General features: G+C 45.2%; 1 protein-coding gene across 1 annotated transcript; it reads right to left on the bottom strand.

Moving 5' to 3' along the window:
* Positions 1-11,120: 11,120 nt before the first annotated feature.
* On the bottom strand, positions 11,121-100,439 carry pdzrn3b (PDZ domain containing RING finger 3b). The gene is made up of 10 exons (XM_071919942.2): positions 99,592-100,439; positions 94,838-94,924; positions 92,886-92,993; positions 18,470-18,723; positions 17,027-17,114; positions 15,400-15,498; positions 14,986-15,048; positions 14,630-14,731; positions 14,259-14,375; positions 11,121-13,489 (listed from the first exon to the last, which is right to left on the bottom strand). Exons 1-10 carry the CDS (start codon positions 100,303-100,305, stop codon positions 11,963-11,965), a joined length of 3,159 nt encoding a protein of 1,052 aa, XP_071776043.1. The 5' UTR covers positions 100,306-100,439; the 3' UTR covers positions 11,121-11,962.
* Between the last annotated feature and the right edge of the window lie 43,740 nt (positions 100,440-144,179).

The raw sequence follows: 144,179 nt of genomic DNA on the forward strand, positions 1-144,179 counted from the left end.
AGAATTCTTCAAAAACCAGACAGACATCAGATGAACTCCCACGTGTCTCGCTTTCATTTCTCGAGGGGGGAAAAGCTTTCATCAGAATGATCTAGAATCTGCTGCCTGTAAATACTGCCTTCTCATCTTGTGCTAAATCCCAACGAACACTGAGTATTTGTTAAGAAAATGAGCTAGATAACAAACAGATCTTTGCTACGTTACTAAATAGCTATGTTAGTGTCTCAATGGTGGAGAATTGGAGGCATTGGAGCAGCGAAAGTCACTGTCAAGTTACATTATCTGGCATGCAGCAAGGTCAAACATTCTGAACCGCTCTGACAACTGGCAAGCAGCGCTAGTGGGTGGGATGCTGCCCAGTCTGTGTTGGCAGACAGGGAGAAAACCGTTTGTTTTTCCACTTCAAGAACACCAAGTGCGCCTAAAAATGGAGGCGGTGGGCAGGCAGCACCACCGGAGGCCCCCAGACAGACTTCACTGGAAGCGCCCTGGCAGTGAGAAATACTACGCAATGTTATGAAATGCTCTGAAGAAGAGGCAGAGGTGGATTTCGAGCACTCGGAGACTCGGAGCTGCTCGGCGTGGGGGCGGCACACTAAGCGGGTGGCGATCCCAGGTAGCTGTTGTTTGAATTTCCACTTCTCTGTCAGAGTGGCATCATCAGAGAGAAAAAAAAACAGACACAGAGAGAGAGAGAGAGAGAGAGAGAGAGAGAGAGACTGCTTTGATTTAGCTGTTCTATTTATGTCATTGCCTATCAACGTCCTCTTTCAGATCGTTTTCAAGTCCCGTCAAATGATGATGCCAAGTTGGGAAATTCTAAGAGGTTACATAATACATGAAGTGGTGACATTTATGATGAGTAATAAAAGGCTGGCTCGAAGCCTCCAGTCGTGTTTGTCTTTGGCAGCTGCTTCTCATCCGGCCTGTGCTTCCCGGGAGAAAGTGCAACGGACGCCACTGTTCACCCACATGTTCGGGTCTCACTCTTGTCTCACTTCCCTCGGTGTGTTTTCTTTACCGAGGCAACAGGAAGGCTGCAACTTTGCAGAGTAAAGGCAACAGAGGAGAGCGGGCTCTGGTGGGATTTAATCCTCGGTCAGCCAAGAGAACATGTGGTTCCAGAAGCAGGCGTCTTAACCTCTGCAGCAAGTAGTGGGAAGTTAGTCTAAATGTTACAGTTATATGGTAAAGCGTTCAACAAGTACACTGCCGAAAGGCCTCCAAGACACGCTCTGATACTACAGGGATAAATAATTGTATTTATAATGATTTGTTTATGGTTATCAGGCTACTGTGAGAAAATATGTCTGCATAAAAGAGTCACCGCCCTGTTATTTCTGTAATTAAAATCAGCCCCTTGCATAAATACAATCTTGAGCGTGTGAATGTGCACGCCTGTGCATGTGTGCGCTTGTGTGTTTACACCCGTGCATGTGCTTCGCGTGCTTGTCCGTGTGTCTGTCCTACATCTGTTTGTGTTTTTCTGCTTCGTTTTCCGCGTCGCCCATCCGCCCCTGCTGCTCTGAAATGTCTCCCACAGAAGCAGAACCACGAAGACTCCCTAATGAAACACTTAGCCTTTCCGTTTCTAAGAAATAAATCCCAGATACTATCAAAATGTGGGAGGAGGGAAGCGTCTCACTCAGCGCAACAAGTCTATGCAAATCACTACAGTCAGACGTGTTATTTTTGCCTGCCTGAACCTCCACAGATAGCCTGACCAGGAACCTGCACCCTTACTAAGAGTTTGTTGAACTTTAACTCTGTGTTGGCTTGCTCATTTCATCTACTTTGCAGAATTTTCCTATTAAGGGCAGGTGTCTCCCATCATGCAATATCGCAAAAAAAAAAAACCTTTGCATTGCTGATACTTTCCCTGCACAGCGAGGGATTTGAAATGCTATTAAAAGTCATACAGAGATGTCTAAAAGAAGAAACATTCATTACCAGAGTTCATCAGGTTGCAGCCTCTCTACAAGTTCACTACACTCTAATGAAGTACACTAATTGACTTTACTGAACATGTTGGCAGCGCAGGGCTCCGTCTGCTTCCCCCCAGCCACTCAGTCTAATGGCACTGAAGGGTCTTGTTTATAACAGCCCAATGCTTTTAGAGGCCATTTTGGGAGAGGCAGGCTGCTCTTTGCGTGGGGTTGTAAAAAGTGTGAATGGGAGACTAATAAAGGCGCAATTACAGCAATTGTGTGAGTGGGTGTGTGTGTGTGTGTGTGTGGGTGTGATACTGGTGCTGAGTGTGATTGTATATGTGCATCCTGCTGGGGAAGAGCTGGGTTGCTTGGATGCTTTATAATGATAATGGATTGTTAGGCCACAGATGAGGGGGTTTCTATATGGGCTGCTGCTACCTGTCCAAGCAAAAGCTGACATAATTCATCCCAGGTTTTGTTTTTACGCTCGCTGGTTCAAGGATAGGTGACAGCAAATGCATAATAAATAAAAAATAAAAGAATACTGACTGGGCGGCTATTTCACTTGAACCATTAACACCAAATACAATCCGTGTTCATTTACTGGAGGACCTCAAAAACAGGCAAATGAAATGGAGTCTTTTAAGATGGCCACTTAAGTTGTATTGATTCGACTTTCACTTGGAAGATCATAAAGTTGAAATGTAGCTTGTGAGAACATGCCATGGGTGGATGAAAACAGTAGCTGTGGGAGGCCAGAAAAATATGTGTGCCATAAGCACAGTTCATTTACAGCAACAATAGAGCTCTTGTCACATTTAGAGCTGCTGGTTCTATTCTAAATCAATAGGCGAGAAATGAGTGCTACTCAGGGCTGCACACCGAGCACATCACACAGCCGAGAGGGCTAGGGATCAACGTATTATGTGGCCAGCACTTTAATTAATGGTGATACGTCATGGCACATACATCATCAATGTACTATACATGCATGGTGTGTGGTAAATGTTAAATGGTTGACATCTAGATAGTGAAAATCAAGCCTTCCTAGATATGTGGATTTCAGAGATGACTTACCTCATTCTTCCCAGGCAAACTACCCACCCACACACACACACACACACACACACACACACACACACACACACACACACATGCATGTCCCCGCATAACCAAGCACACACTCACTTATATCGTGCACATGCACACACACACACGCATGTACTCTCTCTTGCTCAAACACACACAGTACATGTACACGTTCCTGTCATTTAACAGGCAGCGATAGAACGTAACAGAGCATAATGTAAAAGTCATCAAAATGATTGACAATTTTTCATAATTATACGACAGTCGGAGCGCTGTCTTTTTCATCAACTGAAAATGATGTCTAAGTCTTTCAATTATGGCTTGTGCCATGCTGAGACTCTAATTCCTTACTCCAGTGCTTCTCAAAGTGGAGCCCTTGAGGGGATCCTTTGAAAATGAGGAACAGTTTAATTTTACCATCATTTCATTTAGCACACTGCAACATTAGCTTGTGCAACTCTCAGACGGGTAGACTCCACTGTTGGACTCCTTACTCATTTTGCTACACTGCTCGTTATATTACCTTACGTTACACTGACTGCCCCTCTTGCCTTCAAAATCAGGCGACCTCGCTTGTGCGCTCCCGAGTGAACGATCAAGTCAGTAACACTAACCGATCTCTAACCATTCACAAGCATATTTTGAGAGCATACTGATGTTCTTTGTCTTTTCAAAAAATGCCAGTAACATAGCCGTGACTCTTCACCCTCTAAAAAGTTGGCAGGACGAACATTTTGTCTAACGCTGCCAAATAAGCGCTCTTTCTCAAAACCTCTGCATAGAGAGTCACACATTAGTACTTATTCTAATTCGATTTCAATTTTGGTATGTCAATTGAATTGGGAAAGCCATGATCCTGATGAAAATGTAATTTAGTGACTCATTCTCACATGCAGACACACACACACACTTGCCCCTGTGTGGCGGTATTTCAGTGACTGTTCCTGGCAGTTCTTCAGCTGTTAGTGAGTAAAGCAGAGGTGGTCTGATGACATAGACTGACCCTAGATGGATAGTCTAAAAGAAAGCAGAGAGAGAGAGAGAGAGAGAGAGAGAGAGCCAGTGAAAACTAGACTGGCCCTCTCACCTATCTGACAACCTTGGGGGCCGCTGGACTTGGGCTCTGTACTGCTGACAGTGGGCTGGATGATATTGGATTTGTGTTTTAATCATATAAACATCTTTCAGAGGCAGAGCTGCACTGGGCAAAAAGGCAAAAAATAATCTCATTGGTTGAGTTAAACCTCAGAGGGCGGAGCCAAAGAACCCACTGTTTTTTTGGAGCGCAAGCTAGCTAACTGCCAAAGAAGGAACTCGAAATGTAAATAAAAATATATACAGCGATGACTTCTTTTTCATTTCTTCATGAACATGACATTCATAATCTTGGAAAGTAAGCTAGGCTAGCTAGCTAACCTGGATAAGGATTTAGAGTTAGTAGCAGAGCGCTAGGCTTCATATTAACTTCCTCCTCTCTTACCTCCTGTCTTTTTCACTGGGCTGCAGTCTAATGATACTTAGCCAGAAAAACTGGTTCTTTGGCTCCGCCCTTTGAAGTTTACCAATGAGATTATTTTTTGACAAAATACATGTGTAAGAATGTATGTTCACTGAACAGTGAAGTTCACAGGCATGGTGATGCTCTCTCCCTCATTTGAATGAGAGCAGGCATGAAAATTTGGGGGGAAAGTGGGAAGGTGAGTGTCTAAAATTTTCATGTCTATGCAAATTTCAGGTGTTTGAAGTAAGTGTTAACAATTAGAATGGCAGGTGTCCATTTAAATGTTTGCTCATGAAACATCCCTGTCCAAGTTCTGCCTGTCCGACAAGAGACAGTGTTTCAGAAAAGCAGCATCCCATCCAGAGGAATAGGCCCTATACCACTGCATTTGCCTACACCCATTTCCAGAAGTTTCAAGCATAGTGGACGAGTCAAGTGGAAATTCACGGGGGCTAAAACTCCAATCTGCTGGATGATAAGTGGCTGCGGTCAGCGGTTAGTTCGGTCTCGGCGCTCTTCAGGAACACTGGCAGGATAATGAGGCTCAGCACATCCAATGAGATTTGCCCGCACTCGTCCGGTGAGACTGTCGTGACATCGCTGTACTTAACACTTAATGATGTAGGTGTTATCGAGCGCTGCACTCTGCAGAGTCTCTTTGAGCGCGAGCGCTGATATGCTTCGCACAAGAGCGAGAGCTAAATCCATTGGATCCAGTGGGAGACTCGGTGGTGTTAGAGGAATGACGGCCCGTCTTCCCCCTCCCCCCCCCCCTCCTCTCTCTTTCACTCACTCTCTCTTTCCTTGCTCCGTTGCCTTCATCCTGTTGACCAAAGCCTATGATATGGAATGTGTATAACGGATAAATTAGCTGTCAACCAATAAATCTATGCAAAGGGAGGCGTAGAGGTTCATGTGATCTGACCCAGGAAACTCCACTGTGGGAATGGCTGTGCGATGAGGGACGAGGCGTGGGAGGACGGAGCGCTGTGAGTTACGGCTGTGCCAGGCCATAAACAAAACACAACCAAGGAGACCTTTGAACCTAACAAGACCATGCAAGGTTCAAGGGTCAAATACGTAGTTAGAGACGTTTATGTGTCTCTGGCATTCAAAGAGTCAGCGCCCGTTTTTGGGTTAACTTCTGATGGAAATAAATGTAAGAAAACTATGTTATATGTTAAGATGTTTAATTAGACAAACGCGTTGCTATAGACTTCTGCACGTAAAATGAAGTCTGAATGTACACATAAGAAATATGCATGGCTCCTGTTGTCAGCTTCTTTACTTTAGAAAACAAAATTTACGCAGATTCCACGCAAAATATTTTTTTTTGTCTCCTATTACTTGCAGAATAACCAATGCAATGTCTCATACAAAAGCTAATCATGCTCCATTATTGTGGAGAAATACAGTATGTGCTCCCAGGTTCATTTCTAACCACCGGCTTGTCTCATACTGACAATTTCGAGATTGTAACAGACAAATAGAGCCTCATCGTTCCAGTGGGACATATAACTGTGTCGTTTGGGTGTCAGTTGCGATAGACAGTCACGCTCCCGGCCTCTGTCTCTTGGTTAAGGGGAAGGTTAGCAGCTATTCTAGCCGACAGGATACTTGCCACTTCATGGCCTGTCCTGACCTCTTAGTCAAAGTGCAAAGAAATGGCTCAAGGACAGAGGCATTAGCAGCCCACAGGCCAGGAAGGAATTGTATTTGTGTCAGGGTGGGAAACACTGGACCGCTGCCACCAGCCACACTGACACACGTTTTCGGCCACTGTAAAGGTCACTGAGAGTCAATGGGAAAACGAAACCTTCACACCATGTCAGCGATAAGTGCTGTAACCTTAAATAAACAAGCGGACTTCATTTGACCTCATGCTTTCACTTGTTTGACTTTGCTTTCCTGAAGTGTCTTTCAAAAATGGATTTTCTTTCTCTATTGTTGGCACGTATGTGACATTGAGTTCAACAAGTCACAGCAATGTTACAGTGATTGGAGAAGAGTATTTCTATGTTATTTAATAAAAAAGAGAGGCCTCTCACTTTGTTTCACCTTGTTTCAACAGGTATCTGCGCACAGCTCTCCCTCCTGGTACCCATTAAAGTTACCTAGATTTTGGAAACTTTAATATGAGGTATAACTTTCACACTCCAAATGATTTGGATTGACTACACATCTGACAGTATATTGGCTGTTTTCTTCAAAGCTGACTGATATGACTCCTTGTCCAGAGGCTTCTATTCACATTTGAATGGCATTGAAAGTAACAGTCCTTTATGTAAATCATACAATATTTTTATTCTATGCGGCAGGTGGAGAATCGTTCTTTTTGACAGTGTTTTTCGCATGAATACTGAGGCGCTCTGCACTCTGAAATATGATCTTGACAGAATGGTATAAAAAAAAGTATACTGAAATGCCAATATTACATACGGCCAATATTTCACTTTTCTTCATATATTCCAGTTGACAGCCATTTGAGGTTGAATTTCAAAACCTCTTAGTGCCCAGCTTCTCGCACGCTGTCAAGGCTTGTGCACATTTTGATCATATCTTATGCAAGTACACAACATGTTCCCGTACTCTTTCCTGTCATTAATCATTGTAATGCCTCTTTGTCGGTCCATCTCACACTTGCGATAAATCAGAATAGGGGTGTGAATTTTATTATTCATTTTATGTACGTGATACATTTAGTTACTTTTGTAGGCTCGCTCATCTATCCCGGGTGTCAGGTATGGTATTCACAGTGACATGTTTTTCCTGGATTGAAGTAAGACTGATAAAATGCTGGAGAATACAGCTGAGTGGTAGCTTCTTGAAAACAAGCCCCAGCTAATCAGAGGTGTGTGTTTTATTGTTGCCAAGCTGACAAGTTTGACATTGTTGCAGACAGCATGAAAGGTGAAGTCACTCAAGATACAGATGAGTATAATTTACGCTTCTTCACACCACCAATGCATAATTGGAACAAGCCTTGGGTTGTACGCAGTGAGAAGACGATGAGCTCTGCCTCTTGATATCTGAGTCCAAGAATGCAACTCACCTCAGGAAAGTAAATGCAGAGTCAGATAAGGAAAGACTTTGTTTGGAAATGTTGTTTGTTTTTGTTTCCCACACCATATTTCCATTTGTCCATATGAATATATATATATTTGTCCATATATATATGCCCATTTGTCCATATGAATATATATATATATATATATATGCAAAATGAAAATAAAAAATATTTATATGTATAATCTAAGTCTAAGGGGAAAACGGCTGTTTTGTGAAAACATAAATCCTTAGCTGTCAAGATCTAGCCGGCTTGTTAAGGAAATCTTAATACCAAGGATTGTTAACCACTGATCGGTAATACAAGTGATTAAGTCAAGGTCAGAACATTTGCTGTGGATACAACTAAATAACTCAACTAATGAATTGTGGAAAAGGAAATAAAAACACTAATCCATATTGGAAAAAAACATGATGATTGTATATGGAAAAGAATGTGGCCTCAAGACAGTCGGTAACTACAATGTTTTTCCATGTTGAGTTTCCCTTACATGCCAGCAATCATTCTGGAAGAGCAGGTTTAAGTTTTATGGTGAATATCACATTTTGGAACAAAACTCTTCAAATATTCAGAGGTCAAAGACCCAAATGCTCCGCGGGCACGGCTCCGCATCTGAGCCCCCTTCTCCGTTTTGGCTGATGTTAAAGCTGTGATGGAAAGAGCAAATATGTGGGTCAGCATTTCTTTCTGTTTATCCAGCAGCTTGCTCTCTTTAATCCAAGATGTGGGATCTGCGAACACGGTCTCCCCACCTGCTGAACTCTGATTTCTGGAACGATCAATACGCCTGCCTCCGAGGTTTCTTGCACCAAACGCAGGAGATGCATTTATTTTAATTTAGGTCACACTCAAATCAGGCACTAGAAGTCGAGGTTCGTACGCCTGATGCAATTTACAAAGACTTCCCATAAACAGCTCTCTGAATTGAGTTTCAGTGTGATTGTCACGAATGGATATTTTTGCCCGCTTTTTGTAAATATGCCCATGCGAGGCACATCGGCTGGCAGATAGAGAGTGGTCCAGGCTGGTGGAACAGGTAGGAGCCCTTCAGCGCTTCTCAGTCTCCACGGTGGAAACCGCGTCGCACTCAGCCAGCGCTAGCGGGCTGCCGGAGGAGCCGCCTGCTTATCAGTTAATGGATGAGCACACTGGAATGTCGGCCTGTTCTCCGCGCTGACATTTAAACAGATGAGTCCTGCTCTCCAGCCCAAACACAGGACTGTCAAACCAATGGGGAGAAGAACACTTTCATTCCAAAGATAAAAAAAAAAAAAAAAAAAATACATGGAGGCAGCAAAGCCAAGTATGTGATCAACTAATCTCCCGGCATTCATGGTGGGGGACATCCCAGAATTGATTGCGAAAGCTTTTTTGTTTGCCTTGCATGCCATATTGTTATCTCCCATTAAAAGACTGTGTACAGAGCCTTGCACTCAGACATAAATCACGAGGCTTGGGTTCGGTCAGGCTTGAGGAGGAGTAATCAATTATACTCTACCAGACATAGAGGAAGAGGCTGAGCTTGCACCCTTGGCTACTCTCATTATCATAATCATCCCCCTTGAGTGATGTGGACTCAAACAGAGAGACCAGCAAAAGGCCCTCAGAGATGAATTCATGAACTATCAGGCCCGACAGATACCTTACCATAAGTGGCCACACATTGCTTTTTTTTAATTCAACAGTTTAAAAATAATCTCTGAATGGACAAGTAGACTATTGTAGTAATCTGACTGAAGGAAATTAGTGGTGGTGAGGTATTTAGAGGGCTTCATGCCAGTGATTGAACAGTATAGATAAACTCCAGCAAACACTAATGACATTTTAATAAAACTCGAATAGTATCCCGTTCTGACAAGCGCTCAGACATTATAAACTCACCAGTGTTTTATCTTTAATCGCCGCGTGAGATATTGTTCGAAAAAACATGCGGATCACACTCTTGAATAGTGGATTAGCAAATGAACATGACTATGAACAAATACACTCAATGCATATTAATGTTGCCCTAATCGCTGTTGCCTCATCAAAAACAAAAGGATAAAGGTTCGGTGGGAGGTGAAATGACAAAAGTGTCAGCGGAGAGACGGAGCTTGCCTTTGTCCTCGGTAATGAGGCTCTGAGCTGCTAATTGAAGGATCATATGGGACTGAGGGGAGCAGGTCCCTCTAACAGATGGTAGGAGTCTGGAGTCAGATAAATAAACCATTACCCCAGCAAGGAGATAGCGCCATGCCAGCTTCCCTGACAACTTGGTTGCAACATTAAACATAGAGTATTTATGTCAGATCTCAGTCACAAACTGATGGACCACTTTATTAGACTGAGGATGACCTAAAAACCTATGGAAGGCCCTCCACACCACAAGATGAATGTAAGGAATGGGGATTCATAACATACCTGATGATAAGAGAAAAAAACTGCTGTTAGTAAACAATCTTTGTGGTTTTGACAAGCTGATTTCATGTCGTCAGCCTTCAGCCTTGTCAGATCTGGACAGCAGGGATCTCCGCTGACTGGACTGACATATGTTTATGCCAGCTTGATGCGCTGTTGCCCTACTTGGGCTCTGGCATGCGATACTGACACAGCCCATACTTTGTTTCTTAGCCCCAGGACTTCTACTATCATTATTACAATTTGGCAAATTCAGTGTCTGACTGTGTAAAGAAACGCCTTTGTTTAAGAACTCATATCTTGAATTGAGTGTGGCCATTGACCAAGCCTAAATAAAGACAGGACCATAGCTGTCACATTATAAGAAATGGACGGGTTTGTTAATAAAAGGCATGGCAATGCTGTAGAGTTTATGTAGTGAGCATTAACTGCAACTGATTACAAGAATTAGGATGAGAATGAAAGGAGCCAGAAAGGGATTTCTACACCTAAACAGTGGGCTACATTCATACAGAATAAGCTCTACCATTAGTGTTGGGCTACAGACAATGTGTCTCTCTTGGAGAAAGTAGGTCAAATTAGAGTTTGTCCCTGGCTTGAAATTGTAAGCTTGGCCCAACCTGAACCTGAAGCACTTTTATTCAAAAACAAACTGATTGTGAAGGGTATAGCTTTTAATGAGCAACTGAAGCCCAATATTACTAATAATTTCTTAATAATAAATAGCTACTAAGACATTTTCAGTGCTGTTCAACCCAAGCCCAAACCCACTGGGTCTACCTGGGTTAAGGTCAAGTTCTAAGCCAAGCCAGGGGAACATAAGCAGAATAAAGATTCATTCACTGGATGAAGAAACTGAAGAGTTCAGACTCCCAGCGTGCACACTCTGTATCATCACCATGCCAACTAATGCTGCTGGTTATCTTCTAGTAATTGTGATGGTGCTAAAATTCATTACAAGCTTAATCCATGGCTGTTCGGCCAGTCACTAAATAAAACACGTTGTGAGCTCTTGTGTGAGATTCCTAGTTTCACCATGCTCTGCCTAGCATATCCAACACCTCTTACAAATGACAAATCCCAACAACATTTGAAAGCTCATCATATATAAAACAATAATTTATTATTTCTCTCATTTTACAAGACATCAAATTGTGTGGCTAACTAAGGATTTGTTAAGCTGTGTTATTTTGTTCGATACATGGAGTCCTAAGAAAGCAAAAGCGACTACAATGTGCTTCAACAATAAACACAGATATTTCAATTTAAACAACATGTGAGGAATGTCTTCCTCTCACCATACATACACAATGACATTACGTTATGATGGTAGTCTACAGTATGTAACAGATGGTACATCGCTGGTGGTAACTTTAGAAAAACAGCACCGTTGGAGAGATATTCAAACTAAAAAAGTGGATTTGTTAAAAAACATTGTATTTTTTTTAATTTACAAAAGTCCTCTTGAAAAGGATTACGTGTTTGACCTTGCAGGGAAATAACATTGTTTCTTTCAATAAGCATAAAGTATGCATAACAGTAAAATACTGATAAGAGATATTTGTTAAGAACAAAATAAAACAAAAGTGTAAATGTTGGATGTTTACTTATGGCACACGGTCTTTACACACTTTCGAAACCTTCCAAAACTCTGATATTGTATTTTTTCCAATATTATTCAAAAGAACAAGCACAAAGGTAGAAAAGGTTATTGAAAGCATTTGAAAAACAGTTTCAAAATCATCCTCATTGCCATGTCCGAAAAAGTCTGACCATAGAGCACTTAATGGACCTTCTCTTGACCGCTGTAGGGGCAAATGTTCCTTCAGAAAAGGCTTTTCTTGTTTCCTATTTACAAAATGTTGCCACATTGAACGAGGCAGGAATCTCTACCCCAATTGGTAGTGTCCTATGTACAGTACATTACACACAGTCCCTCCTCCTCAGGCTGGCCTGGACCTGAACCTAGAGCCGGACCTAGACCGTGGTCACAGACAGGAGCGAGTTGTAAACCCTCGTGCCGTCTGGCGACTTGGTACCGTGGGTCAGCAGTTCCTGGATGGTCATCCAGTTGTCAAAGATTTTCTTGTTCCTCTTCTTCATCATCTTTTTGTGGCTCAGTTCGATGATGTTGGGCTCCTTTTTGTCTTCCTGGCTGGCTTGCTCCTTCAAACAGTCGGCTCGGCTCTGCTTCATGAACTCGCGGCGCTGCCTCTGCTCCTTGGCGCGGACGGCGTGCTGCTTCCTCTCTTCCTTGCTCCAGTAGCGGCCCATCTTCAGCTCGCTGATGGCGTCGTCGTCCGTGGTCATGCCGCTGCGCTCCTCGCGGATACGCAGGGCGCGCTCCCTCAGCAGCTTGTCCCGCACGGGCCGCTTGGTGATGTAGCGCGTGCCGTCGCTGCGGATCTTCACCTTCCACTCCATCTTGGGCTCCAGGTCGCCGGGAGAGACGGGGTCCCGGCACATGCTGACCAGGCTCATCTGGCTCTGGGCGTACTCTACGGCGGACTTCTGCTGGATCAGCTGCATGTAGCTCTGGTAGTGCTGCGCGTGGGCTGGGATGTGGGCGTGCTTGTAAGGTGAATGTGGCTGGGAAAGCATGGAGCTCCGCCCCGCCTTACTGGACTCTCCCAGCTTCCTCTCCTTGCCCTCTACCTGCAGGGCTCCATCTGGATCCTTGGAGGACGCCCTGCTTCGGCTGGGGCCGCCGGCCTCCTGGACGGGGGACAGGAGGGGCTTGAGGATCCTGCCGTTGGCGCCGGCGGAGCCCGAGGCCCCGGCCGGACCCTGGTTCTCCGCTCCCCGACGAAGGGAGTTGTCCGGAGACAGCTCCAAGGTGAGAGGGGTGCTGCGGCAGCTCTCGCCGGTGTTGTAGGCGCTGGAGCTGTCCTTGTCCGATTTCTCCGGCAGCTCGGTGATGTCGGAGAGCTCGTGGCGGCGCGCGTCGATGCTGGTGTTGTAGTTGCGGAAGCCGCTGTTGTGGAGCATCCAGGACTCGCGGTACTGCTCCCTCAGCTGCTGCATCTTGTGGGCACGGACGATATTCAGGCACTCCAGCTCGATGGTGCGCAGCTCCTCGTTGAGCAGCTCCAGCTCTTTGTCCACGCCCTCCTGGTCCTGGCCTCCGGCCCCGCCGCCCTGGCAGTACAGCCCCTGGCCTCCGGTGTTCCTCACTTGGCACTTGAGCTCCAGGAGTTCTCGGAAGCGCTCGCACTCGTCCGCCGGGATGCCGAGGAAGTCCGTGTCGGCGTAGTCGGCGGAGATGAAGGACTCGCTGCTGAAGGGCAGGTCGGTGCTGCCCAGGGTGTCCTGGCTGTACGTCAGCTTCCTGCAGCTGCCCAGCGTGTTGGAGGCCGTGGTCTGGTCGTCGCCGAGGTTCTCCTGCTCCGAGCTCTCGTCGTTCCGCGTGCTCTCGTCGGTGCGCCCCACCCCGCTGTCCTTCTCATGGTGGTTGGATAGCAGCGTGGCTGTGTCTGTGGTGCCGCCATCCTCCTCATGCTTCTTCTGGAACAACAGACAACAAAATGGCTAAGAAATACAGTTGCATTCATGCAGAAAGGCATTGCATTTAATGTGGATAGCAATACTGCAATTAAATTGATATAATTATACTGTAGATACTGGTTTGTAATTATAGTGGGTGATTACACAGGACACAGTGGTGATAAAACTATTTTCACAATTTCTTTTATTATTTAAGTGACAAATAAATCATCAGTATCCCTGCTGACTTTGCTTGCTTACTGGTATCATGTGTGAAATACAAAGTTGTTTTCATAACTGACTCAGTGATGAATGATGCATTATAAACAGGAAGCATATCGACTAGTGAGGGTTATGAACTGCTTGCCAACCTTGTAAACAAGAGTATACCACACAGTTGGTAATCAAAATGTGGTCAAAATGAAAATGTTGATATTTATGGTTCACTCACTTTTTTAGTAGGGATAATACAGATCTGATGATAATTTCAGTATTGTTGAAATATTAGGACTTTAGGGAGCTTTTTGATTTAAAATGGACCTAAAAACTGACTGTTCACATAGTTTTTGCAAATGAAAATGTGCTTTTCCACATGGCATCGTCACTTTTTTTTTGACAATGGAAAAAAAAAACAATTGCGAAAAACAATTGCTGAACAGCTGCTAGCCTCTGCAGATTTGGCTCACCTAAAATAATCTATAACCGAACATATGTGTTAGTGCAGATTGATTGAGCTAGTTTGCCGCTTCATGCTGTGTGTGTGTGTGTGTGTGTGTGTGTGTGTGTGTACCTGCTGCAGCATGCTGGCAGTGAACTGCATGGCCTGATGGTGCTGCTGCTCCAGCATGTCCATGTGGAGGTCATCCAGGAAGTCGTTCCTGTCATCATCCATCCAGCCCTCGTCCAGCTGATACACACAGTGGGGAGACGGGAGAGTTCATCACACGCAAATACTCAACTGACGTAAAGTTTCATTCCAAAATGGCACATCTACCATCAAAACTCCTACTCTTATAAATTGACTGTGGGCATGAAAATTAAAAAAAGGACATAAGATCACATTTTTTGTTCCAGGAGGGAAATATAGTGTTTTGGCATGAAACGCTTCATTGTCACAAATCTTCATGTTCAGTTTACACCCAGAATGACAAAAATAAATACCTGTATCTCTGGCCTGGCCACCAGTAGAGAGATATTCTGGTTCTCCTCACTGGTCAACAATGCTAGAGCGTCCTCCCGGTTCTGGATCTCAACACCATTGATCTGGAGGGACACAGGAAGGACTGATGAGAAACCTGGTCTTTGTTTCAGTTACATATCATTGCAGTTTGTAGCCTTGAAGGTTGTACATTCACATTTAATTCTAAGCAACAAGTGCAACATGGACTGAAAACGCTAAAACTGCAGATCCCAGTGTAAGGAAAAAGTAAATAAAATAGTTTTTGTTTTCCCGGGACATTCATGAATCATTCATCAGCAAGTAACCGCAGTTCCTGCAGAGCTCACAGACAGCTTACCTGGATGATTTTGTCCCCTTCTCTAATTCTGCCGTCCTTTGCAGCAATGCTGTTTGGATCAATCTAAAGTAAACACAGAATACGGTTGTTAACACTGGATGACTTTTTCCCACCCCGAGATTACTCTTTCTACATTTTCCATTTAGATTCTCTTATTCACTCTTACTCTTATGCAAAGGTCAGGGCCTCTGTGCCCTTGCAATATTCCTGTGAGTGTAGAGCTATCATGTAAGAGCCGGGAATAGAAATACATTTAAAGTGAAGGAGAGAGGTGAAAGGGATTTCTTTAGAGAGCGAGTAGTGTGAGTAGAGGGAAATGTGAGGTACTTCTTGAAGTATCTGTTTCTACCAAACAGCATCATTCTTGAAGATTTTGTAGTTGCCATTTACTGTATAGATTTCAGAGCCTCATACCTCACTAACGTAGATCCCGGTCTCATCCTCATCATCAGTCCTGTAGCAGACCGTCAGGCCGAGCTTGTCTTGGATATTGATTCGGTACAAGTCTACTTCCTGGAAAGACACAAGAACACAAACTCCAGGTTACATCCCATCCATGTTACATGATTTTTTTTTTTTCAAAATTGAGCGTAGAATTGTTTTATGTTTTCTGATGTTTTCCTGGGCGCACAAAATATATCGACTACGAAATGGGGATCATAGAGCAACGGTGATCCATCAATCACTGTAATGAATCTTTCAGCTGGACGCAGGGAAGCCGCCGCGTCTCTCAGAAGCCCGCTGACAGCATGAGAGATGACACAGTGGCCCGCAGACGGGCAGAGTCCCGTTTTTCACTTGTCAACACCTGTAATCTCAGAGATACAGATAAAGATACGAGCTGCGCTGCTCTTCGGGGGCAGGGGACGGGCTCCGAGAGGGTTAAACCCCCCAAAACTGTTCCGAAGTGCGGCAGCTGACTACTGAAAGCTCCTCTAATCTGCTGCAAAGCAGACTGCTTCCCGGTTTCAGGCATAAATGCTCTGAGGGAATTTCCAAAACATACAGAACATACAGTAAATGTGCTGTACACACCCTGCAAACGGTGAGGTTTCATTTGCACACAAAGCTTTTTAATCTAATCGACTCGCTTTAATAACTCACTACCTAAAACACCCTCTGTGACCCTCCTTACCCGTCATCTGGATTCATGTCCAGACTAGTTTGTGCCTTTGTTGTGGCACTGCAGCATAAGCTCTTTAAATGTTGTGTAATGTTGTTATGCAAATGCAGCCGCCAGCAGTCAGGAGCGGGTGATAAGCCTCGGAGGGCCAGTGGGCGGACTGGGAAATACTTCAAAACAACGGGATGTACACTGAGAGGAAAATGTACGAAGGCGAGACACTGAATGAAACGGATGATCTGACCAAAACAGAGAAGCACCGGATCCTTCGTCACCCGTACAACTCACAAGGACTCTGGGTGTGAGGCGGTGTTTGTGTCTGCTGTGCATCTGCCCTGAACTTCACCTCTCTGCTCCCAGCCTTCATAGCTCCTCCACGGATATTAATATCGAGCAGTAGGGTGGCTGGGGTGGGGGTTGGGACGGGGTGGGGTGGGGGGGGGGTCGGCGGAGGTCAGACCGGAGGCCCGAGAGCCGCGATCCCCCGGCTCCGTCCTCATCGCGGCCTCATCCAGGCATTGTTAATGTGCATCATCAGATCCATCACCGCAGACCTATTATCTGTGCCGTCTAATTATCCGCCGCGGCTGATCCACATCGCCGAGGAGCCGGGGGGGGAAGACGTATCGGGCCTTGTCACTAATAAGTAATGATGTCACCGTTCTGCATCTGCTTGGAACAAAAAACCCGCCATCTCGATTCCTGTCTGGCCTCCGTCTCGGTGTCTTTATGCAGGGAGAGCATCAATAACTGTGATGCATCAGGAGGAGAGGGCCTGCGGTGGAGTAGCGGGGCCATTGGGCTGGAGACACAGAGGCTACCTCGGCCCCCGCTTATGGAGCAATATCGCATCGCCGTCTGGATGTACGTCTTCATTGAGGAGACAGTGGAGTGGCAGAGATGGAGATGGTGTTTTACCTCATATTCCAGCTCCTCCCGCTCTATGTCCTGCTGGATGCCCTCCAGGAAATCGTTGGGGTCGAAATAGGCGTGTCCCGGAGGATGCCTGAGAAAAGCAACAGAGAGTAAGATAGCGTTGAAAACATTGTAACTCCAAGTATTTTAACATAAATTGAAGGATGACATGTTCCTCTATGGGTTGACGAAGTTCTACAGGCCTTGGGCTTATGAAAACCTTTCAAAACCCATCGGATAAACTCTAAAATACACGGTCGTCAAGCTAAATATAGCGGTTTTTCTTAGTTCCTGAAAAGTTGACAATTTGGAGACACAATGACGATATCCTGGAAAGGAACGCAATGCTAATTCAACACAAAGAAGTGGCAAACTGATGACAGATTTAAAAAAAAGTCAAAATCAAAGAAAAAACATATTTGTCAATCTAGATTTAATTCTGCTCCTAAGACAGAAAATGACATGAAAATTAGAGAGAAAGTAATAAGGGCCCAGTGCAGAAGTCACTCCTGAATCAGATACAGCTATACCCCGAGGCTAATCACAAATTAACATGCCATGTTATTAATTTGACTCGGAAATCAATTAAAGAAATCATGATTGATCTTTGAAGAGCGGCTGCTTCCGCCACAGCGTGCGAAACGACGGACCCTGAAGGCTCCGGGGCCACACGCGCCGAAAGAATAGATGGAATTCGCGAATATGCAAATACGAAGGAACAGAAGCGTTTAAATGTGGCTGCGTGCCCCGGGAGGAGCCGCCGTCTCCGTCTCCCGTGAGTGACAGAGCTGTGAACAGTCTGGTCTGGAGAAAAGACGAGGTGTCGCTGTCTCAATTTACTGATAGGGTGAAAAGTCTCAGTGTGTCTGGGAGTGGAGTGACCTTTTCAGCATCGGCGATTTCCGAAACCAAAACTTTTCCGTCTTGTATCCTAGGTTTAAAATGGACTCTCCGGCAAAGAGAGTCTACGCTTCATCCTATATTATATATCAGCTCAGATTTCATTCCTCTGTATACCTGGGAGCGATCAAACTTCATCACAGCGTGGTGAAAATGATTTTCTACAAATCATATCTGCTCTTTATTGAGCAGTATCTAATTAATAAAAGGAAATTAAAGTTGTATCGTTGTGAAAATTCTACTTGACCTATAAATCTTCACACCTTATCTGCGATTTTTCACACAACTCCCATAACCCTTTTCTCATTTGTATGAATTTTGATAATGTCACACGACGGGAGAACATACTTCTGGGTTCTTCATCTATTACTTTAAAGAGAGGGATATAGGGATATATATATATATAGCTATATCTTTTTATGATGGTAAGATCACACATATTGCATGAGATCACATTGAAATTAATAATTCAAATAATGAATTAGGCCTATATGTCATGGCCGTGAATGTGCTGTGAGACCGGACTTGAGCCAAGCTGGTACTCACTCCTCTGGAAGCAGGTACTGCTCCAGCACGGCCATGGTGGGCGCCGAGGCAGGCAGCTTGGTGAGGGCCATAATGTGCTGGAAGGTGATGTCGGTCTGGGTGCTGATGTCCGCCAGCTGGGCGTCAGCGGCGGGGCCGGCCGGTTTGGGGCGCGGGGCCCGGCGCAGGACCTGGACCATGATGGGCTCCTTGGCGGTGCGGAAGGCCTCCACCGCCTGGTCGTGGGTGGCCTTCGACAGGTCCTTCCCATTGACCTGGATGGAGAGGGGCGACAAGCAGAGAGGGATGCATGGTTAGACACTAAATAGAAAAACCAAAGCGGTGAAGGCTGCTATCAAAGTTGAGAGAGAAGAAGATATTGAGCTTGCATACTGTATTCTGCTCACATTGCCAAAAACAACAAAATTGCTCTTCATCAAACATTGATAAGTGACATTTTCAGCACAACGCTCTTCATTAGACTGCTAGATTTTGGAAAACAACCCTTTAAGATGCAAATAAAAACTACACACATTTTGGATTCTGTTCAGCAACTGTTGCTAAAGATTCTGTTTTCGTTCTTATATTGGCTGATGGAGAAGAAATGACTCAAACAGGAGGGAAATCATGCAAACGTTTAGTTTCCCTCGGAGTCTTGACCTCTTCCGTCTAACAGGATATTCAGTACGGCAAACGATGTAATCATATCTCCGATGATTAAAGCGTCACACCGAGCGCGGAGCCCACACAAACACGGCGGCGCTATTCCATTTGAGAAAGGAGTTATTACTGCCTCAGCTTGTTTTACAGGGTCACAGCCGGACCGAGCCGAGTAAGACCTTAATTAGAAAGAGTCTCTCTTTAATTAATCAAGGTCATTAGCTGGGGCTGCATGGAGGAAGCCTCATTTAGCTAAGTAATTTCTCAGCGGAGGATAAATTTGACCTCCCGTCAGAGACAGTGGAGTGGGCGCAGCGTGTTAACCTGAGAAGATTAATTTGAGCAAGAGGCCGCCGCGTGTCGCAGAGAAGAGGCTAATTAAGTTTGGTTGAACCACTTAAGGCCTCTGTGTGCCGATGAAAGATGAGCACACACCCTGAGCCGCCGCTCTCGACGGAACGTGTCACCGGAATCCGACGAGACTCTAGAATTAAATAAAGCGTATCCGTGTCTACATGCGGAACTGTGTCATCCAAAATGTCAGACGGACGGAGGAGACGTTTGATTAAATCTGAGGATATTCGGCAAAAAAAAACAACAAAAAAAAGCAAGTGCTGCGGGAACAAAAGACGTAGGAGGAACCGATAGAGGCAGCGGTGAACTTCATTAAGATGCCAGGGTGGCGGCGGGGGAGAGACGAGAGTCTGCCGCGGCGGCCGCCTGCATATTGCGTCCCGGGTCAACACGCTGGCCCTCGGCTTATCGGGGGCTTCCACAGAGCCGCTGTTCCGCTTTCAATCACCACATCACACGGAATTTGTTGGTTTGTGATTCCTGGACGTGTCGAGAGCTTTGATAGGATCTCAGCCCGGGGCTCTTCTCATTTCACAGGCTCCACGCTCCCTCCTCCTCCCCTACACACACACACACACACACACACACACACACACACATCCAGAGCCTCCTTAAGAATGATGCTACTGTTTACAGGGACCTGTCTGAAGCAAAAGAGCTGCATCTCAAGCAAGCACGCAGTGTTGCGAGTCATTAGGCGCGTCATTAATCTTTAGCATCCCTTCTCACTCTCCCTGACATCCAACACGCATACAAGACCGTGGTTAAGGATTAATTTTCTGATAAGCATGCGGCTGCTTATTACCGTTGCCTCCGGCTGTATTTGTCTCATTCTAATTCACGGCGTAGTTTGCAGACTCAACGACGCCGCTGCATATCAGGAGTAGCAGCAATAAAAAAAAAACACATCCAGGGAATATTGTGATATCTTTATATATTTATAAAACCCCTGACTCAGACCATGCAAGAATTGAGAGTTCATATTTTCATAAAAGAAAACGCACAGTCCAAGACTAAACCCAATGTATTGAGTGTGTGCGTGTGTGTGTGTGTGTGTGTGTGTGCAGGGGAAGGAGGAAGGAAGAAGGAGAGGAGGGAACTTGATGCAGCTCAAGTCAGGAGAGGCTATGTGCCCACTAATAACCAGAGAGGATTAATGCTAATCCTGGGCCTGCAGGATAATTGGATCATCTCGAAGGGCTTAAACTTCCACTTCTTCTACATCAAAACTTGGCCAAAAAAATTAATAGCTCCACTATTTGCAGTTCGCTCTGAATAATTGGACATTGAGAAAAAGGGGAGTTCACAAAATCGATCTCACAGCAAAAAAATACCGATATCATAAGAAAACCAAAGCGGAGAAAACTGAAGATTCAAGATTATCGCCTATTCATGCAAGCAAAGAGTGGAAAATTGTCTTCAACGTTGTGTCCTGGTTCAAACAAATGTCACAATCAGCAGATAAAAAAAGACATCTATATCAAATCTTTTTTTTTTGTTGTTGTTGTTGCTGGTATGAGTTTAAATGGTGAGAATAAGGCCTTCCCACAAGCACCCGGGACCTCACCCCCTCTGCCCCGTCCGCTTCCCAGAGAGCGCTGCGACGTCGCACATCAGCTGAGAGGAATACAAGCGCCTTTGTGTCGTCTCCTCTCTCTTGAGCATGCAGGCTCAAACAGACAAACCTGGTTGCCAGGAATCCCGGGGCTACTTGAAGGCAGCGACCCAGAGACAAAGCCTTTTACCCCCTTCTTGTTGAGCCCGGAGCTTTCTGCCTCACTGCTCCCAAAGGGGGAGAGAGCCGCCTCCCAGCTGAGGAGGAGGGGGGGGGTCCCACAGCCTCCATTCACATCCCTCACCTCTTGACACAGACCGGCCCTTTGCGGCACACTGGGAAAAAACACACAACACTCCCCCCCGGCACAATACACAATGCCTGACCACCGCTGGGCTCCCGGACTCTGTAGCGTTAACCCTGCACCCCTAACACAGCGGAGTAACAGAAAACTCAATTTAAAGCTGATGCGGTAATGAACCAAAGCGACGTGTCTCTAGCCGCTGAAGCAAACAGTGCATATTTCCTCAGAGGTTATCAGCAGCTGGGTTCGCAAATACCAAACACGAGCGGGCGTCGTTGGCGCCGACGCGACACGGCGATGACTGACGCGCAGAAACGACTCTGTCAACCTTTGCCGCATCCTCGGAGAGAGGGGTCTCTGGTAAATCCGCTTTAATGACAAGAGGGCGGCGAGGCCCTACTTAAAGGAATACTAATGAGGTCTAAATCACACACGGCCGCTGTGTCGGTGCCGGGGCCGAGCCAGTGAGGAATTTACACAGCTGTGGCTTTGTTATTCGGAGCCCGATTTCTTTAATTAAAAATATCACATCCGGCCTCTGAAGCGACAGCGGTGAGCGTGAAGTCATATTTCCGCGCAGGACAACAATTCGGGATCTCGGTCGCTCCCGACACTCTTCTCGTGATAGATATGTCAGTCTTCATCCTCCGGGTAATAATTAGGGGCAGCAGGGGAGAGCCATGCCGTGATCCCCGGCTCATCCAGGCGTCCTCCCCGGAATGCAAATCAGGCCAGATTGAGACGTTGATCTGTGTGTGTGTGTGTGTGTGTGTGTGTGTGCATTTCCTATTCCCTGATTGCTGACCTGCTGCCGAAGATGCTTATCTGTAAGGCAGCAAGCGCAGTCTCTTTCATTATCTTCGGTAGACGGGGTGAGGCTGCCTCAGGTGAACTAAATGAATGTGTTATAAAACTTTTCATTCCTCATTTATTCTGCATTTAACCGGGCCGCCTCACTTGAAATCGAGATTCGAGTCCTAACAAAACAAACATTCAACAAATGACACAATACAATCCAGTCGCACGTTCCAGCGGTCAAGCAGCCGGGGACATACTTTATAAAAAGAACTGCAAGCATCATTGAAAATGTGAGATATCATTGCTTTAAAATCAATGAGGGGGAGAAAACTAGCAACAGCAACACCGGATGGGCCGAAACATAATCCACTGTACTCAGTATTATTGTATAGAAAAGGCTTTGCAGGATATTAAGCCAATTCACTGACCGCGTTGTGTAACATTAGTCTTTGATATGACCGTTCAATCAGCGCCTAATCCTTTAATAAAGCAAAGAAGAACATCATTAAAGAGCCACTGTTTCAGTTCCTCGGGGAGACGCAGTGAGGTGAACAGAGTGGAAACTCTGCCAGGCGGGCGCTCGCCTTTCAAAGGGCCGGGCAGAGAAACCCTGGGAACTTCACTCTATAGAACGAGCGCTTAAAGAGGCTGGAGAGCCGGGGCGCTCGCCTCCCTTTCTGCTCGGATACACTCCTTGAACAAATTCTTCAAAGTCTGTATTTCGGGAACAGAGAGAGGAGTGCTGACGCGATAGAGAGCGTGAAGACTTGAAGGCTTATTTTTTCGGGGGGCCTGCGCAGCGTTTGAGTGGCAGTCTGAATGTGGGTCACTCGGCTTGAAAACCGCAGTTAATCCCCCTTTTATTTCACATTTAACCATTTTCATAAGAAAGAGAAGGAACTCGCAGGAACAGGCGGCGGGGTCTCGCTCGGTGTGTGTGTGTGCGTGCGCGTGCGGGTGCGACTCTATGTGTGTATTTAAATGTGTACATATTGTTCTTTTAACTGACTGGACAGGAAAGTCTCCATGGTGTGAGACTTAAAAACACAGCAGACTTTATTTACCACAGCGTGCGAGCTTACTGAGGATTACAGAACAAACAGCTAGAAACTTAATGCTGGCTGAAAGAGACACCACTGTTTAGTTTCACCTAATCTGATTTAAGCATGGGACATTGTGTTATCCACAGTTGATCAATTAAGCACCCAAATCACTTCCGGTACGCTTTCTGCTGCCATTCTCTGCTCCAACGAGCCAATGTTTAGCTTTCTTTTTTACTTTTAACAATCCCTTTTTTTTTAATGAAATATCACTCATCTAAAAATGGAAAAAGGACCGGATGGTTCTTCATTACTAACACACTCGTAAAACTTCCTTTAGCGCCGCACCCTCCAGCCCATCTGTGAGCCAATCCAAACCCTCCCAGCTGGGCATCATTCGGAGAAAAACAGTGATTCACACACACAACCCAAATCCACAGACAAAAACTTTGAATTGAATACAGGCAGTATTCCAAAGTCTCCCTTAGGGGCAAGCTTCCCAGTCTCCCAGCTAGTTTTTAAGTGGGAGGCAACATGAGAGCCAGGTACATGCAGTAGTGTTGGCAGTAACACACACCGTATCACACAACGGTCCGAACTGATTGTAGAGGGAAAATGTACTACATGCTGCATTTTAACATCAGTAAATCATCACCATGTTAACTTGGAGACACAAAATTACCATAAACAATAAACAAATGGACCACTGCTGAGAAGCCTCTACACTGCGTTTTACATTGTGTGCCACTGGGTTGGATTTCGTGGGAAATCAGCTGGATTGCTTTACCAACATGTTTGTCCTCTTCAGTAAAGCAGAAGAGAGAAAAACAAAGAGAGAAAACAAATGCACAATTAGTGACTTCAGGGAGGGAGAGGGGAGGACATCCTCTTTAGTAACTCTTTCTTTTGGGGGAAATATGGTCTTAATTTTGACTCGCACAAACAATACAACTGGTGTGAGATAGACAGTAGAGGCTACCAAATCATCTTGACCATGGTCTCATTTGTTTACAGTAATTATACCAAGCTATCACAATTAATGACAGTAATATGTTGAAAAATGCTACATGTAGCACCTTTAAGGGAGGGTGCAGCTCTTGGGGAAAGTAACATCAGCTGCGTTGTGTCACCCTTCATCAGGACCATTATCTCACTCCACTACCCCGGGCATCCCCTCCCCGTCCAGCCTCAGCAGCTCAAGACACACACACACTGAAACACACACACACACACTGAAACACACACACACACAGACACAGACACAAACCCACACATACCTATTCCCTGTGAGCGCCGACAGAACACTGAGCTCTACACCAGAGCCAAGTCTGTTTGTTCAAGTCAGCAAAGTCAAGTTTGCTCCGGCGGCGATCAAACAGACACGCTCTGTGCAGTTTTCACAGCACAACACAGAGAAACACACCATCAGATGTGAGAGAAGAGGAACAAAAGGGGGCAAAAGTGGGCTACATTCATGATCACACAGCACGAACAAAATAGCGCACAGCCAAGCAACGCACTGACTGCAGTAATAAAGGAAGGATGGTCGCCTCTCCACAGAAGGATGATAGCTCTCTCCCAGGTGGCATCCACAGACCAGACTGCAACACACTCCGGTCACCATTACTGACACATAATGCCAGGAGAGGAAGAGGAGGGGCTCCTGGGTGAACAAGCTGCTGGAGGAGGCTCCTTTTTCCAGCCTGATAATGAGAAATAATGATCCTCAATCATCTGCATTCAAATGTCCCCAGCAACTTGGAGCTATTTAATAGCTCCTCATAGCCCACTGTGTAGATGTTTTATTCATTACGGGGTGTATCCACACACACACACATACACACACACACACGCTGGGAACTTGTAGCCTTATTCACAAGGTGCATGGATGCTAATGATATAATCAGCTAACTCTTAATCATGTACTGTGGCTATCATGCTCATGTATTGCTGATCTTTCTTTGTGGCTGTGTCCGTTATACAAAAATAAAATGTTTAGAAAACAGCTGATTTGTGCAGATCAAGCGTACTCTATTATGGGAAAAGCCTCTTTAAGACCCCATAACAACAACGGCTATTCTTTGTTATCCACTGCAATTCTGCGAGGTCGACCCTTAATCTCCTGATGCGTCTGCACACAGTTAAAACCATATAACAATCCCATTCAAGCCTCCTTGTAAAGGGATCAGGCGGACTCGTCTGTACAGGGCGGCACAAACTAACATCTGCGACTCCCATATGGGTCGCAATTGTGACGTCTTTCTATTTTAGGAAATGGACTTGGGCTTTATGGCAAATGCAATAATCTCCGTGTCGCTGGTATAACCTCTATGTGGTATTGTCTGCTGGCTGTCGGAGGATCTGAGATTACAAGTGCTGTCATGCAGGGGTAAATGAGGAGCTATGGTTTACAATGAAAGACTCATGGGACTTCTTAATTGTGACTGACATGGTCCATGGGCATAACACTAAGCCACTGGACATCTGACATTGTTTGGACGTTACATCTATGTTGAGGGACGTCTATATGTGGCCCGTTTTCATATATTTAGTCTGGCAGCTGCTGTAGTGTCAGCTGAAATCCTTTTAAATCTACTTTCTAACTTTGCCTGAATTGAAGGATTACATGGTCCCTCTATAGGTTGAGAAAATGTTATGAAACCCTTTCCAAACCCATCGATAAATTCAAAAACGCACTCTGCTGTGTCTTAATTCCTGAAAAACTGACATTCTGTAGATGCCAGGCTTTCATCTAACAGCAATGTTTTTTTTCACTATGCTTTCAAAGCCCTTTGCTAATATTTGGACAATCACTGCTGCTTTTCACCGTTTTGCTTGCTGCTTTGTCACCGTACTGTTCTGCCTCTGCGGCGCCTGCGATCTCTCTCTGCCATTTGCCGGACTGACAGTAAGTACACGGGCTCCTGCGAGGGCTCCCCTGTGGCCGCCAGCCACCTGCTCCAGTGTTTAACAGATGTGACGGCGCACCGGGGCCGATCTTAGCCGTTATTAAAAACACACAGTGTCAGGCTCCGCCGGCCTCGCTCGGCGCTGGCGATCCCCCGCTTTTGTCTCTGTACGCCGCCTCTGTCAAGCCTCATTACGAGGCGAGGGCCGAGCGGAGCGGGTCGCATCTCCGCGAGTTCCCTTTGGTCGTGGCCGCTTTGATGACAGGGGTCTCTGACAGCGGTAGTGTGTGTGTGTGTGTGTGTGTATGGGGGGGAGGAGGGGGGGGTTCAGAGCTGTCTTGTACAAATATTTCCATCTCATTTTTCTGTCTGTCTGGTCCAAAGGATGTCACACTGAGACCATCTGGCGCGGTGACAACTCGGCTTCTCGAACCGAGCGTGACATCTCCGCAGCCTTCGCTCAGAAATATAGCCTAATTAGGAAACTGGCACTTCCACACAGCTTCAGATAGGAAATGTTCAAGCGGGCTCATTTGTAGACTCCCGTTTCCTCCGCAGATCAATCGTTTTCGCTTTAAGACGCCGTTCCTCCGCGGCGAGCATCGGAGGGAGAAAAACAGACAGAGGAAGAGAGAGAGAGAGAGAGAGAGATGCAGAGAAAGAGACTGAGACAGAGAGACTTAGCAGAGCCGGAGGACTTAGCAGAAACAATAGCCCAGATCAGACCAGAGCCTCAATAGCCTTGTGTCGAGGCTCTAATTAAGCTCTGGGCCTCGCAAGAGCCGCAGCGAGGCGCCACGGCCATTACAGAGTGTTTCTGGAGAGATTAGGAGCCCTAGGACTGTCAAACAGAGTTTCCAAGGCCTCTACCTTAAACTGCCTGACAAAAGCAGCTGAGCTTACAACTCCGCATGGTGCTTACCTTCAGCTTTGAAGAAAGGACCGAAAGGTTCACTGCTGTCAGAGGGGTCAAGTTTAAAAGGGAGGCTGCCGCAGCTCAGAGCTTTAATGATCATGACTGAAAGAGAAAACAGTTTTCTAGCTTGCTCTGCTGGCTGCATCTAACAGACATGAACGATGTTTGATATGTGGCTTTATTGAAAATCGATATCCTAAATCCTAAATTTTCATGGTTGCAATACCCCAAAGTAAATGATGTATGCAGATGGCCATAGCAAATTACACAATCAGCCCTTTTTTTTTTTAAGATGATTTCAAAATAGACTGCTGAAGTTACAACTAACCACACTCAAATGACTCCTAATTCTGCCAGGATGAATAAAGTGCCTCCAGGATAAAACCCAAGATCCAGTCTTTTGCAAAATGGTGCAAAACAAGATATTCCATGCTTCTAACACAGGAGTTGGCGCTAAGGTGCGTAATGAACTGGAAAGATTTCAAGCGTTCATGGATTATTAAGCCCCCCGGAGAGCTGACAGGGAGGGCAGAGCAGGCAGTGTGCCAGGCTCTCTCTTGCTTGTATTATCAGTAAGACGAACCGAGACTCGCGCCCGATCCCACCTACTGTACGGACGCGCTGGCGCACACCTCGTTCATCACCGCCCACCGCAAGCAGCCGCGGCAGAGCTCGCACCGCAGGAACGCTCCACCCAGCCGACGAACAGAAAAGGTTTACGCATGAGCCGCCGTCCTGTGGCCGCGGCCAAGAGGAAGCCCGGCATCACGAACACTTCATTATCCTCTCAGTTAGAGCCGCTGCTGATGGCTGATGATTAACTCAACTCTCTCACCATTGCCTGATGACGACCAAAAATAGAGCCATCCAAACTACATCCAGCTGACTAAGAGGAAAACTTTTATGCACCCGAGAAGGACTTTTTGTTTTTACACTTTGTGGTGGAGCAAGATCAGAAAATGATGTATGCTGCACTGAGATCAGATGAGGAAGTGTGGCTGTTGAATGGGGTGTTTAATGTTGCTATGCTGTGAAACAAAGTTTTGGGGGAAAGAAATGGCTTTTTGCAAGCTTATTCACCTTTGTTAGAGCGTATATAAATTGCATTTGGACTTGCGGTGAGGACTAGCTGATAGTTTTTATCTGCAAGATTGCTTTTCTGACAAAAAAGTGAAAAATGACCACCGATGGCCAAAATTAGAAGATAAAAAAAAGAAGGTGCCCGAGCCAAAAATGGGCTGGCACGACAAATGCTTTGGTCAGTCAGGGAGCCTCTTTGTATTGGCAATAATATCTTTGAGATAGGAGAACGACTGCATCATTTCTTTGGGTTCAGTTCAGCGGAGGTGCGTCGGAAAGCGTCCGGGTGAATCGCACGCCGTGTTATCAGGCGAGGCGGCCGATTGGCTCGTCTGAGGTTCAGCAGAAGGACAAATGACTTTTAATGGGAAGCGCCAGCGGACCGGCTTTGTCTGCCCGGACCTGGCCGTGGCAGAGGGAGGAACAGGCAAATGTGAAGACTGCCATAAGAACAGCGATGACACTCTCAACGGCCTGTCAATCCAGAATCACTGACAGGCGATGTGACACAAACAGAACAAAGGAGCTGACCGGCCTTTTGCATACACCGTCCTTTAGCTGTCATTTGTGGTCGGTTGGGGGTGGGAGTGGGAGCGGGGGAGGCTTTCTGATCCCAATATCAGCTGGTGGGTTTACAGCCATAATCCATTTAGCATGCCGCTCCATACAACCATCCTCTTCTCTTTGAGACAAGCCAAAACCTTTTAGCCTTTTTTTCTTTTTTTTTTTTCTCTCTGAACAGACCTGGCATGATCAAAGCAGGACTATTTGCAGACACAATGTCAAGACTCCCCCTGTTATCTTCCCCTGATGGAAGGGAGCTGTTTTTTTCTTTTTTTGTTTTGGAGGGGAAAAGGGGAGGGGGGGGGGGGGGGGGGGAGGGGGAGGGGGGGGGCGATAATGAGAGAGATCCACAGCGAGATTGATCATTACGTTCATTTAAACCAGCCACCGGCCGCCCGGCACCCCGCGCAGTAAATGGAGATGTAATTTGGTGTGATAGGAGGATAACACTTGGCTGGGGTCCATTATGGATGAAAAGAGGGAGAAAAACAGACTCGAGCGCGCTACAGAAACCGGTCCTCAAAGAGCCGCAACGAAGTCTGTCGGAGTTGTGCACTGCGCGCTGAGATTTGTCTGCTGTCAAGACGGGCCAGTGTTTTCACTCATTAGACAGGGCCGGCGCTCCAGTCCAAACACTCTCAGATGAATAAACCATCGCTTTGAGAATGTCGTTTCAATTAAATTTGACACTGAGCAAAAGCCTGCAAAAAAGAGGAGAGACCGGCAGAATAGGTTTTGGTCTGAAGCACCACATGCCAGACAGAGCAAGTGCTATCAAATTTTTCTCCTGAGTTCAATATGAAAACATGTTCCTTTTCATTCTAAAATCTACAACCAGCTGATGTGGGACAACAGAGTTTGCCAAACTCCGCCAAATGCGAGCACAACTCGGTCAAAAAAATCCTCCTTAGGTGCACGGCCAAAGATTAATACATGAAGAAAGAAAAGCCAGCACTCTTAATGTCCTTTTATCACATATTATTATTACAACAGAGTTTGCACCCTGCAGGACACGGCTGGTTCATACTGAGTTCATCTGAGGACAGATAGGACTCAGTGAACAGCAAGGTGGCAGATGACTCTGAAGAACCATATGGTTCATCACTCGGCAACTTTCAAGTTAGTGGCCAAAGCATGAATCCCGGGCAAAGAAAATCCCATTCCATCATTTTCAACACGAGCCCCTTCAACTGTGGCCATTTTTTTCCCCCACAGGAAATCAAGAAATCCCTTCATGGTTTACTTATGGAGAGCTTTTCTGCATATCCTTTCCAAACAAATCTAGCAAGCAAATGAAAATATCCTCCACAGCGAGCGCATTATGAATATCAGGATGGTACCTGAGAATTGTTTAAACAGATAAACTAAACAAACTTTGTCTTGGCATGCAAAGCGCTACTTCTCTCTCTCGCGCTCTCGTGTGAAAACATTCTTCCTATTTGTTAATGAAGTATCCGTAACGCGCCTGGCCTACTTTCTTTGGCGAAAAAGAAAAAAAAGAAAAAAAGTGCTAAATAAGCACTCGAGTGTTAAATATAAACTTAAGCGAAAGTCAAACGGGGGTTAAAAGGCGGAGAGGTCCGAATCAGCATTCGGCTGACAATGAGGGAGGTGGGCAGCGATCGGCACACACTAGCAGACGCATTGAGAGAGCTGTCACCTCTTCATCACCCCCTCCTTTAAGAGCAGCGCACCACCTCTCGCTGACCCCTCCGGCCAGAGTTCAGGCTGCTCAGCTGCGGCCGGCGACCGCTCCGCTCCGCTCATCCAGCTCCCCTCAGGGACATGAGCAGCATGTTGAAGTCCAAAGACCAAACTCGGCTACACTTTAACAAAAATCGGAAGAATACGATACCCGTGCACAAGAAAACAAAATATTAAATCCCGGAAACTGATGGTGTCTCCTGAAAACTAGCCAAAGTACACCCAGAAATGACAACAAAACAGCCTAAAAACACCATAAAAACACTTGTAATTTTGCCATTTTGTGATTTTTTTTTGAGAAAGCTGCTCTGCATGAGGCTTGGTCACAGTACCTGGCAGACTTCATAGAGTAGTTTGTATTGCTCCTCGGGCTTCCGCAGGGTACAGAGGCTGCATCCCATGGTGGAGGAGATCACACCATCCAGGCTTCCCCTCCAGCCACACAGGCAGGAAGACAGAAGCAGATCTCTTCTTCTTCTTCTTCTTCTTCTTCCACTTCTTCTTCTTCTTCTTCTCCTCTCTGAACTGACTCACATGGAGCCTGCTTCCCTCTGTCTTTCTCTGCTGTCTCTCTCTCCCACTACCGGTCAAGGAAATGGCTGTGGCTGACAGGATTTACTCCCCCCCCCCCCCCCTGCTTGTGCCAGAGTGTGTCTGAACGGGAGCACACACACACACTCTCTGCTCTCAGTGTGTCTCTTTCTAACTCTCACACACACACACACTGCCCCCCCCTTCACCTCACACACACACACACACGCTCCCTCCCTCCTTCTCCGACGCTCTGCTGCTTTCTGCTGAGCCTACGGAGGCCAGTGCCAAAGCACGGCTATATACGCACACCCCCTCATGTTTATTAAGCAGCCGCTCATCGAATATTCATGAAGGGGCTAACTCATGAATGGGGTTTAAGGAAGGGGGGACGAGGGGACGGGGGGGGGGGGGGGGACTGAGATTATACCAGATGAAGCCTTCTTAATTAATAAGCATCATTAAATCTATTGTGCAGAAACAGAGTGAGTGACAAGGAGGCTTTTCACAGTCATGACAAAACAAATATGTCTTTCTCTCAAGGGACCGGGCAAGCTTGTCATCTGTAACGGTTCCAGACATTTCATTTGAATCACAGAGCAGCGTGACAATGAGTCCAGCCCCATATGCACTGGTGCTACATGAAGGCATTCATCTATGACAGCGGATTAAGCACTCAAGTATTTGTGTTTGTGATGTATGGGTCCAAAGCTATGCTCTGCAGCTTCCTTACAAAACAGGCTGTTTTTCAGTGTGTTAAATCAGCACTTGGTTATTGCCACAATGACCTCTGGCATATTGATCCGGCACAAAGAGACACTGAGCATTCTTTCCCCATGTATTTCTCCAAATACTCAGGCCGAGAGCCAGGCGGAACAAATAAACAGGCTGAGCGTTTGCGCCGGCGTTTCACGCTTCACCCAATGGAGCGTCTTTATGCGTAGTGACACGCCACTGTCTGGGTCGTCCGTGGCGTCCGCTGTCCAGTCGGGGCTTCCGGCGCCTGGGCTGGCAGAGGGCAAAGCTCCGTGAGGCGGACCTGGCATCAGCCCCGCCGTCCGCTCCGGCGCCGCGCAGCAAGAAGGAGCCAGGCGGTGTTGCTCATTACCACCTAATGCCCTCCGGTTCCTCTCACAATACAGACTCCTCCTGTCTCGCTGCCCTACTGTGTCCCCTTCTATGCAATTAGTGATACAGTCTCCCCATCCAGTGTGATGTAATTCAGCAGGAGATTGTTGGGAGATGGCAAACTTCTGAAGGTCTACAGTGTGAGTGCATCATTTCACCAGAGGATGTTCTTGTTCACCCCTTCAAGATTTGAACCCACTCTCCAGTCAAACAGCTGTGAAGGTATATCACTAAGGGAAAATACCATTTCGAGTCTTCTGCTCTGCTTTGATTCGGTCCACGGTGCTAAGGCACGTACCTGGATAGACGTGGTGGTAGGGGGACGGTCCTCTGGGAGAACCCTGACTGGTGCTGATAGCGGTGTTTCCTCCAGCCAGATGTCTCCACTGATCCCTATCTATCTGCACCTCCACAGCTCCAGTGCTTCTCCAAGATAGGCACATTATTAGCAAGGCTCCAATAGCTATGTTTCCACCCAAATGTCAAGGTTATTCTATGCAAAATTTCTGAAATGTCACAGAAAATAAAATGCGAACAATGTGCGTCTCCATCAGCTGGGTTGAAGTGAAGCTTCCTGAACGTAGAAAAATTGTGGTGGACTCATATTTTGCAGGCAATCTTTGGCTACAAACATTGTTACATCGTTATTTATTTAAATTATTAAGTGCATAGAAACTTTTCCACCTCAGGCAAGTGCAAAATCTGCGATATTGCAAAAATAATTATCGGAATTCGACGTTTCTTTTCAGCCCAATTTCTAAATTGACTTGATTTCTTGGATGGAAACGCAGCTAATGAGATTTCTCTTTCTCATTCTGCTTGCTATTCTATATCCTTCAGCCTGTCCTGCCCGCTTCAGCCGTCAGCAAGTCTTCAATTAGATACTCATCTTTTTCCCACAACCTAAGTCACAGAGCATATTGGACCGTTTGAAAAGAGAGATCCTAAAACAAGATCCTCAAGGTAGAAGAAACGATGATGACAGAAAAGTTGCCTCGGGCAAATATCTGTGTGAACTTGACAATCGGTCATAATTACTGTAGGCTTTTGCTCGTCTGGGCGCTAGGCTGAAAGTTTCATCCAGCGCACCATGGAAACTAATTCTACGCTCACATTAGCTATACTGCTGTGCCTGGGGCGGGGATCAGTGGAGAGTTTCAGCCGGCGCTCTTGCCCCGCTAATCTTTCTTTCACACTGAGATTATCCCATTCACAAAGTCAAAATGGAGACAGCTCTCTGATATGAATAACCGCAGTAAGAGTTATGGCAGTTGCCGCAGAAGAGAGTGTCTATTCATGCATAATCACCACCAGTCAAACGCGGAGCAGGGAAGTCAACTGCCAGCCTGTTCGAGGACAAACGGTGGCCTGTGTGTCAGCGCGCCGCCTGTCTGTCACCGCATTCATCAGTTTAATTGTATTTAATTTCTCATTGCCCCAGTGAGAAAACATTTCTCCTCCATCCCTGTGGTGGTGGATGCAGTTTGATCTGTGGACTCAGGAGAAAGAATCATCCACACACATGCGCCCTCATATGCATGCACACACACACACACACACACACACACACACACACAGTTCCACTCTCATTCATTACTGGTCTAGACACTGACGGAGGTTCCTATCTCAGCGGGAGCGAGACCAAATGATAATAATGTCATGTGGTTTGTTATAATAAACATCAACATCAGGTTTTTTTTTTTTTATGGAGACAGGAGGGCTAGAGGTTACACACGTCCCCTTCCAATTAGCAATGTGTTCCCTTTGCATTTGATCTATGCTTGGCTGGATGATACATATTCATAGAGGCTGCCTGGTGCTGTGTCGGCGTCCCATAGGGCCCAGTTTAAGAGTCGTGGCTTTAACTACAGCAACAGTGGGATCAGGTGGCCACTGCTGCGGCACATACATTGTCTCTGCTTGGCTCTCTAACATACACTCACTGTCATCTCTTCTCCCTCCGTTTAAGTCCCTCACATAACTCCAGGAATGGACACCTCTGTTTCACCTGGTTCAAATCTGTAGCATACAGCTTCAACAAACAAGTTAATACAATTCACCTGTTACTAACTAATTCTCCATGCATTTACAAGCCTATGCCTGACACCCGTGCAGCTAAGACTAATTGAGGATTTACAGTAGGTGCTTGAAGGTTAACAGTGTATATATGACCCCGAGCGCTGTTATTTAGTCTAGGTATAGCGGTCATAGTCAGAGGACGGCATCGCTGCAGAATCACCGAAGGGCCTTCATCACGATAGGTTAATGCAACCCGACCTCAGCATTTCAGCTCGCCACGTGGCAAAATGCCAAGCTATTTATCTCTCCATCGTGGGAAGTCTTCCGTCCTGAGTGCGATTCCAGCAATCAGAGCGGAGAAAGGTAAAACGGGGGGCTTAGCAGGGTGTCGAGACCGGGTCCGCGGCAGGTGACGACGTGGCAACATGTGAAGAAACCGGAGACCGATGGCTGGTAGCGATAACGCAAAAGGAAAACCCATGACGTCCAGGTCTTCTCACACTCCTCTAATGCACCGTCCAGACGGCAGGATGAGGGGCGGGGGGAGGGGAGAGGGAGGGATGCGAGATGAGGAATGGATGGGTGACGAGGCATAGCTGCATACTGTATATCCAAGAGGAGAACGCTTGAGGCTTGCCTGATGTTTTCAGCGTCATTGTTCTTTGTAGAAGCAAAGGCCGGATTCAAACTTCACGGCAAAGTCAATTGTCCGAAGAAAACTCTTCAACTGTCCGTACTTTCTGTTTCTTTGGGTGAATCCACAAATACTGCGAAAAGAATGACACGGACAATCGCACATTTGCCCAATCAATGGGAAGATGTTCAAGAAACAGAATGGCCTTTCCCCCCCCGACACGTCTGAACGGACAGTGAAGCGGGCAGCGAGGGAAAACAAAGTTTGCTCGCGTGCAACGCACCATGAAAACGACATATTGAACTGCCAGAAAAAGAAGTGGGAGACTGATGAACCGGCTCTTTCTGAAGCGTGAGTTCCCCTTAACGGTCAACAGGTCCGCCAGTGGGAAGTAAGAGCCGGTTAACGCCATATAGGCTTTTACAGGCAGGTCCGCGATAGACGGGGATTAGCGCGGCCTCCGCTCAGTTGACTTTGGCCTTAGCCTAGTCTCCCCTCAGTTGGCTTTGGTTTGAGCCCTGATATCAGCCCCTCTAATCTGCAGAGGATATGAGAGGAGAAGGGGAGCTACAGCGGCACTCTAATGCCGCGCTAATGGAGACGCCAGGTGAGAAACTCTGAGGGAACAGGAGGGGGGGGGGGGGGGGAGGGCGACAAGGGAGGGCGAGAGCTAACACAAAGGATGTTAAAGGAGGGTGTGAAGAAGAGAGACAAAAGCGAGAGAGAGAGAGAAAGATATCCCAAGCAGGAGAGGAGGGGGGGCAGAAGCAGAAACTGAGTGTGTGGAGGAGTTTAATGAGTCTCCAGTTCCCCTCAACTGTACCGCTGGGGCCTGATGCATGAGGATGAGTGTATGTATGCGTGTGTGTGTGTGTGTGTGCATCTACTTTTGGAACACTAGGTTGTGCATAATTCATCAGACAGCTGTCAGCTTTGTACTCCTGTTTACTCTGCGAGCCAGATCCGGAGCCAACAGGGACCCCAGCCAGGGGGGAATGACAGCCACCGCAACAGTTTAATTGGAGGCTCCAGCAACTAATAATGCCATCACTGTCACCGCGGCGCAACGCCTCGAAGTGTGAGGGAACGTTTAATGAGACCGGTGCGTTTGGATGCTATGATGCGGCACCTAAGAGGGCATGACCAAAATGACCGGAGGGCACTGAAGAGGACAGAAAACTCTAATGGATATATCAGTTTTTTTTTTTTAGTCAAGGCGAGATGTAAATGTGGAACCTGCTTTCTGTGTTGTTGTTTTTTTTTCAGGCTCCCTGCGGCCATTTGCCATTATCAACAGCCTGACAAGGAAAAGCACATAATTTCGCTCGCCGGGGTGTATCAACAACCGGCTTCATTTGGGGGATGGGGGATGGGGGGTGGATGGGTGGAGGGGTTGGCGGTGGATGGCAAACATCGAGGCTCCGTAATGGGAAACGCAGCTGAGGCGCTTGTTGTGGCAGTTTACACAAACATCACGCCGCGCACAATTATCATTTCCATCGTTTTTGAGTTTCGCTGTGCGCTCACCAGGGTGTGACCTCTGCCTGCCTCTGCCAACTTGCGGAAAGATTCAACATTTTTCCAACGGAAATTTCGTCGGGTTCTCCAAGTAAAAACAAACAGCATTCACAAAAGGGGCAGAGAGGACGGCTACGTGGCTTTCTAAATGAGCCAATAAATCGCTCCTGGTGCAGACAGACTAGCTTTTGCATGGATTCTCTTGGCTGACAGATTCAGAGCGTCTTCAGTCCCGGCTGCCCTGGCTGCACCCCACCACCACCTATCGGGGACTTCTGCATCCCGCTGTATTAAGCGCCGTAGTAAAATTACCACCTAACCTTTGCTACTATAAAAAAAACACGTAGGCGCTGAGTGCGTGATGGCCAGGTATAATAAAATACTATTTACAGCTAATTATCCAAATGCCACGACATTCCTGCAGAAGGTAACTCACGGCGCTTGTCAACACAGTTATTAGGCGGGATATTAAAAGGAGTTCATATTTCATCCCCGCTCCTGCACTGAGAATAGGGCTCGATGATGGGACTCCACCATGAGGCTCCCCATAGAGCGCTGCCAGCTTCGGAGCCGACACAGGGCTCCTGTCACGAGCTAATTCCCAAAGCCTTCATCACTCCCGGCTGCGGCGCTGGCACGTTGGCAGCCAAGGTCGCCGACAAAAGCCTCCGTCTAACGGGCGCGGAGTGAGAAAGTGTGGGCGGACACACTACTGACGCAGCACGCGGAGCCGGGACCTCGCAGGGTGAAATGGTTTTTTGGATCAAGACCGTAAAGAGACAATCAGATGACACGGACGGAGATGCTCACGAGTTTAAAACTAGAGTGCGGTCTGAAATCATTTTTATGACATTTCTGCTTTATTCGTCAGTCCACAGTGAAGAGAGACAAGGCAGATGAGAGAAAGGGAGGGATGACATGCGATGAAGGACTAAAGTTGGATTGAAAACCCAGGTCGCCTTAGCAAAGAGAGGCACCAGGACGTCCCGCAGTTTCATATCTGTCAGAAATGCAGAGCCTTTTGTTTTTTTACCTTGATTTTGCAATAAAAGGCAATAAAAACTACAATATTTGAAAGGCTGTGCAGACTTTCGCTATCCACTGTATGTTTTTCTGTCTATCGACTTGTCTGTGAGCACTTCTGAGGGGTGATTAATGGCCGAGGGTCCATGTTCGGCCCTCAATCTCATTACATTACGGCGCTCTCCCGAATGAAAACCTCCGAGTGAGGGCTGAGGTCATTGAAAAGGTAAGTGAATGACACTTTGGGTGACATCACTCAAATGTCTCAATACCCGCCCGGACGGATAGCCGGGCTTAACGGCCCAAAGTCAGCCGTGATGAACGAGCGCCACCGCCGCGGCAGGGGAAATATTATTTTTCCAAACATTCCTGTCTTAAGCACCCGGCAGGAATTCGATGAAATTGCCAGCGATACTAACTGGATGCCTCGACCGGTCGGTAAATCTCCTCACGCCGCGACCCCGGGGCCCATCAGTCAGGCTGAGGCGGTGACCTCAGAGGAGCGAGTCGCAGCCTCCCCGTTGTTTTCTCAGAGCCAGTGAGCAATTTCAAAGCGAGGCGTCCCCTCCTCGTCAGCTGCGTCAGGCCCCACTGGCTGCCAGATGAGACATATTTTAAGCAGCACTGTGAGTGATAGTTGCCACTTTATGCGTGAATGAATACACTTCTACACAGAGGCAATACACAGGCAAGGTGTAAGCGCTTTTAGCCATTTCACAATTCATTACCTACCCAAACAATTAAAGGCAAACACATATTTGTTTTTTTTTTTACACACAGAATATTGTTTTACAGATTTGTTTGTGCTTGGCGGAGAGAACAAGAACACCTGATGCTTAGGAAACTGACAGGATAAAAACAGGGATTAAAAAAAAGAAATCTTGCAAGCCATTTCATTCCTGAGCCTGTGAATATGCTCTATATTTTTCATCCCAAAGAACAGGCGCCAGGGTGAAGCCAAATATTGGAAGCCACCTAAGTTAATTTTATAGCAGGCAACCTTGCGGTACAAAGGAACACTGTCTTCTTTTTTTTTTTTTTTTTACCATTTCCAGTCTAGAAATTCCACAGGATACTGGCCTCTTGGATTAGACTAACTACAACAATATCATCATCACTCCTCTGTCATTAGAGTTCAAATGCTTTTGAGCAACTCATTTACATTCATTTGGTGAATTTCGCTCATTTCGCCTTCCTCCTCCTCCGTTTCCTTCCCTCTGATGGCTTCCATAGCCCCAGGGTTGGAGATTTATAGATTACATGTAATAGGATTGCAGTGTTCTGACTGTAAAAAAATAATGGTGAGCGTTGTACATTACAGCTTCTGCAATAAAACAGTAATCAAATTACAGCTAGTTTTATAAATATAGGCAATTATTTGTTGGATTGCTCAAATATATTTGGAGGGGGGAAGGTGTTCAGATTGTGAGATCTAAGACTAACATCATTTTACAGATGAAATGAAATAATGGTTGATGCTGGTGCCAAATTGTGGTTGCAGATGATGAGACAATTCATTGTTAATTTTAACTGCATACCCTATTAAGTAACTGAGAACATTCAGATTACACTACTGAGTTTGAGTGTTCCAGGAGATTGTGTTGCTCATTACAGAAACAGTAGTGACTAATCTGTAATGAATTAGATTTTGACAATAAACCCCCCAACCCTTCCCATGACACATCTGTTCAGGACAATACAAACCAGGTTTGGCCAAAGTTAATTTAATCATCAACTCCCAGGAAATCAAAGTTTCTTCACTGTTCCCCTTCTCCATACTGATCCAATGGTTACCAACAGGCTGTGGCTTTTAGAGAGGACGTGCTAATGCCTTTAGCCAGAATGGAAAATTAATTTGTGACAGATGTCATTAAATGTACTGAAAATGATTTTCACTAACAGTGCAAAGTGTTTCTTGCAGAGCACATAATCACTTAGTGTGTCAATGTGTGATTCAGAAAGTGTCCTCATGCTATACGAGGCATGTGCAGAGTTCATGTGAAAATACAAAGGGCAACCGCTACAAGCAGTTAACATGTTAATGCTGTGATTTTCCTGTTTATTTTCCAAATATACATGACTATGACTATGACTATTAGTGCCTTTACCAAACAACTCAGTGGATCATAATGAAGTCCTTTTAGCATGTTTGTCTTTCTTTTCAATGAAAGACATTAAGAGCTAAAATTACGGCGACAAGCCAGGCCGGTGGGCCCAGGCGAAAAGGGAATATGAAAGTCAATATAAGGCGCTGGTTAAGGCCATTTCATTTGTGAGCCTGCGAGTGTATTCCACATCACACTGGGAATTGGAAAATGGCTTTAAAGTGCAGGTTTCTCCACTGATGCTTTGAGCATCATTAACCCAAATGTAATTTCTTGAACATTGTTTCCACCAACACATCTTCAGACGGAGTGTATTTGATTGAAAATAACAAGAACCGCAAATTCTGCCCCCGCCCCCCCACCTTCTCCCCCCCCCAACCCCTACACTCCCTTCCAAATGGAAGAGAGAAAAATAGAAGCATGCTTTTAAGGAACCCAAGCCTATAATTTCCATCCAATCCCAAATTCATTTGCACTGAAGTGCCCCGCGAACGCTGCCATTACAGAGCACAATGCCACGCTGATGCTAAGAGGAGCCGGTCCATTAAGAAAAGAGAGAGAGAGAGAGAGAGAGAGAGAGAGAGAGAGAGAGAGAGAGAGAGAGAGACAGAGTAAGGAAGGGTCTGAACCATATTTTCCTTTGAGAAAAGCAAGAGGAGGTAGAGAGAGAAGAGAGAGAGAGAGAGAGAGAGACAGAGTAAGGAAGGGTCTGAACCATGTTTTCCTTTGAGAAAGACAAGAGGAGGTAGAGAGAGAAGAGAGATAGAGAAGAGAGAGAGAGAGAAAGAGCAAAGAACAGAGGAGGGTGGAGGGTGGGGGGAGAGAATTAGAGAGGACAGGGGACTGAGACGAGGAGAAAGGGAGGGAGAAAGAGAGAAAGAGAGAGAGAGGAGGCTGTCGTTTAATGAGGAGACAGTGATTTTGGGGGAGAGCAGGGGGATGGCTTGACCTTTGACCTCGCAGATCCCTTGGTGCGTATGACAGGCCCGAGTTCAGACAGAGGATTAAGGTAATCAAGGCTAGTAATGAGAACAGGCCGCACATTCATGAGCCGGACACTCCCCGAAAGCAACAATTATGCACCTTACTCCTGTGTGTGTGTGTGTGTGTGTGTGTGTGTGTGTGTGTGTGTGTGTGTGTGTGTGTGTGTGTGTGTGTGTGTGTGTAGTGTAACTCTATATATGCTGCAGACATCATCTTTGCCTGTGGTGCTTTCCTTCACCATGACAGAAGGGGGCCATTCCAGACAGATATAGACGTGTGAAATAGTGCCCCAGGATAACCCCCCCCCCCCCCCCACCACCCCTCTCGCCCCCCCATTAATGGGATACCTACCCTTTGTCCCACTTTACTAGGACACATGTGTTTTTATAGGTTTTTTAGTTGGTTCAGACAGCACTGGAACCAATCCAGCTTGACATGAATGAGTTATCTGATTTGAAAAAAGGGGAGATATTAGAGATACAAAACATATATCACTTGGAGTCGCCCTGGAGTGAAGTTATACAGACAAATTTGTAAGACTTCTGTAAGATCAAAGAGTTTCTCTTCGCCCCAAGGATGGATAGATCGAACTCAGTATCCATGACACTACACTGTTGGTAATGCTGCACAATTACTCGTAGATAATCGTGTATCGGGATTTTATGTTTCCATGATTAATAATCATGTAATTCGGTGATACTAAAGTGTTTGTTAGATTTTCAGTTCCCCCAACAGCCCTGTTGTGGTATATCAAGCGCTTCCATTATGTGTGACCAATTAAAACCTTTGACTGTACAATGTGCACCATCTGACCAAATCAAAAGTAAGGGTGAAGAAGCAGCAGAGAAACCTTACACACAGCATCTTTGGAAAAACATAGCGACATGCAAAGTGGAAAAGAACATGAAAACATTTTGGAGACAATTGAGATTACTAATTGTGATCACAATATTTAGCAAATTTTTTAAATAATTTTTGCCGTAATCAGGTTGTTGGTATTTTTATGGGTTTTATGGGAAGAAAACACTCAAATCGACCACTGCTACTCTTTCCACTCACTATAGCCAGTTAGCAGAGGCATAACAGCCTTGCTGTATCCCAACAGAAGTCTTGACAAGGCCAGCAGTCAGGAGGCTCCTCTAAAGGCTGCGCTCTGCCTGCAGCAGACCAGTGGAACATGACTTCACTTCAGAGGCCGGCACAATCCCTTCAAATCACTTCAAACTCCTGGCTCCAGTCTTAACACCTACAAAGGCCGCACTTGAGCCTCACTCTGTTAAGATGAGGACGCCATACCCCGATATCAACTTTCACAGGCTTCATCTGACTGGCGCTCCTGAAGGATGGAGTCATGTTCACTGGTGCGCGTCCCCGCATTTGCCGCTGCTCCTTTTTTTTTTTTTGTTTTTTTTTTAAAATCACATGTTTTCAATTACTCCGGGAGCGCACAGAACCAACTTGTGCTGTAATTCAATAAGGACACAAAGAGGCAGGTCGAGCGGGGTGGGACCGCCTCGCATTGTCCCGGGACAGCTGAGTGACAGGGGTGAGTCCGCGCCTCTCTCCGGGACCCCGGGGGCACGGAGCGGTTACTTTGTACCTGTCAGTCAAGCTGCGACGCGGAGAGCCCGCTGAGGGCCGGCGGGGGGCGAGGTGAGAGGTCCCCGACCACGGGCCGGTCCCCCGACAGCAGGTGACACGCACCCCGCGCCTTGAAAGACGTCGCGCAACAATAGGAGGAGCAGAGCAGCTGGCTGCCTGGGACACGACAGGAGAGTGTCTGGCATCAGACAAACGCCATGGAGACTCAAAGATCAGCACTGCTGCTACAAGAGGAGCTATTTTTCACTTTCTCAGCAATTCTATCATTATCTGGTGTCAATGAACATTTTTTTCCACAGTGAAAATAGTTTTAATAATTTATGTTGCAGCGCTTCTCCCCCACCCAGACATTCACAGGCTGTTTTAGGGACTTGGCACACAAGCAAACTGAGCCACTGCTGTAATTGGCTGGCTCCACCCCACTTCTTTAGCCCTGATTGGTTGATTTCGCTTAACTCCAGTGTCTCTGTAGATACTAGTAAAATCTAAATGGCTGCTAAAAAGATTGATGAGTGATGGTGATTTTCCAGGTTAGGGACTATAGGGACTATGGCGAAATGGCAATTACAACACAATTCAGCTTTTCATTATTAGTTCTATAAATCTTAGGTATATCTAAAATATACTAAATACTGGTAAAATGCCTCCCTCTAGGTTACCACTAAGTCTTCATACTATCATACTAGTTTCTAAAACACAATTTTAAATGTTGTTCTCTCATATTTGCACTATGATAACACAAGTGCAGAATTCCATGCGATTTCCTCCTTTTCAACACTACTAAAAATGAATGAACCTAATTAATTTTTCAAACTGTATTTAATGCTGCAATTTAACACAGTGCTGCTAAAACCATCTCTATTTGCAGGATCCAGACACACTGCTCTGCGACAGAAAAACCTGACCTTTCCCCTCTGCTGAGGTTCAGACACTGAGCTCTTCCAGCCCCATCTATCTCTCTCAAAGCTTCTCGCTACAAAGTACTTCTTTCCTCAGTCCACTCCGACTACTTCCTTATCTCCCGCTCTCAGCTAGCACACCATCACTCAGACGGCTTCCGAGCCAGTGGACATCCCTCGGCCAAGGAAAAAGATCTATTTTTGCCACTGGATGTTGGAGGTGAGGACGCATTATGTGCCAGTAACGGCTGGTTGTGCTGCCAGCTGGAGTGAATGGCTGTAGACAGCAGGGTCAGTGAGATCACACAGACCGAGGCCTCTGAATCACACTAATGAAACCAGGGAGTGAAGTGAATGAATGAATGTTAAAGCAGATGTAAATCAGTCACTGTGGGCAGTAAACACCGTCTGATTTACTGTTAGAGAGAGATACTGCAAGCTAATAAGATTGAGATTATGGAAGTATGAGCGATAATGTCAGTTATAACTCAAATAATGACCTCACAGAGTCTTTGCTGTTGGTATACTTATTATACCATGGCAACGAGAGATCAGTGGAAACCTCCAGACAAAGATCTAACACATATGAAGTTGATATGCATAACCTAAAAGTACACATCCACTTCTGTATTTATCTTTGAATATACATAACACTGAAATGTACAATCTTTAGATCATGGTAAGAATGAAAGAATCACAAATCTGGAAACTTAAAAATAGTTTTTTTTATATACCAATATTTTTGGATTGAAGCTGCCAGTAGCTGATACTTTGTGCCAATATTCCAAGTCTTTAAATTTGACCATTTTCATCTGAAAACATTACATTAAGTTTCAGTGTTTCCCCCAGAATGTTATTCTTGTCAAGATGGAAAAGCTTCTGAATCAGCATGTAGACCATCATGGGACACTAAAACTCCACTGAAACTATACTAATGAAATTATTTTAGGGCCAGCAGCTCTTTAAATCAGGGTGACGCACTCCATGTATTCAATGGTAGGGGAAACTATTTAAAACATTATTGAAGAATCAAATGAATGTGTAAAGAAAATCAAATCTCATTGTACGTTTTACAGACTGTTTTAATGTAGCTGTGGTCAGGGAGGAACCTCCATTATACCAGAGGTGGTCAACATGACTGGCCCATATATAATATTTAATAAAAGAGCAATATCAGCCCCATATATTGGCAAACCAATATATCAGTCAAAGTCTACTTATACCTTATATGATTGCTGTCCTGACAGCTTTCTTGAGGCCCCCCCCTCCACTCCCCTCCACACACGCACTTGTCATTCACCCCCACCCATCCCGGGGGTCCCGGGTCCCAGTGGGCTGTCATTAGCCGTCCCAGGGTAATAATTCCCCCGGCCCTAATTGAGAGCCACAGGTTGACATGGCCTCTCATTACCCCCTCTGCTTTGATGCCGCTGTCTCCCTCATGCCTCACCAGACAGCAGCTCCTAATGGGGGAAACAGGTGAGCAGGGAAAACCATTACCGACCCTCAGTGTCAGCTCAACATGACCGTGGCTCAAATAAAGAGGAGAGAGGGTTTACACCAAAATATTATGAGGCAGAGAACAGAGCAGGACCGAACAGAACAGAACAGAACAGAGAAAAACTTCACTGCCCACTTAGCTTCACTGCAGTAAATTCTTTGCCTTCCCTGTGGCTCCTACAGAGAGAGGAAGGCTAATCGGATAATACAGGCTGGAAATGGCTACTCTGTATTTTCTACTGTTTGCAGCCGTAAACGACCTTGGTTCAGGTGAAAATTCTTCCTCTCAGACAAGCTTTATGTATGTGTGTGTGAGTGTGTGTGCGTGCGCGTGCGCTTGTCAAAGGGATGAAGAGACTGTCGGGGCAGGCAGACAGTCGGCGTCTGAGAGGACGGTAACAATGCAGCTAATGCACACGCCGGGCAGGACCCCGGTCGCCAAGGAAACCGCAACCTGTTTCTGACCGTCACTATGGCAACGCGCGTCGCAAAAGTGTGAAGGAGCTCTCTTCAAGGGACGACGGTCCATTATTGAAGATTTTCCCCCTTCAGGTCATTTGTTTTCATCTGTCGACACGAGGAAAAAAAAACTTGAGATTTTCCATCAAAACACTCGAGCTCCAAGAGCAAAACATTGCGCAACTCGTGTCCTGAGGTCGCAGCATCCTCTCCACTGCAGAATCATCAGATATAACGCATTCTGATTAGAGGAGAAAAGAATGGAGATGCTGTGTTTTTGCCGAAATAACATCAAGTGAACCGGCATATTTGGGTCTTTTCTCCCAAATTGGAGGAGGAGGGGGTGTTTGGGGTAAAAAAAATGTCGCTCACTGGCCAGTCAGCCCAACCTTGTGTACATCAGCTTGCTTGGCCTCAGCTCCAGCGCCGGTGCCTGTTCAGCCAGCTCAGCCGCGCACACAGCCGTGTTATGCAACCCGAGCCGGGCCAGGAATGTGATTTACTCCGTCCAGTGGGCTCTAATGCTGCTCTTGATGTGTAATGAGTACGAGGGTTCAGGTGAACTGGAGCTTTTGTTCTCTCTCGGTGCGCTCGCTCTGGTAATGAGATTATTGGTTCAGATGGGAGTTGGGGGGCGTGTGTGTGTGTGTGTGTTGGGGGGGTGTGTGTGTGTGTGTGTGTGTGTGTGTGTGAGGTTTACATGTCTGGGTTTGACTCCGGCGGGAAGAGAGCTGCTGCCTTGGGGGGGCTGATCAGCAAGCAACAGGGCAGAGATTAACTCCCGATTACATCACAAATCTGCCCCAAGCCGCTGCCGCATGCCAATACATTCAGCATGGAGATTTTGGACTGTAGGATACACCCTCGATGACACACACACACACACACACACACGCACGCATTCGACCACGCTCCTCCACCGATGGGAGGAAACAACAAACGGCTCGCCCCCTGCGAAACATAACACAACACAATAACTGAAAACGCTGGCAGAGAGAGCGAGGCCACTGAGAGTTCAGCTGCCTTCCTGCAGTCCAGACTAAACAACCCTCGGAGAGCTGCGTGTGTGTGTGTTTGTGTCTGTGAGTGTGTGTGTGTGTGTTGTCCCGGGTTCACTTAATCTACTCTCATTCAAACAGAGAGGTCGTGTAATTTGAGAGGGATAGAGGGAGACGGCCTCCTCGGGGTTGTGTCCACAAGGTCAGAGCATTCACAGACAGCAAGGCACACACAGAGAGAGAGAGAGGGAGAGAGAGAGAGAGAGAGAGAGAGAGAGAGAGAGAGAGAGAGGGAGAGAGGGAGAGAGAGAGAGAGAGAAGATGAAATGGGATTAATAAGTGGCGTCTTGGTGGATCAGCGAGCATGGCGTGTCCTTGCGACGTTGTGGGTCTGAACCCGTCCTGTGTCTCCTGTCCTGTGTCACTAACCCCACACACACTCTCTCTCTCTCTCTTTGTCCCATCTTTCTTCCAATTTTTCTTCCTCCCATCTTCCATCGCACTTCATACTTAATCTTAAAAAGGACGTCGACCTCTCGGATTCTCTGTTCTTAAAGTGAAATCTGTCAGTAGCGCTGACCTACAGATTTAGTTCCATAATCCTCCGGTGACTGACAATGCAACGTGTATATTGACCTGTCATGTAGCTGGAATATTCTTCTGCAATTGTTGTTGCGGCAAAAATCCATAGCGGCGTACCCTTGTGGGGATCTCACAGTCAATACATTACAGCGTGAGCTGTCCGACAGACCGGTCGGCGCCTGTGTCCGCCAACATGGCCGACACCTCCTCTCTTCTGACTCCCTGATGAGCGGCAAACCCGTCTTTCATGCTCACCTACTTACTATGCCACTACCAACCGGGGTACAGCATCTGCAAAGCACAGGGGATTGTTTGTACTCCACTGTCAAATACATATTCATGTATCTCATTACAGACAGGCAGCTGAAAAAAAAAAAAAAAAAACATTCTGAGGCATTCGGAGGTGGTTTTTTTTTTTTTTTAAATCACACACAGCGCTAACGAGACAGTGTTTTGCCGAGGGGCGTGGGATCAAATAAGGGCAAGGAAGAGTGATTCTCTATTAAGGAGAGCTTTGACTCGGGTTGTGAAAGAGTCATATCGCCACCTACTGGTAATATTTGTTAAGCCTGAGAGTAAACAAAAAGGCTGCTGATCCAGCAGAGGAGAGGAGCGCTCGACACGTTCAAAGCTTTTCCGCTTTGCTTTCACGTCGATGTGAAACGGAGCGACGGAGACGATCTTCCCAGATGTTGGGTAAGGAAGAGAGGGAGAGATGATAAAAAAAAAGGAAGGAGCGGGGATGGAAGAGAAAGGAAGCGAAGGAGAAAAAGATAAACAAGTGGGCAGACAGGCAGAAAGACAGACATGAAGTGAGAGTGGGAGGGAGTGTGTGGTGAGGAGGGGGGGGGGGGGGGGGGGGGGGGTGTCCTTCCCTGTTAGGAGTTTGTAGCAAACTGAGAATTTGTGGAAACAGCTTCAACAAGTGGCCTAATCCCAGAGAGCCGTCCTGCGGGGGAGGAGGGGCCATCTGGTATTTACCTGCTAGATTCTACAGCAGCCCATCAATCTGAATGGGGGCCTTCTCTTGGCATTTCATCATTCCTCCCTCCCTCCCTCTGTCCTTCCATCATGTACCTCTCCAATGTGTGTGTGTGTGTGTGTGTGTGTGTGTGTGTTTGGATGTTTCAGGAGCCCAGCTGGTTATGTAGGCAGTGGGAGGAGAGGCAAGAGGAGCTCGGAGGTGCCGGAGCCATGGCTCCAGTCTAGCATGACTCAGCCCGGGTGCATCCATGCCCCCCGGGGGAAAAAACACGAAACGCGCACTAAAACACACAGTCCCTTTGCTCCTCCTCCGCCCCCCCCCCACCCCCTCCTCTCCACCCCCTGTAATTAGTGTGTTCAGATGCTCACTTTCCCCCCTTTTAACAAGCATTTCCATGTCCCCTGGTCCAGCTGCTCAGAGCCGTAATAACAGCAATGACAGGAGGGGCGAGTGGAAAAGCATTAGCGCGGCGTCTGTTTGGGCTTTCCTGCAAAGCCTGCAGAGACAGAGAGAGAAAGAGAGAGAGAGAGAGAGAGAGAGAGAGAGAGAGAGAGAGAGAGAGAGAGAGAGAGAGAGAGAACCTGGAAGGAAGATGTGGGCTAGGCTTCTTCCCTTCCCTTCTCCCCTCAGCGCTGTGGGAGCGGAGCAGAATGGGCCCTCTATCCGCAGCCCCGCTACAGAGGCTCCTGGGGAATGCGACGCCCGGGAGAGCGCAAGCCGGACGACACGAGAGTAGCCGGAGCGTTTACGGCCCCCGGGCCGACGGGCCCACCTGTTCAAACAGCCAGCGCTATCCTGAGGAAATGAAAACTTCCATCTCCACAGAGCTGTGTGGATCCCGCACACCAAATCCCTTTCACTTCCTCGCCGGCTCACTCGCTATCTTCTGTTTCCACAGCTGGCCCCCGGGCCCGTCGTTCCCCCGGCCTATCGTCAGATCCGGACCCAGCACAGAATCAAAAAAACAAACCCTAAACTCATTAAAGGTGGAAAATTAAAGTCTTAAATGTCAGTTTTATTCTGCGGTATGTCATGTATATGTCTATAAAACGTTGAGGTAAGCAAGCCAGCTTTAAAGTAGGTCACAGTTGCCTGTCCCAGTGCGCCCGTAATTACTCACCGGCCCTCTGACACAGAAAGGCCCTATTGGTCGGATCGCAAAGTGGGGCTTTGGTGAACCAGCAGAACCTCTCTGGTGCAGTAAAGGTCGAGGTCTGAACTGGGTGGCAGCGCTGTGGGGTCCCAGCAGAGGACAGGGACAGACCTGAACTGTGCCTGACCACGGCCGGTCATCGCTCAGCTCACTGCTCACACTGAGAGGCGGGACGACTCAGAAGGTGGAGCTGTGCTGAGTCCCACAGCAAAGACAGCACAGAGCGGACAGGCGGGACGAATATGAGGCTATTTCTATTGTAATATAACCAGAATAGAGTTTGCCCATCTTTTTTGAACCCATAGTTTACATCATAGTGAGTAGGATTACACTAATATAGGTTATATGAGGACATGGTGTTTTAAGGAAGAAAACAAGTGAATTCATGTTTTTTTTTTTTTTTTTTTATATGATTGATTTTGTTTACATTGGTGCTTGTGATGCATTATGATGGACTACAGGTCATAATTCATCCAGCTATTTATTTACCAGTATATGACTTCATGGAGTGTCTCTGTCCCTTCCACAATCGGTTCCACAAAGGCTGTTAGGGGCTAACTTACTTTTTTTAAAGACTTACTTTTACATGCCGCAAATGGGGGAGAGCGATCAAACACACACACACACACACACACACACACACACACACACACACATTTGCTCTTGCACAACTTTACCCTAAAGCAAAAGCAAACGTCTCCCAGACTGCGGGTATTAACCTTGAGTCCCTGTCTCTTCCCAGGCAGTCTCGTCTCTTATCAGCAGAGGCAGACTCCTGGCGTCGCACTGGGCAGACTGCCGTACCTGGAAATAAACACCACCTTAACTGCACCCATCGCCATGGAGATCGCCTTAGGGGGGGAGGGGACCAATGAAACGCCTGACAATGGGGGAACAGCCTGCCAATGAGTGCCATCAGCTCTTTTTATGGGCAGCTAATGCACTCTCTTGCATCTGTCGGGGGGCTGTCTGTTAGAGAGCCTCATCAGATGACTCACGCTGCAGAGGAGGACGAGAAGAAGAGGTGCTGTTAACACGCCCTGTCGCCTCCTCGGTCCGGCCCAGGGTGAAAGGCCTCACCCCGGGGTGGCAAGAGGGAGAACGGGCGCAAATGAGAACGCCTCGTGCTCGGTTCCCGTGTGATTTGACGGCGAAGCGACACCCACTTTGTTTTTGTTTTTTTTTCAAGCTTCCCCCCTAGAAACCTCAAATTACACCTTTCACAGGAGTCGTAAATCAGATCTTGTTGCTTTAAATGCTTTTGTGTCAAGAGATAAAATATATGCATGCGAGAGTGACGGTGGGGGAAAAGTGAGTCAGCTAATAAAATGGAAAGACCATAAAAATGAATGTAACTGTGGTAGGGAGTCATCAAGAGAAAAATTCAAACAACAACCGGGGACTGATCGTTTTTTTTTTGACAGCTGACTTGGAGAGTGCAGCAGGTCTGAGGTTGTGAGTACACACTGCGGCCACCAGGAGTCTCTCCATCCCTCCAGTGGTGTGTTTTACAGATCAGAGCAAGCCCAGCTGGACAGGAGTCAAGAATGATCTTCACAGGACTCAGCCTCCATCCAGATACAAAACCCAGCTTGTGAGGAACATGCCGCTCCAACAGGTCGACCTGCGCTCTGTTTAACACACAACCGCTACAGTTACACATAAAATGCATATTTTAGGGAGCATATAAATACTTTATGGAACTGCCACAGCTGGCACTGAAACACGTAAATCCCCCCCCCCCCCCCTCTCACTTGTGAAAATATTTGCCAGAATATTCCTTCGCCGCGCCCGGAGACGTGTTATTGGGCTACAACTCGCACGTTATGTATACAGCGGGCGTACGCGTGAAGAAACTCAAGGAAAACAAGGAGAGCTCGGAAAGCAAACACGCGCGGAATAACACGGTGTCGGGCTAAATATGGGATCCGAGTATGAAATCCGCCCGCCTTGCCAGCGTTAACGGGCCACACCTGAGCAGAGGGAGAAACACAAACAAGGAGATGAGAACTACAAAGCTCCCCGCTTAACAGTTAACTCTCTCTGCAGATGCTGGTGACAAATGTATCCGCCATCACTTATTACAAGAGAGCAAAAGAAGAGCAGAGAGCGTGGGAGGGGGGGGGGGGGGGGGCGAGCGAGAGAGAGAGGAAAAAGAGAAGAGTTGGGATGTTTAAAGCCCTTTTGCCGGTCCCACAGGGCCGTGCAGCAGCAGCGACGGCGCGAGGCTCATGGTCGACTTGGCCCATCATGGGCGCGCTCATGCTTTTCCAGCAGGCAGACAGGAAGCACCTGGGCCCAAGGGCCAGGGAATGGCAGGCAGCAGACGGGGGCCCCTAGCTCCGCCCAACGCAACACATCATCAGCCCGACTGGAAGGATCCTGCGCAGGCTCCGCCGCTCTAAACAGCGCTGCCTGGCTGCCTGCGCGTAAACAAACATACCTCCTCTGTACGCAGCGGCGGCACGGGGGAGTACGCGCTTTCAAATCCGCCTCAACCCTCGGGCGCAGAAAACACCGAGGAAAGCAGCGTGCGATAGAACTGTTGGCTCTGAGGCCCGCCTCCCTATACACTAAACCCTTCGACGAATTAAATGCTTTTCCCTCGACTGGGCTGGAAATCCAAACCGTAGCAAGCTGCCGCTAGAAAGAGGAGGGAAAAAAGTGGCTGCGCGAGGAACATGACTGATGGGAGCTCGGTGGGGTTTTGGGAGGAGCACGAGCGGCTGGGCGGGAGCCCGGGTGAGCCGGGACCGGCGGGCGCTGGGTTTGCGCTGGGCCGCGTTCTGGTGACTGTGCGGCTGCTCCTGCTGGGCTCAATGGGGGATGAGAGGCTGGCCACAGCAGCCAGAGGCGAGTGGCCCAATGTAAACAGCTCATTCTGGCAGGGGGGAAGGCTGAGGAGCTGCTGTAATTACTGGCGGTCATGAGCAGATGAATAGAGACTTGGAGAAAGGGAGGAGGAGAAATGAAGTAGGAGGAAGGGAAGGGAAGCGGGGCATGGGGAGAGGGTGGGGTAAGGTGGGGGATGAGGGAGGAGGGGGGGGCACGGTTCCAACCCTCACATCGATCTTTATCTACCACAGATTCCCAGGGAAGGAATTAAACTTGGGAGAACAGGCCCGGGGCAGGGAGCGCAGTTCACACCAGCGACGGCACTCCGGAGCCAAGCGCTTTTCGTTACGTTCTCCGTTCCAGAGGCCCTTGGCAAATCATCCGCAGAGCTACTGAGGGAGCCAGGGTGCTGAAAATGATGAAGTCGGTGGAAAGTCAATCCGGTGACTCGTTGGACTCGTACGGCTGGACTTTTCTCCGCCTTACACTCGCAGTCTATTCCAAGCCTTTGTCTGCCGCTCTCCTTGTACGCCTGTGACCTTGTATGCCTGGAAGACAGCTCCGTGTGGGTTTACAGGTGATACATCTTCACCCCCATCACAAAATTGCAGTATTTCCCAAGCTTAACTCGGGAGAGAAAAAAAATATCCCTTGAAGGAAATGGAAATGGAGGGCTTTATAGACCTGTACTGTCAGCTAGAACTATAAAGTACGCCTGCTTTTTGCACTTGTGTGGTTTTTCTGCTTGTCTGTCTCCTTTTTTATGCAACACAGCCCCTCAAGGCATCCTACAATGCTAGCCAATTAGCAACAGACTGGAGTTTTGCTTTTTGCTTTTTGCATTCAGACCTTGATCTGGAGGTACATACATGCGAAAAAGACTCAGGGTGCTTTATCTTCCAAGGAGCTTCTGCAGCCGCCGATTACGGGTTATTCTTTAACTTGGAGTAAAAAGTTACAACTTTGCGAATGACACAAGAGCTCTTTTGTTAAACATTTCTCGAACACCTACAGTATTTTAAACAACATCCACTCTAGGCCAGAAAATACAAACAAATAGCCAGAAAATATCTCTTCTGCTATAGCTCTGCTGTATTCAGACATGCTTTTGTCCCCTGTCAATTTGAGCTAATGTGGTGGGAATTTATCATATAGACACCTATATAGACTTCACAAGTGACACATTTTTATATGTCATATGTGACATCATGCATGGGTCAGAGGGAGCGACTAGCCCCGCCTACAGCACCTGCTGACTCATCCTCTGCCCCCCCTCCCCTCCCCTCCCCTCCCCTCCCCTCCACCTCGGCCTACGCTCCAACCCGGGTCTGATTAACAAATTAACGAGCTTGGGAACTGATCCGGGCCTCAGGTAGCAGCGCGGGAGTACGCGACCCCACTGCTACGGATTAAGGCTCCTTTATACACAGATTACACAGCACTTAGTCCCCCTGGCGGAGAGGGGAGGAGGTGGGGCGGGTGCGGGGTGGGGCGTCAGGTGTGCCCCCCCCCCGCAGATTAGCGCGCAAAGCTCCCGGTAATGAAAGAAAGGATGACCGCCACTCCCCGCGTCGCATTTGAAGTCCGATCAGACGGGGGAATAAAAGGCATTCCCCAGGAGGAGCCCCCAGAGGGTCAAGATCCGCACACAGCCTCCCACAGGTCTGCACTGATAAGGAGGGTCCGGATTAGACCCATCCGGCCTCAAATTCTCTCTCACTCTCACTTTCCTTCCCTCTGTCTGAATTTCTCTGTCTTGTGAACTCTGTCACTCAACGCTGCACAGACTTTCTGCCCTCGCACCTCCTAATTGAATTAGATTCCTCAAGTCGGAGCGAAAGCATCGCCGACAGCCGGAGGCGACGGGGAACGTCTCACGCTTAAAACCAGCGGAAGCTCTCCTTCTGTCCGGATGGAGTCTGCCGGTTACAGAGGGTCAGCCTGGGCTACCGGGGGAAGGTGGAGGTGCAGAAAGGGAGAGAGAGAGATAGGATGAGGCTGGGGGCCGAAGGGGGGGGGGGGGGAGATTGAGGGTATTATCCAGACTTCAGGCTGATCTGGCTTTTTTTTTTGTCAGTGAGACAGACCAAAGCTGGCAAGCAGAGAAGGTCAGGAAAATTCTCCCACCACATGCTCATGCACATTAAATAAGGATTTAAACGAAACCGTGTTGAGGCTCAATGAAACCCAGGGATATAATCAAGTTTTACTCGCACTCGAGGCAAGGACGTGGGGCGAGGGGGGCGGAGAGTCTGCAGTCAGGAAACTCGAAAGATAATTGAAAAGAAGAAGCCTTAGAGCATCGAGACAGGGAAGGAGGGGAGGTGAGGGGGTGTGGGGGTAAACAAAGGCAGGGAGGTGAAATGTGCGTCAGAGCCGTGGCTTGAGGCTCGTCTAAGGAGCAGCGAGGGATGCCACTGATGGACACGTCTGACATTGTACTAACAAGCAGCCTGTGGATTGTGCGGCACACACACATACACACACTGAGCTGTCACATGCATGTGAACACAGGCAAACACACACACACACACAAACTTGTAGCTCTATCCTTATGAGGACTGTCCATTTACTACATTCATCCCCTAAACCTAACCTTAACCGTCACCACTATGCACCTTTACCTTAACCTAAGCTAAATGTATTCCTAACCCTACTCCCTAAACCCATTCCCTATAAACTAACCTTAATTTCTGACCCTTAACCCAAGCCTGAACCCTAAAATATCCCATTGTAGACACGAGGACAGGAAAAGTGTCCTCATTCTGGTTGATTTTCCTCATCACATCTGATCCACATAAGGACAAAGGTACAAGCACACACACACACACACACATTTTTCTCTCTGAGCAACTCCCACCTGATCCAAAGAATGGTTTAGTTGCTACATGGAAGGTTTTAAATAGGGTGAAGGCTCTTCCAACCAATCTCTGCCCTGGGTAAGAGGAATGCACTCTAGTGTGTGAGTCGCTCTGGGGGGGCTTACACAATGTACTGCTGAGGATTTGTATCCAGTGAGCACGGCTCCTTCCAGCTGTGTTGCACTCCAACAGGGTTATTAAAGGAAAACTACAGAGCTTGCTGTGCTGGCTCTCCTGTTAAAACTCAGGATCTCTTAGTTACAACAGCATGGCTCATTCTCAAATGATCTTCCCCCAGATAAATGTCAGTGACCCCGCGTTCGTTTCCAAAAGGCTTTAACTAGAAATGCTTCGCCGACTCTCGAAGCTGGCGTTGGCAGCTTTGGAAGGTAAGTGGCATTTGAGTCAGATCGGCAGTTGGCAGTGTGCTGCCAGCCTGTTAGGACTTGTCATCCTCTCACACTGATGCTCCCCAGATCCGCAGATGCCAAGGCCCTGCCATCATTTGCCTTGATGAGTTAGAGCCGAGCTCGCTAACTCATCATCCGCCGGAGCCGCAATCCCTGTTCCTCTGACCCTTTGTGAAAATCATCAGCCGATCAGCAAACGCCCCCTCGGTATCTTCACTTGACTCCGGGCTGATTGAGCGGCTTTGGAGGGCAATAGAACAACTGGAGGAGAAATTGAAGGAGAAGAGAATGGGGGCAGAAAGAAGGAGTTTTTTAAGCTGATGAAGAACACATGCTTATTTACAGCGATGGCCCAGAGGAGATCGAGAAAAAGAGGGACAGGCAGAGAGAGAGAGAGAGAGAGAACAAGGTATTGGTACTGTAGATAAAGCACAATCAGGGCGGCAGATGGCACTGATAGGATGGAAGGGCTGGTTGGCCATGGAGGGGTAAGAGGACGCTCATTATCACATCTATCTGCATGACTTGGCTCATCACCCTCTTCCACCACCAACCCAACTTCTCCCCTCTCTTCTGATAACGGTGCACTACTCCCCCAGCGTGGCGTCTCTGCCTCCCTGCTGGACTGCAATAGAGAGCAGCATGGAGCCTCTGCCCGCTGATACTGCTGCCCACGCCAATTAGAAGGGAAGAGACTGAACTATTTTTAACCAATTGGAAATCCAATACAGCGATGATAGAGTTCTTCCAATTTGGCTTCCCAGCCCCTGCGAATTGATTCCCATGTCTAGATATAGCGTTGGGGAGCAATGTTCAAAATCGCCTCTCGGAGAATTTTTTTTGTCTTTCCTCTTATCTGAAAACGAATGGATCCGTCTGTTTCTGTAGAGGTTCCTTGCCCCCTCCAGATAGCCTTAGCGACTGCTTTACATGAGTCCTTGAGGCGCAACTTAATTTTAAAGCCTTGACACACGAACAAGACGACCGATGCAAACGCCATGACAGGATCTCCGTTAACTGATCTCGCCGTGACCTTGCTCGGCAGCCGTTTCCGCGAGCAACGACGCCCCGAGACAGGCGTGGATTTATCAGTCCTGGAAACGGCCTGGCTTGCCACTCCACCAGCTGCATGCCCACATCATTTTTTATCACGGCTGCAATACGGGCCTTTGTAACCTCATGCCCAACCCGGCTGGCACGCCTTCCCCCCCGACAGCCCGGCCGACACCGAACCGCATAAACAACATTAGTTTAGAAGACGCTGTGCGACTTCTGTTTGCTCCACAGCCATGTTTCCGTTGACCTTGCAGAAAAATACTAATTTCATTGAGCAAATGCGATCAGAGCTGTTTATAAATACTGAGGGGTACCTCAAGTTCGGCTCGGTTGTAAAACCTAAATGAAATTGAGGGTAGTTAGCAGCCAAGTGAGGTTGAACGCGATCCCTATCTGAGGTCGTGACTGTGCGGTTGTATGAGAGAGAGAATATGAGCGAGCCAGCAGAAATATCGACGTTAAAGGATGTGTGGTCTGGCCAAAGTGGATGACGGTTTGGAAGGGAAACGAGGCTGAATGTGAGACTTCACAACATGCTCCGTTCCCCAATCCCCAACTGCCGGATTGGCTGGCCCTATAAAGAGCCCAGTTCAAATGTTCTTTTTAACTGGAGAGCCTAAATACACCCTCGATGCGGTCTCTGGGTGACGCAGCTGTTTCTTCTCAAGAGAAGACGGCGAGAGGCAAATCTAATGTGCAGAACACTGATGACGTTAACCATAACAAGCGATACAAAGATAGAATTTGGTTATGCTTAAAAAGTCCCTGCTTCCTCACCGTGGTGAGAGCAGAGGCTCACTATGGGCTTTGCAGTTTTAAGGTCAAAACGTCAGCACTTAAAAGACCTTCTTTACAGCAGAAGTGCTTTGTTATTATTCCTGTACTCGGCACTTCTGAGTCAAACGATGCTTTGTGGCGGAATAGCAATTTCTACTTCTGCTCTCGACAGACAGCTCCAACTGGCTTTTCCTTCATCTCTTCTATACCCACTACTTCATCTTTCCATCTTGACCAATCACCCACTGCAGCCCTTGGGAGTACAAAGGCTACCAAATGCTAGAGAATGATGCACATACTCATCAACCCACACATTTGGAAGCTGCCTGAATAATGATCAAAACACAAACTCTCCAAAAACAAAAACCTGCCATTATTCCAATTTGAAAATGGCTTCAGTTTGACTTTTCTCCCGTGGTGGCACAGCGCCTAAATGAATAGAAATTAAGTGTTGAGAAACATCTGGCTATGTGAGACTATGTAGCATGTGTACGTCTTTATAATTAGAGTCTTTCCTTTGTTTGCAAAGGAACAGGAAAGTTTTTACTTGAACATTGTTTTCTCCCTCGCACTCCTTATTGTCATACTCTTGAAATTGTTGGAGATCCACATAATTAAGCTTATTCTATCATTGCCTTTTTGTTAGCAGTTCTGGATGAGTGTCTGCTATATGCCTACAATGTAAATGTTCTTATCTTCAACAGCCCCCCCCACACCTCCACCCCTCCTCCACTCCATGTCGCTCCCAGGATGTGGCTGAGGTCGGGGGAAAGGCAGGTGGGTTATGTAAGCAAGGGTTATGGGTTTACGGGGAAGTGTGTGTGTGTGTGTGGAGGTGCTGTTGGAGGTGTGCTGCTGTCTGAGATTCTGAGTGGTCTTTCCGCCGCTACAACACCCACCCACCCACCCACCCACCTCTCTCTAACCTTGGGTCCCTCTGGATGGATCCTAGAACTGTCCCATTTGCATTTTAGACATTTCGCTGACGCTTTTATCCAGAGCGACTTACAGTGGGTTCAACAGTGGATTAAGCTCCAATTCTAAGATCACCAAAAACTAAAAAGCAACCAAAAAAAAAAAAAGCAGTGCAAAGGTCAGGGCCTTCATGACCTGACAATATTCCCACAGAGCGATCATGTAATAGTGCTTAGAGAAGAAGCGGGATAAGAGCAACGGAAAAGAAGACAAAAGGGATTTCCTCCTTCCTGAACACTGCACAGTCCAAACTCCCTCACTCTCCTGACAGCCAATGTGAACATCAAGGTGTTTTTTTTGTTTTTTTTCATTTCTTAGTTCCCCTCTCTATGCGTGGGCCTCAGCACATGGCCCCTTAGCAAGGATTACAGCCTGTGTCACTCACCTGTTTACCTCTGCGCTATTGCCCTTGTAATAATCACACGCTCGCAACTGGAAGTTACTCTTTAACACTAGCTTAAGGATTATGCAAAGGAGTAAGTCAATACAGGTTAAGTCTCCATTATCGCACAGCCAATGGTCCCCCCCCCGCCCCCCCCCCCCCCGCCCCCGCCCCCGGCGCTAAATTGCCGCTGGTAAATGGCCGCTTTTGTGGCGGCGGCACAATAGAAGAGGAGGAGAGATAGCATCGGCTTGTGGCTGTAATCAGCGGGCCGGTTTGACTGACGCACAGGATTATTAGCATGACAGAGGGTGGGGAACGGGAGCTCCCAGCTTACAATTCACACACTATCTTCGAACGGCGCTCAAGTCAAGAGCCTGTCACAACAACAGGTACCCTGGGGATATCACACACACACACACACACACACACACACACACACACATGTGCACACCCTATAAAACACACACACACACGGGCAGGGACGTAGGGAGGGAGGAAAGAGGGAAGGATAGGGAATCCGGAATTGTGACACTTTACTTACATGGCAGATCACAAAGGCTTTTAAGCAGGGGAAGTCTTTCTTACCTGCAGAAGAAAAGAGAGAGAGAGAGAGAGGGAGAATGTTAAGTCGCTGCACACTTCTTTTACACAGAGCGTGCGTGTCAGTTGTCAGCCAGTTGGTTCGGGTTGATACTTTTCTCTCAGAGAGACGGAGAGGGCGAGTGGTTGTCCATATTTGGCTGTGTGGGCGCTCCCCTAGACGGTCTCTGTTTAATAACACAGTGCCTGGTCTCAGCTGGTCAGGCTGATGGGCAGAATTCCTCTCTCTCCCCAGAGTTTGCTCTTATCTCCAACAAGCTCATCCCACACACACACACACACACACACACACACACCACAGACCAGCGCACACTTTTCACATGACTAGAATTAGTGTTATAAAAATAACACTGCTGCTGCTACTACTATTACTACTGCAACTACTACTACTACTACTGCTGCTGTTACTATTATTACTGCTGCTGCTACTACTAATACTGCTACCATTGGTGCAAAAACTATTACTACTACTAATACTACTACTACTATAAATGCTAGCACTACCGCTGCTACTACTGCCACTAACACTACTTCTAATAATAATATACAACTGCTAGAAACAGTGTTACAAACAAAAACAATGAATAAAAGCAAAGAAAAGCAAATTAAATGAACAAAAATGATGCAAAATGACGAGTTCAAAGCAGGGTTCCAGAGAGAGAGAGAGAGAGAAAGAGAGAGAGAGAGAGAGAGAGAGAGAGAGAGAGAGAGAGAGAGAGAAAAACAGAGAGGGGCTGGGCTTCCTCTTAATTCCCTGTCTAATTACTCGTCCCCGGCTCACCCCAGGTCAAAGACCCTGCAGGTCCCGCTCTAATCTGTCTCCTCGGCCCACTTCAAAGGGCCCTGATTAAAGGGAGGAGAAGAATGAAGTGAGAGAGAGAGGACAGGACGGAAAGACGGTTGGATGAAAGGAAGGAAGGAAGGACGGAGGGAAGGAGGGCTGAGGTAGCCAGAATGGAAACATGTCTTGTCTGCCTGTGAATCGTCTGGCCTGTGAGGTCCGCTCTGCTCCCAGCTGATGCCTCGCTGGCTTAGCTCAGCCCTGGATGCCTCAAGCCGCGCGGGACTCGGTTCAAATCCGCTGCATTTGAGGATTTTCAGCAACACACACACACACACACACACAGGAGTTCATACACGCACACGCACACACATACACAAAGCCTCTTTTTCCACTGTCAGATAAACGGCAGACTGATTTCCGATACGGCAATGAAAGTAAGTAGACAAATGTAGCACAACAGCAGTACAGATTCTGTGCACATCTGTGTGTGTGTGTGTGTGTGTGTGTGTGCGTACATGCATGCGTGTGTTTTTGAACTTTTTCCAACCTTCCAATGAGACTCTCAGAACTATCCCATCTATTACACGAGCTGAGTAGCCAAACCATTCACCGGAGTACAGATAAGGAAATGCTACATAGTACATCAGGGAGAGTGAGCCAAAACACTGTCCAGAATAACAGATCACTATTTTCACAAAAGCTATACGAGCAGGTCCTGTAGAAAAAAAGTCAGTCTACCTGGGCTGAGGTCAGATGACTATCAATTCACTCAAAAAGCTGCAATTCATTTGCTAAAGACAGAGGATTCATGAACTGTTTCTTAAGGCGGTAATCCATTTATTTTGGTGACATCAACTGTCAATCAAACAGTGTGTCCAGTACTGTGACCTCTTTTTCCTTGGATTTTCTATTGATGAAGTTTCTGTGGGTGGCGCTCTGGCTTCATATTTTTATTTATTCCAAACAAACGGCTATTGCTGCTGCTTTGAAACATAGACACATCACTTCTCGTGCACCGGAGGATTTTAAACTGGGTGCTCAGAACAGCAAATGGAAAAGCTTTCATAAAGAAGGTATAAATTGAATCACTGTTGTGTTACATCAATCAGCAGATAATTAGTTGACATACGACAGCCTTCAAATGCCAAAAGACAATCCACTTCTTGAACTGACTGAACCCTAAGCGAATCCAACGCCACCGGCACGCTACATCTCATAACAGCTTAACCCCCGCTCTAAGTATTCCAATATATACCGTTTTTCACCCACTTCTGGAGAGTCTGGAGGCTGGAGAACACACCGCCTATGTTCCACAGTATAATTTCAAAGCTCGAAGAGAAGGGAGGGGAGGAAACAGACGAGGCAAGTGAAGGAGAGCAGAGGAGGGAGTGAGAGGAGTAGGAGGACAGACTTAAAAGGGCCCGAGGCTGGCGCTCTCTCCCCGCCGTGGACGATCAGCGGCTGGAATGAGGCTGGCCGCTGGCTAGACTCGTCTGTCCACAGGTTTAAATTTAGGCCGGATCAGACGCGACGCCCCGGTCCTCGCCCTCACAGCCAGCCAGTGAGGAACTCGTGGAAGCCATCGTAGAATACATTATCATTTCTCCGCACCTCTCAGCGACCACCCAACATTATACTGGACTAGGCTCGATGCAAGCAAAGGACCCAATTTGTTACTGCTGTACAGCAATGAATTCAACTGAAGGCATTTTTCCCCCACACTTAAATGTATTGCCAGAACTTTTGATTCAAGGACTGACAGTGTGCAGCTGCTAAATATGAGTTTTACATGTATTTTCAAGCTGTAAAAATGCCTCTTTGCATTTGTGATGTTTGCTAACACTGCTGTAATAGAGAGTTAAAAAGTCAAAATCTTAACAAATGTGAATATAACCTGAAATTTAGGAGACCGCATTGTATCTTTAAAGAGATAATGGATGATTTCCAAGCTATCTTTATGTCTGTGTGTTCACCCAGATGACACTGAAAAACTAGACCGAAAAAAAAAAGAAAGGCATAATGTCATAGCAAGAGCAGAAAACACTGAAAACAGCGTCCTCCTCTCCTCCATCTGATTTGACGGTGTGCAAACAACAGTTCAAGCAGAGGTAATGATAATAGTGAGATTCTCTTATCAGCGCCTCTGATGTGGAAAGTCTGACCAGCATTCAAATCAGCAAATAACGCGTAATTGCGAACGGGCTCATTCAGGTCTTTGAGGTACACATCTTTTGCCATCAAAGAATATGGGCCAGAGTATCTGTTTACAAGCTATTACTCACTTCCCTTTCTTGCTGGCTCGTTGTCCACACTGTGCTATCTCTGCTGTAATTGCGCCTTATTATGCCGCCGCGATAAGGAACGGCAAAATAGGGACACCGCCTCTCATGTAAACATTTGGATGTGATTTTGCCTCTCGCTATCTCGCTGTTCTCTCTCGGTGTCTGTGAGAGCGTGCACCAGTGTGTGTGTGTGTGTGTGTGTGTGTGTGAGTGTGTCAGGGGTGTAAAACCTCCTGCAGGAAGACGAGCCCCGGCCTTCTCGGCGAGCCGAGGCAACAACAACTGAGGAGAACAGACAGCGCGGAGTCTCTGCAGCTGTTTCTCCGCGGCCGCAGAGGGGAGCTTTTAATTGAATGTGAATGCAAGTTGCAAAAAGGCTTTTAATTTGGCCTTGGCTGGAGAAGACGCACAACCGGGGGGGGGGGCGGGGGATGAGGGGGTGGGGGAGTTTAGGGGAGGACGGCCCCGGCCTCATCCCCAACACATCCCATCAGCCCCTGACCCCCCCCCCCCCCCTCACACACACACACACCTCCTCCTTTAGCCCGCACATCACACGCCTCTAATTACGAGTCATGGGAAAGCTGGGAAAACAACAACAACACTTTACAACACGCAAGAACAACAAGACATTGTGATGTGCAAAGATCAAGCTCCGACATCCGCTGAGCTGGAATCAAATTAGGCAGCAGAGACAGGAATACAGAGGAGGAAAGAAAAAAAAAAAACACACACGCCTCAGCTGTATCCTTGCGTAATGAGTAGTGGGACAGCCATGTGACCGTGTGTGTGTGTGTGTGTGTGTGTGTGTGTGTGGGGGGGGGGGGGGGCTGTGGTCAATGTATGTCGGGTATTTTACAAGGCCTGTCTATTTATTTAAACAGCTGTAATTGTGTGATAACTCCATCGGCTGGGTGGGGGGAGTGGTCACGTGGAGCGACACAGGGCCTCCACTCCTCCGTCCGTCCGTCCGTCCGTCCCTCCCTCTCTCTCTCTCTCTCTCTCTCTCTCTCCTACCCTACACCCCTCCTTTTCCTCCCTCTCTGCAGCACACTAGCACCTCAGTGGAAAACATTGCATGAGGACTAGATGGAAATCCAAGCGGAGGGTCATTTTTCGATTCAGTAACTCACAAAGCCTGCGCGATGGTCATATGGGTTTCATTTGCGCTCTGCTGTAGGTAAGAAGAGAGAGAGAGAGAGAGAGAGAGAGAGAGAGAGAGAGAGAGAGGAGGTGGAGAGTTAATAGCCTGTGATAACTAAACTTCCAATGATGACTTGGACTCTGGATTTAATGTCCTTGTGGGGAAAGGGTGCTTCCTCAAAGCGCCCAATAGACTTGCATGCACTCCTAATAAGTGAAAATGCTGAGCAACGGCCAGCTCTGTTCGCTTTCTTCCTGAAATATGGGACTGTTTAAAGTCACTGATGAGCCCGGTCTGTTGTTGTAGCACTCCTCCCCCCCTGCTACATATGTGCATGCACACACACTCGTACACACACACACACACACACATACACACAGACAACCACACAAACACAAGCAGGCGGGAGGGAATGCGAGGCTTGTGTGCCCATCCATGAAAAGCACACATACTCAGTGCTCCTCCACACCGCTGGGCCCTGAGACAGAGCACCTTTTCAGCAGACAGCACTAACTCATGGTTGCAGTTAAACTGCCCCGGGCCATGGCAGTGGTGTGAGGGCCAAAGGCATGTAAACACCAGACGACAATGAGCAGACTGACCAGAGTGCACGCTTCTGTCATTCAAAGCCTCTTTACAACCCTGTTCCCACAAGCCGCAGAGCTGCGCTGGAAAACAATACGCTTACTTTGCATCACTCACATTCTGTCAAGCTAGGCTCACTCGGGCCAAGCCGAGGGGATAGTAAAGCTCCAAACCAGAGAAAAAAAAACAAAAAAAACACACAAAATCCTGTACGTGAACTCAGAGGAATGCTGCCCCGCTCGACAAAGAAGACAAACCCTTGAGGAGCTGTCGGTTTTTCAGGGGTTAGAACGAGAGAGCAAATTTACTGTAGAATGTATCTCTACAGCATGATGCATCGGCCTGTTGCAGAGAGAAAAATATCATCTTAAAAGCCTCACGCAGAGGCATTCTGTTTGGACCTTTTTCAAATTACATCTGGAGATGTTTAAATGTCATTAAAATATGTGCTGGCTGAACTGGCGGGGCTCGAATTACAGCCCCGCAATGGCTGGAGAAACATGCGAGTCTTGCGCCTCTCCTCATCAAAACCCCTTTCAAATCTCTCCTGGAGACACCGCACACACACTTTTATCAGTCAACATTTACTCTCCGATAGTGTGAAAACCGGTTTTTGGGGGCAAGCCGATAAAGGCCCTTGTTTCCTTGTAAATTTATGAAGAGAGGAGCGGAGGTGGAGAGGGGAGGGGGAGGGGGAGGGGGGGAAGGGGGGAAGAGAGGTAGTGGTGGTGGTGGGTGGAAATGGTCGAGAGCCTCAGTTCTGTGTGAGTGTCTGTGTGCGGCCCATGCCAAGAAAAACAAGGCCTGAGCGACGCTGGGATCTGATTTCAGCATAGAGGCATGGCAGGAAACGGGCTCCTCTGGGGGGGTGGGGGCGGGGGGGGGGGGGGTCTACACTCCATATCCTCACACAGAGAAAGAGGGAGAAAAAGAAAATGAAAGAGAGAGAGAGAGAGAGAGAGACAGAGAGAGAGAGAGAGAGAGAGAGAGAGAGAGAGAGAGAGAGCACGTCCCACAACTCTCCTCTTCGGGCTTCACTCACCACACGTCCAGATACGACGGTTGGCGCACTCATCATCGTTCGAGTAGGTGGCGTATTTTTCGCCCCATACCGTGCGTCATCGCCGTTGTTCCTGCCAGGAACAGTTTCACAGTGATCAGAGGGTTGGGCACGAGTCCCCAGTGCAGATCCTTGTGCCACGGAGAGGTCAGCTCAGTTCAGAGCCCTGTATCTGCATCTGGATCACAACTCCACTGCTGGAGAGCCGGAGGGATATTACTCACCACATGTGCAGGGAATTAGCGCTGGCTACGCAGCGTTCGGAGGCTTAAAAACCCTTTGTTACTTACCCTCCATGTAACACGCTACTCAGCGTGTGTAGAACAGTCTTGATCTTATTTGTCATTGGCTTAGCTTTTACTGCTGCTAGGCGGCCTCGCAATGACAGCGACTTCCAGCGGGCTCTGTGGTAGCGAGCTGCCGGCGCTGCACTGCGGGGGCCGATTTCAACTACAAGTACAGCGCAATAGGAAACAAGGGAGCGGGATATGAAAACCATGGAACAGAAAGCCACTGTACCTGAAAGAGTGCACAGCATGCTGAAGCTTTTCCAGAACTTGTACGGGGGAGGATGAGAGTGAAGTCAAATCAATTGTAGGGAAAATCAAAATAGCTGCCAACGTGTTTCAGTCAACTTGGCCTTCATCAGGGAATGTAAGACAAAAAAAAACAGGTGTTCACAGCGTGTTGTGTGAGGATCAGGATGCTGAAAGGAACACTGTACACCAAGGTTTTTGGAGATTGGCCTGTTAAGTGATGAGAATATAGACACCAAAATCCTTCATGTGTCCCCACTAGACAATTTGTTCTGGTGCTCCATTCTAACTCTTTAGTATACACTGCGTTGTGTGATAGCAGGCAACTAGCATTATCCAAGGCAAGAACACTGATCTTTTCATTAAAAAACAAATTATTAGTACTTTTTATTATATGGCCTGTAGATTCATAACTTTTAAAAAGAAAATATAATTTACTCAATATAGCTGATGTAGCCACAGGATTCATCCGCTACCCAGTGATTCTTAGCTGTACACAGTCTGCTATAGCAACAAGTAGCTAACCAAGTTCTCATCCTATATTAAAAAAGTAGTGGCTGTTCAAAGCAGTATGTTATTTTTATATCATATTTCATGTGAATTTTACTACACAAATCTGACAGGCCCCATATCACTTTTCAAATTACTACCATTCAGCTTTAGAGCTGAATGGTAGTTCTCATTTTCTCCCTTTTTGAGATAGTAGCTATCCTTCAACATAGTGTATGCTAAAGTGTTAGCATGGAGCCTACTATCACTCAATAGTGTATGCTAAAGTGTTAGCATGGAGCCTACTATCACTCAACATAGTGTATGCTAAAGTGTTAGCATGGAGCTTACTATCACTCAACATAGTGTATGCTAAAGTGTTAGCATGAAGCCTACTATCACTCAACATAGTGTATGCTAAAGTGTTAGCATGGAGCCTACTATCACTCAACATAGTGTATGCTAAAGTGTTAGCATGGAGCCCAAGAGCCATCAGTAGGCTACTGAGGATAAAAAGATGATTTAGTATGTTCTCATCACTTAACAAGTAAGTTGACCAATGGGCCATTTCCCCAAAAGCTCTGATTCATTTAAAACATGAAACCTCTGATTAAAGACACAGTGTTGCACTGAAGACAATCTGCTGGCCAAGTGTGCTGGAAGACCAAGAGGACAGAGCAGATGGAGGCCCGGCTAGCGAACACAAACACAGCCATGTTGCTTTTAGCTAAAGCCTTACATCCAGGTCTGTGCACTGCAGTTCCACTGCCCCATAACCCCCACCCCCACCCCATAACCCCATACCCCTGTCCACCAGCCCCCTCCTCCACGCTGGACAACCCCAAGGTGGAAGTAATGATGCCAGATGTGACCAATCAGGCTGATAAAGAGCGGGGTCTGCTGTGGACCAACACACAGCTGTGGCTGCAGCTGTGCACTGCTGTCAAGCCAGCTCGCCCGCTCAGAGAGACAGGGAGAGAGAGAGAGAGAGAGAGAGAGAGAGAGAGAGAGAGAAACAGTGGCACAGTCCTAAAACAATCAACTTAAATCAAAGCATCGACAATGTCCAACAGATTCATCTTCTAGACTCCTGCTGCTTTAAACTCAATAGTTTGTCATTGTATTTTTCTCAATTCTCCTGTTCTGTTCTCCCCTCTCTCTCTTTCTCTCTCCCTCTTTCTTCCGCCCACTCCATCTCCCTCTCCCTCTCTCTCTCTCCCTCTCTCTCTTCTGCTGAGGCAGGCCTGCTCAACACATTAACAAGATATCCTATTCTGACAGCAGCTTTAGCCCAAATCCAGCCATCATGAAGAGTTATGCCATCGTAGCAAGCTGAGGATTTGGGAGATATAATACAAATCAAACCTACAGGGACCTGGGGGAGGAAGAATGGGAAAAACTGCTCTTGTAAAAACAGCGACAACGATGGAAAATTGGCGAGGCTGCAATTCGAAGCCATCGCATACGTCACACTGACTACGTTTGCATGCACTCTAACCACTGGATCTTAATCTGATTAAACACTGAGGTGACATTTATCTGAATAAAATCTCAATGTGTGGAGAAAATAATTTAAAGCATGATGTGCACTGCAATAATGTAATTTTATCTCATGTTCAGTCTTAAAATTTTAATTTGATATGTGAGTTATGTGAAAAGTTATGTGAAAAGGGTGAGGTCATGTCCTTGTTTCTAATGCAGTGCCACATGGTTCAGGGATTTAGAAATTTGAGTCAATATCTTAAAACAAAGCAGAAGAAAGCAGATCACTCCACTAGTATCAAGAACAGTTTTTGAAACAAGTTGATTTGCATTGGGTAGAAGTGAAATTATCTCACCACTATTGGCAGATTTGTTAATTTGTTTTAAGAAAAATAAGGTTTTAAGACTCAATACTACATTAAATGACTTGTTCAGGTGGATTCGTCGCAGTGTGCTCAAATGTTCCCCTCAAAGTAGCGTATAGCTTGCTTACTTTCTCTCCAGAGTTTATTTTCTTCTTCCCTTTGTCCATCAATCTCCCCCCCCACTGCACATCCCTGTTTTCCTTTCCTTGCCTCTGGCTTCAGCCATCTTCTCAAGCAACGGTCGGATTCTACAGTCGGTCCCAAATTAAGATGTAACTGGAGCAGACTGACAGAACAGCATGATGCCGGACATTTTAGATAAATTTCTATGATGTTTCCTGAGGCGGGGTGGAACTCGATACGGAGAAACTTCTCAGACTATTTTATTCAGGACGGCCAAGTTTCATGTTATGTCCTGAATGTGGCCTTGCAAGCTGAACCTATCTAGATGGATGATTCTGTTGACAGACACGCTCGCAACTTTAAATGGACTTACTTTGCGAGAAAGAGCAAGAGAAAACCATTTGCGCTTATGGATGCACTTGCCATAGTATGCAATGCTCAGCAACCCAGTTTCAGAAAATTTGAGAAAAGTTATGTTCAAGGCAATTTTAGTGATTGATCTTAGTAAGGCCATCAGTGTAAACATAACCTGATTAAAACATCTAGCTTTCTGCTGCATCTTTTTATGCCCATTTTATGTGGGCATTTAAATAATGAATACATTTTAAATGTCACCTTAATCGAATCAATCACAGTAATGATGGTGTTGTGTGTATGCAGACATAGTCACTCTGTTCCTATTCAGCAGGGATCAGATGAGGTGACTTTTCCTGAGGAGGGGTGCCAGAGGATGAGTGGTGTTTTAAAAGCAGGGGGAAGCTTCTCTAAGGCTGTATAAAGTCCATATAAATACATATCCATATTTTGTTCAGGGTTATTGGCGTATCTGTTGCAAGCGTCATTCACATTGCCCATGATTGACTGTGTGCCGTCAGAATCCAGGCTTATGGTGAACTAAATGTTGCATGCAGAAATTGGATTCCTGACCGAGGCATTTCTAACATTTCTCCCAAAGGAGCTGACGCAGTTTTAGACCAATCACACAACAGGCGCTCTGTTGTATGGCCAGTGAGCTGCTGGGTACTACTGGGCCTCAGTGGATGAATGTGGACCTTTAAGAGTGCTTAAACCGCACACACACACACACACACACACACACACACAGGCAGGCAGGCAGGCACGCACATACACACAAACCCAGTTAGAGAACAGTGTATACATACAAAGGGTAGCTACAGGCTTACATAATTAAAACCCCATGTGACATGCAGGATGTTTGGACGTGAGCGGCACGCCACTCATGAGTATGCTGTAAACAAAAAATGCAACTAGAACCTGAACTGCGTTGGGAGAGAGCAACCGCACACAGCGTCTTTCACTGTGCAAGAATCTCGAAAAGACAAACTTCAAACGTTTAGACACAGCCCTCTCTCACTTTCTGCCTTGCTGCACTCTGCTAAAAGCAGGCCTCCAAGGTGTAAGGATACAAATGACCTAATCCAGGATAAACATATAGCTGGGCGGTAGTGGAGAAGGTTTATATGTCTGGGCTATGGAGCGAACAGCATGCCAGTGTTTTAGAAGGCAAACCACCCAGAATCCCTCCCGGTCGCTTCCCATGCAAATGGAATACTAACACCTGAGGACAGCTATTAATAAAGACTGTTTATGAGCCGCCGCACTGCCTCTTGGATATATCGTGATTTTCATGCAGTCAGCACCAGTTTATGCCGGTGGTTATCAGCGTAAATCCACATGAAGGCATGCGCCGGCTGGAGATGAAGTTACACGCCAGCGTGTTCATCAGTGCTATTAGTTTCCACCGCCGTTGATTGCCGTTACACTTCGAGCCGTCCAAGCATGGCGATAAAACAGATCAGTTTCTCTCATGCCAAATTAAAGGCTGATATACTACTCCTCTTTCCACCGGGCTGGATGTCGATGCCAGCCCGAGAGCGTGCAAACAAGCCGCAGACTTGTGATTTCGGGATCCAGAGAAGATGAGTGACGTCTGGCGATGACAAAAACACACCCACGGACTGATCGTGTGCTCTGCAATAACATGCAGGGCCTGTCTTGATGGAACAGCGCATACTGAGAATAGTGGTGACACCTGTTAGCGGATGGGCACAAAATAGTGTGTTGTCTCGCCAGTGGCTGGACCAAAACCAGAAACATCCAGACTGCACGCTAATGTGATAAAGATATACAGTAGGCCTATTATGAGGCATTACATAAGGACCTACAGTTCATAGTAAATTCACTTCTAGTTTATTATATTCCCCTACTACCAACTGGGGCAAAAAAACAATGCTGTTCAAGAACATGGATCTTAAAATCCTATTTTACATCAGGAGATGCAAGGATGTGCAAGGATAGAGCGATCTGTCAACAAAAGGGCCAAGATGTCAGCAATAATGTCCATAAGCAGTGAGAAATTGGTGAGTTTTTCTCATGGGTGTGTGTGAACTGAAGGGAAGCTAAGCCTTGATATTCAGAGTTTTAAAAACTCCAAACAAAAAGATTTAGGTCACTACCAGAGCCAGTTCAGGAGTACTAGCTCTTAAAGTCTGCCCTCGCTGATCTGACTGATGATGTCCCGGTCCAACAATGTGGCCACCCAGGGCAAGAAGATATTAATGATGTCTGTAAATATACCTCTCCCAGTCCAATCCCACAGCCCAACAGACACACACACACACACACAAGCATGCAAATACATCATCTGCTTCTCCACTCAGGCCTGAGTCAGACCGGGGAGATGAGCTCAGCTCCAGCTGGATGCTGAGGCAAGCTTTAACTCAGCCGGCCCAGCGCGGCCCAGCGCAGGCCCACACTGCCAAGTTTAACATGGCTGCTGGAGCACCTAAATCAGAACCATTCGAAATCAGCACACTCTTGAGAAGACGCAGTATTTCATTTGCATGTTGTGTTTCCAGCCAGATTGGCGGAGGCGGGCAACAGAGGCTGCATACCTAGTCTGCTAATGAAATTAGAATGGCTCATCTGTGTGGACGTGAACACTGCTACAGTACACGGGCCTCGGCTAGCTGCCCGTACTCTGACTGGGGCAGCTTTAAGCAGATTTATGGTCTCCGGTGGGGAATAGGGGGATTTTTGGTCCAGACCTAAATCATGACTGGAACTACGAGGAGCTAATTAGGAGAGCAGTGGAGCAGCAGGCTGGGGACCGTGTGGTTTTCAGGAGCTCCACCGCTGAGCACTGTGCTACATATAACAGCCTCTCTCTACCATACATGGTAGCTAGCGGCAGTGTAAAGCGTGCTAAAATCCATACCGAGCTTTGTTTGGAGCTGGAGTGCTGAGTCACCTCCAAGTCAGAATTACTGGAGGAAGTGAAGTAGCCATCTGGGCAGCATTCAGTAGGCAGAGCACTACCCAGAGAGCTCACAGCTACTAGCTGTTCATGGTTCTGGAGTGTGTGTAATGTGCTGAGGGACTCATCTCTGCATAATGTTAAATGGCAGTAGGTCTCCCCTCAGCTCTGCTTTTTTGAAGGGAGTTTAAAGCGTTTTTTATCTGCACTGCGGCAGAATCAAAAGGACTCAGTGGTTCAAATCCAATCAATTTCTGAGGGAAAAACATGAGTCAATCCATTACATTTCAGTCTGCCTTTTTCAAGCAGGTGCATGAAATATTAACAACGGGAGAACAAAAACTGGGTTGAGGCGTTCAGGCAATATCACACTGGCTCTGAAATTAGCTGAAATGAGCATGATGTATTTTACAAGCTGTGAGTCATGAGACAGAAAAAAACCTGTTGTTTGTGTCATGGTTGTTTTACACTCCCACCCCGGAGAATGACTCTTGAAGTTGAGCCGTCGGGAAGCCTGTCATTCTCTGAAGGAGTTGGAGAGCCGCAATCGGTCAGTTCCCACCTCCTCTACCAACCAGAGCCCACCCCCTGCACTAACTAGGCAGCATGTGTTGGTAATTTGCAAGCAGTTGATGTTGATTAGGTGGGTTATGACACCCTGCGACCTCAGCTGTAGCCAAGTACATAGACACACATCCTCCAATTAGCCCTGTGCCGTTTGGCTATCAGGCTTTACGGGGCCATAAGGAGAATTATGTGAAAAGTCTACATGGCTTTTGCTCCAGGACACACACACACACACACACACACACATCCACACAAGCAGACATGGCTGCACACACAAAATTCATGCATGTGCTAAGATCACACCGACAACATTCACATGCAAGCTGTAATAGGGTTATCTGCTCAACCCAGCAAAAAAGTAATGGGAGCTTCAATTATTTACATTGTTGGAGTGTGCATGTGGGCAGCGGCTCTACTCTGTTTCTCTGACAGACCACAAAGTACAAACTTGTGCTTGATTGCCACCAACGCACTGGAGGGCATCTTACTGCGAACTCAATTGAGAACTGTACATCCATTGAAACAGCTAACGATGTATAAATTGTGCAATTCTTTCATTAAAAAGTTTGTTTATTCAAAACTCTGACTTGGACGCTGCCATCCACTGACTCAACGAAATAGTACCTCATAACAAAAAACTCTTCCTTTAGCCAACTTTATTTCTGCAGGCGTATCGCTACCTGGAGTGTGGAGTAATGCAACGTGTCAATCAGAGTAGTAGCTTGAATCAACCTGAGGATTAGGCTAATCTCAGATATGTTAACACCTGATCATATTACTTAACTAGCTTTTATACGCTAGTGACAAAAACACTTTGGATATTTTTATTAGTAATGCTTACAATATACTGAGTGTAAACATTTCTGCACTAAAAGATAAATTGGCAACAAAACTTTTATAAACTGGGTAGCATACACATTCAATCTTTAGTGTTGCAGGTTGTGATGCTGTTTTTACATGCATTGTTTCTGTTAGAAAAGCCCTTTTTTTCCAAATGCCAGTGTTTCTTATTAGAATTCAAAGTTGTATGAAAACGCCAAAGAAAGTCCATGTCAAAATACAGTCTGGCTATGTGCTTGTGATTTAAAGTGTCGGTCAGAAAATGATCTTCTGTTGCATATTTACAGTCAGTCTAAACTATCGGACTCTTTTGTTCTGGTTGGGCTGAGATAATCCAGCGGCGGTAAATCTTGTCGGTGATATCTGGTCGAGAGGTAAAAGCGGGGCGCGTGTGATAACAGATAATGGGCCAGCCGAAAAACAGCTACCAGAGCAGCGAGTCAAACCTCACAGAGCCAAAGCCAGCATCTCCCTACCTTAATTCACTTCCTCAACATGACTGCATTACTATGACAAGAAGTAATATGCTAGGAGGAGAGCTCAATGCTTTCTTGGCTTGCGTTGCGGACGAGTGACAGATTTAGTGCTCTGCTTGGATGCTATGGGCCCAAAATGACTTAATAAACCGAAGTTGACATTTTGAGTGCGAAAGTGGAAGCTTGCAGCTGAAGGGTCGGAGCGGCGAGGCCAGGGCTGTTTCCTATCCACTCAGAAGAAGTGTGTGAGTGTGCAAAGCTGCTGGAACTAAGAGAACCGGGGCCATGGCAGCACAGGCAGCAGCAGCCGTCTGGACCGTCTCCCACCGGGGGCGACCGGACGGTGGCGTTTCTATGGAGACAACCTCGGCAACCATCGCCATGCCCTCAGCCCACTTCCTGCCCCTCAAGTCTAGAGCGACCAAAGAAACCAGTTTTCTCTCTCTCTTATACACACACATATACATTTTCCCTGCAAACATTTTTGGCACTGAACAGATGTTGATAGGACGAGTTAATTTGGGTTGGCGCTGAACTTGGCCACCTCCTGCACATCGCCGTCCATCAAATGCCTACTGGGATTGTCTTACTAAACTTGTGAGCACCTTCCATAGACCACATTCAGTCCCTAATCTAACCTAAACCTAATTCTACCCAAGTCCTAATCCTAAACAAGCCCCCCTGGAGAAGTAAGGACCGGCCAAAATGACCTCACTTTGCAAAAACGTCCTCACTCCCAAGGTCTAAAACTAGTTCTCACAAGGACAGAAGTACGAGACACACACACACACACACACACACACACACACACACACACACACACACACACACACACATACACATAAACACACAAAGAAGATCCAATTCCACACAGATACAGACTCAACAAGACTCAGAAACAAACAGACTGAGGCAAAGTTAATACCGTGTATGGTGAGCCAGTCCTGTGGGTTTTCTCTACTCGCCAACAGGCTAGACCAGCTCTGTGTGCGGTTGTGCGCATGTGTGTGTGTGTGTTTGTGTTTGTGTGTGTGCACGGAACAGCCCCCCCCCCTCTACTCCCCCTCTCCTCCCCCTCTCCCTCCCAGACATGCTCTGATGGAGAGATAAGTTGAAGGTCATCCTGAGAGAACAGAGGCTCCGTTGAGGAATGTGTGGAATGACACTCTCTTGTTCTGCGGACAAGAAGCATATCAGAGGCTGGTATGGTGTCATATGGGCCTGTGTCATCACGCCGGTCAGTATGAGCCGGGGCCTGATGATATGATTTGGGAGAGCATGGCGCGTGACACGCAGATTCAACAGCTACAGACCCCCCTTTTTTTTCTTAAAATAAGTGAAAAATTCTGCCAACGGGGTGAGATAATCTTATGCGTTTCCCTCAGGATTCAGTATCAACAAACAATGCAGAATAAGGCTCATCGCTCCTCTAGCATCAAGGAAATTAATATTCTTGAAACAAGCTGATTTGCATTGGAAACAAGTGAAATCATCTCAGCTGATTGGCAGATTGTTTTTCGCTTGTTTTAAGAAAAAACAAGACGGACATTTTTTTTTTGCCGTGTAGAGGAACATCTGCCCACTGCACACACAAACGTCTGGCCAAGCTTTTGGTCTCCTTCGTTGGCGAATAAATAAAAGTTACATCAATCAAACTGTGCTCGGCCCATTCTGTGTAACTGTTTGCTCAGCACCATAGCTATGTTAGCTGTAATACGCATTAGATCAACGACACTGGCAAACCGTTTTCTGCAATCACTGCAGCTGTTTATGCAGACAAAACAGTTGTGATTACAATAAAATGGTACCAAAAGGAAACCAATTTATTGCCCAGCAGTGAGAGGCAGGCTGGTAAATGAAACTGCACTGAAAAATGGGACGCACTTCTGACAGCAGATCTCTTTAAAGAATCTTATAAAAATGAAAGAGCTTTCACTTCATGCCAAGGTGTTGTTGTTTTCCAAAAAATTGTAATTCCAGATCCTGATATCAGGTGAACATAGCGAGCAGACCGACATCAAAACGATGGAATATGAACACATAACAGCTTATTTATTTGGAAAAATGGTGTTTGAATAGGCAAAAAAAGGCATACCTTTTTACTCAATATCCATTACTCTCAGTCTCATTATCGAAAGAGCCAAAGAGATCAAACTGACACATCGAGCCTATGGTTGCAGCGGTAACTAAGATCTCTATTGGCAGTGTCTTCTAATAACACATTAGTAATGAGTTTGTGTCATGTGAGCCTCCCAGCTGCTCCCATCCACTGCTGTGGCGGCCGGATGAGTCAGCAAGCGAGCTGGAAGAAAATGAAGACGGCTGTAGATCTGTCATAGAGCACAACAGGGACGCTGCCAAGTGCATTGCTCACTAAACGTACGAGCATGTACATTATCATGGAAATCAAGTACAGAAGGCTGCAGGCCTATGAAGTACACATGCTATTTCATCCTATGATGGAGAAAATATATGGTTGATTGATTTACTGCTTGGCTAAAATTAAAAGGTGCACTAAGCAACTTTGCACTAACTTTGCTGTTTTGGGTGGTCCTACGAACTTCAATTTCCACTGACATGAGGGTGAACTATTCCTTTAAGTTTTGATTTGTCACTTTCTGTGCACGAAGAAAATTTCCCACCAGTGACCATACCTGACATCAGGCTGATAAGACGGGTGTATTTCTACATAAAATCCTGCCTAGTGCAGCTTTAACATTCAGGGAAAGTTAACAATGCCATTTTAAGCAATGGAGTAATTAGAGGACAATGTCTGAAAGTGCGACATTTGGCTTTCGGTGCAGGTCCGACTGTCCCCCCCCCCCCGCTGATGCTGGCCACTGTGCCGTTCCTTCACCTTGGTGGTCCCTCTGCTGCCAGACTTCTACCACACTCACAATGGACCACACATTCAGCTCAAAGGAGGAAACACTGGGGCTGAAAGTGAGCAGCGGGTCAAAACTGGACCAGACTGGATGTGCTTAGATAAGCAGAACCGGTGGGATCTGCCCTCTGGAGCAGTACAGCAGACAGACAGCCAGCAGACAGTCTCCAGGCAGCACAGCTTCTGAATTAACCAGCAGACATCGGGAGATCCTGTTTTAATTCCACATCCGTCTCCTGAATATTTCCTTTGACCAATATGGTTTTGTAGCGTTTTTGTGTGTCCCAGATGGGTGATTGTGCAGAAATGTTTTCTAAAGCCTTTTCTCCAGCGGCCAAAGCACACGCCATCTATAGTACATTCTCTTTTTTTTCCCCCTCTCCTTTGTCTCTCCTTGTCTTATACTATACAAAGCTCCTTTCAGTACATCGACGCAATCTTTGTATGGACTTGACAAGCTGGTGATCTCACACTTGCTAATCACTGTAGCACCTGCCCATGCGGCAGAATCCTTGACAGAGAAAATGCTGCATCTCCAACCACTTTCTGTTGTTCAGTCAGACACCCGGCATCTTCAACATCAGCCAGCACATTGCGATTCAAGCAAACAATTTGTCACATCTCACTGTTTCTCTTTCCTCTGCCTAAATCTAGCATTTTTCAAAAACAGCAAAGAGTAAAAGGGCTGCTTCTCTCGCATTCTGCAAAAAATGAGTCTCCATTTTATCACTTCCAGCATGAAATAAATCTTCCAAAAGTGTAGTTTCGCCAAGCGCACAAAGGCTCCTCCACAGCAGAAACCTACAGCACCAAGTAGGTCAGTGACGTTATCTGAGGAGAGAGAGGTGCCATTTGAAACAGGACTCATTTCTCACACTGCTGGCAGTAGCTCCTCTCTAGCACTATGCTTTAATCCCAACACCAAGCATGTCACAACTCCCAAATCGCAAATCCTACTAACCCAGGCCGTGCACACATGCACGGCCTGGGTTTGTGATTTGCATCATTTAAATATCTGTTTTTTATGAGACTGAAAAACTTTTAGTTTCAGAAAACCAGATATTTAAATGATGCATTTCTCAAGCGCGCCTCGCTACGTTATTTCCATACCGCTCTGCCTTGGGGGTAACATCCGGACAAATGACTAATTAAGCCTGACGTGCTCAGCAGCCAGACATTACATATTCAGAATCCCACACTAGAATTTTTTTTACTCTGCACCAAAGCCAAATGGCACACTTAGTGGGTAAATACACAGTCTGTGCCTTTTGGCTAAATGGTGTGTAAATGATGAGCGTGAATGTGGGGCTTGTGTATGAGGGAGGGGGAAAGGGAAAGAGAGATGGACAGGTTTGTGTGTATGTCTTATCTTATCACTTGACTTTGAACAATGTATAATTTATGAGTTTCTCAGGTGCTCCTTCTCCACCAGCGTCTCCACTGCCTCATTCCCCTGCCAAGGCCTTGGGCTGCTCCTACAAGACCTACTTGTTTACCGTTTACAGATAAGCCTCTGGAATGGCTGGCACAAAAGCAAGGTATTTTTCGAGAAGGTATAAAAAGCGGCGTGTTGAATGGACAGGCTAACTGACTAAGTGAATCATGTGTTTGTAGGCAAGCATTCCTCCTCTGGTTACAGCTGGGTAATTCTTGTTCTTGTGATGAGGGGAGCGGGGCTGGAGGAAGGGAGGGAGGGAGAGAGGGAGGGGTGAAAACTTTGACTTTTACTCTCTTTGTTGGAGCTGGAGAAACCGCTCAGTCAGCTGTGAAAGCCAATGTAGCAACAAGAAGAGTGACAGTACAGCCGGGTGATGCTAGTTGAATATTACCATAATCCTGGTTCAAATGACGCCAATGACCTGCAGCTGAGTGGTGTTCCCTCCGTACGGACCTTCTCCTCGGCCCTTGAACCTCTCGCAGGCAAGCTGGCTATTCCTTCGCCAACGACCGCTACGCCGCCGCCCATATGTAAAACACTGGACTTGAATGTGAACTTAATGGAAAAGTCCACAGCCACACGCTGTGGAAATCACGCTACGCTGCACTTCATTAACAAAGTACATTTTTTTAAACTGCGTGTCATGTGCCTGTCAAGCTACAGTTCAGCCAAACTCAAGTTGTCCTGGCCTGGCTTCACTGAATTAGATTTAGTTTAGAGGTGATAGCATACGACTATTGATAACAGCTTTTAGGTATTGTTTTAAATTATACAATTTATCTACAGATGGACAATGCAATAGGACTACTGTCATTTTTTTCCCCCTCAGTCCAGACTTAATATTGTGCTCCAAACATTCCATATTTGGACACATCGACAGGGAATGAAGCATCAAAACCACAGAGCTGCATTTTTTCCTCTCCGAGTCATACTTGATTAATCAGAGGTTGAGGAAGACGGAGTAAAAGGGTGCTCAAGATGAGGAGAGAACCATCTGAGAAAACAGTGAAAGAGACTGAAGACAGAGAGAGAGAGAGAGGGAGAGAGAGAGAGAGCGAGGGCGTAAACGCAGAGTAAAGTGCGACGCTTTCGAAGTCTTAAGCGGCTACTTGTCATTTCAACACGACGGCGCAAAATCCTCGTGAAAAAGGAAAAGCAGGGGTTATTTCACCGCCGCTCACCGCTGAGTGAGTGGAGTCTCCAGTCTGGCCCCCTAGAGTTTCTGCATCATGTAATTTAATTCATGAGCTGCAAAACACAGCCAAGCGAGGCTCAAACACAACTAAGAGACACGTAACCACAGCGGCCGTTCGTGAATGACGGTGATGTCTTATACGGCAAGACAAATGACTGCGAAAACACTGGAGAAAACATTTCCAGTAATTCTAATAGCGACGTTATCCCCCTTTCTGGTTGCCAAACATGGCGTCCGGGATCACGACTTGAAACTACCACTTACTGTGTGATCTTATGCACAGGCTTCACCACAATGCTACCAGCGGTGGCTATTTAACAGCCCTTGACCTCATAATAATGGCATGCTTTTCTGGACACGTGAATGTGTGAATTTGTTTTTTTAAGCCTGCAGAGTCATGTCTTAATATGGGTATACTTAAGAGACATTATGGTTACATAAATTGACTGTTACACTTACAGCAGCACAGGAAAAGAGCTAACATCTGAATCCAGTCCAGTTCAACTGCCAGAAGAATACTACTTATAGCCTTCTTATATGAGACTGAACTGAATGATTGAATTTCCGACATTTCATGACCGCACTGCAGAACATAGGGAGGAATTTGAGCCTGAATTCGCTGTTCTCCATAGATGTGAACGTCCTTCCGTCCTGCACCCCCCCAATTCTTTCACGCCCGTGTGCAAGGTGCTGCACACGGGGAGGAATGCATCTGCTGCCACTGCAATGTGTCAAGAGTGAGGAGAACAGGCGAGGGCGGACGCATAGGTAGGCCATGGGGGATGTGCAAAAACCTTGGCCCCCTGTGCGTGAGGCGGTGCTCAACTCCCTGGCGAACACCCAGCTTGACATCTGATTACCCCCGGCCTGGTTAGAGGCTTCTGTGAGTCGAGTCAGGCTAAGGTCACAGATGAAAGGAGCGTTTGATCAGGGCTCCGTCGGGCCTGCCCCTAATGTACACGCTTACATAAATATTGACGGGATTTGGAGGGCCGTGTAAATTGTTCGGCGGCAGAAAAGGAGAGAGATAGCTGGAACGCGCTCGACGGCGTCCCGCGGGCTTTGAACATGTTTGAAAGTGTTGACTTTCGCCACTTGATGAATCACTCGCACTTCAAACGAAATCTCTCCATAATGAAAAGTGTTTGCCCACTTCAACGGATCTGCAACATACATGCCGGTGTCCGCACAGTTTTAATGCGATTGCGGGGGGGGGATGAAAACCGAACCCGCCCACGTAACACTTCTAAATGAATGTGATCGATGTGAAATGCATTCGTCTAGACACATTTTCAAGGGGCCTTCAAAAGCTTGGCTCAAGAAAGGATTTGTATGTTTGTCTAAAAACCTGCCCGCTGACTACCTGACAAATGATGTTGTGTAAATAAACCGCAGCGAGGATAAAGCCGGGCCTGTGAGCGGCCCTGTTCTTACCGGTGGAATGTTTTATAGCAACACTTGCCCAAGAAGAGCTTAGGAGGACAGCGATTGTGGAAAAAAAACCAAAAAAAAAAAAACCCTCTTTTGTGCCGCACATCCAGCCACTCAGCGAGGTGAGGCTTTCAACAAGAGGTCGGGAAGCATGGCACATTTGGTTCAGATCAGCGGGGTCGTGACCCGCGCGGGGGTTTATTTGGACCTTTGCACCAAAATAATCACAGGGCTCCGACTCTGCTGTGACAGACATTAACAGTCTGGAACCACTTCTCTTTCGGACTCTCTTTCGAATGATGTGAACATAACCCTACCTGAAACGCGGACTTAGGGCTGGTCGGCCGGCATGAACATTTCCTATTCATTCGGTCTGAATGATTTTTTGGAAAGTGGAAATGTTCCTGACTGGAGATGAAATGCTTTCTGGGGCAGCGGAGTCTGATGTGCCGCGGCTGCGGTTTGTTTGCAGGAGCGCGTCGGCTTGCTCGGAGGCAAGGGACTGGTAGGAGGTCCAGAAGAGACAGAGACGCTTTCATTTTCCTCGCCCTACACCTTGGATGTACAGAATGCGGCCAAACATGTGGTTCTTATTTCCACAGCGAGCTTAACATGGGGTGATAATGTTTGAAAATATTATTGCACCCGTCGAATCCAGCGCCTTTCAAAATTGAAATTGAAGTTGCGGCATGTCAGGAGAGCGAAAGAGGACAGCTAAATGTTGACAGAGGAGCCCTGGCTGCTGGAACCGGGCCCGCTGATGTGGAGGAGGCTGTCCTGGGTGGTATTCCCGGCGGTATTTGCCCCGCGTCGCAGTCTGCGAACAGACTTTCGAGCCACGGCAGCACTGTTCACACAGCACCGACTCAAACTCCCCCAAAAAAAAAATCAGATAAAGGCCATGTCTGGATGTGCCAAGGGACAGCTGGGAGAAGGCTTACATTTCTTTGGCTCCGAGTCAAGGAATTTGAGTCGGGAGCACAACGCGCAGCCTTTACCTGAGATACCTTGTTTAAATCTTCCACTCCGGGGTGAAACGACAGCTATGCGGCGCGGCAACAGCCAGCCCTACCTCGCCACTCAAGGTTCCACGTCGGGCGTGAATAAATGTTTTTATTTCTTCTGCTAATAAAAAATCCGAGATAGACCCGGGGTTGTTTTTTTGCAGAGCGGCCCGTAAGCCCAAAAATAAAGGGCCTTGTGTAAGATCCGGTGTGTGTGGAAGCCAAGCCCAGGCAGCCAGCATGCCTTTTGCTGAGAGACAGCAGCTGCCGGCCTGATATAGCATGGCTGGAGAGCAGAGAGGCCACAGTGTTAAAACCAGCCTTGTTCTTTCACAGTCTCTCAGAGGAAGACGACTGGCAGTCTGCTTTACTGATGACAGAGGGAAAATGTCCACAGAAAATCCCTATTCTCACTCTAGCAATTACGCTGCTAAATAGAGACGCAAAATCTGGGATAAAAAAAAGAAAGAACCAGGTGAGCGATGTCAAATCACTTTGCTCAATTATGCGAGGACTTTGAAAAGCACTCAGGGCGATGTCACTTCCCCCTCTTCGCAAGCCTAATTCCGCTTTATCTACATCAGCGCTGCTTCAGGTGGCTGGATTCCTGAGCTCCTAAATCTCATATTTTCCATGTTGTTTTTTCTCCTCTTATCGCCAAGAGTGCGTGCCCTGGCAGAATAAGGCTAGATGATGGCATACGATATGAAAACAAAAGAGGAAAAAAAAAAGATATCTGGCAGAAATCTAGGTCGTGCATGAAAGACGGCGGTGACCTTGCGCTTAGCAGAGCTAGACGGGGAAGAAATGAAAAATGCAAATGAAAGGGGAAAGGCCAAGAGAAGAGGAAGAGAGAGAGGCCCTCTGCAGATGTGGGGAGGTTTGTTTGATATTACCTATCCTGAATAAACTGGACGCAACCGTATTCTGTCTCCTTTTGGTCCCCAGCCTGACCTTCTGCTCTTCTACTTCTAAGAAAATCCAACCAGCCGATGAAACGAGTGCCATTTCATCCTTGTCCCAGTTGCAGCTCTGCGCTCCCAGCTCTATAGGGTCCGACTCTATTGGGAATCCCCCGTCTTTTTTTTTTAGACTCTATGTGAGCCCAGACAGGTATAGGCTCTCGCAGCGCTCACCCCGACTTACACCAGTGCACACACAAACTGGAGCACCTCGCCACTCTGCAGGAGAGACGGCTCTCTGCTTTATCTCTCAATTACGTTCCCCTCTTCCCTCTCGGCGCTCTCGGGCCTCCTTCCATTTACTTTCCAGGGTATACTGTAGCAGGAGAGGGGCGGGTGGAAACTGTATTGACAAAAGGCTTAATTCCCTTGTATTTAAAAGTAAACCCGAGGCAGCTGGGCTTATGGTGTTATGAGCGTTAAAAAGCAGGCCTACAAAGGACTTACAAAGGCCTATTGTCCGGCCGGGATAGGCATGACGTTAGAGACATTAGACGTTCAATTACACTTCTTTTTCTTTTCCTGGCCTGCTCTGACTTTCTGCTCTAGACTACTGTTTTTATAAGATGGCAAGGAGGGAAAATATTCCCTTTCAAGTTCGCTGGGAACTTTTACTCATGGGGATATCCCTTACCACCTGCACATATCAATCACGCATTTGGCCAAGCGCTGCGCTGGAATACGGGGGGGAAAAGAGGGGGAAATGTGCTTGGATCTCACTCCAAGATGCAGACAAAATGGCTGCCACTGTGCGGATGCTAGCGTGCCTCGCTGATTAAATGCTCTGTATTCTTGCAGGAGTTCTAATCATAGCACCACAGTCAGCGGGGGGTAAAGGCATCTTTATTGACACCTTGGCGTTGACCTTGGCACAGGGCTCTCCGCTCTCAGCCGGTGGTCCCGGGGCTTCTCCTGAGCACCACTAGTTATTTTCTCTGCCTAAGCGCTATCGTGTGTCATAATCTACAGGAATTTGTGGATACAACCTTTTCAACTTCAGATAGGCGGTATACAGTTTTCAAGAAATGGGAACTGTATCTGTGTGAGAGGGAGTTATTAGACGAATGCTTTTAATACAACGGTTTTTAAATATACAGTAACTCTGCGGGCACATGATGAAATGCGTTACGTAAAATGATTCTGTTTTGTCACTGCAAAGCTGAATAAGACCGATAATCCCGGGTGGATATTAAATAAGCACGTTGTTGCTGTGAGTGTGGTTCAAAAATAGCCTTCTCCCCATGAAGCTTTTACTAATAATCTACGACAGCCAGCAGCACAGAGCAAGAAACACAGGCCATCCATCCCCAGTGGGGTCCAATTTACAGTGACAGTTGTTTTGCCTCGATAAAGTTCTCAAACAGTGACAGCTATGATTTTTTCCCCGATTAAGCAACGATGCACGACGTGGCATCAACACATACAGCAGGGAGGTACGAGATGAAGAAGCTCTGAAGAAGTGTTACACTTCCAGAGAGAGAGCAGCTGTATATTCTCATAAATGGAGGAGTATTGGGAAAGAGCGGGAGTTACTTCCCACCTTAGAATAACTCATCCTCTGAGAACAGACATGAACGGAGACATCTGAGGAAGGTGCCTGCAGAACATCTCTCTCTCTCTTTTTCTCCTCTCTCTCTCTCTCTCATATTCTCTTCTCTTTCCTGTCCTCGAAAAGCTCGCTCAATGAGCCAGCCTCGGCGATTCCTCTAGTCTGTTTGTCAAAAGGAAGAGGAAGTCTTGAATGAGACAGAGAGGTAACACTTGAAAGGGAACATCTCTCTCAGGGGAACAAGAGAAAGGCCAGAGCAAAGCGGCGTAACAGAGACTGAGAACCACGCTGATGAACAATGTTTTCTATTTGCACACATTTGCATGAGAAAGGCGGCGCAGCGGCCACCAGTTCCACTTGTTGGCCGGTGAATGGGAGGGCCCTCTAAAACCCCTCCTCAAGAGAGGCTGGGGAGAATGGGAGCTGTGGAGATTCTAAAGCGGGCTGTGTTGTCAGGATTAGTCAGTGGAAGGAAGAAAACTTTTCGACAATGGAGGCCCGGCTTCTGCTCCATAGCTGTGGCACATCACTGCCAGTCCAACCATGTGCCCTTTGTACCACACCAAAGAGTTCGTGAACACTAATCGCAGCTGCCAAATGACACCATTCATTGTGCAGAGAGGGGATGCTCAATATGTTAAAGTTGAAATAGAGCAGGTGTACACATCTCTTTTGAATCGGGGGCCTAACTGTACATAAATATGTCAAATACAGGCACATGTTGAATAGTTCCCCTTCTTCAGAAACATCTGTGTGTTGATGTATTCCAATTAGCTCAGATATCGCCGAACATCTGCCATGTACAGGAGGGACAATTATCTACGGTGACGTCAGCCCTTTGTGTTTTGCATAATGTTAAGTCCTAATGGACCCGTACAAAATGAAATCAAACATCTGTCGGCAGCAGCAGCAGCAGCCATGGCCACAATGCTACAGCCTAGAAGAGCAAAGAGAGGTAGGAGAGCGTACAAATGTTCAGACACGGGGCTTTGGTGTGGTGTTTGTGAACTGTCACTCTGCAGGAAGAGCTGAACCTACCGCATGTGATGAACAGTGAGCTGAGGTCTGATTAAAGTGATACAGAGCTGTGGGAAAAACAAAGTCCGCTTTCTCATCTCACTGCATGCTCCGTTTTAATGGTTCCATGTGAAAGGAAGACGAGCGTGCTCTTAGGCTTTTTGATTTATGAGGAAAATCTATAGCCTATAATCTGGTGAAAGGACCAATGTTGGATCACAAAAATACCATACAAACCATGTTTAAATCACTGTCAGTCCACAGCCATTTCCATAGGAACGTCTACACGTGTCACGGTGTCTGCCGCCAACAAGGGAGAGATGGAATCCAAGTAATAAAACAGGAAAGTCCCTCCATGGATCACCATAATGTTGTGGTTGGTCATAAAATAGACTCACAAGAATCCTATTGTGTCAAAGGAGATACAACTGTAGGTCCAGTTAAAGTCAAATTCAAAACATGGGATTCCTATAAAATGATGGTTATGTAGCAAATAGCCCTACAAACAGAACTGCAGGCGTGTCAGCGTTTTCTGATTTATCCTGATGTCTGCCGCTGTTGCTTGGCAGCTTATCTCCTGTAATTGATTTTCCTGCATGGAGCATTCCTTCAATCACCAGCCCCCATTTACTTTTTATGTTTGCAATAAAGCCCCAATCTACCAACTGTATTGCCTCTATGTATCGTCTAGCATTCTTACATTATTTGACAAAACTGCCATGAAGTCTTTTAATGAGCACTTCATTGCCTCTGGCTCCAGGTTTAATTCAGTTACAACTATGAATTCCATTTCTTCTGATGATAATCATGTTGCTATTGATCAGCCTTTTCATTTCACACTGTTGCCGAGGTACACAAAGCCATAAAACAAATGGATCCAAGTAAATCTGCCAGGCCAGATCCTCTGGATCATCTGGAACGTTAGTCTCAAACAAAATTCCCCAGATCTGGAAGACTATGTTCTCCCTCTTTAAAAAAATAAGATTTCTAGGCTTATTCCAGTTCAGATCTGACAAAGGATTTCAAAACCGTACTAATCAGTTGAAATGTGTTTTTCTTTACAAATGTCATTTCATGTTTACAGCGGCTATGAAGACGTTAATGATACTGAATCCCAGGCAAGTGTTGTGCAGACCTCTTCAGTGATCTGTCAAAGGCAATTGATTCTGCTGAACATAATATAATGAAGAAAAGTCAAATCAGTATTAGTTTGTTAGATCAGGTAGTAGGCCAGTTTGTGAATTATGCAAATTTATAATATGTACAATTCGATGGGCTTATGTCAGGCAACTGACATAATCTGCTTTTGACATTGTACATTCTCAGACATGTCAACTGAAGTTTGGGCTGAAGAGAACTGAACAAAGTGAGTGAATTTTACTGATGCTAGGAAGAAACAATCAACCACACACAGTATGCAAATTAAGGTTGTACCTTGCTATACGCATTTGGGCATTTAACTGATAACTGGCTTTCTTTTAAGCCACATATTGTAAAAGCAGAAGTTAAAGCTAGGGTGTTATCAGTCAGCACTTGAGATACAAGTGATCATAACGCATTATTCATTTGTCCATAACTGTAAGGCCATCACTCAACATTGCATATTGTATTCTAAGGATGGTTGGCCAATTCTGTCCATGCAGAGACTCGGTCACTGATATACCTTTGTATATGAGGCAATACTGGCAAAGCTCCCTTGCTATACGTATGTACAGTACATCACACAGCATCCATGAGTCATTTCTGCTGACTGTTCCTAAAGCTCGGACAGAGGTGGGTGAGAAAACCTTCATGATTTCTGGCTCCTCTGCCTGGAACGCCACACAAAGATTAATCTATCTAAGATAAATCTATTGGAAACTACCAATGTTTTTACTAAGTTGCTTGTTTCAGGACTGTGCCACTGATTCCTCTTTCTCTCTTTTTTGTTTTCTCTGCTTCTCACTTTTTTGAGATCATCTATTACTTATTGTGAAATGTTGTATTGTTTATTTTTCTGCCTGTAAGTAATTGAACTCTTGCTTTGTTGGCCAGGTCACGCTTGATCTCAACCGCACTAGGCCATTTGAATAAAGGTTAAATAAAAAATACAATAGACAGATCACAGAGAACAACTTCAAACTTTTTGTTTAATGAAATCAATTAGATAGGAATGAGGAGCATCAAGTCTGCTAAGCCAGTCCTGCCATGCAAGAAAGAGAGAGAGAGAGAGAGAGAGAGAGAGAGAGAGAGAGAGAGAGAGAGAGAGAGAGAGAGAGAGAGAGACAGAGAGAGAGAGAGAGAGAGACAGAGAGAGAGAGAGAGAGAGAGAGAGAGAGAGACCACTGGGAGTGGGTGGTGATTAACATGCTGCAGTCAGGATGCATTTCAGAGGGGCACTGGGAGGAAACGACGGGCCATTACAGCACAACTAAGGGTCTGTTAATCAGCCTATTAGGGTTTAATTGAGGGTAGTTAATTAGGGGACGGTGGGCAGTCTGTGCATGGAGGTCAGGGGCTGACAAGAGGAGCAGCTGGCAGGGCAACCTGAGCCGATTGTTACTGATCCATTTACACAAGGCCAGTGATTGATTGGCAGGAAAATTAGCCTTAATTACACCTGTCTATTTCTGCCCCCTTAAAACCTTTTTAGGAGCCATAAATTAACCCAGCAGCTCCTATGAACAAGGAGCCCGGTCGAGGCCGTATTGGAGCAGAGCAAACACATTTACAGTAGGGCCAGACTGTATGTCTCCACGAAAATCATCAAGCGTCGGCGCGCCTTTGAGGACACAGGCTGTTCAAACTGAGTGGAAAATACAATATTCTGTGTGTGGTGAGGGACACAGACAAAAGCAGCCTTCTGGCTTGAGCGAGGCACAAGCTCACCTCACACCATCTCAGGGTTGAAACGACTCCACATCTTAAGAAAAATACTATCCCTTTTTTTTTTCCCTCCCATATGGAGCGGTGGAAAACAAAGATGTGCTTGTCCTCACTTCTTACAACCAGCTCTGCATAGGGTAGTGGCTACCACCAGAAGCTGATTATGGACTCTTTAAAGTTAGATTTGATTTAATGTCCTGCTCCCTGCCTCAGCTGGACCACGGGGCAGAGGAATGTGGCTCGCTGCTAGGCTTGGCCCGCTTAGCCTGGGGTGGATTCATCCTGGCTGGGGACAGACAGGAGCACAGAGCAAAGCTACATTCAGCTCGCCCAGCTGGGGAATAAACAGACCGACTGCACAGGGGCCAAAATCCAATAAAGGCTCTGACAAAGGGCCTGCTTCTTGCCTCAGAATGCCAAACAACATGTGATCCCCCTTAGGGAAATAACTGCCATGTCTGTTCCTCATAGCCCTCCGGGTCAGAAATAACGCCTGGGGAACTTGTGGCACATGTCCTGCTGAGGATGCCATGTGCTGTGACAACTTATTAGTGACAGTAGGGTCGGGCCACTTGCACCATGATGTTGTGACCTGACATTCCCCTCCCCCACCCCGAAAGAGGAGGATGGATGACGTGCTAAATACACCTTCAGACACACTCATGTGAAAAGCCCTGCCTGATTCAATGACATCATGTTTAATCCCCAAAACAACAAAACAGAGAGCAGGAATTACCGATGGAGCCATCAAGTATACAATTTCATGACAAAGTCAGAGGTTGCACGCACAGAAAGTGTCGTCGTGAAATTAGATTTGAGAGCGCTGCTGTACAAAACGCCGTAAAAACCGGCAAAACCAAAAACCAAAAACCAACTAAGAAGTAGCAAAACATTTACTGCATCAACCATAATAAAACGGAGCTTTCTGTCGTCAAAATTTTCCAGGGATCCGAACAATATCTGGAGTGCCTGAAAGGAAAAAGTGACAGAGCCAATTTGCCACAAAACGGCAGGGCAGCAAAGCTCATTTTCCCTTCAGATTCTCCCCCCCCCCCCCCCCCCGCCCCGAACTGTCCAGACATCCCGGTCCCTCTGGCCTGGGAGGGGGAGGAACGCTAACACCCCTGACATCAAAAGGAATAAGGGCTCATCAACATGCGTCCTTCAGACCCGGCCTCCACACAGCTCACTTCACGTTTCGATCTGCCACTGCTCGCAAGTGCTAGCCGGTTGTGTTTTAAGCTCCGTCTCTGGTCTGGTGAGTTGATACTAAAATAACTGCAGAGAGGCGTGAGGTGTTAAGTGGTGCACTGCGAATAACCTCACAACTCTTCGGTCACGAGTAGATAAGAAATCGCAGATGTGTGTCACCATTCCAAAATATGAACATGGACATCAAATAACTCAATTCAAAAGATTATTTTGCAGCTAAATAATGTGATAAAACAATTTTCCCCTAAGTTTAACCACCATGGAAATAACATTAGCCACAAAGTGCCATCAATTCTTTGATAATAGGTATAAGCTGGAGCATATCAGCATATCATGGGAACAGGGTGTGTCAAATACAGTGAAGCTGAGTTGAGTCTAGTATAAGGAGTCTTAGGAGGAGTGTTCAATTTTATATCCCTGTTCCCAATAACGTAGCTGTATTCAGAGAAGCCTACTTTGCATTTCAGACATGCTTGATTGTGACCCGTGGCAGTTTTCCACCACAATCCTCCTCCTCTTCCTCGAGCTAATCATGCAAAAAGACATTATGCATCCCTAACAGGTTAGACAAACAGAGGTAATTGCCAACGAATCCAGCTTGCGTCATCTGTGCTGTCACAAATTGCCTGCTATTTCAGTCCGTTTTTTTTTTAAAGGTGTCTCGTTGGAGACAGTTTAAAACAAAAAAAAAAAAAAAAAAAAAAAAACAGCAGGGGTGAGTAATCATAGCAGAGAAACACATGATTCTGTCTGTGAAAAAAAGCATGAAAAGTGCCTGATCAGTGCCATATGACACATGGAAAAAGAAATGATGCAGAGTTGTTGACACAGAATGAGCGTTTACAAGGGAAAATACACCCGGAGTTGTCGGTTAAATCATGTCCTGACTCCTGACAAATCTCCGCTTTTCATTTCCAATGTTACCCATGGAAAACAAGTGAGGAGAGCCACCCATTGTAAACAATGAGAACACTGAACGGTGCTATAAACAATGTTTATCTCAAAATAACTGGATAACTTAAGACAGGCTCTAGCAGCGCGCCCTCAACGCTGCCGTCGGTGGGCATTCCAAATGCTGCTGTCAAAATTCAGCTGGGACACATTTCTCCTGGCAGTAACCCCCCCACCCACCCATCCACCCCACACACACACACACACACACACAGACACACACCCTCAATCCACCACATTAGAACTGGCATCTCCTCAATGTCAGTTTATTTTAAAGTAGTTGTTGTTGCTCACCCTCCGTGACCTAAGAGTGTTTGCAGAGGATTTACAAGGCGACATTTACAACTGCAGCCCGAGCGTCTCCATTCTCTTCCCATTCTCACACTCTGAAACCCACACAAACAATATCCCCCTGCACCCCGAGAGACCAGGCCTAGTCATTTTTAGGATTGGGACGCTGGGCTTAGTCATACAAGCAAAAAAAAAAAGAGGCTTGGAGAGGCTGGAAGATTCGCCATCATAATTACCCGGCGGTCATTCTTGCAAAGAAAATATGAAGCGAAAAACTTCTCGCTGACTCAAAGTTACGATGCCGAGAGATCCAGAGATCCAGCATGAGTCGATGTGCAGAAAATGTCAATGTGAAGAAAAAAAACAAATCTATACTGGAATTACATTTACACAGTGCACACACATCATATTTAACAAGTTTTGCTTTCAGTAAACAATCAGCCATCTGAAAACAGGATTAGAGAGTAAGTCCTCTAAAAAGAAAGGGGCATGCAGAGCAGAGCCCCTCATGCCAGCGCAATCCCATGAGTCAAATTGCATCAGAACGTATTTATCAAATCCCGGTGGCAAACACAGGCAGCTCCTGACCGGAGTGCTAAGATTTTTTGCAGCTCGCGGAGGGGCGAGCGAAAGCAAACACGACTCGAGGTTTTATGAGAAAAATGTCTCTGGCTGAACAAGGAGGCATTCATACCGCTGATTCATACCAGCCTGTAGCGCAGTTAGAGGACAGCCATCTGCTATCACACTCCCCCGCTAAGAGCCTGTTATAGAAGGACGAGCCGTGGATCATCATGTACATGTTACATCCATATAGACTTACTGGAACTAACACCTCTACTACAGGAAGGGAAAACAGCTCTCTCCGGCTGTTTACAGTGCGGCGGCTCCTGCCTCCTCAGGTGAACTCGCTTTTTCGCCGTTCCGTGTAATGCGATTGGCCCCTTTTAGAGCAGTTGATCCCCCCATAGCGAGGTTATGTTATGCTTATCTCTTTTGTCCTCTTGTATGGCAGATTTCATAGGATAGAGAAAAAAGACAAAACGCGTTCGTTTCCATAGCCGGCTACAATGGAAAACAGGGGTGGTGATGACTAAAACACGAAACCTGTTACGTAATCACATCATCTTTGAATGAGGAAAACAGAGCAGTGAAAATGGCTGACATGGAGGTAGTTGATACACTGTTACCAGATCTCAAAGCTGAAAAGCCTTTATTTGACCTTGGCAATTGGAAAACTTTAAACTGACAAACACGTTTCAGCTTGTGTGACACTCTGATCAAGGCTCACTCGAGCTGAACTGCGTCAGCCCGTTTCCACTTTTCAGACTGCAAATATAAAATAAAGGCTTGTAACTTTTGCCTCAGACCATCTGTGGGTTTTATACATCCTTGTAGTAGCCATTCTGAAGAGCACCTGTTGCTTGCTTTCTGCCATGGACATTTCTGATACCAAGTATCGCTCCCAAATCTTTGATCTTTTCTCGTCCACAGGAGAGAGACGTTCACTTTGAAATTGTCTTCCAAGCAAAGATCATCATCAAATGGAATAAAAAAAAAAAGCTTCTGCAGATGTGGCGTGTGATTGCGGGTTGAACCAGCCCACTGGAGTCAAATGTACAGGGAAAAAACTGCTGACTGAGAGGTGTGTCGAGAAACCAGATTTGAAGGGCTCCGGTGGGTCTGGTTTTAAAATGCACACTCCCACGATGCACTTTGTCCCACACAGGACGCTAAGTAGGACAGACCGACAAGCTGTTGGTTTATCAACCCACAGGAGTTCAAAAACACACTACATGAAACTGCCTCTGGGCCCGTGGTATTAAATTCCATTAATTCATCACTGTAACACATAGAGTTCACAGACCTCATCACCCCGGGTCAAAGATGCAACCCGCACAATTGCAAACCTCTCGTCATGACGGTGCATTTCTTATTGTGGTTCGAAAACCATGATGAGGAACTTTTTCTTTGACCAACTAACAAAGAGGGACTCGGCGAAATATGAACCGCCTCCAATATCAGTTTTCCTATCCAATGAAAAACACCAAGGGGAAACAACAACTGTGAGCGGTCCATACATCACTATTTCAATGCCTGAATGATTTATTTTGTTGCTTTTTGTCTGGTAATCCCTCACCTCTTGAAAAAGGTCACTTAATAGGGCCCTTTGCTGTGTCCTTAGGCTCTTCATGTCCTTTCTGCTCATGTTTTCTCCTCTTCCGAGAGATTTGGTGACTTCGCCCACAATGGCTCCAAAACAATATGAGGACAAACATGCCAAAGTAAGTGCAACATCATCCTTAAGCAAAATCTGTGTTCTGTCTCGCTGATAAAGGGTGAATGGCCGTATCAACAACAAATCCTACACAAGACGTCTTCTCAAGTAACCGAGTACACCAGCATCTGGCCCATTAACATGATTCCCCCCAGAAACCCCAACCTCCGCGCACTCACGCACGCACACACACGCCCACGCAGATGCACACGCATGCACGCCAACTCATAAAAAAACATACACATGCATAGGCACGCACGCACACACTTAGTTCCAGCGGTACGCATTCATGTGACACACGAGCTAATCCCTCTTGCCGCAGCAGCTAGCGGCCCACTTGGAGGCCCTGTTGGTCTCAAGTCACCAGGCGCCAAGTGAATTGCTGTCGCAGTTCGGTGGCTCAATCTGCCCATTGTTAAGGAAGCTTATGACAAATCTCAATGAGCGCGGAAGCTTTGAGCCACTTGATTCTGTTACTTGAAGAGATTACGACCGAGGACTAACATGTCACATCTTAGTTATGGGCCTTGCCATATTTACAACCACAGTATTTACAACCACTGCATGAGGCTTGTGTCAAAAGACTTGTGGCATTTTTGCGAGTAGTTAGCATTAAACTGCATGAACGACAGGATAGAGTGATCAACAAAGTCCAGATGTCGGGAGTCTTCTCTTCTTGTAAACACTTTGCAATGGAAGAACACAAACATCTATGTAGGCACTGTGCCGGTCAAAAAATGCTTTGGGGCAATTTAACTGAGGTTTGACAATAACGTCTGCGACAAACCATATTTGTCATCTTGCGGCATGCAGTAATACACACTTGTGATCCACATAAACCTCTTAGTTCAATGCATCCATTGTGCAAGATTCTGCTTGACACTGCTCTATAAAGGCAACCTTTGTGATGTTGATTTTTTCAATGCATCCCTCAAGTCGACCCCAGGGTGAGCTGGCCTTTCCACACCAGATTCTGTTTAAAGGCGAGAGGAGGATGCTACACGGCAGCTCTGTCATGAAGGATTTGTCAGCGAGGACGCCAACACAGGGCTCTCTCTCACTCGGCAAACCAAAGACAGACAGCCTCGCCTCAGGTTTATCTCATTCCGTCCGCAGCGCTGCCCCACTTAACAAAGCCTTCGCCTGAGTGTTGATCGCTAGAAGTACACGTCGAAACATTTTGCCGTCTATAGGGTTTATTTTCTTGAGCTGAAAAGAAGTGCAAAACGCAAGCGCTTACGCAATGAGTCATATCTGCTGATGAGCTGGAGTTTCATTGTCAGAGGTCACCGGGTCACAAATATTGAGTGATTGTTAAAAGCAGGTTTTGTGTTTACCCTCTGTCACGACAGCTGTCACATAATCCAGGTTCTCTGTCTACATCAACCACAGTTATTTATTTATTTATTTTTTCCATTCACATGAAGCGCCGCAGTCGGTCCCATACCTCTATTATTCTGTCGTGGATTTGAAGGCCTCCTTCCTTATCCGCTGGACCTTTCTCAACAATCTTGGATACAAAGATCCCTTCATTCGAAGTGCCGTCATTGTCATCCTGTTGAGTAGATGATGATTACTTGACATGTGAATAAAAAAGCACATTGATCAGAATGTTTGGGAAAATACATAACTAGCGTGTAACACATTTATGACAGCAGCTATGCAAATGCTAAATAATTAAATCCAGTGTTTGTTCTCGTCTGCAACAAAGGAAATGTTAGCAGCGTTTCTTTTGAACTCTCAATGAAACTTGGTAACCTACTTTAAAAACCCCTGGAGATATTATGCAGGCAATTGAAATGGCTTGCCATTTGAATTGTCGGGTATGTGAGTCTTCCTAGTTAACAGCCGCTGCCTGTGGACCTCAACAGCCTGCAGTGACTGGCATAGTTGCAGGTGCATATAACGCGGTGCTGTGGCTGTGCCAGGATGGGCTGCCACTTCACATGCTTCCCAGGCCTGGCGCACTGACCCTGGCCTGCAGAGAGGCTAAATGTTGACTGGACACGTTGGATGGATATGAGGTACTCTGCATCTATCACTGTGGACGTGACCCCGATGTCAGAGCTAAGATTGGCTGAACAAAAGCTGCTGCCAGCATCCCTCTCAGCTCTCTCTTCAAAACCACATGAAACCCACTCTAGACTCCCGCTGAGCTGCGCGACACTACTAAATTTTAATGGGATACTTAAAGAAACCTCAGAAGTCACGCTGCGAACGCTGTAATTAATTATTTCTGGTCTGCTTCCTCTTTCAGGCTCATCATATACTCAGTGTTAACACTGCAGCGCTTTTCCACAAATTGCTCATGGATCTAAGGAACTGTGGTAACAGGACTGTGTGAGGAGCCTAATGCTTTGCCATGCATCACCCCTGCCTTGTGAGTTGTGGACTAACTCCAGCACTTAGTCCTTGTGGAGTCCACAAAAGAAGGCAACTAATTACTATTAGCCTAGCACCAAGCTATGCCAGCATAACAGGCCTTGCCCAGCCACATCTAACACGCGTCAAAAGCTACAGGGATATTAGCTATTTCCATTTTAATTAACAGTTTCTTGCATAGTAAACTGTTGATTTGGGACTGCCAGCGAAGCAAGAGCCAAGCATAATCTCTGCTCTCTTATGGTTAAGTTTGATACATGATTCTGTCAGGAGAGCTGGAAGGGCCCCAAATCTACAAGACCATAGAATCAGGAAAAACACACTACTTTTATGTTTAGATCTTTTTATAGTTTCCTGCTATAAAAAGCTTTTACTGTGATAATCTATGTCGCTACAGCAAAGTGCGTCACTGCGGCTATAGAAAAAACAGCCCTGCAACAGTCCCAGTGAAACAGATACGGAGAGCACCATTTCAATGGGAGCTGCACGCACACGCTGTAGAAAGAAGCTCCATGTATGGAAGACGCAGTTGTAACCGGCGTCGGGATATTTTGAAACCCTTCAGTCAGCAGACCTTGTGGCATCATTAATGAATTGCACATCAGAGCCTCGGGACAGAAAGCACAGTGGCCGTGAAAGGTTCAGCCTGGGATAAAAGACCCTTTCCACTCCTCTGTGTTTACCTCACCACTGAAATCCCCTCAATTAGAGACAAAACAACTGTGGTCAAAGCCATAATCCCAGATTTAACTCTCATAAAAGTAATTATAGTTTTTTTATCTGAAATGCCAAATCCGCTAAACCAGACCAATATATAAACACAATAAAACTTGATAGATGCGGTCCATCTATCCACAGACTTGAAAACATACGCGATGACTGTCTCAGCGATGTTAGTGCAGAGAAAGTTTGTGGTGCTTGGAAGTATGCGCTAGTCATTCCTGAGTTGCCATATGACACTTGGCTGATCACCGGGGAGATGAAACCTCCAAACAAGAGATCTGGCTTTGAACCTACCGCGCATGGTCGTCCTCCTATGATGTTAAATCCCAGAGATCCGCCCTCCCGATAGAGGACTACTGTCACGCCTTTCGTCTCGCCTTCCTACACACAGACAGAAAACAGACAAGACAAGACAAAGACACATGAATAAGGACATGGCAGCACGTTATTCATAATAATCCATTAGTAATTCCAGTGAATGACTGAATGATTAAACTGGAGGAGAAAAATGACCAACAAACTATTGACCTCATTAGAGGATACACCCTCCTATACACATTATGGGATGATGTGAAAGTGGATCATTCCTCTCTTTCCCATGTCAATCCACACCATTCTGTATGACTTACTCAGCCCTAAGACCAGAAGCCGTTAAGTGAGCGGTTCAAGGAAAGGCTAAGGCCCCTTTCCTCTCACAAAACGTTGGCCCATGTATATTAATACACCAAAAGGCCTCTTAGTCAGTGGCGAGATGACATGAAGAACTCTGGGAAACTCGCGCAGTCAGCTCTTAATCAGTTTTTTTTTAAAGGGGGACCTAGAGGGAGGTACTAGGAAACATAATTTCAGCTGCCATTCCAGTGCGCCGCAACATACAGGGACTAAATATAAAGCAGATATTATTGGCATGTACAGTGTCCCGGCTGCCATATAGGCTGTATGCCATGTTGTGCATGTCAGGCCACGCAGGAATGTGCACTCCTGCACCGTGTCACTGCAGCATTAGCAGCACATGTTTCCACATGATGGTGACTACAGCCCGTTATTGTAAACAGTAACGACCCATTAGCGAGCAGATAGTTGGGCATTACGTGAAAACATGAATATGACTATGACATTTGAGGAATGAAAGCTAATTAAGTTAAAAGCATATCAGATTATTCTCTCATTCCAAGTGAGCCATGTTGAATCGGCTGCGACCCACAGAACTAATTGGATAAGCTTTTAAGGTGTTTTCACATTTAGCCCGTGAGAGCCGTTAAAATGAACTCAGAGTCATTAAGGAAGCATTTTTGGCGCATCTGTGAACACTCTGGACAAAACTGTAATCCCTCAGAAATGAAGTGAATCTCATCGGGAGGTAGTCCTTTAACTAAAACCTTAGGTATGCCTAGGTGATAAAAAGAAGAAAATGTTCCTATGCAAAACTTGATTATATAGGCATAATGTGGGGGGAACAAATGGGAGCGATGATAAGTACCAAAATATAACGGCAAGGTTAGTGTAAGTTTATGGAAAAAGAGGAAGAAGACGGATTGTTACTGAAGAGAGAGAGAGACAGAGTAAACTGGGAGAGAAACATGGCCTCCTGCTCACTGGTGACTTGGCAACTGACTCTGAGCCTTCACCTCATCACCAGTCACACTTTCCGAGTCTGTCCTCCATCATGCTGCTTCCCCTCCGTCTGCCTCTTAAAAACACTGTGTCTAATTACAGTGTGGGGAAAGCTGAATGAAGACCAAGTAAAGTTTGACAGGAAAATATTATTGATTCACAAAACTATTGGCCTGCAATCAGGAGGCAGGCACTTAGTGGCTGCTTGAAACGAGATGTGCAATAGATGGAAAAATGATTCATTCATGACCGGAATAATCAGTCAAGGTATTTCGGCGAGCTTGTGAAAGATGTGGCAAGTTTGCTTTCTATTCAATTAGTGGAGCACTACTCTAGCACTATACATAAAGGAAATAGGTTTTCAATTTTGTGGTGAGATTAATAACTTCCAGTGAGCTCTGGCAGGAGGGTGATTGATTTTCAACATTATTATGATGGAAATTGCACAGTCAAATCTCTGCCATACCCGTTTGACACCCGCGCCTTGGCGATAACTAATGGGCTACAATAATTTTGTTAAATGATCTCAAAGATCCGCGCTTGAAAATTAGACCGTGATTAGCCTAATCAGATTGAGCCCGTGATTACCCAGATCAAATTCAGCGGAGGGCCAATCTGTTTTATGTCTCGTGATTTTGATAGAAGCTCTTTATCACATCATGAAGCATAAACATTGTCACCCGAAACAGCTATAAAGGGGCTCAGTTCAAAAACAAAGATCCGAGTCTGAACGGAAAGTGTGACAGCAATCCTAACAGAACCAGAAAGAAATCTGAACCCTCTTTTTTGTTTTGGTTTTTGAATTCTCATTAGCTCACTTAAAGAAAGCCAAATTCTGTTTCTTTAAGCAGTGCTAGGACTACTAAGAGAACACACCCTTGCTATCCAGTCAGTTATTCCACATGACCAAGGTTGTCCTCAAACTCTCTCTCAGTCGCTGCCTGGCTGCTAAAGGAACACATTACAATCCTCCATCTGGGCCAGCCTAAGCCTAAGCCAAACCCATACAGAGTGACTAAGAACTTGAAAACAAAAAAAAGTAGGTTACCTGTCAAACGTTGCGCAAAGTGATGGGCCTATTTCCCCCCTATTTGGCGAACAAATATGTCATAACAAAAAATTTCAAATAGGCCATAAATTGCGGCAAATCTGATAACAACTGATCACGGATAGCACAAGCGGGAGAGTCGGGCCGGGGCTCAAAGAGAGTTGCAGTGCAGTGGCAGTCTGCGAGCCGCCCGCCTCCCACAGCTAATTCCACTTGTGTCGCTCTATTTCATACCGCCATGTGTGCACTGAGGTTCTCCCACCAAGCAATCCTGTTCACTGCTTGACTGGATCCAGAGAAAAACTCTTTTACAGGGGGAAAAAAAAGCCTTCAAACTAACCACATTATCCATAAAATGTTCTTTTTCCCCCCTTCCAACCTGTTCTTTCTCTTATGTGGGCGATTTCTTAAACAATTGCTATGCCCTTCGTATATGTGTATAGTGTCTTTCTTCATTCTGTTTACATTGAGTTTCACTGACAATAACGCCGTTAACGTATTCTCCAAGGTTGGATTTTAATATAGCACTGTCAAATGAATTATGATAACCAACATGCACTGCAGGCCGAGCGAGTGTCTTTATGCCAGCATGAGCGATTTCACCATTTCACTGCATCGCTGGTTTTGGTGTGCAATTTACCAGTCTACCGGAACAGATTTCACTGGGAATTGAGCCCATGATGAACAATATAAAAAAAAAAAAAATGTTTGAGACGGTAACATTAAAGTTAGTCATCTTTGAAATATGTCAGTTAGGCAAGATGTGTTGTTGTGTTGCTGTTACTGATACAAGAATGTTAACAAAATCCAGTGAAACAATTAAGTTAATAGGTGTAAACTCAAAGTGATGCAATAGCAAAGGGAGTTCCCATTCGTCCACATTATTTTCTGCAGCTGGACTGTGAGGAGGGTGTGTGTGTGGGCGTGTGTGTGTGTGTCATCATGTGTATGTGAATTGGTAGTAATGCAATAGCTCTTCATCTTCTTCTTCTTCTTGGACAGATTTTATTACCAAGCCTGATCACAATCTGACCACTCCCTACTGCTGATCACTGAGGCAGGGCATTAGCTACACCCTGCTGTTCCTACTTCCACAAATGAACTGACTTATGGACTTCTACATCCTTGATGTTTATAATTGATAATTACAGGAGGCATTAGGTTATTAAATCTGAATCATAAAACTTCAAGGCTTACTCTTTACACCAGGGGTTCCTTCTTCCAGACATATTAGCTCACAGACTTCCATCTAAGAAGATTAGTTGTGATTACATACAGTATGATACAGATAATGTGTGATTTAGTAGACATCTTTTTACACTTTTAGGGGAAGAGAGGGAAGAGTTGAGAGGGATAACTGTGATCAAAACACACCATCACATTGTGCAATATTCCAAAAATCTTGGTAAAATGATCCTTTTAGTTGTTACAATGCTTGGGAACTCCTTCAAAGACCCCTAGAGGTCCTACAGGCTCCTGCTTTGGGATCCACTGCTTCACACCATGCTTGTTCGCATTAGGTGCTATTACTGCTGTTGCATTCATGGCTATAATTTGTTATTATTGTCTCAGGGAAAGGGCGAACATCTGATGACAGAAAGTTTCAAACAAGCAAGCTGCGAGGAGGCAATATAACTGGAACCTGGCTCTTGGTGTGTACAGAACTGCAGTAAATATTTGGCCCTGCCTCCCCCCCCCCCCACCCACCCCCCCTTTGACTGCCAGCTGGCCAGAAGCGCAGCTGACATCCATGTCTCAAAGCAGACAGCAAAGAAACAAACTAACCCTCCTGAGCAGGAGGACTGGCCTCCGCAAAACCCCTAAAAACTCCTGAAAACTTGAGAATAAGAGGGTAAGGGAATTAGAGTAAGCTATGGGCTTCAAAAGTCTGACTTTCATTCACATTTGGGACGAAGTAAACAAATACTGTCCAAACAACATGCAGGCCCAATAACCTGGAGATACCAATTCCCATACTGCAAACAAATATGTTGAGAGAGATGTTCCAAAACACACAAAATTGACCCCAAAAGGTATTTATACATGAAGATGTCACTCATTTGAAATCTATTTCTAATTAGAATTTAGAATTAGAGGAGAAAAGTATTGTTTAGATAGACTTGCAAATACACGTTTAGGGAGAAATTGTATTGAATCTACGTGTACAAACACATTTTTATATGCATTTTGACACATATCTCTAAACATATTCTGAAGTATATGGATTTTTGGTATTTTTTTCTTTTTATGAATACATTTTTTGCACTATGGGAACACAAGTTATCCCACAGATGATAGGCAAGGAAACTAAGGGTGAGTAGGAGAGGAAAGGGGAGAAAAAAACTCTGCTTCTGCTCCCCTGAAATCGGAACTTCTGCTGCCTTACCTTGCACGGGAAAGCCAGTGTCTTGGTGAGCGAGTCGATCCTCGCGCTGTACTCGGTGAATTTCTTCTGATACTTCAGCGCTGTCATCTGCAGCTCGTTGTGCACGGCGGAAAGTTGCGCGAGCAGCGACTTCTCCCTCTTGTTGGCTTTCAGCGACTGCTTCTTCAACTCTTTATCCAGGCTGATAACTTTGCCGTGCAGCGCGCTGTTGTGCGCCTTCAAGGCTCTCAGGCAGCAGTGGCCGCTGAGCTTCTGCTCCTTGTGGGTGAGCATCAGCCCGCAGCCGCTCTCGCAGATCCCCACCGGCCTGTAATCGCACGTCTCGCGCATATGAGCATCCATGTCCTTCAGGCTGAGCACCTCGTTGCATCCTTTATTCCTGCACTTCGCCGGGGAGTAGTCGCACATCTCGGCGTGCTCGGCCAGATGCTGCAGCCTCACCACTTTCTCGCAGCCTCTCGCATGGTTGTCGCACTTGATCTCCAGCTTCAGGATCAGGCTCTTCAGCGGCAGGACGTGGTTCAGCTCTTTGGTGGAGATCCGCTGACATTTGACGGGGCAGCTGCTCTGCTGCACGACCCAGGGCAGCACGCAGCCGGCGCAGAAGACGTGACCGCACGGAGTCGTCAGCGGGTCCTCCAGGACTTTATTGCACAAGTTGCACTTGAAGTCCGGGTCCACGGTCCCCTTGAAGCGGTCCAACTCGAATCCCATGGTTTTTCTTTTCTTTTTTTTTTTAAGATAAAGTCCAAAAGCCAAAAGTTTGGGATTCGCCCCCTCCCTCCGCAGATCAGAGTAGGAGCAGTGGGGCGTTTAGCTGGTCATTGGTGGAGCGCTTACAGACAGACTACAAGCTCTCCTCACTGTCTAAACTAAACTAATTGACCGAGACTTTTGGTGCGTTCAAGTGCTCCTCGTAAGCTGCTACTTCCGAGTTCACAGGTTGTAGGGCGAAAATACCACTTGTGGCGGTCGGACATGACAAAAATGGACCCTGTAACAAAAGTATTTTTTTGGTGTGTGTTGTTTCATTTTAGAAATCAAGTGGAACTGCAATATTTTGGCACAATGAAAAGGGCACAATCTGCATCAATCATGTAATTAGATAGATAGATAGATAGATAGATAGATAGATAGATAGATATATAGATAGATAGATAGCTAGATAGGTAGATAGATAGATAGATAGATAGATAAATAGATAGATAGATTACCTGTATTTTACCAAGGAGAGCCAACTGAGAGCTGAGCTGTCTTTTGCAACTATACAATAAAAATGTGAAGAGGTCTACACAAAACAGACACATGCCTACACATTACAAAGAGACAACACATTCCAATAGACCAAGCAAAAACAGGTACGCTACATTCCTTCAGGACAACAGTTCATTCTACTTATGAGGTACATAAAAAAATAAATACTCGAAAAGCTTATGTGTGACAACTGAAAGTTAAAGAGTGAAAACAGAAAGATATAACAGCACCCTGTACTAACCCAAACAAAGGCAATCAATTGTTGGCACAACTTTCATGCTCCCTGCCCCCTAAACATCAGATCTTATAAAAATGTCCCACTTCCTCGCTCGTATTTACCACTTTGTTGGGTTGCTCATGTGCCCTTAACCGTTAAATGCGATATTTCCGACGGTCCCTGAAGGCAGCATTCCTAGGGGCGAAAGTGTGGAGGAATTTTCTACCGTAACTACTGTATGAGCCGCGCATAGGATGACGTTGAGATTTTGGCACAATAATGTGGCCTCTTCACCCTTTTGCTGACACAAAACAACATTTTTATGAATTATTTATTACAAGCGTATTTATTTGTAACCACTAAACACAAATAAGTCTATTGTACCCTATACTATAAACAGTCTCTTATTTATGGTTTTCATAATGTGGGCATTGTGAAGCCCTTTGAGACTGTAACTGTGATTAAGGGCTATAGGCTACAAATAAACTTGACTTGACTTATTCATCTGAAAATACAAAATACATACCTCATTTATTTTTCAAACCTAGCCTGGAATATTGCTCTCCTTTCACAACATCCATATATCCCACAGGGATGTGCAGGGAGTTTAAGGATGACTACTAATGATTGACTATTGATTCCAATATTTAAATGCTAGACGGCATGGCACGGCAGTTGAATATTTACACCCCAGTGGGTGAGAGTTCAGACATGCACAATACTTGCAAAAACAAATGACGGTGGAAGGCCATTACCAGTACAACCACAAGCAAGACGTGTTTCAACATATTTTGACGGAGGAGGTGATAGTGCAAAAGTTAGGAAAATGAACCTAAATCGCTATGTGAAGTATGAAAAGGAATATTTGAGGCAACTCTGTGGGATTCTCATCTACGCGACTATACACACCTCTCACCACACTCCTCGTGTAAAGGAAGCATGCCATTACTCTGTTTTACCGCTTTCACTTGAGTGCATTTTACATCTCAGCAGGAGGCAGGCCTACTACAGGCCTGAAAGTATTTGAATTGTAAATCATAGAAGGGCAAGTCAACGGGTACACTGGATTTGCTTAGTGAAAGCACAAGCATAGCCACTGCTCTGACCTGCACTGAATTGTCTTTTGTAGTTAGAGCGTAGAGACTCGATCGGTTCAGACCCTGCTATGTTATTGACTGGATAGATACGCATTTCTATTGGCTGCCTGGTCTTTGGGAAATCCGGTTTTATGCAATGCCATGCTCAATAAAACCTTTCCACATGTGCATTATCCAGAACTAAAAACAAAAGGCTTATCAAAGACATCATGGGCAAAAGTGTGACAGAAAGAGACTGAGCTTGAAGGTAATCCTAGACTGATGTTATGAGTTATAGATGTGGTGTGGGAAAAAAACTCCCTTTGCATAATATGTCAAAGGCCTATGTACTGTATACACATGGTGACAGTATCATGAAATGACACATATGGAAAAATGAATGGATGGAAAGAGTGTATTGGTGTTTCGCTTTAACGCCTGAAATGAGAACAACTTCATTGGTTTACACAAGGTAATTGGAATTTTTCATGCTCTAATCTCTCCTGGATGCACACATCCTCAGCCCCCCTACAGCTATATTGTTACTACAGAGAAGTCAGAGTATAAGCTTGCCTGCAAATGGGGTTTCAGCACCTGGCGTGACGGTACTGTGGAAGTGCCATGCTGGAGTACACCCGCCTGTGAGTGCAGGGGAATCAAACCCCCAACCTTTCAGTTATCGGCCAGCCTCTCCAGTCCTAAGCCAACCCGGTTGTGATTTATTATTTCAGTCAAGGAACTAACAACCTGCCTGCGAATAACTGTTTACCGTGAGATTCAGATGTTTAGTCTGCCTCTTGAGTCACAGAGATGTTTGTTCTCAAAATGGAGTGAGAATAAATATACACACAGTAAAAAAACAAACACCCAACGGCGCCACCAATTTATGATTTGGATATTACTGAGATATAGTATTTTATTTTAAACTTTTCCAGAGCCAGAGCAAACATAAAGGTATTTGGATTTGATGCTGTGTGTTAAAATAAAAGGTGTGACCGTGTGGCATGTTAAGGAAATTGATATGCTATCTAATGTGGTTGAGAATGGTCTGTTTAGGAATGTTTCCCGGATGAAGTGGCAACAGGGGGGCTCAGACAAGTCCATGTTGGGTCCGGCCCAAAGACAGACCGCGTCGCGGTGGAGATAAGAATTAATCCCAGCCCTCCAACTCCAACTGTGAGTGACGGATCAGGACAGACTGGAACTGAACGCTCCCACCCGACCTGGGTCAAAATAGCATCTAAAGATACTTTCCATGGTTTAATCCAACTTAGACATTTCTAGTTTCTAGTTTTATGGCACCATTTGACCTTTCGTGGCTTTACGGCAGATAAACTGGACTGTTATTTACATTTCACACCATCACATGGAATCTATTAGATAAGAGAAGGGAGAAATACCACGTTTTGCACAGCGAGAGGACTTGTTTATTCAGTTTGTCTCGTGATGCGAGGCGATGATTCAGGCCGCAGGCAAATCTGTCCGGGCAAAAATCTATCTGAGTGACACGCGTCATCTCAGGTTAGTCATCAAGGGAATCTATGGCTTATAAATTGTGTAGTGAGAAAGTGCATCAAGGTTTGTTCTTCCTTAGACAGCAAAGAAGTGCATCATCATTTTACAGCATGAGTGATATGGATAGAGCGCTCCTGGGTTTCATTGCTGAACCGTCTTACTCTTCGCCTTTGTTGTAAAGCAACAGAGGGATCTAGGTTTCAGCATGTGTGATGAGGGTGTTCTGTACGGCTTTGGAGTCGGGCCATTTAGTAATCATCACCACCCCTCTTTAGATATGTCAAAGACATGAGGGCCATGTGGGAAACTGCGAAGATGAGTTATTGCTTTTCGGGATGCCTTTTCATGTTGCACTGAAACATGATGTACTTACCAAAGGAACACACTATCCATCTCGCTGTGGTTTCCCATGCGCCTGCAACTCCCTCGGGAGTCGGCGATATTGTCGAAACCGAGTTTAAGTCCGACCCGAGCGATTTATACTTCAGGAATACGGTTTGTTTTTCTTGCAAACATCAATGACTTATTGTGCCTTTCATGGGGGAACTGAAGCTGTGTGTGCCTCTCGCTTCTCGAGTGAATGAGTAACTCTCCAAGCTGTTTGTAAAGATCTCAAGGTGACCTCGCCGCGGCACCGCTCGGAGGAGGGCCGGGCAGGTTGGGAACGAACAAGGCTACACTCGCCTCCCTCGGGACGCCACTGACAGATGGTGTGAGCCAAACAACCGCTCTGGCCCTGTCAGTCTGTTATGACAGTGAACAGCAGCTCAACCGTCACAATATCCTCGCAGGCATAAACATGTGAGTGTGTGATTGGTAATGATTGCACAACACAGGTGCTGTTGAAATACACTCACGATGGCATGAAGGTATGAAATTCTTAATTTGTTGTTATTAAGTCTCACAAGTGGGGAGTGTTGCTAAATGGAAAGTGTGTCTGATGTATATACTTAACAGCTAGATCAGGATCTAGCTCATAAATACATAAAAAAAATAGCTCTGCAGTAGAGACTGCGGTAGATACTGGTGTTGCAAGATTCTTGCAAGTGCTAATCAGATCACAATCAGAAACTGCTGTGTGTAAATGGACAATGGCCAATTAATATTTTGCCTACATACACCAGACTGTTGTGAATTCTCTCCGGGAGGTTTAGAGACAGGATATGGGTCAGTGGAACCCAGAATTACCCAAAAGCAAAACTGCACAAGGAGAGAAAATCCCCATTTTATATGAACTAAGTCAAAGTCTAAGAACAAAATCTGACCTAAATCTGCAGTTACATACAGTAGCTAATTAAATCTCCATGGGATACTATGAGAAGGGGCTGGGCCTAAAACTGGATAGGAGTCTTGACCTGACCAAAATGGACGCAATATTCAATAGTATATATCACAATGCATACTCTTACAAAAATTAGAATATATAATCATATGTGTTCTGGGTATAAATCTACCTGAGAAGCATTATCTGTAGAGTGTGATCTGCCATAGATCTTGTATAAAGCCTTCAGCATTTTGGCAGATGGACTAGCATAATGCATTAGTTACAGAGGTTTCCAAGGCACAAGTGTGTAATATTAGGAACAGATGAGTCTTTTTGCAGGGGGAGGGGGGTGGGGGGGGGGGGGGAGGCACTCGAGAATCTCCAAAACAGGATGGAAGAAAATAATCAAAAGTTCCATTCTGGAAGCTCGGTTCCCATCGGGTCCATAAATAACACAATAAAACTTGGCACATCTTATCTCCATCACTTATTAAAAAACAATAAAAGAAAGGATTTTTTTAAAAAGTGATTCACAAAAGCATTAAGGTTTTGATTTCAGGTCCGTGTAAAACACATTTAACATTTTAAACATTTAAACATCTAAGTTTTCTACATAACATATTTTCTTATGCACCCAATCAGCATGACAAACAAAAGCTATACCACATTCATCAGATGAATAATGCATGTACTTTGGCTTGTCATTGTATTGTATCCTTTTTTTCTAAACTGGACTTGCATGCATGTACTCGCTGACCTATGTATAGGGTGAGGTGTAAGAATAATATCTGCTGTAGCTGGGTCAGTCTTGTTGGAGGAGCTGTTCTTCACTGCTGTGTAACACCTGAGGCGGGGTGACAGCAGGACTGGAGCTGCAGATACAAGCTGCCATGCTGAAAGCTTGGTGATAATGAGAACAGCGACCATGAACCAACAAGCCGTGACTGCGGTGTTGACAGGCACAGTTCACACTCGCTCACTGCGACTAACCCCCACATGCATATTTAACAGAGATACAGAGCAGGTATGACTCTTTTTATTTTTGGAAATACAAAACTCAAGTGTTGATTGTTCGCTTGTTTTTCATGCTTTAACGCCAACCAAAAAACTTCAGTGTTGAAATGGATAGACGATAAAACAAATCATAATAACTGAGTCACAGTGAACCCATTATGCAGAGTACAGAGCAGATGTGGCCTACCTGTGGTGTCCATAATTGGTCCTTTGATGACAGATGTCATTACTGATGAATAATGGAACATTATGACTAATGCATGACACAAAATGAAAAAAACTGTGATTAATTTTTGTTCATTGATGAAGAGGCAATTCCATATTGGAGAAGCCAGTCAAAAGTTTGTATGCAAGTATGAAATTGGAATAATGCCAAACTTACAAGATTCTGGGGCTAAGACGGGATGTGATGAAAGGTTTAGAGTGTATAAAGAGGTCAGTGTTACCAGGCGAACTCAAGTAGTGGTGCTAAGATTGGAGCTGACACTAACAAAGTCTAAGGACACAAAAGTAAGAAATGGAACACGTACTCTAGAAAATGGGAGGCAATGGGCCCCTTAAGAGACATTTCAGCAAGCACAATCAACACTTATGTTCAAGGGCAAGTACAACAGGCTCGTGGAGCCCTTGGTCTTCACACAAGGAAACCTGCAACAAGCCAACGCTATATTAGAAAAAGAGGAAGCTAGTAGTGGAGCAAATGCATTGCCAGGAAGAATCAGCAAGGTGAGGCAAAGCAGTTTCACAAGCTAAGAACGGACAATGGATGAACTGGGACAGTGTAGAGAGAAAGAAGCTTAGATGGAAAGCGCTTTGGAATATGAAGGTATCTATGACTGGCAAACAAATCAGGAAAGAACTACTACTGAATAGGCACAAGTTAGGTGCAGCTAAGGATTTGGAAATGCAAGCAGACTTAGGCTAGCAACGTACAGTACAGTCTCGCCATAGAAAGTCAGCACCAGTCTAAGACCTGACCTGTCATTGTGGTTCAATACTCAGTGGACTGTAGAAGTCACTGTGCCATGGGAAGATGCAGTAAAAGAGGCATAAGAAGGGAGGAAGCCCACACTGATCTAGCAGCCAATGCTAATCGGTGAAGCTGGATTGTCAGGATATGGCCTGTGGAAGTTGGGTGCTGTAGATTTGTAGTCACATCCACTGTTAGCTTACTTTGTGGTCAGGGTTTACAGCAGGCCACAAAGGCAGCTTCTGAAGCAGACAAAAAATGTAGTCTGTGACTTTGGCTGAAAAGGAAGGACATCAGTCGGCGTCCAAAGCATGGAAATCTGTCCCTTGACTAAGACAAGAGTTATATATAGCATATGACGCCATAATTATGGTAACAGAATGGAAGTCATACTCTGTTCACAGCTCTTGGTATAATCGTGTTAATTAAGCTTGCTGTTGGCAGATACAATCGGTTTCTGAACCGCTGAGTGGACTGTGGGTCAGCCATCTCTTCAGCCTATGATTATTAGCACAGTTTAGTCTCTGAACTGCTGAACGGGCCGTTTCAAGCCAGAAGGGTCCACCTTCCTATTAGATAGTTGAGACCAGTAGCGAGGTTATAAATGATCGGATGCAATGTGTAAGCCTGAGTGTAGATAGTCTTGTAGATGAGCGTAGTTCTGATCAGTGATGCCAGAACTTACTGTTGAGCTTGTTGAAGGTGTCATGGACGTAATTCAACCGTTACCTCATACAGGTGTAAGTATGTATCTGCTCACCTAAATAACACAAGGGATAGTTAGAACAGATCCTGTGTAGTGGTGAATGTCCTTTCCAACAATACAAGGGTGCATGGGTTCCTGCAGAAAAAGAAAGCCAGGTTTTCATCTCAGCTGAAACGAAAGACCTCACGGCGAAGATCGAAGCCACATTTCTGTGCCATTCGCTTAACATGAAAGTTTCTAGGCTACTTTTTCCCTGCCCACTGTGCCTCCATTTCTGTCACATCACATGTGGGTGATCGCTGATGAACCTGACACTATGTTCCCATCTGCGGACCAGTAAGTCGACATGATAGGACACATGGCAGATACTATTCTGTTTTGGCTTCGACATGTAATTTTAATACATCTACAGCAAACACAGACAAATCTGAATGAGTCACTGAACATTGCCAACATTTCTCTGCTTTTATCATACGAGTCTGCAAGCAGCTCATTAGATACTTATTTTTGAATATGGTAACACATAATTAGATCAAGGCTGAAGAAATACACTGAGTCAAAATTTAAATGATGGTGAAATTGTCTTTCTGAGCCAGAAAAAAGTCAGATTAATTCCCGATTGCACATTAAACGACTGTTTTGGCTTGAATTCACTTCAAATTTGTCCTCACTACCAGGTGTGTGATGTAGTAATCTTCAAAATAGGTCAACTGTAAATGAATATTTGGATACTCTTGGATTTGTATGCATGGCAGTTTTCCACAGGGATGAAAAGGCTTTTAAAAATACACAGGGCTAAAAAAAATCAGGATATGGGCAGTCTATCTTCTATTGCACTATTCTCGGAAATAAATCGAAAATAAACACAATTTTCCCATTGGGATAAAAAGTATAGGGGATGTGTGAGCTGTTGCTTTTAAATGGATGGTTTGGGCGGTAGTTTTGATGAATAAATTCCAGCCCAAACCTGGATACTGCGAGACTATCCCTTATATATTCATTCTAATTAATAAAACAAAGTAAAGGGAAGGAACCACAGTTATTTCACATTGTGGAGCATACTCCACAGAGATTATGGGCGCCCACAAATCAAATATGACCACAATCTCTTTTTCACCGATTAATTACAGCCAATGCATTCATCCAAAACTCAATGTTTTCTACTGAGAATTTCACAACACCGTTTCAGTGGGCTAATCAGTTCAATGGGAAATTTATGTTGTGTGACAGGTATTTGGGATTGCACAATTTTGACATAACAAAACAGACACACCGTCGTTACTGTGTGTGTGATCAAGGACAAAAACAAACAGTCAGACCAGGTATTCCAGCAGTGCGCCATTGAGTGTGGTTCATGGAGGGATAATTCAATATACACGGAAACAAGGCAATGGTCTGTGTAAGTAACATTAGGAGCTAATCGGAAACAAGCCCCTTCTAATTAGCCATTACCAAAATAACAGACTGAGGTCATAGTTATTGCTTTCCCTTATGGGGAACACTGCTCTGGGTCTGACTCAATCTAAACGGTTGCTGAAATGAAGTATTTTTAGAGTCAGAGCTCTAAGTGCAGGCTTTATCTACAGCTGGACCCACATAATCAAGTGATTGTTGCAATTTCCCCAGTGTTATGCGCTGCCATGTCAGTTTCAAAAATAGAGCTTCAAGTGGTAATCCGCGGTAATTCCTTGTTTTCTTTTCTTTCTGCGTCTTCGGTACTAACGCTGATTGCTGTGGTGTTTACTGCACTGCACTTCCCAGAGATCACCTGTCAATCAAACGGTGTGGGCGGAGCTTGGGTTTTCTGTTGATGAAGTTTGAGTTTCTGTAGGCGGCGCTCTTTTCTTTTTCTGTTCAGCCATTCAGCCAGTGGCTATTTGCTGCTCATGCCAACTACTCACGTCTTCTTCTGTTTATTCCAAACAAACCCCAGTTGCTGCTGCCGGAAAAGTAAAACGCATCACTTCCTGTGTGGCAGAGGATTTTTCCCGGGAAAGACCTACCAGACACCGGGTGTTTAGAACAGTAAATGCAGCAAATGTAAAAGCACTGATGAACTGGATATAGAGTGAATCACTATTTTGCTATATCAATCGGCAATAGAGAATAGCAAAATGGAAATTTATTTACGTGAAAATATCATGGATTATTACTTTAAATGTTGTCTTTAGAGTTGCTTATGCCCTGACATCTTTCACCGCCCTATTTCAGAAGCATGATGCCCCGAGAGGCAAATACCTCTCCTCCACTTGGACCATAGGAGTCTTTGCCTGCCAAAGCTCTGGCTTTGCCTGGCTGGATCAGATGGGAACGGAGATAGTGGCTCTGCTTATACACTCAGGACCAGTGTGAAAACAAACACACCTCCACAGCTGAAGAACCCTCGTGTAAACTTTGTCCCAAGAAAGCTCTCTCTCCTTTATTTCTCTCCTATATCTTTATTTAAAGATGCTGGTTATTATGCTGTGGATAATGTTAGGAGATAAATCTCACAATGGAGCCCAAAATAATACGTATACTGACATATTTGCATTGGTTTCAAAATATTGCGTGCAAAAATATGTTAATTCCTCTTGCAAAACTTGAGTATCCTATTTAGCATTCCAGTACTTGACCTACTTGTTTGACACAAATGAGCAATGCTTGAATAACTGTTTTGTAGAAGAATGTGAAAATATTAGCCTTGAGTTTGTCCTGATTTGTGACTCAGACCACATTTTGCATCTCATTTGGCTGCTGTAATGGCATAATATATAGTAAATGTATAGGAGGCAGTAAATATTCATACACAAAGTGCTTTACAAACAATGAAACGATAACAAATAAAAGCCGGTGAGACATATAATAAAAACACCAGACACAAATGAAAAACAGGGTTGCAGAAGAATAAAGTATGATAGGTAATAAAATGTAACAAGAATAAAATAGGTTTTACAGCATAATTCAAAAGAAGACACTTATTTTGCCAGACTTAACTCCTCAGGCATGATGTTTCAAAGCCTATAGGACCAAGACAAACAGCCAAACTGAGCAAAGCCTTAACAGTGATCAATAAGATTTAAAAATGAATTGACAGAAGTCTCTCAGAAGTATTTAAAGACAAAACCAATCAAATATTTGTGGTAAAAACATCTTTTGTGTATGGTGCTTAGAGTTAGGAGATGTTATGCCGACAAAGGAAACAGCACTGGCCCGAGACTTGAGGCACTTCACACCAAATCAACGAAGAACTAACAATCACGGTTATGAAAGTTTTCCATTGGCGGGTGGTCCGGGAAATAACAGCCCGGTCTCTCAGTTAGAATCGTATGATCAGTTGATTTGAAGGCAAGCCGCGCTAACACTGATCACAGAATCAGCAGTCCATCAGGAGATCATTAGTAACTTTGAGAATGGCAGTTTCACTTCTCTGATGCTTATGAAAACCAGATGTTTTTTTTTTGTTTTGTTTTGTTTTGCAGCACTGAATTAATAACGTTTTATTTATAACACGATAATACATAATAATACACATTTGGCTCACACCTCAATGGCTTTGTTTTCCAGATCGAAATGATGAGGATTTAATGAGCTTCAGTGAGATTCGACCTTTATGAATGAATGAATTTATTTTTTAATCAAAATTGAGTTGATGTTAGAATGTTAGCCTACTTGTTACTTGAATGCTTGTGTGGTGTTATTATTATTATTATTTTTTAAACAATCTTTTGGGGTTAAGCTAAAAAGACAGAAAGTATATAACAGTTTTAATAACAATATCTCATTATCTCAGAACTGCACTCCTAGATAGAACCTTATAATTCCTAACTCAGTATTTGCTGTTTCATACAGAGCCATGTTGTGTCCATGGGTGTCTGTGAACTGTCCACCTGGCTGCCTTGGTGTCCTCCACGTCAAAAGTCGCCTCTACAGCAGGCCCAAATCAGCGAGCAAGAGAAAATAAAACCTTGTGTTATAATCCTTTCATGCCACATATAATAAAGCTTTAAGGCCGTACGCCGTCCTCACACCAGACGGGGCTTAAGTGGCTTGCATATTCTGCCACTTTTATCTGAACGTTCTCCAGCGTAGCTTTAAATTAGCCCATGATGTCACGCTTTTCAGTGTTGTGGCCAGACAAGCGCTTTGGTTATAAAGAACTATGTCAATATCTTTGTTCACCAGAACGCAGCCAAACCACAAGAAAGGTTCGACTTTGACATAAAACAAGGTTTTACGGAGGAGAACAGCTCCCTACTCCCGATTACAAATCTGCTTAAACTCGTAGACTTGGTTCTTTGAATATCATAGCAGAGAACCATATGCCATGCTCGCCAAATCATGACATCTGTGGTGAATTTAACTTCGCTGGCCTCAGATGTTTAATTTGAAGCTAATTCCCATAATTAAATAAACCTAATTGAGAAATTTAATGGTTGATGAAATGGCTTCTCATCATGTCTTTACAAATTATATTTTCACCTTACAATGGAGGGGGGTTGGTGTATGTCAGTCTACAGATAGATACCGCATAGTGGTATTAGAAAATGATTAAGCTGACATTAAGCACATATGCACAATTCAAAGCAAGTCCATATAATAAGTGTGTAGATTGCACAAATTAAACCTTGGCCTAACAGGCTATGGTTCACATTTTGGAACACACGGTTATGCAGTGCTAGTTGTAGCCGAGGTCCATTACTGACTCACAGGGTTAAAAAGTTTAACTTCAAGACACAAAGAAGTTGATCTGACAAAAACACACACACTCACAGAATGATAGCCCTTCCAAAACCAATATAATGCTACCCTTTGAATGCTGTGGGTATATGATTATTCCACCACAATTTCCCCAATATTATATTTGAGCTGAACATCCTTGCCTCATTGATAACAAAAAATCATGATCAAATGGTTAAAGTAAACCATTATGCTTGGATATGTCAATAATAATACATGAACTGACCAAAAATAAGGAAAAGACACATCTGTATATGATAGACTCACATTTAGTAAGCAAACAAAGTAAGATATCATATGATATTTATTCTGAGTTATCACTGCCAGAACCAAAGATTATCATTTTTCCAGTGAGTTCAGACTTGTGGCTTTCACTGCTTCACTGTAGGGAGAGTTCAGCTCTGCAGGAATTCAGGACACTTACATTTCTCATGGCCATGAAGGTAGCATTCACGCTAAGCTCCTTTTAGCAATCTGCTGATAATGATGTTAATTAATTTAAGCCTGACTTAAACATGTTCCACATTCTTCTCCCTGTAGGATATAATATACCTACGGTATGCAAATCAGTGTGTTCAGACAACAGAGAGGATTTACTTCTTTGAATCATAATTAGGCCATTAAGGTTCTTTACCAATTCTGGGTGAAAATTAGATTTTATTAATGATAATTTGGTGTATTTGGAACATGCCTGGAGTGAACAAAGATAGGCCTTTGATGCAAATTAGAAAAAAAAAAACTGATTAAGTGTCATATATCATTAGAATGTAACAGAGCTCACTGTAATGAAAAAGTGCTTCTCCCTCAATTCAATTGTTCTCTCATCAACCTCACTCTACTTAAATATAAACTCCAATTCACTAATTTCACATTCATCATAGACCGTAAAAAGAATCAGCAGACAATTAACTGTAAGCACAATTATTCAGTCATGCATCAATTCAGTCATGCAGCGAAGAAGAGATAGAGGGGGAAAGAGAGAGGAGAGGAGGAAGAGTGGAATGTCGGCAAAACATAATGTTCTTCAATGTAGATGGCGCCCTGCAATTAGTGTTTGAAATTTGGCAGCTGCATGGCTCAATGTCTTCCCCCAGTGCTTCTTTAATCTGCTTGTGCATGCTAAAACCACTTCAGCATTAAACCACAGAGGACATGCAGGAAAGATGTGGAGTCCCAGCGGTCAAAGCCTCATCATTAACCTTCTGGAACGGCACCAGCAACAACTGAGCGCGGCCCCGATCGTCCGCTGTTGCTTAGCAATGGACAATCAACTAGACAAAACAGACATGCAAATCAATAGTCGCTCGTCCAGAGTTTGAGATGGATTAGCTCCACTTCATCTGAGATGATTTGTAACCGAGAAGTGTAATGATTTTGGAATCAATTTTTTAAAGAGGTAATGAATAGGCAAAACAGTAATACTGAGCGCAGGGGTTGAAAAGGGCAAACATTTAGATGCATTTTACAATCCATAAGAGGCTACAGAACTTTATAAAAAGTGATGGAAGGTGTTTTTTCAGCAATCCCCGTCTGTGCGTGAGAGGATCTACCAGAAGCAACGGCATCACTTGGGTGTCTCCCAGATCCACCCAGGGTTAACCAGGCTGGTGAAAGGACCAAACCTCGGGCCCAACAGTTTGTAAACTATCCCAACCACACGTGTGGAGCTGGGCATCTGCTGCTGAAATGTTGGCCGTGTCATGTGCAAAAGCTCAACCCAGGGGTGATAGGATAATTAAAAGGGCTCTTTTGAACAGATGACACGGATCCAAAACTGAGGACGACCAGCGTCCGCAAATCCGCTAGAAAAATAGACCGTATGGATGAAGGACAGCGTTTTTTTTCTTCTTCTTCTTCTTCTTCTTTGTGTGTTACGCGGAGCTCCCCGCTCTCTTAATTCAAGCAGGCAGTGAGCAGTATGGGATACGGGGCTCCCAGAGGCCTCTGCTGCATGACATATGTGTTCCATTACGGTCCGTTTTCAAACATTTCTTCAGGACTTGTGGCTTCACAGTCTGCTTGAGAGGAGGATTAGGCCCTCCTGAAATTGATTTATTTCTGCGCCCTAACTGTTTATTAAATATAATTGACCATCAAAGTTGTCAGAGAGAGAAAGAAAAAAACAGAGCTGCTACATTTACCGCAAAAAGGGGAGCTTTCTTTGAAAAGCTATTCATCTAAAGAATGTCTTAGTTGGAGACTGTACTGGGAGGCAGAAAATGGGTCATATTTCAGCCACAAATACTACCACACTTGGTGGCTGCAGGATTAATTAGAGCAAAAGTCATAATAAATGTGATAACTTGTCTCCAGTGAAATAGTATGCTTATACAATGCTCGAAGCGTAGGTTCCCTAAAATAACTCTCCCTGAACCTCTAATACGGTGATACGAAAACTCCCCAAATCTCTCATGGTAATATAGATTCATCATCAAGTCTATCAGAATTTCACAGTCCACAACAGATTTCAAATGTCCTGAACATTTAGCTAAACCTCTGTTGTTTCTTTTATGAATCGGTGGTCAGTTGATGAGTGAGACTTTACAGCAGCCAAACAAAAGAGGGACTATTTTACTTAAAAATGGCAAGTGGAAGTGAGGCAGGCACAGATCCAGACTGACATCAACCATATCAGTACACAGAGCGTGTCACAGCCATGGTGGTCTGATTACCATTATCTGTGTCTTTAACAGACACATGCCCGGAGTCTTTTAAATGCCATGCAGATGCCAGACACACTAGGAAAGGCCAAATTGCAGATTTTTTTTTTTCAGTTTGTGGTGTAAGCTGACAGTTTTAAGACAACTCCTCTCTTTCGTCTGTCACAAGCAAAAAGATTAAAGCCATAGAAAAATTGATGCTTGCTATTTTGCTATCATATCACAGATTGCTATCTTGTATGAATGACAGAACACTTAATTTACTATTATTAACTAAATACATTCTTTGGTAGCGTGCCACTTGATCGCAACGAAGGGCAAGGGGAAGAAAGGGAGGACATTTTTTACACCAATGTTAAAATGCACATTTTCTGTCCTTTCCCACTGAAGTTGTCATAGCTTTTCTTGTATTATAACAAATACATCTTTGTCTTGTGCTCTGTCACATAGTTTATTGCTATTTTTGAGAAACAAATGCGTGACTATATGTGTTTTTGTTTTATTTTTTTTATTTTTTTTTACAGAAAACAAGTGGTATATTAAAAGCAAAATTCACTCTCAGTGAAAAAACAGTCACATTTAGAATAAATATTGATTATATTGTTAGTAGTATAGAACATGTTAAACCTGCAATAAGCAATTTCAGACCCTATGACCAATCCTGAAACTACCGTGCGCTATGTGGAGATTTCCGTGAGATGTTATGATGTAAACAAATCACCTCTTTTCTAAAGCTTGTTGTCAAAGTCGGACCGAATAGAAGCTCCTCCCGGCCCATTCAGTAGCTTTTCATTTTTTTAAAATTAGCTTGTCTCCTCCCTCGCTGTTTGACAGCGGCACTCTCCCCCTCCCATTCCTGAAACAAAATCTCTTAATGGCGGAATCAATGAAGCGAACGAGTAAACTTGTTAAACTAGTAAACCTTGCTACCTACCTCTTCACTTCATTGTGGGACATGTAACCTTCAGCAGGAGAAAAATCTGGCAAAGTGAGACTGGTAACCGGCGATATTTCTCCGTAGGTACGTTTAGCTTAGCTATTAGCCTTTATGCATGGTTTGTCCTTGGGGGCTTCCGTAGTCCACCAGCTTTGCTGTGGTTTGTTGACAAATGTATTACGGTTTCTGTCACCCTCTAATGGTCGGAAAATCGCTAAGTGCAGCTTTAATGGCCAACATATATTTACTAATTCCACTTTCACTGCTTTAGGCTACAGGTTACCCATAACTGCAGGAATAATGTGTTTTGAAGAAATGCGCAAAGACACTATAACAGTAATGTGCAAATAAATGTATTCAAATAAAATGATTGAGTTGTTGTAAAGTGTATAGGAGTTCAGAAGTGGACTGCAGGTGAGAGGGTGTTCAAGCAGGCCTTTGGCTCATCTGCTTCTGTTTGGCAGGTCTGTTGGTGGCGTCTCTGCTGTTGCAGCCATGTTGTCAGCAGATTTCTTGTTCTTCCTCCCGAACATGCGGGATAGCCAAGAAAAGAAGCCAAGCTTCTTCTTCTTTGGTTTTGTCAACAGGCTGTCTTTGGCACTGGATCTCTGAGGTCCTGTAGGTTTGACCAGTTGGACGGGTGAAAGTGTCTTTTCCAGGGTCAGACCTTGGTGTCCTTTACAGTTTCAGCCACAAGACTTGGTGGAGCTTTGACTTCAACCTAGATGGCTGGAGCCTTGGACCCCTGAAGCAGGTCGGTTGATCCTTCCTCAAGCGGGTGAATCAGGGTGTATTCAGCAAGAGAGACGGGGAGAACCTCCTCTGAGGTGGAGATATTGTCAGGTCCAGCAGAGAGGACAGTGACTTTTGTTCCCTCACAACATTCAGGTTGATGCAGGACGGTGACAGAGCTTTCAGCAGCAGCAGAATTAATTTTTTCCAGAACAACCTGTGCATCAACCCATGTAGTTAATAGAAACATGGGTAGCACTTTACAATGGCCTTTTTCCAGTGCATGAGCCTTTAAGCACCGATAACATTTGTTTTGTCCCCCCGAATTACGTTACTGTACCCTGTAATAATTTTTAGTATACAGTAATTACGAAAACAGTTACACCATAACTACCTTATAAATCTCTCATAATTACATAATTGTTACCCCTTAATTGCCGGACTTCTTGTTTTGTTACCCTGTAACTACAGCAATGTTATTTTATTAGTACCCCGTAATTACAAACTAGTTACACCATAATTAGCAGGCTGTAAAATAAAGCGTTATCAAATCCACTTACTTTAAACCACCAAAACACTAACTGGCTAACCATGGCTAACGAAAGCTGGTATAACGTAATCATATATTTTAGTTTTGTGTATTTGTAGTGCAGAAAGATCCACAGCAACTCTTTGGCATTTTCAAAAAATTATGCAAGAAGGAAACAAAGTGTTACCAGGTAGTAAAGTTAACTTGTTTGCTATGTTGTCTTTTTGACATCATTCCTGGTTAGCATTTCACGGTGAATCATGTCACTTTTGTATGGGGGTGATCAGGAACAGAGAGATATGCTAATGAAAATATGTTATTTAATTGAAACTCAAAATAGGAGTTGGAGGAGGTGATGGAAAGTGCAGCTTCTTATTACTGGCAATGGTAAGAAGCCCTTCCCTCCCCCTCAGTCTGTTTCTATCTATTAAGTGAAGTGCGTAGCCCAGCTGAGAAACAAAGGTACCACACAAAACTATCCTGAAACAGCTACGGTCCATTAACTCACAAGTTTGACTGATGATAGCTAATTTGACTTTTGGACACATTTGGAGGAAAAGTCTCAAACGTGGAAGACAAAGTAAGGCTACAGAAAACCACTTACCGTTATGGCTAACTGTTTGGCTAGCTCAGCTCCCTTTTGATAGAAATAGCTACAAGGAAATTGATGACTTGCCATTGCATGTTTGATGTTGTTTTGGTGTACAATTTGCCACGGCTGCTTAAGAAGCCTATTCATTTTCAAGTATCCATTGCTTTGAGAAGAGGAATAGAGTCTCACTAATGGTATTGTGAACAGGGACAACACAGCACCCGTGTGCCTTTGTAAAAGCTTAGATTGCAACTAAAAAGCTGGAAATTGAGTTGGGCAGTTTGATTCCTGCACTCATTTGATTTGTAATGTGGATTGAATTTTTATTGGTATTCACAACAAGCTTTCGTAAGCCCGTCTTGTTTAAACCTTGCCTGGTGAAAACTCATGAATGGTGTTAAGGGAAAGCCAGGCTAATCTTTGACAAGGCTTTTTCTACGTTTTGTAATTTCCATTCCTTCTCACACTTGAGTTGAACTATGTCGAGTTTCTTGTGCCCCCTTAGGTAACAAGAGAATATAAAAGTAAAGAGATCGGTTTTCTATGCCTGTGAGTACCATGGCTGTCTCTTTTTTGTTCTTAATTTGCAGACTATCTCCATTAGGGACAAACGACTAAGGTGACAGCATATCCTTAAGATCAGTATGCTCTCTTGGCTGTTTTGATGTGGTCAAAATGAGCTGTTACTCCTTTGAAAAATTGCCAAAGAGAGTCACATGCAAGAGCGCGCAATGACGAACGCCACTGCGGCTCTGAAATTTGTTGACAGCAGAAGAGTATCCGTATGATATATCCTTATCCATCATCATTATCTAGTATAACATTTTTGCCTTTTTAGTAGACAGCGTTCACTCCTGCTGTTGACACAGTAGCAAACTGAAGCTGTAATGATCTGTGTCATTGATGAAAGCTCCCCACATAACTGAGCTGCAAGCGATTTTTCAGAACACTGACTCTCAATCATTTCCAACATCTGGAACAACTATGGAATATATAAACAAGGGGTAAGGGGGGTAGGGTGGTGTCATCGTCACAGGAATTCAAAGGAGAGCGGGGTAGACAGGGAGAGGTAGCTGACTGAGAGTTTACAAGATGGAATGCAAACAGCACTGAAGGATGGGTCAGTAAAGCTCTCTGTTGTCCTGAGGAAATCTGGTCAAGAGGTCCGGACCCCCGCTAACAGGCCCAGATTATGTGGAAATGGGATCCGTCCTCCGGGGGAGAACATTCTTTTTGTCGTGCTGAGCTCGTACAGTGTATCAAAGTCACATCTGAGGCTTCCCCCTGTTGGTTTTCTCCCCCGACGTTGTGACCTATCGCCTCGCCCGCCGCTGGGTTTGTAGATTATGTATAAACGATGTTCAAACAGATTCCTCTTTCCAATAGTCTTGTTCAAAGCCTACCTCTCTAAACCACGCTGAGGGTCGCTGCCGGGGGGACTTAAGTCAAATAACGGAGGGAAGACACATTTGAGCCCATTGCCAAGTTAAGAAATGATGGATGGGATCATGCAATGACAAACGGAATGATTAAAATAAAGTTACTGCGGTACTATAAAATAGCTATACGGCTTCAAAGAGAGCAACTGCGCATAAAGCATGTCAGAGTTTCAAACAAAATGCACAGGTGCTGATAGTTTGGGAAACTCTTCGGGGAAGTAAAAAAAACGAACAAAGCAAAAAAAAAATGTCTGTTCGAATGTATAGAAATCCAGGTCAAGGGAACTGTGAAAAGTGCTGTGCCAAACAGAGCTTTTTATCTCTCTACACCCTCAAAGTAAAGTTGTTTTATCTATGCAAATCACACTTGTGCCTGGACACAGATTTTCATAATTTAATATGTCAGAGTTTTATCTCGGCTATTGAAAATCCTCTCTATATCCCTCACACTGAAAACTTCTTTTAGTTCAAAGTTGTGGCTTCTTTTGCGGTATAGCAGCCTCTCAGTAGAACCTGAATGGAAGGAGCGACATGTTTACATCCTTGAACTTAGGGAGCTATTTACACACTCAAGAAAGATCTGAATCGGTTCTCGGGGATATGTAAAATCGGACCCTTGGGATGACTTATTCAACATCCAGCTCGGGAGAAAACATAGCGCGGTGGGGAGGAATCTATCGCTGCTTCTCGCGGCTGCTTCATATTATCGCATGTCCTTATCACGGCAGGGTTTTGGAGAAACATCAGCGCTCGCTTGTTCCCAGGCCAGAAAATCAAATGGCTTATCTGTGCTGACGGGACGGTATCCACACAGATGCAGGGATGCATGCGGGACAATTGGGGCACGTCTGCTCCTGCAGCCCGAAAGCTGCTTGTCAGGTAAGAGAGATCTGGGAAACAAGAAGCCATCAGTCAGGTCCCGACCTGTCTAATGAGACATTTCTGCTGCGGAGAGGTGTCACAGGTATGAATGATGAATAATGTTCAATGTCATTGCCCCGTTAGTTGGCCTTGCCATAAAATGTCAAACGTGTACTAGAAGAGATTCAGATTTACAGCAGAAGGGTTTGCTGTCTACCTGACTCTATGTATATAACAGGAAAATATCTTTAAGACAAAATTCATACAAACAAGCAAACAAACAAGCAAACAAACACATATAAGCCCAAAGCAAAACTGCGTGTTTGATATTCTGCAATTGTGAATCACTTTGCAAATGTGTTTTGTGATGATTACATGCCCATTATGATTTCCTAACACTTTTAATTTGCAATTGCAATTTAACATTGCCATATAAACACCTGGCTTTACGAACCCTGTCCCATCCTGCTTGTGAGCTCAGAGCAAAAAATCCATTCTGAGGCAGAATTCACATTTGCTATCACAATTAGCATGTTTTAAATAGTTAAGACAATAGTTCTTTTTAGTTCAGTCAATATTTTGAAAATGAACAACTCTCCAAAAATTAGAAACCAGAGAACCAAGGCTGTTATCTGTGAGACAAAACCTGGAGCTGCTCCACTGACAAAAACTGGAGACTGACTGTGAGTGTTTGTTTGAATTTTCACTTCCAACTGAGCTTTACTGTAGTGATAACAGTTATGGAGCATGATGTGCTCGCTGCCTTGCTGGCTACTCTCACTGTCTCCACAAAGCTCCTATCTCATTCATAGAGCATCTCTGCCATTTGTCTCCTGATGACGTCATCAGCAGAGTCTCGTATCTCGTTGCTCATTTTCACAAATACAAGCTGAACTGGCCAAGATCATAGAAACAACACATATAAATTCTGATTGAATATTTTTCATTCAAGCCTCAGGCCCTGTGTGGCTGTCTGGAATGCCGATGCAGAGAAATACAGAAATCCTTGCTGCACATGAATTAACCACAGCTCTATTATGAAATATTCCATGTATGATATTCAGAGAAAATGACATTACGGGTTTTTATTTTTCCATTGCTTACAGCCTTGACTGATGAACTCACCGTGCAAGATAATTAGAGACGAGGCAAATCTTCACTTTAATCAAGAAGAGTAATGATTGTAACTTTAAGTAACCATCTGTCAAAAAAATAATAGTTGCCATTTTTGTGTTGTTTACCTAATCCCCAACAAGGATAATTTACAGGCACATTCATGATCTACTTCATCATAATCATGGCATGTTAGCAGAGCAGAGAAGCCATATTTGTTTTATTGAAAAACCTCGCTTGTCACATGACAAATGTGTCACACATTACGGTATTTTCAGAACAGCGTGAAGATATGTGCATGCTATTTTCATGCTTTATAATAGCCAATGTATTTTTACTATAGGGAATGGAAACACTTTGCACCTTACATGTACTTATCAAATGCTAAAAAAAATGAACCTTGTCACATTGTTAAGCCAGAAAGCGACACATCGTCCACATGGTCTTTTCATGTTGGTGACAGCTTTGTCTGATGATCGGAGCTAGGAGTTTTCCACAATTTTCCATTTCAGATCTCCTCAAACGAGTCACACCCACCCAAATACAAAAACACACGATTAGTTTACATCATAAACGCATTTTCTGTGTCACAGAGAGAGAGCAAATGATGAAGATAAGAAACAGATGGGTTGCTTATAAGTGAGAGAGGAAGGAGGTTGGTTGTCAGCTCGGTTGACAACAGCACTGGACCTAGGTCCTAGGCATAGGTCCTTATGAGCAGTTGCAATGGCTTATGTACAAATAGGGGAATAATCTTACAGTTCTACACCTTCCACAATTAACTGAAATGAACTCCCATTACTTTCTGGAAATCAGTGTATCTTTAATGGCAACCTCATGCGGATTGGCTGCACTAGTAGGTGTAAATATACATTTCTAACCAATAAAACCATCCAATTTTTGAACAGTCCCGCCCTTCCGCACCCCTCCCATCAAATAAAATTGCCTTTCTCTCCCTGACTCATATTCCACTGGTTTAGACTTTTGAATGATCCCTCGCTGCGTTATGTCCCGCCCCAACATCCTGCTTCAACAGGAAATGCATCAAATCAAGGAGGTAAAGATGCCATTTCATGGGGTATTTAATGGGTCTTTTGCGTTTGAGTTCTTGAAAGTGACCCCTCAACCCCTTTATCTGTAAAAAAGCATTGCAATTCTTAAAGCATAGACCCTGCCACATTTTAACAAAAGTGAAAATCTATATAATATTTTCTCCCCACCCTGAAAAGCCTCAGTCTCACTCAGTTATGCATTTCAAATTATTTTTAGGATTAATCCAAAGCATCGTTACTGCAACTGAATGCATTGTAAAAGTCCAAATGTCTAGAAATCTCACACTAGGGCATCAAATATACCTACACCATCCATAGTGCATTATATATGTTAGATATAAACACATGGCCTTTGTGATTGCTTTTGATCATAGTCTTGATTTGAGGAATGCCACTCATAATCAACACCCTGGAGGAGTAATCTCTAGCAGATGTTCTCTAATGCCTTGTCCCATTGCATGGCTACAAGTCTTTCACTTGGCTCTCTGCTGACGCTGTGACAAGCTAACAGCATATTCTATTGCTAACAGTACTAGGGGTGGACTAGAAGTTGTCATTTCTTCAAGGGGATGGTTTTAGAAGTATTTCCTTATGATCACACAGCTCTTCTCTTAGGACTTGGGGAGTGAAGCAATTTCTCTCGACACTGCATGCAAGTCATTCCACTTACTTGCATAGCTTAGTGACAAGAAATCGAGGGCTTGGAGCCAGAGGGGCGTAACTGGCATTTTGGGCAAAAAAAGGAGACCTATATATCAAGTAGAAGCTCTTAAGGAGATCTAAGCATGTCTTTATTTGTGTATTTATGCGATGACATTGATCAAAGTTAAGTCCACTTCTTTGTTTTGGCTGTCCTGTAAAGTTTGTCTAAATCTACTGGCTCCAAGCCCTCGAAATATAACTTTCAGTAAATCAACAGTTTGAAAGGACTTGGATGTGCTTTTGGGAGCAGCAATTTTATTCTAACTGACCGGCACTTGCATTGCTAAGGCCTGCTTATGATTTTTGTTTCATGTAAATAAAATCTCAAGCGTGAAATCGTTTTGACTGCCCTATAAGACGGGGGTTTGATTGTGATCAACAGGACATAACTCTAAAAATCATGAACCTTCGCTTTAAGGATAAAAAGTCGTAGGCCAGATGCTGAGTGTGTTGATGCTGCCCAGGCTGGTTTACCAGTGCAAGGTGATGTGATCCCCATGGGCTTAACACCAGAATGTGCCTGCTTCCTGTGTCAGCTCCTCAGGCCTTCGGAGAGCAGCATCTGCTCCTGTTTAGCGTCAACACTTGCAGGCTCCCATCAGCCATATCAGACTGTCGGCTACCTCCGAAAACCTCGACAGACACCGTCTGCATCAACCATCATCAATTAATGGCTTCCAATCAGTCGTCAGCAGCGTTAAATGAGCATTATCACACCACTTCTTTACCATCTAATAAGAGAAATCTTGTGTTTTGTTTGGTGTACTGCCTTTCTATTTCTTTTCCCAGCGTCGCTGCACAGATGCAACTGACTGGAACTGTGTATTGTTGAAAGAGCTCTTGGCCATGTTGGACGGCGACCATCTCTTCCCCTCCCTTCTGGCACTCTGCTCAAGTTGTCAAGAATCAAAACCAACAGATACAAACATTGGTTTGTCCTGTCAGCCATCAAGATGGTAAATAGATAGACTGGGATGAGCTGCACAGGCACGCCAACACTTTAATGCAGACTGCCATTCTGTTATTTTGTGGTCGTGTGGAAATGTTATTGTCTGGTTGCTGTGTGCTACGATAAGTGCTATATTTGCTGCAGGTCAGTTTCCCACTGGGATTATAACAATGACTGAACTGAATTGAGGTACTGACCATGGCCCAGAAATGTCTCTTCGGGTTAGCGTGACCTGACACATTTCACTGCGGGACACGGGGCGGGAGTCATCTGATGAGTCAGAGAGAGAGTAGGAGCAGAGATAGTTTTTCCAAAATCCTCTGCCCCTGACTTCGGGGACTCCATCGATGTTGATTCATTCTGTCACGCTAACCCGTCTCATGACGTAAAGCTCAAAATAACGCCCGCGCCGCTGTTCTTTCTCAGACGCCACCTGGCCCGTGTCCTCGCTGACTTCCTGACCTCTGGCTGAAACTGCCACTGGGAAGTGGAAGGCAGTTGCTGTGCTGAATGCGTCCCTTATTGAACGTAACGTAAGCTGCATTAGGAGGCTGACCTTAATCTGCGGTGACATGTATTTCATACATACATGAATTTGTCTGTGAACTCCAAATTGGAGTTGAAAAACAAGCAACATTCTTGGTGAGCTGAGCAACCCTGTTTGGAAACTCTTTTGTCGGGGCTTTAAAACCAAGAGAGGCTTAATCAAAGAAGATTTGCTGTTGTTCCTCCAGCCAGGCTTGTACTCGGGCATCCAGGTCAATTCAGTTTCTACGTCAAGCTCCAGCCACCTCCTCTGAGCCGCTCGCATGTGAACAGAGATTGGACGGACTACAGACAGCTAAATTAGACCCTGTAGATAGCGTTGGAGGGACTTTCCTTTCAGAATCAGTGGGGAAATGAGGAGTCAGAGAATCAGATGGAGTAGATTAGTGGTCCAGAAGCCAGTGCGGCCGGGGAAGAATGTGCCTCTGATGATAATGAGTCTAACAGGGCATCCACTGCACCCTCTCCACCGCTCTGCCTCTTCATGATGTTACAGCAAAGGTATTGGCTGAGGCGGGCGGCGACCAAAACCATATCCTACAGGAGTCGTGTTGTCGCTCCTGCTTGTGGAGTAAATATTTCTGTCCCAGAGGTACAGTACATTACAGACAGCCGAGCTCAAAGACGACTTTGTGCATCGCTCAGACGCAGGCAGCATGGGACTGACAACATCCAGCCGTTGTTTACACATCTGAGAGTCTGCTATCAGATCGGAGGAGGGTGAAAGGAGGAAAGACACAATATAAAGAGGAGCTTATCAGCAAACGTGCTGTGATTGTGACAGAGCTCCTTTTCTCTCCTCCTGGAAATCTTTCAAAATAAACAACTATTGACCTGAAAGCTTTCTCCCTGCAATCTCAGACATCAGATGGCACGACCCAGAAGTCCACAAACCACTAAATTACATACCTAATATTCCCTCTGCTGGGCCGTTGAATGCGAATGAGTTGTAAATGAAAAATCAGCAAAATGTTGGGAGTCTTAGACAACCAGGCACCAAATAATTGAACGTCAAGACTCAATTAAATGTCTAAGGCATGTCAGTTCAGTTTAGTCGCTGAATGGCAAACTTTAAAAAGAGCAAGATAAACATCTGGATGAGCCTTTTCTCCTCGTTTACATGAATTCCTATGCACAGGTCCCGCTGCCCTTTTTTAACCTCCAGCCTTCATGTTGTTATTTACAAGTCGGCGCCGAAGTAACAACAACAGGTATTGCGCAAGCCAGCGTGAGTGTGCAAGCCCCATAATTGCCAAACCATTGGAAGAGGAAATGTAATCATATACAGAATACAAATTATGGCCCAATAAAGATTAGGTAACAGCATGAACAAATTAAAGCGCTGTGAAAACGGAAGGATTAGCGCAATTACACTCATTACACAACATCCATCTCTCTGACCTGAGTCTGGGCTGAAAAACACAGAGAACAGGAAGGCGGAATCCATAAAAGTGGAGGAGGGAAAAAGGAGGATTGCGAGGAATGCTGGAATCTCCTAATGCATAGATCCAGTTCTGGAGCAGAAAATAGCAACATGTCTGAACAGCAGTTGAAGGAAGCATACATGGAGGTAAACACACAGTCGCTGTGTAACTCCCTTTCTGCTGCAGGGCTGCCATAAAGCGATTTAAGTGATATGCAGAGCACAATGGATTATGACTGTGGAGAGATGTCAAGTGAGAGGATGATGTTTTGCATGATTGTTCTCAAAATGAAACATCTGTTTAATAATTCAAATTGCAGTCAACGCAAATGCTCTCAATCTTATCTAGGCCAGGTTACTTGAAAAACAACGTTTGGGATGGTGGAATATCAGATACAGGGAGGCTCAGAAAATAATAGCCATCCTGGCATCTATCCAGATATTTCTTGCTTCTCCAAATTAAAATCAGTTCTACACAGTTAAACAATAGGGAAGCGTTCTCAGTCGGCATTGGTAATGACAAAACCTTATCTTTTATTTATTTTTGCAACTGCGAATACTAATTGCAAGACTGGCGTGATGACCACCCATGCGAGTCAAATCTCCTAAACACCTCACTCTAAGCAAATTCTGCTGGCAATCCCTATTCTTCTAATACATTCTGTAAGCTATTCAAATGAACGAGCCATGGCTGAATATTAGACTTCTGGCGATGATGGTGAAGATAATGATGCTAATGACGGGGCTGATGGTGATGATGATGATGATGATTACAATGATGGTGATGATAATTAGACACGGGCGATAGAGGTGGGGATGAGGGCGGTGGTGGCGATTACAAATGGTGATGAGGATAATGAAGGTGATAATGATGATAATGAGAACAACAATTAGTATGAGAGGGAGAAAGACAGGGAGAGACTGGGATCAGGTTTTGTTGTATGTACGAATAAGAAGGAAATCTCAAGGTTATGCTCACTTGTATCACGGCGAGCATCCAAACAGATACAGATGCTGCCTGAATGCTGAGGACGGAGATATTTGATGGGACACAAAGGCATCATGAAGACATTTCAGTCATTTGTTAGTTTTATTTGTTTTCCATCCCCTGTTATTTGGCACACAAGCAGGCATAATGGCTGACTTCTACAGGCAGGCTTTTACGTAGCCAAAAGAAAAGAACCGGCTTCCACCAGTTAATTGAAAATGTGCGATGCGAGAACACATCCGTCTCTCAGCGGATCTCATGCTGCCGCCTTTAATCAACACAACTCCTGACACCACGTTCCCACACCTCTCCATCTCTCCGGCCCGGCAAAGATGACAAACCTGTCAGAGCGAAGGTTTTTTAAACGGCCGGGCAATTCGGTGTCGCTCTAAAGGAAAACAGTGTTGAACAAAAAGGGTGGAAAATAAAAAAAGAGAAGTGCCTCCCGAACGCTCCACTGAATCGGTGCAACGGGAGGATGCTGTAACTGGTTTTCGTGTTTTGACCCTCTCAGACGGAGGCATTTAAGCTCACACACATCTCTCAGAAGTTCAAGGGGAGAAAAAGTGAAAGGAAATCTGAACACATGACCCTCTAAAAGGATACGCCTCGACTGGCCTTTTGTATTGGCTCCGCTTGACAGACACCAGGTGCAGAAAGAAAAATTCTTGAGGGGAAACGCCATTAGGTTTTAAAGGCCCTGAGATAGGTTTCAGATTAAAGACAGCGCTGCATCACATCAGCGACAAAGACATTTGGTATAAGTTATCAAATCATAGAGCAGCACAGGGAAAAAGAAAATGATTTCTACACTACACTACCCCAAAATGCTTGTTTGTACGTATTTTGAGCAATGCACTGCCGATGAAAAACTAGAAACAAGTAAAGGGTGCGCACACAGACACACTCACACACACACACACACACCCACACACACACACACACACACCAAAGTGAGAAGAGAGACAGGGCCTAATAGGAGATAATGGATTCTGGGTCAACACCTGGCAATCCTTAAATCAGTGAGGGGAGGGCCTTGACATTTTCCAGATCTGTGCTATACACCATGTCTGTAATAAAAAGGTCAACTAAATTTCAGATTTCGGGGCAGACTAGAACAAAGAAAGCACACAAACATATTATGCTCAACCTTTAGCAACATTCATTTTAAAGTGACAAGTATAAAAGAACATATCGCTCTATCACACTTTAATGATTGAGGATGAAATAATTGCGGACTGAAGGAGTCACTTGCTAAATCAAACTGCATTGCATGTTTTTCTCTGTGGGACGACCTCTCTTTTGGAAATTTTGAATAGATCTTTTAATCACTGGGTTGGTCAATTGAACTTCTAACCAGATAATCTAGTTTTGGCAAATATAGTAAAATGTTCAGCCTCAGTTGCATTTATAGGTTGGCGTCGCTTGCCCGTGTGTGTGTGCGTATATGCGTCCGCGCGTGTACATGTGTATAACCACACTCATTAAACGAAATGGCATATGTAATCAATGTTTCAGACGATTTCTCTATTTATAGACGTGTGGAGGATATGGTTAGGCTGACTTGCCTTCGAGATCCTCTGTTCTGTGTCCAGAGTCAGCAAATTTGGTTCAATTCCTTTGCAGGCAGATTGAAAACTCCAGTGCAATTTAGATGCCAAATTAGAACAAACAAGCTTCAAAAGGAAATAAAGCTAGTCATCTCCGCCAGTGTGTAGTGTTATTTTCAATCCGCGTCCCCATCTGATTGGCTGTGTTACAGGGGAGAGTGAGAGGCCAGAGATGATAGAGGACTGGTGTGCTCTGACTGTGAGTCTGGCAACACAATAACGCCCCCTGCTGTCAGACCCATCTCCCCCCCACCCTGCTCCAGCCAGCCCCCCCCCGCCCCCCCCCCTGCCTGCCTCCGGGCTGGGCTCGGAGCCTCGCTGCTGGGCGGCGCGTGACCCCGCGGCTCATCCGCTCTTCATGTAGACGCATCACAATAATGAACTCCTCGACCCCGCGACCCCGCGCCTCACCACACAGGCTCTCACAAAGCCAGCCAGAGCCGTGCATTCCTCAAGGTTTGGCTTGGACAGGACCTCGGGACCACATCTGGTTTTGCTTTGCACAGATCTCTCCCCACTTTCAATTGGGTCTTAAAAATAGGTTGCGAGTAATAAATGGAGGGTTGTGCTGCTTATTTGTACAGCGCATGACGAAATTAGAAGGACTGTAATTGGTTGCTTCCATAATTGCATTGAATGTAATTTATGTAGTGCTTCGGGGACGCCAAATGAGATAAACTGAAATGATGATAGCGCCGGAGAAAGTAAACATTATTGGATCTCCGCTGTGGATCCTGTCATTTCAGCTCCAGGAACATTTGTGTAAGAGCTGATGGACTGGGTTAGGGCGGTGGCATAACTGGAGTGAGTCAGTGACACCAAGCCGTATTATTATTAGAGAGCCACTGGAGGGCAGTGAAAGTACTACATATGGCAGGGAGTATCATCACTGCACAAGGGTGTACATGTAAACCCAGTAAACAATCAGCAGGGTGTGAAAGAGGGGTCATGCATCACTGGCCTAGAAACACAAACATGTAGCCGCCTTGTCTCTCCTCCTGTGTCTCTCCTTGGGCTCCCCTTCCGCGCGCGTTCACATGACCTACTGTCGTTGTGCTAATATAGGAGGCTACAGTCTTGTAGGTGGAAACACCCAGACTCTGATACACACATTTATATGCGCTCAGCTTTGTGCCATCGCTATTTGTACTACGTTAGAGCAAAGTAAAGGTTCATATATGATGGGAAAAGAAAAGGGCTTTGGTTCAGTGCCCAATAGCTCCTTGAAGAGATAGTTTCCATTATGGCCTTGCCTGTATGATAATAATAGCTAGATACCGCTGCTTCTTTAGGGACCAATTCTTTTGTGTGTAAATTAACAGAGACAGCTGTAGCAGGGAATAACCCCAGTGTAGTAATAACAGCATAATGGAGCTATGGAAGTTAAACAGGCATATACAGTGCAACCGCTGTGTTGAAGATATCTGTCGCCAGGCCAGTATTGCTCTTTTAACTATTCAACAAAATCCCTTGTCCAGACATCCCAGTGATTGGCAGGCAGACAAAACAGACTTTGGAAACAGCATTAATTCCATCTCACCCTCTGCTATATGGGCAAGGATGAAGAAGTGGAAACTCACCAGCAGGCTGCAGCTCTCATGTTCAAAGATTATCTGTATTGTAATGTGGAAATATCAATCAAAGGGGGAAAAGAGAGGACGGTGAATCAACCCAGAATACGCCAAATGACCATTTGCGATAACGTCACACTGCGGCACGAAGCTCTCAATTTGAGAACTCAAATAATAATCTTTTGAGAATGTGGACGAAGGCGTTTCAAGTTAGTGCCAGATTGCATTCCACACAGTTCATTACACTGCTTCCTGAGAGGACAAAAGTATCCCCTTTATATTAAACATTCAAGGCTGGTGAGATGAAATTCCATTTAGAGTCAGGGTGCGAGGCACGAGAGCAATGGGCTGCCGGGGGAAGCTGGAATCATGTTTGAAACCTTCACAGTTAAGGCTTAGGAGCGAGCCTGTCCTCATGTCTGGCGCTTCAAAAGGACGAGTGGCTTTTTAGTGCAAATGGCAGCGCACCGCTCCTGCTCTTCAGGCCACGTGTTAGCGCGCTCAAAAGGTCACACATGGGACGACCTCAACTTTCCAGGCGATGAAAAATTTGACTCTCAAAGCGGCGGACAGCTGATCAAGTTGGCATGGTTTTCTTCTGCTGTCATTCACCCGTTTATTCATATTACATCAATGCGCAAACCCTTGGGGTCTGCATCATAAGCTTGACAGGTACCACGACTGTTCTTCTCCAGCCTTGGCTATCCCTGTACGCTTCCGCCCTGCTACAGCGTTTGCATTGATCGTTTCTGTGATGTCCTACAAAAACCCCAATGCCCTTCAAACCCGTTCCGTCTGCTCTTTTTAGTGTCATTATGTATTTAGCGTTGTTGCAGTGCAGATAGGTGACGTGTTACATGAGGGACAGGTGGAGCCGCATTGGAAAGCCGTTCATCGCCCTGTCCAAACACGAGGTATCGCTAAGCATACGATGCAAGAAGCAAGTGGGATATGGAGAAATGCTCTTAAAACCTTTAGATGTGTCAATCTGGTTATGTAACCCTCAAAGTAATACATTCTGGTCATCATAACAACTTTGGCAGCAGGGATATCATGTCAGAGTTTTCTAATATGGATCCTAACAACATCCTAACTGACACTGATAAAAGTGGAAGGAAATGACACAGATCACAACATACAGAGGATTATTACTACACATTATTAATAAGATCCCACTCAAGTGAAACCACATCTGCCCCGGTCCGACCCTCGGCAAGCCTGATGCCACAGTCTTGTTTTTCAAACTTTTCGGACCCAACTCTCTATCAAAGATGGGTTTAGAAACACCAGCACTTGGGGCCGCTTGAATGTGAACTAATGGTGGTAATGGTGTTATTTTCTGTCAGGGCCTCACAAAGAGGAATTACTGTGCCATGCTATGTGCATCACACAGGGAGCGCAGGGAGATCAACAACAATGGATTGACAATCGTGCCAGGAGGATATCTGAGGGCCAATTTGCTGAAGAAAGATCCGGCATCTGAGCAGCTGATCCCTTCAGATAAGAGCGCAAGGCTCATTTTCAGCTCCTTACAAAGATATTCCACCGGCCCAGGCTTTGTGTTTTTCGCATTACCTTCCCAAGGTTATTGAAGGAACCATCGCTGTTCAGTTTACAACTAACAGGTTTAACGGCAAACACGATCTAAAATCCATACTTAGTTATGGAGGAATAAAACATAGATGAAATCCAGTGTGTGCAGAGAGGTGTTTACAACCCCACTGGTTTTTGGAAGAAGAGAAATGTAAAAAAGTTTTTTTTTGCAGATATTGCAGTAAATCACATATATTCAAGTAATCCTTTGTGTCATAAAAATCTTTTCGCAGTGAAACATCTACGCATTCAGGCAAAACCTTGTAGGTTGCACATTTTTATGCAATCTCAGTTTCTCAGTCACATCAAAATGAGATGAAGAATAAAACAAGGTGATGGAATGAGATAGATAACATGAACTAACTCCAGGCAATACTTCTGTCAAACCACACCTAAAGGGCTCCTTAACCTTTGTTGTTTTTCTCCCATATTTTCTTATGCCATGTACCACGATTTGATCTGCCATACAAAGCAGTGCAAGCAGCTAATTTAACTAGCTAGCAACTTAAGCCTAGATAACTTAAGCAGACATGCTAATATCTGTAAATCTGATTCAAATGGAAAGACAAGCGCTGTGTGGAGATGTGTTCACTGTCAACATATTTTTTGGAGATAAAGATTGATTTACAACATGTTGTAAATGATAGTCAGCGTCCTGGATACTGTATGAAGTTGAGTCCATTGAGGGTAGCATGATGGATTACTTCTCTCTTCCCGTGATTAGAAGAATCTGCTATAGGCTTTTATCCTTAGATATATTCTTAACATTAGCGTGTGTACAGGGTCTATAAACATGTTTACACTGGCAACGAGAGACCTACAGTGGATGATCTGCAGTTTCCTCTTGCCAGTTTCCATCTTTGAACTGCCATGCTTCATCCCCAACACCCCCTTGAGACTACGGCGTAGACACTGATGAAAAAAGGAGAAAACAAACTGAGTTCTGCTAAACGTTCCTATGATGAGCGTGTCTACTGCCATGCATACAGATGAGAGAGCGCGCAGATGCCAACCGGGAAGCCTGGTATAATTGGATAGCCAGTGCAAAAAACAGTGACGCCTTGACCACACAGCAACACTATTTGTCGAGGCCAGATGCTATTAGTGTAGCGGCGCCCTTTGATCAGCGGAGACGTACAGTAGATGCACACAGGATGCACAGCGCGTTCCCCTCTACTGTCTATCTGATGGGCTTTTGACAGAGTCTCTCCTGGGTTGTCCCATGCCTGTGCCACATTATCTCTCTCCCTTCTTCTAAACCACTGACAGTCTTAGGGGCTGCCTGCAACATGAGCACAGAGGCTCAATGGAATAAAACTAGGAAAATGTATGTGGGTGAGTGGGTGTGTTAGGCTACGTTCACGCCACAGACCTTCATGCTCAGTTCTGAATTGCTGCTCATATCAAATTTTTTTGGATGACTGTATCTATTTTAGGATGTAACCCATATCTGATACCAGCATGAACTGACAGTGATACTGAAAAGACGACAGATACAAAAGACGTCACATCCGTTTTTGTATCTATGTTTCTCCTGCTTGTTTTGAACACATTCTGGTTTCGGTATGTGCCTTCAGGTTTTGGCTGAACTGAAGTGTCTCTCCAAAAACCAATCAAGTCGGCTGTTTTGCTTTCTTTCCATTGTTGTGTCTCGTCCTCCATGCTATAAAACTGGCTCAGCTGAGCCAGGTGAGCCAGTTTTCTCAAGTGCATGACTTAAGATCTACTTATCGTCATGGCAACACTGATCAATTCCGATTTGAGCGACAAGTCACATGTAGGTTGCATGCCTTGGGATCAGATTTTGTAACACATATCCATATGGTCCAGATTGCAGTTGAAAAAATGCGTCACCAATGTAGGTTTCTGCTGTTCAGACTGATTAGAAAACATCAGATCTGTGTCACATAATGTGAGGGAAAAAATCTGAATTGGAACACTTTCAGATGCAGTGTGAATGCATCCTTTACTTGCGTGCCAGCATGCGCAGGAGTGTGTATGGTACACAGATTTCAATAACAGAATGTGACTGTCCCTGCCTTTACAGCCCGATGAGGTCCAAGCACAGAAATGTAGGGCATGGCTCAAAAACTCCTTCACAAAGGCAGGTTTCATATCTGGATTTACTGAGGCACAAAGGCAAGCTAGAGTTAGTGCATATTGGACTGGCTGCGCTTTGAGAAGATGTGAGGAGAGAATAATGCCTCCACCCCTTTTTTTTTCAAAGTGTCAGAATTTTGACATTAAAAAGATATCGAGAAAAAAAAAAAAAAAAGCCCTCCCAGGCCCGGTCTGATAAAACAAGAATGAAACCTTATCGATTGTGCGTTATTTGAAAGCGGATATAAAATATCCTGAGCGGAGGAGACTGAGGGAATGTTGAGCAGCGGCTGAGACACTGGACTCCTTCCTACTGAGGTCACAGCATCCTTCCCCTGCCCCCGGGCCTCCTACCGCCACGCGCTGTGGTGGCAGCGGTTAGCGCGACAGCTGGTCTCCGTGCCTTGCCTCCACTCTCCGGTCCCAGAACGCCCTCGATACGACGGTGTCTCATCCAGTCCTGTGAGCCAATCCGGGCTTTCATCTCCTGACAGCTGACAGCTGATGCGCCTCTACAGATGCTAGTTTAAATCATTCATACAGCCTGCCGCCGTTTAAGATATAACGTGCTTGCGGGACGCGCCGGGGAATCTTCTCCTCTCGCTATTTGCGCCGGTAACAGGGCTTGCGGATTGGACCCCACCTCGTTCATTAGCCAGACAGTCGGGTATTTTCAGAGTGCTGCTATTTCCATCAGCTGTAATGCAGATATGACACAGCGCTCATAAGCCTGATGAAGCCTTGGCTCATGGCAATAGGCTGAGAGGCTCAGGGAGATTGCCTACTGCAGAGTCACAGGGCTTTGGTGGTTTCCACTTGATTAAGCCCGACTCAATGCACTCAGCTCATGCTTTAATTTAAAAACTGGAAGGGGAAAAAAATGTAATGAGAAAGTCAAATTCATAGATATGATGTAATTGACTTTGCTGATCATCTAGGAATCCGAAAGAGTTTGATTAGTGGAACCTAATCATAGTTTAATTAGTGGACTTAGAGTAGACATTGCTTCCTCGGAGGATCCTATGGAATAGCAGATCCAGGAAAGGGCAACAGACAGTGATTGAGATGTGATTTATGTTAACATCTCAACTAGCTGCAGCCCTTCATCTCTTCCAGCCTGATTTGATTTACTTTCCGTTCTCAGATGAAATTTTCTTCGCCGGCGAACACTCTTCCTTGCATCTCGGGCTGCCGCTGACAGCAAAAGACATGTTCTCACCTTTGTACTTATCTCGTCACGATTTTTCCTCTCCATCTTTGCCTCATGTTTGTTATTTGCCAGTCCTCTTTCCAATGTTCCCCTGCAATGCTTTCTATGGCCTGGCCTCCTTCTGTCTGGCCATCTCCACCTTGTCTGCCTTCATCTCCTCCTGTGTGTTGATGAGTCATTTTTTTTAAGGACATTGCCTCATCCAAAATGTAGGGTCTGGACAAATCTTCACAAATAAAGAAAGGGGTTGTATCATTTTAGCTTCAAAATAGTATAAAGAAAGGGATACCTTGTTTGACATTTTAACTAATTTTGTTAGAGCTATGCACAGGCAGGTTTTGCTTGCTGTCAACAAGCTATGCTTATAGGCTTAAATGCATTCATCCATGTATTTATTTCCCCAGTGATAATTTATAATTTACTGTGCTGCATGCGTCGGTGTCTCTGTTACATTCAACATGAAAATGTCAGTCTATGTCATGGTGTTGAATGGATTCTTTTTCTATTTCTGCATCTTGATGGTAAACATGGCACCAATAGCTAATTCCAAACCCATCGAGGTGCGGCAGGGCACTGCTGCTATTCAGTTAACGAGGTTATTGATTTTAGGAACCACCCTCTAACTAGGGTCGCGCCGCAAGGAAAAAAAAAGCTCTAATTGTTATTTATTCATTACTTTAGAAGTGCGGTGGCATATGCCTTCGCGACTGATGATCCATATGCAGATAGCTGCAGATATAACAGATAGCTTTGATCTTGGCACAGCTCGCCACAAAACTCAGGGAAGAGAATATGTTAAGAGGGATACTTTGATGAAAAATAGGACTTAGTTCAAACAGACACACAGCTTACTATTCCCCTCTCAAACAACAGACCACCTGTGTCTGCTTGAGCAAGGGGAAAATACAGCGCCACAGTGAGAAAATGAATCTGCCTGGGATAGGAGAGCACCCGCGTGTTTCTAGTCCTCTCTGCCGTATTTGAGCGAGCCCAGCGAGTATGTCCCACATATGCAGGGCAACAATCATTTATCCATGTGCTTCTAACAAGCTATCATAAATCTCCGGCCTCTAGCTGCTCCGCGAGGCAACACCCCAATAGAGTGGCATCTTCCCTGACGCTCCCTCCTCCCCTCCCATTAATCTATCTGTGTACCTTGGGTCATCCATTAACCATCCCAGTTTCTGTCTCCCGTGCGCTGAAAAATCATGCCGACATGCCTCTCGGGCAGCCTCCGTCAACAGGCACTCTAAAACAGAGGCAAGTAGTTCAAGGTTTCATCAGTCGAGCGGAGGACCACCGGGATGCGAGCGCAGGGTGCATAATCGAGGATGGGAACGAGCCCTCAGGTGATTAATCCATAGGCCCCTGCTTCTTCCAGATGGCATTTCACCAGGGGACATGCATTAAAGTCTATGGTCCTCGCTGTTATTGCCGTCGGTCTGCCGCTGCAGTCCCTACACTGGGTGCCTGTTGAGATCCATTCACCCTTGCCCCCCGTGGCGCCATTACTGCCCACTCCACCCATACAGATTTATGCTTGTGCACATATGAAGGAGGAATTGACATTTAAATCAAGCAGAGGGATTAGCGAGAGCAGACAGCTGCTACTTAAGATAGACACTTATATCCATAAAAAGTAGACATTTATTATAGGCCACCAGTATACAGTGTTTGCATAGAAATGTACGCTTGGCTGTAGGAGCCCCGCTGTGTGTCACACTCTGCATATGACACATTATCCTTAAAACCTGTGATGATACATGCATAGGAAGGAAGTGAAAGATACACGCTAATGGAAGTGGTAATATTGACCGGTTAAGGCCATATCTGTGAAATGTAGCATTCACATATAACACATGATGGAATACCCCAGCTGTGTAACTGCCAGGCAGCGGAGTGACATTTGTCATGGGAGTGTCCATATTTGAAGCTGATCATTGGCATTCTGCATGTTCTAAAGAAATTGCTTTCCATCCACTTTAAATTACAGCCAGCTTATCAGGTGCATACTTCATATATAGTACTGTTGGCAGAACTGGCTGGATAACCCTCTAAATCACCACTGACACACAGTGGAGCAGCAAAGCCTCCCCATAATTTGTCTTGGTGACAAAGTGAGATTTCTGTTGGAAGGCAAACCATCTGGACAACCAGAAAACCCGTCCAAATAGTCATAACCTCCTCTTGGCATTCGAAACACTGAGTGCAATGTCACAACCCAGTACATCAACATGCAAGCATGAGACAGAGGAAAAAAATATCTTTTTTTTTTTTTTAGGATACCACTATTATACAAATGCTCATGAGGAAGATTAAACCAGTTTTCTAAAATGTCAAAATGTATTAGGTGGCTAGGTTAGCCTTTGTTGACTCAAAGGGCAAATCCAACAATCTCATTTGTTGATGTTATTGCGCGGCTTGGGAGAAAACACAGGTGTGACAAAGAAGCTGAATCTAACACCAGGGGAGAGGAAAACAGCACATCTGTTGTGGGTCACTGTGTTGTCAAGCAGACAGACCATATGGGCTGCTTCCGTTCAGCACCAGCCATATCTCAGCACCGCTAATCTGACAGGAGTGACACCTCCGGAGAGGCTGTGAGCTATGTTTTAATGAACATTGTACGTTATTAAACTCATTATGTCTGGACTCTCCTTGCCACTAAGTCTCTCACAGTCTGCTTCTCCATTGTTGCTCTTACTCGCCGTGCATGCATATGAGCGAGCATGCGTGTGTGTGTGTGAGTGTGTCTTTAACCTTAAGATAACAGCATGTACAACATGTTCTGTTTCAGCAGCCTGTGTTACATTGGTTGATTGCAGATTGTATGATGTTGGGGCATAGCCTAACCTCATTTTCCTGCACCTCTAAGCATCAAATGCAAATGTTGGTATTTCCTAAACAAGGAGCTGAACAGAAACAATTGTACGCTCATTAGTATTCATAAGCAATTGGATGTAAATGCATATTTTATATCCTGTGCACTACATCTACTCTGTCTTATTAATGCATAAATAATTTGATCATTGTCATTAGTAGCTTGAGATGTATCTATATATTAAAGTATGTAGGGGGGAAATAATTACCCCTGTGGATTGCCACTCTGGGTTGGACGATTTTGGCTCAGACTTTAAGCGTTTGTTGGCATGTATAGATTTTCAAGTGGAACCTTGTTGTAATTATCTTTGCAAATTAAAGGACATTAGCAGGCGTCTTGGTAGTTGTGCAGGGGCATATAACTTCATTAGCCCAAAAGAGGGAATCAGCGCTACAAAAGATGTAATTTGCGGTGATGGATATTTCAGGAGTCATTTCAATTGTATCCACCTCTTGCTGGACGTGTGCTGCCTTGCTAATCAGGAAAAAGACATCACTCTGCTATATGAAGAGAAATGAGAAATGACAAGGTCCGGGTCCGACCGGGACACCGCACCGCTGCTCAGGAAAACACACAAACAGGGAAAACCACGGATGAAGAAGGAATTCGTGGTATGGCCCAGCGCATTCAGTTTCAGTCGTTTATGTTGATTTACTCGGTTCTATAAAGTCTGAGCATTCTGGCTATAAAATGAAGCTCTTACACTGATTGTTTACATAAATCTGAATAACGCTCATGGCATTTCACACTGCGTGAAAATTAAACTCAGCCTGAGCAATTAACTCAAGTTACTGGCTTGAAAAAAATGACTGAGGTTGCCATCACCTTCTATTTTAACGATTTTTTTGTTTAATGTGTTAATTTGAAAGATAACACCAGCTTCATCATATTTCATGCATCAAATGGAGCTGTAATTTGGGTATCTGAAAGTAAGCTCCCATAAGAATTTGCGGTGCAGTTTTGTTCTACCTTCTTGAAATAACTTTTTTCGAAGTCTGTGAAAGTCTCTGCGGGTTGTGAAAGGGTTTTTTTTTTTTGAGATTAAAACATCCTGAAAGAAACCTGACTTTCTTCCTTTTTACGAGCCCGAAAAATAGATTGAACTGGGATTAGGGGTTGGAACTACTGAACTGGAGTTTAGAAAAATGATGGTTGGGGCCTAGGTGTAAATGACAGTGTTAATAATAGAGACAATGATTTAGCCCTGCCTTATTGTCGTTGGTGCCGCTGCTTTCGCCTCTTTGTCGGCGGGCTTCTAGCAAGCTGAGCAAGACTAGCTGCTCCTGGCGTTTCAAGCAGATCCAAGGTGCTGGTGGGACTCTGTGAGCTCTGATCGCTTCCTGACAGACCTGCGGTGGGCTAAATAAAAAAAAAAGACCTTGAATTTCCCCAACTGATCACACAGAGGCTCCTAAACTGAAAGGCGAAAGAAATGTAGATCTGTGATTTTGTTACATTGTTACATTGTTCTCTTGTTCTCTATGGGAGTATCAGAAGATATGTGGGAAAAACTGGATATTGCATTATCAAGACAAAGCCTTGTCACAGATAGGCCTCTTTTTTCTTTACCCCCCTTTTGTAGACTTGCAATGGGCTGGCTTTTCCATAGTGAATAATAGGATTATTATAATAGGATCATTTGTAGCTCTTTATTTACAGTACTGTCATGTTTGGTGAATATGGCATTGAAAAAGGTTGTATGTAAGTATGTTTAGTAGTATATTTCTGTATACTAGTATGTTTTGTTTTTTTTCCCTTGTGTGATTTATTTATTTTTTGCCTGATTTATTTATTCTCAAAGCGGAGAGGACAAGCCGGCCGTTGCCTTCATCTCCATAACCAGCAAAGTGTTTGAAAGTGGGAGCGAGACAAATGCGAAGGGGCATTGCACAGAGCGTCGACTACTTTCAGCTTCCAGTGGTTTCAGGTTTTCGAGTTGTGCATTTCTCACTTGTCCTTTTGTTTTTGTTGAAAGCCTGTTAGTTTTGCTGACTGCCCGTTAGATCTAGCTGATGCGAGTCAGAAGCAGCTGCAGTGCAGTGTGCAGTTGGCCATTGGGCATATAGATGTTTGATCAACCGCCCAGATGAAGGTAGTGCTAAATTGGATATTCAGATACTTGATTTTTGTGGAGATTGTAAATGCTGTGTATTCGTAACCAAGCAACAGCAAGTCCACCCTTTCGTTTTTAATTTCGATAACCCCTTTTTTATGTAAACGGCAACAGCTTCCTAAAGCAGTGACTTAGAGCTTTGAATCCTCATTTTGATCTGTCTCCCTGCCAGCACTACTTTTTCTCATTGAATGATTGAATGAATTTTAAGAAACAATCAGTAATATTTTACTGGCTTGTTGCACAAAATGACCATAATAATGTCCACAGGGGTTTGCAAGTGTTGTTGATTTTCAAGTTTTCTAAACAAGCAGTCCAGCTATAGAAACACGATAGAAAATATTTTTTAGCATGGCTGGTCATGATTTTACTGTCACAGTACAAGGGGAAACACTGGTTAGCTTGCCACAGCTTTGCTGCGCATAATTTAATATTTGTCAAGCAATATGCTCACAAAAAGCCTGTTGCTATAAGCGGCTAAAGGGTATTGGGACTTGTGGAGGAGGACACACGATTTCTGATGTTGTTAGTTCCTGTGGCTGCTGTTAGATGTTACTCCATATATTACTGATTGTTCCTTGAATTGAAATACAATGGAGCCTATCCCAGCATCCATTGGGCAACAGGCAGGAAAACTATCTGGCTTGGGTTGCCAGTCCATCACAGGGCCACCAAGCTCCAGACAGTAAGTACAATTTTAGTCCCAACCTTCTATAACCATAATGCTATTTGGTTGATGGCAACTGCGGTATTCTGGTATTCTAGTACATACTAGTGTATTGCCATGTTTCAAAAAAAAGGCTGGAAATATTATCGCTGATGGTGGAAGGTGGAAAACAAGACCCAGAAATGGAGAGCTGGAACGATAAAGAGACAGAGACAGAGCGGTGGAAGGTGAAGGGGGCTGTTTCTTCAGATGGACAAGGAAGGAGAGGCGGCGTGTGGCAGCGAGAGAGCAAAATGCTTCATAGCCTCAGGGGTGTGTGCTGGTGAAAGAGACAGCCTAATGGAGGGTCCCTGTGAAGAGCATTGACAGTCTATTTGCCTCAACCCAGTCAGCACAGTCGCTGAATGCAGGTGCACTGTAAAATCAGACCAAGAGGGGGAGGTTGGGGGATGTTGCACTTGCAAGCTGATAGCCCCTAATTCAAGGAAAATACATATTTAATGAGCTTGAAGTGGTATCGTCTCCAACACCTCCTGTAAGGATGTCTGCACAATGTCCATTCTGCACTAATTATTGACAGAAAGACAGCGGGGGGGAGAAAGAGAGAGGCAAAGAGAGAGTGAGAAAATCTCTCTAATGTTAGAGACCCGTCATTTTGTCCCCGTCTTTCCCCGCAATACATCAGCTTGGTGGAATTACTGTGGCAGCTAAGTTGCATGAACAGTGAGAGTTTTTTGGGGTTTTTTCTTCCCCCCACTGCAAAGCTCTAGGAATGTATCCAAGCTTTGGCATAAGCCATTATTGTGTGATGTGTTTAGAATGTGGGTCACATACCGGAGCAGTAACCTTGGAATTTGGGGAGAAAATAAAGGCCTCTTTGATGCTGAATTCACAACATGACCACTGCATAAACAGAGCATTCGTCTCTCAGACATATGCATCCATAATGCATGAAAAATGAAAAGTGGAAATTTAAAAATAGCTTTTCCTGCGAGATGTTATTTTGAAAGTGGCAAAATTAATATCCTTCTTCATACAAAATACAGCGCCGGGGTATTTTTGGCCAAATCTTCATCACTAAATAAAAGTTTACCGGCCACATGCTGCCTGACAGGTACAGAGACGGCGTTTACCGATGAGGAATATGCAAAAACTGTTGCTGTTGCTTCCGTAGAAACCCAACAGCGTTTTGTCCTCCCAAGGCAGAGCAGCCTCGGGAGTAAGTGTGCACAGCAAGATAGCGACTGTAGCTCCGTTAAGGCCCCCGTAGCCATATTTTTAAGGAGAGCTTTCTATTTTAAGCAAACCACCGAGCTAGGCTGCATTCTAGTCAGTACCGGGCTTCAGAAAATACCCCGGTACAGCAAAGACATCTAAACTATTGGCTCTACCTCTGCACTTTCAGCGTCTTCCACTGCAATTATTTTTGTGAACCATGTTGCTTGTTAAGAAGATATAATTTTGAGGGAGAGGGAGAGGGGCGGAGGGGAGTGGAAAAATCTACAAGAAAATAGATTTTACTGAAACCTCAAGGAGAGGCAGGCAGTAATCGCACCCTCGTAAGCTAGGTGAGACATTGTGTGGCTGGAATATGGCGGGTCCAAAGAAGCTTCCATCAGCTTTGAATGAATACCACTGTTGCTGGTAGTGCATTTATTTTCAATTACTTACACAATTTTAACTCTTAAAACTTGTTTGCATTGCCCTGCTACAGCATCCCACAGTGTCTTTTGGTGGAGGAAGACAAAGGAACATCTGAGGAAAAAAAAAAGAAGAAAAAAACCCGCTGAAAGTGCAGCTTGGTGGATTGGACGCATGCCGAAATGAAGAGCGAACCCTAATGATTCTGAAAAAAGTCTGAAGTCATGATCTAAGAGGTATGTATGTTTGCTGGTGAGCAAGGAAACACTAAACTGCCAATTTTTGGCATACAGTTTGATTTGATGTTCTCTCCTATACAGAAAAAACGGAGAACAGCCTGTATCGGAGGGAAGCCAGCCTAGCTTTGGTTTTCACAGCCAGTTTGGCCAATCACAGGCAGCCAGCCTGCCCTCTGCCAACCTTTTGTACTACTTTTATCATATAAACTATCAGATTTTATGGCACTAATTGGAAAGGCTATCTTTTGGGCACTTTTTAAAAATTCATCCCTTTTAAGATTAGTGACTACCTTTTTAAATATGTAATCAGTAACCTAATCCGTTGTACTTAGTTCCAGTCTGGATTTTAAGGCTTTCCTTTTCAGATCATTAATTTCACAACTCACGTTGCTTCTTTTGCTGCAGTAGTAGTATTGAGGCCTATCCTCTTCACAAATGATAAGATCATACAGAAAAGGAAACCATCTGGCGCTGAGTACAGCGTTGTTGAAAATGATTTTAAAACCACCATTCAAGAATACAAATGAAAAAGTAAAGAAGAAAACCCAATGAACCGTCTCAATCCATACTTTGCATGAATGTACATTAAACTTGCATTTAGAAACTGAAGGGTAGCTAATTCTCAATTTATATCTGACTTAGGTGAACATAGTGTTAGGCAGATTATATTCATAGTTTGAATGTTTTTTCCACCTAAAGTCTGGCCAACGCATTATGTGTTTGACATTAAAGTGGTGCTTGGGGAGACCAAACCTAATCAATCTCAGAAAAGCAGTAAGAGAGAGAAGCCAATTGCTTAAGTGCTCAGCTATTCTGATTGGAGTCCCAGGTGACCAGTGCTGTCAGTAATGAGATATAATATCTCCAGCCCTGGGAGACTTCTATTCATATAATGCCTGGGGAGACTGAGTTGCGGTGGCATTTGAAATCTAATTGGAAACACTTTCATAGTGAATAAAGGGGGACACTAGGTACTCTTGCCATGTGTGTGACGCAATGAAGCCTAACAAAACTATTTAACACATTCCAAATATTCAACTTTTCAGATATAATTCATCACCGAACCAAAACAAAGCCAGCTGTTGGAATACGAGCTGGCATCCATGTTAGTGTGGTGAGCATCCCCAGTCAGAACATTTTACCGGCACCTTGTGTATCATAGTTAATTTTATTCATCATTAACACCGGGAGTTAATTAGGGGGCAGGGAGCGAAATTTCTACCATTTTTGTGTCATGGGGAATATGCTATGGGAATGCAAACCAATAAATGGTAGCCATCGGCCATCTGCCATTTAACCCCCGATTAACATGCAGTCATTATGTGTTTACCGCATGAGTCAGACATCTTTCATCTGCCTTCAAATGCTGTTTTTGTTGCTTTTGAGTCCCCAAAACTCCTGATCTTGACCTTGTCTTGGTCTAAGACCTAATTTGCCTCAGTCTCAGACATGGATAGATGAATTCCTTGAAATGTCTATGCCCTCTTTTTATATTGTCCTTCATACAATACAATCCCTCTCCCACCAATGACTGTCTGCATCTTACAAAAACCTGAAGAAGCAGAAGTTAGGGAAAGAAGTTTCCCCTGGAGGAGTTGCCATATAAACAGTACTTGCTATGAATTGGCAACTATTGTGCCACTGTTACTGCCGGACTGTGCAGATCTGACATGTTAGCATGTTAGCTACCGATGCTATGGAAAAA

This window comes from Centroberyx gerrardi, chromosome 5 (genome assembly GCF_048128805.1).
Source record: "Centroberyx gerrardi isolate f3 chromosome 5, fCenGer3.hap1.cur.20231027, whole genome shotgun sequence".
NCBI classification, from domain to species: Eukaryota; Metazoa; Chordata; class Actinopteri; order Beryciformes; family Berycidae; genus Centroberyx; species Centroberyx gerrardi.

Coding starts and splice junctions, on each gene's coding strand:
- pdzrn3b (XM_071919942.2), bottom strand. CDS start 100,305: ATGGGATTCGAGTTGGACCGCTTCAAGGGGACCGTGGACCCGGACTTC. Junction 94,925..99,591: donor CACTGGCTTTCCCGTGCAAG/GTAAGGCAGCAG, acceptor GTCTGTGTGTAG/GAAGGCGAGACGAAAGGCGT. Junction 13,490..14,258: donor CTGCCAGCATGCTGCAGCAG/GTACACACACAC, acceptor CTGTTGTTCCAG/AAGAAGCATGAGGAGGATGG.